Here is a 107,261-nt window from a genome sequence, read left to right as displayed (position 1 = left end):
AAGAAAGATTGTGTTCACACTCAATAGAGTACTCAGGAAACTCAATAGAGGCCAAATACAGCATTATATTGAACTCTACCTGGAAATGTTGGGGTTTGCTTTCACTTTCCAAGATCTTGGCCACAGGTTTACACCTTTAAAGTACAAAAAAAGAAAAAAACAAACATGTTGCACTAAAACAACAAGAAATAACATATTACGCTGTGTAAAGATTGGAGAGAAAAACAAGCCTCTTAGTATTAGCAGTCTGTCTGAAGGAAGTGTGAGGCGAGGTGGACGCTTGAGTGAGTTCAGCCTGCGCTACGTCTACTACATCTGGATCCTCAGGAGTTTCAGCCTCAGCATCTAAAATGTAAAGATTAAACCAGCTCAGTCAGAATTAGTTTACCAGCATTTCAGATCTTTGTAAGGATCAGTAGTCCGATATCTGAATGTATGGATTTGAATATTTTTGTCAACAAAACCATGCAGTTAATCCTCATGAAATGCTCTACATCTTAACTTATGTAACACTTATGTGTTTGTCTTACCTAGAGCATTTTTGTTTGTGATTACAACACCCGTGTGTCCTTTCCAGTGTTGCTTCTTCACTTTTATTCCAAACTTTTTGCTGCAGAGATTGGAATATTGTAAATAACTAATTTCAGCTATACAACCTATTTTTTTTCCCTATTTGTAGTCCCTCTTTCACATAACTTGCTTTTAATAATGTGCCCTACTTAAAAAAATGGAATAGAGTTAGAACATTTTTGAAGTTTACATATGAAGCCCCAAAAGTGGCAATTTTGAAAATGTTTAGCAGGCTTTATTTAAACTATGTCGTTTTGGATAAAACCATCTGATAAATGACTATTTATTAGGTATCATCTACTATTGAAATCTGTGCTATTTTGAGTACCAGTTAACAAGAAAAACATGTTTTTTTTTAACAAATACTGTTCCCAGGAGAGCTTACCCTTGTGGCGGAGAGCTGTCTTTATCTCGGTCCATTCTTTCAAGAGGAAGCTGAAAACTGTGACAGTAACCCACTCCATCCAGCGAGACCGTGAGGGCTCTTCCTCCCCAAATGTCTGTTTGACTTTCTGTTGCTGAAAGATTGCATTACAAACAAGGGTGGCAGACTGTGGCATGTGTGTTTTAGGAAACTCAATAGAGGACAAATACAGCATTTAAAATAGCAGAATTAAATGACTGTCAATACGCCAAACACTCCACTTCCAAAAATAAAGATAGGACTCTTGTATTATTTTGATTGATATTGTAACTTTAGTATTGCAGTAAATAATGATTTTAAGTTGGATAGAATTGGTCATTTTAAGTGTGCACTTTACACATGGCATTCGAGCTTGTCCATCTGTACTTTGGTGCTGCTACTTTAAAGTAAGATTAAAGTGCATCATGAGCTAAAATTTTAATGATAATTTTACAGCATTTATCACTCTCACTTAATGTTAATTCACAGTGTATTAAGACATCAAGGCACAGGTTTGTGGATTAAGTGCTTCAAAACATTAGTCAGTGTTTGAGATATTTAATGTCCAAGGTGCTAGCTACATACTGAAATAAATGTAAGTGTACAAATTGGTCTGTAGAGCAAATTATGCAAATTAGGTTGTTAAACTCATATTTAGCAAGTTATAATTACTAAGCATGACTGTTTGCTAACAGTGAAAAGCAGGATGTACATGGATACACCTCTGGTAAATATATACACCAAAAACTCAAACATTTATCTCTGTATTTGCATCCCCAGTTTCAATTATTTATTTTATTTCTTGCATTGAATCATTCTAAAAATTATACACACACCCACACACCCACACACACACACACACACACACACACAGAGAGAGAACATAATACCTTAACATTTGTCAAGATAAAATGTGTTGTTATTAATTAGTGACTTATTAATTAGTCTTTTAACATGATCACAAAATAAAATGGTGGACAGTGTCTATGTCCAGAAGGAAAATATGTCTTGGTGCAAGAATGAATCCTACACGCTTAAAATAAATATAATAAATTAAATGTACAAAAGCTGTCTATTTTGGTACTAATATGTATTGTAAGGTACCATAATGGCTGTACCAAAGCTGTACCTTTATATCTGAGAGGGCAGATTCAGTGCAGTCAGAGGCTTTTTAGCAAATCTTTCAAGAAATCAGGAGTCAAGAAGTTTTATAACAAAAATTGTATTAAAATAAATTTGCAAGGAGGGTTAGCATTATTACACATTATGTAACAAAAATATATGACATAGGACTAGTACAATTCAAATTATTATTATGTGGTAATTCTTTAATAATATACAAATATACAAGTACAATTGCAAAATATAATTAGACGTTTATTTAGTAATACATAAAATTGCCCCAAACATGAAAAATATTTACAGGTTCTGTCTCATGGTTTGCTTTAGGACAAAATTCTGGAAAACAAAATTATGCATTAATTTTTTTTCTTTTTTTAAGAAAAAACTATTTCTTTAACTTTCATTAACAAATCCAGCACTCATGGTAACACCTGAGCTACACTTACATTCATGTATATTTTTGGTAATGCTTTAAGGGTTAGTTCACCCAAATATTAAAATGATGTCAGTAATAACTCACCCTCATGTCGTTCCAAACCCATGAGACCTCCGTTCCTCTTCTGAACACAGTTTAAGATATTTTAGATTTTTCAGAGGGATTTCAGTCCCTCCATTGAAGCTGTGTGGACGGTATACTGTCCATGTCCAGAAAGGTAAGAAAAACATCATCAAAGTTGTCCATGTGACATCAGAGGGTCAGTTAGAATTTTTTGAAGCATCGAAAATACATTTTGGTCCAAAAATAGCAAAAACTACGACTTTATTCAGCATCGTCTTCTCTTCCGTATCTGTTGTGAGCAAGTTTAGTGATATCCTGTTCGCGAACGAATCATTCGATGTAACTGGATCCTTCTTGAACCAGTTCACCAAATCAAACTGAATCGTTTCAAACGGTTCGCTTCTCCAATAAGCATTAATCAAAAAAAAAAAAAACTTAAGCTGTTAACTTTTTTTTTTTACATGGCTGACACTCCCTCTGAGTTAAAACAAACCAATATCCCGGAGTAATTAATGTACTCAAACAGTATACTGACTGAACTGATGTGAAGAGAGAACTCAAGATGAACATGGAGCAAAAACCAGATAACGAACGAGTCAAGAACCGTTTCTGTCAGACGCGTCCGATTCGAGAACCGAGGAGCTGATGATACTGCGCATGTGTGATTCAGCGTGAAGCAGACCGACACACAGAGCGTCTGAACCGAACTGATTCTTTTGGTGACTGATTCTGAACTGATTCTGTGCTAGTGTTATGAGCGCGGGTAAACCGAAGGCTTGAATCAAGGGCAATAATCACCAATGGATCTTGACTCAAGAGCAAATCAATCGTTTGTTCGTTATCTGGCTCGGCTCGGTGTTCATCTTCACAGCAGTTCAGTCAGTGTACTGTTTTAGTAAATTAATTACTCCGGGATATTGGTTTGTTTGAACTTAGAGGGAGTGTCAGCCAATTAAAAAAAAGTTAACAGCTTAAGTCATTTGTGGATTAATACGTATTAGAGATGCAAACCGTTTAAAACGATTCAGTTCGATTTGATGAACTGGTGAATGATTCGTTCGCGAACAGGATATCACTAAACTGCAGTGTTTTGAACTCTCTCTCACAACAGACCCTGAAAAGAAGACAATTCTGAATAAAGTCGTAGTTTTTGCTATTTTTGGACCAAAATGTATTTTCGAAGCTTCAGAAAATTCTAACTGACCCTCTGATGTCACATGGACTACTTTGAAGATGTTTTTCTTACCTTTCTGGACATGGACAGTATACCGTACACACAGCTTCAATGGAGGGACTGAGAGCTCTCAGACTAAATCTAAAATATCTTAAACTGTGTTCCGAAGAGGAACGGAGGTCTCACGGGTTTGGAACGACATGAGGGTGAGTTATTAAATGACATAATTTAAATTTTTGGGTGAACTAACCCTTTAAGGTCACCTCTCTCTTCTAAAGCAAATATTTGAAAGGGGTCTGAAAGTTTTCTCCAATGACTTAAACAGCCCATGTACTCCAGAGCAAACCTTATAATGACATTATAATGTACTTTCCGTTCAGTGACATAACAGATACAAGCTGAAAAAAAGGGTACACAGGCTGTCTCCGGGGCAGTACTAATACCGAACATACAGGTACTAATATGCAAAACTGTTAACATTAATATGCCTATCAAATTTATAAAAACAGCACAAAGATGTACCTTTTGAAAGGGTGCCGCCCAAGTGACACCTTGTGTAATGGAGGGATGGTTTATTTGAGAGATGAAGAAAGAGAAAACAGCACCTCTGCTGACAGTAGTCAGCAATGAGCACAAAATAAGTCTGTCTACCTGGTATGAGAGGATATGAAATGAAGATGATGGTGGAGAGGGAGCCCTCCACTGGTGTTAAGAGAAAAGTGCTTCAATCACTGCAGGAGTCAAGACCAGAGCAAATCAGAGAGTGAGACGGTTCCCCTCACCACATCCTCTGTGTCCACCAGCACTAGACGGTGAACCTGAGAGAAACAGCATTAGGACCTTTGATCAGAGTAGACGACATTTCAACTCATGCAGAAAAAACCATCAGTTCTTGAATACTCTGATGGGGAAATAGGATGTGAGCAGTCCTGTCGTATGTAACATGGCGACTACCTCTGCCTCAGCAATACGATCGATGATGCTTTCGAGGGTTTCGTGAGGGTAACACTTCAGCACCCCCTCAATGCAGCACGGATGGCTTTGAATGGCCTCCTGCATCGTCATGTTCAGGTTGTTGTAGTTTTTCTTTAATCTTTGTGAAGGTCATCTGCTGTAACGAAAAAAGCTGCTGACGTGGGTCTACGTACAATGGCATCAAATCTGGAGTAAAGTGCCACCACTTTCCCTAAGGAGAATGAAAAATAGACGAAACCACTCACAAGACCATCAGAAGTTAAAAACACAAGCAAACAGCCGTACACAGTACCTTGTTCATTGACAACAGGCAGGGCTGAGACCCGTCGCTCTACAAATACTGAAAAAGCCTCATAAAGGGTTTCCGTCTCCCTGACAGTTGCAATGCTCCTGAATGTCCCAATCTCCGCTTCCTCAATCCGCTTCTGTAGGAATGGTGGCTTGGGGATCATAGAGCCCTGAGATTCATAAAGCAAATACTCATCATTCAGTGCGGAGCTATGGTGACAGTCAGTATAAGCATTGCATGACAAATCATAAACATTGTGGTGAATTGATGGTTAATCCGTATATCTCATTTGCCTGCTTTCATTCAATCTGTTTATGCCCCAATGGTAGTTTGGTTTCGGGATGGGGTTCAGGTTGACCTCCATGCTTAACTTTTTTTCTTAAAATCATATATTTCCGCATGAATGGTGTGGTACAAATTCAAATTGCCAATTTGTAAAGTACTTGCGTTTTTTCATGAGATTGGGTTGAAAGTACATTCAGTGGTTATGTTTTGTAGCTGACATGACATTCATCTATGTATGTAGTTTCACACAAACTGCAGTCGGCCATTAACAAAAATTTGCAGAATGATAGTAAACGTGACCACATTTTAAGACGGATTTTCATCCCACTGAAGTTAACATGATTTTAAACAGTAGTACTATTCATTTCTCTGTGAAAATACTTTTTTTTTTGATGAGGTAAAATGACTGAGTGCACCTTTAATGAAAGTACATTGTAAAAGCTATTACAAAGATGTGTAAGAACTTGAGGATGCGTTTATGGGTGAGTATGTGGAGGACGTTCCCTGACTCTGGATCTATGACGGGTAGCCGGTGAATCTTGTTCTTCAGTAAGGAATAAATAGCTTCGAAGAGGCTGCCAACAGGAAACACAACACTGTCACTGTCACAAGATAAAAGAAAGGGCAAACAAAGTGTTGTAGTTGTCCTGCTTTACATGGATTCAGGTGTGATGCTGATCAGGGAGGTGAGAGAATACTATAGATAAACCTCTGGAAGAGGGAACACATAGAACTGCTACTTTAAACCATTACAATGTGTGTGCCAATTCATATCAATTGTCAAAACTCTACACAATCACCTCTCCATGTTTTAATCTTGTTTTCCTCCAGCTCATAGATCTGAACCTAAAACGGAGTTAAGTAACACAAAGGACCACAAAGGACCATTTCAAATATTCATAAGAGAACCATGAAAAAATAGTTTGCTCAAAAATATTAAGCAGCACACCTGTTTCCAATACTGATAATAACCAGAAATGTTTCTTTAGCAGTAAATCAGCATATTATAATGATTTCTGAAGGATCATGTGACACTGAAGACTGGAGTAATGATGCTGAAAATTCAGCTTTGATCACAGGAATACAGTAGACTACATGTTAAAACATTCAAATAGATAATTTAAACGGACAATATTTAACAATATTACACTGTTTACTGTATTTTTAATTAATAAATGTAGCCTTGGTGAGCATAAGAGACTTTCCAAAAAAAATTAAATAAATAAAAAATAAATAAGAGAGAGCAAGGGTGTTCTTGAAAATATTTTTCCCTACAAAAAGAGAGACCGGCAGAAAAAGTTTGGGAATCACTGACCAACTCAAACATACAATATTTAATTTAGTTTAAGTTCATGCTGCACGTTTGCATAAAAAAAAAAAAAAAAAAAAAAAAACTAACAATGGCACAATAAGGTCTATGTCCAATCACTCACTTTTTGTAGTTATATAAGGTATATAAAAAAAATTTAATTATATATATTTTTTATATATATATATATATATATATATAAATCACAATATAATATAGATATCGCCTGGACAGTGTAAAATATCATATGAATTTTAGCTAATATCCCCCACCCCTAGTTGTGCTGCTTAATATTTTTAATGGAAACCGCGATGCATTTTTTAAAGGATCCTTTGATAAATAGAAAGTTCAACAGAAAGGTATTTATATCAAATGGAAATCTTTTGTAACTTAGTAAGTTCTTTACTGTCAATTTGATCATCCTTGGTGAATAAAAATATGAATTTATTTAAACAACATCAACAAAATAACAAAATAATCCCCAAACATTTGGGTTGAAAACACTGCTTAATATTTTGTGGAAACCATCTGTTGAGAGCAGTTTGTGCGTTATTAATAATATATAATAATAATAATAATTTTTTAATCGTACATTCAAGACAATTCCTCTGAGAGCAGAAATTCAATGTCAAATGTCATTGACTACGTAAGTACTGATCTATCCCATACATTAAAAAAAAAACTCAAAAAAAAAAAACCCTCTACTTTTAGCAAATAAAAATCCGAAATATTTATTTTCCTAATAGGGTTTATGGGTGAAGACGGTGTAGTGACATTATAAGATTTCAGTAATCTCACAGCTGAGCAAGCACACTTCAACAGACTCCGCAGCACCCAGTGTTTGCTTACCTACAAAACACTGCAGCTTGTTGTCCCATAAAGGTGCCGCTCTGGCCCCGTTTGCCACCAGTGCAAAGAATGCTTTTTTCACCTGTACACATCACTCAAATATTTCAATGTTTATAACCTGAATACTTCAGTCTGAAATATGAATGCAAGTTGATCTACTAAAAATATGTAGTAAGGAGCACATAAGTGCATACCTGCAGTGTTGTGTCAAAGATGACCAGTTTTGAGCTTATTGGAATGGCATCATAGCAGCAGTGACTCATGAAGAACTTGGCATACACATCTGAGTCAGGGTCTTGGAGAGGTCCTTGAGAGGGACACAGAGAGGGAGACCCCTGCTGCAGGTCTGTCAGTCTGCAGCTGTGCTAAACTCATTTAATTGCATGTACCCTTCTGGTTAAACATCACAAAAGCAGTCCAACTCATCTTTTCAAAAAACTTAGATATTTTGCAGTTTCAATTAGAAATTAATCATACTTATTATGGCATAAAATAGTAAAACATGGGTCTCCCAGTAAGTTTTTTTTTTTCTCTACTGAAAATCCACAGTAGAGAAAACAACTCAATCGAACAACTGAAAAATAGAATACAATAGCATAAATATTGAGAAATTGATTACATTGGTCAGAAGAGAGAGAGAAAGAGATCAAATTAGCCTTCACTGCATTTGGCAAACTTTGTTACCAAATGCAAATTACAGTTTTAATAGCTTTGATATAGCAAAGAGAGTTTTGAACCTGAGAAGTGTCAATAAGTTTATTGATAGCAAAATAAGGTTTTGACATTGGTTACTGGTTCTTAAACCCCTTCAAGGGGAACAAGTGGACGTATTAACCACAAAACTCCTGTCACATATTCAACTTACTATCACCTTTAATAATCAGATTAATAAATTAATAATTAAAACTGAAAAATCTAAAAAAAAGACTTAATTAAAAATGATATATGTACAATTAACAAATAAATAACAATTACATAATTAAATGACCAATTCAGAGACTATAGAAAAGAAAACTGCTCATACGTATGATGGTCATATGATGCTACTGATAAAAAAACAAAAAAACAACAACATTATTTTGTGTATTTGGTGTAATTAAATGTGTTTATGCGGTTTAAGGTTAAAAAAAAAAACACATTATTTTCCACATAATGCACATTATTGTTTCTCCTCTAAGCCCCGCCTTTCTGAAACACGTTGATTTATACAAAGCTCATCATTCTGAAAAGCTAGGTGTGCTCTGATTGGCTAGCTATCCAGTTCGTTGTTATTGGCCGAAAACCTCAAGCGTGTGGTGGAAATGTTACGCCCCTTAACATATTGTGGTGCCCTGTCCGGCCGGGGCGACAAGACATAAACATCATTATAAATGTGATATAAACATGATTTCTAGTCGTGTCCTCTTTTGGGAGGCCAAACAAGTTTTGGTTTCTCAACAAAACGCCTAATTTCTTTGCGTGAATATCTGGGTGGCGTTATGCAAATCTTCCCACACAGTGATGTAGACATTGGGGGGCGTGTTTGAATGAGCCTTTTTAGGGGGTGTGGATGAGTCTTAACCTTTATAAAGAATATCTCTTTGGATTAGAGACTTTAGTCTTTGCAACTTTCCAGATCTTTTTCATGCACCAAGACCTTGTAACACTCCAAAGAGAAAGGAAAAATTTAAAATCGCATCATATAACATCTTTAAGACACACAGGGTGTACAAAAGATATACCTGTCCTCTTCATGGTGAGCCCCTCATCCTCCATAAAGGGGAACTATAAACAGAGCAGACAATAAATGGTCTTTTACTAAAAGGTAATATGCCCAAAAAAAGCAGTCAAAAGAAGTAATGAGGACATAGCATCACCTTTTGTAGCTTACCTGATTCCATTCAAAAAGTGAAACTTGTATATTATATTCATTCATTACACACAGACCGATATATTTTAAATGCTTATTTCTTATAATTTTGATGATTATAACTGACAACTAAGAAAATCCCAAATTCATATCTTAGAAAATTAGAATATTACTTAAGACTAATACAAAGAAATAATTTTTAGGAATATTGGCCAACTGAAAAGTATGAACATGAAAAGTATGAGCATATACAGCACTCAATACTTATTTGGGGCTCCTTTTGCCTGAATTACTGCAGCAATGCGGCGTGGCATGGAGTCGATCAGTCTGTGGCACTGCTCTGGTGTTATGAGAGCCCAGTTTGCTCTGATAGTGCTTTGATACTGGCATATCACATCTTCCTCTTCACAATACCCCATGGATTTTCTATGGGGATAAAGTCAGGTGAGTTTGCTGGCCAATTAAGAACAGGGACACCATGGTCTTTAAACCAGGTACTGGTAGATTTGGCACTGTGTGCAGGTACCAAGTCCTGTTGGAAAATGAAATCTGCATGAAGTTGGTCAGCAGCAGGAAGCATGAAGTGCTCTAAAACTTCCTGGATCTCAGAAAACAAAGTGGACCAACACCAGCAGATGACATGGCACCGCAAAACATCACTGACTGTGGAAACTTTACACTGGACCACAAGAAACATGGATTGTGTGCCTCTCCTCTCTTCCTCCAGACTCTGGGACACTGATTGCCAAAGGAAATGCAACATTTGCTTTCATCAGAGAACATAACTATGGACCACTCATCAGCAGTCCAGTCTTTTTTGTTTTTAGCCGCTTTTGACGCTGTCTGTTGTTTAAGAGTGGCTTGACACAAGGAATGCGACAGCTGAAACCCATGTCTTACATACATCGGTGCGTAGTGGTTCTTGAAGCACTGACTCTAGCTGCAGTCCACTCTTTGTGAATCTCCCCCACATTTTTGAACGAGTTTTGTTTCACAATCCTCTCCAGGTTGCGGTTATCCCTATTGCTTGTACACTTTTCTACCACATCTTTTCCTTCCCTTCGCCTCTCTATTAATGTGCTTGGACACAGAGCTTTTGCAATGACATTTTGTGTCTTGTTCTCCTTGTGCAAGGTGTCACTGGTCATCTTTTGGACAACTGTCAAGTCAGCAGTCTTCCCCATGATTGTGTAGCCTACAGAACTAGACTGAGAGACCATTTAAAGGCCTTTACAGGTGTTTGAGTTAATTCGCTGATCAGAGCTTGGCACCAGGTGTCTTCAATATTGAATCTTTTCAAAATATTCACATTTTTCTGAGATACTGAATTTTGGGATTTTCCTTAGTTGTCAGTTATAATCAAAATTAAAAGAAATAAACATTTGAAATATATCAATCTGTGTTTAATGAATGAATATAATATACAAGTTTCACTTTTTGAATGGAATCGACTAAATATCTCTAGCACACATTGAACTTGATTTCAAGAGAGGGCCCGTCTCCATGCACTGTTCAGATCTCCACCAATAACCTCAAACATAAACACAATGTACAAAGCAACCAGAATAACTAGTTACTCGTGTTAGCTGTCGAATATACTAATTGTGGATTACCAACATTGAAAGAAGTCTGGGGGTGCAGTTTGCTTATTTACATTAGTTCTTTATACTTCAGCAAACATATCAAGTTGATATAGCATTTTCATATGCAACTGACACTAAACTGGCACAACTGCTCCTGAAATATGATTCACCTCATCTTAAAGCATAAGCAAGCACTTGTACAGGTTGATTTCTGGATCTTACCTCCGTCAGAGGGTCCATGTTCTGTGGTCCTACTGTGAGACAAACGCATTCAGTGGTTGAGCTGGCCTGACTGGAGCATAATAGAACTGTGCTCCCATCCCTGAGTGCAGAGCATGATCAAAATCAGGAGAGAACGCTGGCCCAAGCATGCAAAGGGCAGGACGTGGGACAGGGGGAGGAGAATCACAGATGTTGTGGCTGTGACTGGTTTTGTACACAACACCCCTGTAAGAGACCTGGATGGTATCAACATTGCACAGCATAATTAGGACCTCAGTCAAAATATGTGCAAAATGACCTAATCTCGATCTATTACAAAATTGCACAGGAATTTCAGACATTTAGGACTTAAATTATTAACTCATGTTTAATGGAAGACCAATCTGGCAAAAAGCATACTGCTGACATTAAAGACCACTGCAACACCCTGACCAGCAAGATAAAAATGTCAAAACGGGTCTATCTTTGTCTCCCGTTACCGGAGTTTGGACCACGTTTATCATTTCACTCTCTGAGACTGGATTAGGCCACCAAGTGGGTTTCATTGGTCACTGCATACATGTGTTGACAGTGAAAAGTAGGAGGAGGTTATAAAATAAAAATCATTAAAAGTTACATACGGTAATGTAACCTTTGGCCCTCTAGTGGCAAAAAAAAAAAAAAAAAAAAAAATAACCTTGCAGAAGAACATTGTGTTGGTTGTGCTTCTCTTCACAGATGAATGTGTTTCATAGCACATGGGAAAAAGAAAGGTATGATGAGACACGGATGGGCAAATTGTCCATGAAATCTGTCCCGACGGCTATAAAAAATAAATCATTATAATAGGTTTAAGTGTAGCTGGGTACAGGGAACACACAGTTTGGATTTTTTTTTTTTTTTACACTCATCAATATTAAAAACAAACAACCAAAAAGTTTTTTTAAATCTTTTTAAAATAGTCACCAAAAAAAAAAAATTGTTTCTAAGAGCTGAATATGAATTCAATGGACTTTTCAAGGTCTAGAAATAATACTTTTAACTCTATTAAAACTGCCTCATTTATTTTATCCAGGACTGTGGGAACCCTGGTTCTTAAAAGATAGGAGGGAAAAAATAAATAAAAAATAAGTTGTTGAGGGGTGAATTGAAATAAGGAATATCTTTTGCATATTTTATAGCTTGTTTTGTCTTATTTTAAAATGAATTCATCTTATGTCATCTTGAAAGTTTGCTTAAGCCCCCAGAGTGACCCCTGGTTGAGAACAACTGATGTACACTGTTTGTGTTTGCTAAGAGCACTTGCAAAAATATAACTGATTACAGAAGTAAATACACTGTCAGTGCTCAAAAGTAACTACACTTAAGGCAATCTGTCCCATGAGACGTTATTTCTGCAAACTATCCATGTGGTCGAAATACCAGTCAGCCAAGTAGTTGTTGCATAAAACAGTTGATATCCTCAAAATAACCCCAATCACAAGTGTGATTAAGATCCAGAGATCAACTCTTACTATTCAACTCACTTTTGAAGAGCTAATAAAAAAAGGTTGTGAAAGAATAAAATGGTCATATTTCAAATATCAATATTAATTTTAAAAACCATAACCTGAGCATGTTGTCTCCCTTCAGCAGGGCATGCAAAAAGACATATGATTAAAAGACATATGACAGTGATTTTTATTTTTACAATACTATCTCTTTTCCAAACTTCACATTTCATCCCACTTCTAAAATAATCAGCCCAACAGATGTCTGTACTATGCACAGACCTGTGATGTAAACAAACCAGAAGTATCTATAGGCTCATATGGAAACAAAATCAAAACCCCAAACAGGAAGTGCTTATTCCTCCTGCCACCCACATGCACTGTGTATTTACACCTGTATGTGCGTTCCAGCAACAAAATACTTATTCAAAATACGGCAGTTAACACTCATCCATTTGGCCAGTTATTTCATTAAGTCCGTTTTTCAGTCTTATCCCCCTCCAAAAGCAGAACTCGAGGAGCTATGCACACAGTTTGGAAGCTCTGAATGTCCAGGGTTTCTGGGGTGGAGCTCAAGGGTCATCGTGAGAAGGCAGGCTGTCACTGGCCAGGCTGGAGCTGGAGGTGGGACTGGGGCTCAGGCTAATGGTGCTCAGTAAACTCATGTCTGGAAGACTCATCGTGACTGACTGAACCTCACGATCAGACGAGTCCTCATCCTCAGCATCAGACCTCTGACTGACCAGCACACTGGGGAAAAACAGACAGAGCGACATGAAGCAAGTTAGATGTAAGTTGTACAAAAGAACATGTGAGATGGGTGTAGGTGTGTACACATACCCAGAACTAGTCATCTGAGATCTGTGCCCATGATACGACTTGGAAGACCACTATGAATAGAAGCACAAGCATAAAGAAAATAAACTAACAATAAAATCATAAAATTATCTTCAACAACCTTCACACAATCAATGGACATCAATCAATGAATTTACAGCATCTATCCATCCATCCATCCATCCCACAGAGATCACTGGGAAAGATATCCATGTGTGTATTTTTTTAAAGTGGGGTACAATGGTGTTTCGTGTATTCAGAGTTGTTCAAAGTGTTAAAGAGATGGATTCTCATGCTAAACACGGCCAAAGTTTTACAAAATAATTTAGAAGAATGAATGAGAGAATTTCTGTGCCGAAAATCTTACTTCTGGGTTGGTACAAGTTTCGGCTGTTTTTTTTCCCCGATCGTGGATCTAATGATGTAGACGAGAACGGAAGTCCTTATATGAGCATTTCTTTTGAAAAGCGCACCCGCGGACACATTGACCAGAGGAGAGCAAGACCGTGCACATCAACACCCTTCAAAATCATCGGCATTGCTGCATAGGATTTGTTTGAGAATGCCTCCAAATAAGTCAATTTTTGTATGTGAGGGAAAGTTTACAGTGTTCAGCTTCCCCAAAAACCCAGCGTTACATGAACAGTGGATGCAGTTTGTTTTTCTGGGGCAGCAATGGAGTGTATCAAGTGCGTTTGTGTGTTCTGGTCATTTGTGTAAAGAATGTTTTATAAACAAGGCCCAAGTCGTCGCTGGATTTGCACATCGTTTGCTATTAAAACATGGAGCGGTCTCTGTGATAAAAGTACAATGTAAGTACATGCAAGTACAATTGCATCAGATTTCTGTATTTTGTTGGAAATCAGCACATAAATGAATATATGTTAATGGAAACAACACGAAACCACAGCATTATAGCTTCGCTCACGGCACGCCTCCAGGAGCTCGGCTTTTTCTGGAGAGAATCGGAAAGCTGGATTTTTCTTTTATAAATATGATAAAACTAAAAGACTTTTTGGATATATGAAGGATACAGTGTTACTCTAATGGCACTCAAGATTAACATGAGATTAGGTGAAACTGTGTATGTTATGTACCCTTTAATGTCAGGTATCATTATATTGAACTGTTAGGTTACAAAATATTTTTAATTATTACTACTGTGATTAATAACTATTCCTATTGTGATGTTTATTATTACTGTAAAAATGCCTTAACATGTCTGCCTTTTCCGCCCCATTTCTCTCAGGAGAGAACAGGGCTGGGAAGGTTACTTTTAAAATGTATTTTACTACAGATTACAAAATAATTTTGTCAGATTACTCAAATTTAGTAACTTAATCTAAATACTTTAGAACACTTTGAAATACTTAAGCTTTGTAACACAAAGGAACATATTAACTTGATGTCTTGTTTTTATGCTTTCCGACATTAACCTGCCATAAGATCTGTTTTCTTTGCTTTTAATTTTTAACAAAACCAATTTTGAACAGAATTTCTATGAACAACAAAAAAAATTATGTCATTTAAATCTTCCGATCAATAGAAATTCAATTTGAATACAATGAATGGAATTCCGTTGCGTTTTCATGCTGCATTCCAAGCTTCAAAACAAATCCAGACACACCAAACACATAATAAAAGTAGCTAAAACAACTGGCACAGTTGTCCAGGTTATAGATTTGTTCAATGAATGGACACAACTTTAAGTTATGATAATACTCTCTATAGAGAAGCTATAATTAAGCTATATATTAACATGGCTCTTTTCCACGGTCACAAGCAATGTCGTTATTGACGATGCTTTTGGGAAACACACCTCAGGGCTTGCAAAATTTCAAAATCCCTGGTAGCCCTTTGGGCAGGCAAAATGAATTTAACTAGCCCGAGAAAAGAAAAAAGATATTGACTGACCTTTACTGTGGACAAATCAGCATGATCAGCAAAAACTAGTAGTATATCTGGATGTAATGATTCAAACTTATGATGCACTAAAATTCACAATACAGATAACAGCAAACTAACTTGAAATTTTAAAACAAATACCAAATCAAATTAAAACAAAATACAACTAAAATATCTCAATTTAAACATAAAATTTCTCTGTGCTCTATTTTAAATCAGAGGAAACCATTTGAATTACTAGCCAAAAAAAGATGCTAAATACATGTTATTTGGATTGTATAATTAAAAAAATTGAAGTAAAAACAGAATGGTACCATTTTACCTTTATGAGACGCAAGTGTCACTCTCTGACAGCAAATGCCACTACTGGAAAACCAGTTATTTATAGACTGTTGCTGCCCCTTTAAGACCGAATGCACGGATCCAATTCAGTTGTTTAGTGATGACATAAGAAGCGTTGTTTCCAGGTCCAAGCCTCAACTCGCTTCACTTGAGAATACGACCACAGAAGCCGTTTATGAGCACTGTTTATTCATATTAATCATTTAAGCTAAACGCTTCCAATACGGTGTACACTACAGTCTCCATGCTCACAGCATCCCAAACACAAATAATTTTTATATATATATTTTTTTATTTATATTTTCATTGTCTGGCTATCTGGGACTTCGGTATGGAGTTAAAGGTTAAGATGATAACTTTTAAGTTATGATCGAGGTTGGGGTTTCGATTCCCCGGGAACACGATAGGTAGAAATTTATAGCCTGAATGGACTGAAAGTCGCTTTGGATAAAAGCGTCTGCTAAATGCATAATTTTTTTTATATTTTTAATATTATTTCATTAATTATTCGTATGGATCTGTTAACTGAATGGAAAGTGTGACTTCTAGGAGAATTTTTGTGTCGTGATGATGAGCATGTGTGCACGCTCATTAGTTACTATATATATATATATATATATATATATATATATATATATATATATATATATATATATATAATTTTAGTTGTGCTTTTTCCATTTTTATTTTTATATATATCCATGTAGTTTTTAATCATTTTTATTCTGTTTTAGTTATTTTATAACATCAAGTAACTAGGGGTGTGACGATAACCGCATCACCGCAATACCGCATTAATGAGATGCCTACCGCGGTGTGAGGTCATCACCGCACATGATTTTTTTTTTTTTTTTTGCTGAAAGTTACAGGACTGTATATGATGTGTGATTTGAACTATAAACACATTCATCTTTGCTAATAATTTACTTTTTCCGCGAGTCCTATGTTCAAGGGCTTCTGGGGAAAAAGCCCGCATCCTGAGCAAGGGAGGGACAGCCCATTAAACATATGGGGGATTTGTGTGTGTGTGTGTCTGATTTTTAATTAACTGTTTCAGTACTTGTAATGTTTAGATAATGTTAAATTAAATACACACAAACACGGGCATTAAAAGACAATAGCGTAACTTAAACAGTTGGTGTTAGTTAGATTTTAATTGCAAATAGGCCTACCGGTAGCTATCACTTCATATGGTATAGGCAATAACCGTTGACAGCGCTAGCTGACATTATCCAAAAAATGGCCATGAATTTAGTGTCTAAACCAAATACTGTGTCGCCTATTTGGGCACATTTTGGCTTTGAGGCAGATGACAAGGGACAGCCGGTGAATCTGGACAAGGCAGTATGCCGTATTTGTCGCACAAAAGTATCCGTCTCGCGAGGAAATACAACTAATTTAAGATCACATCTGAGAATTAACCATCCTGTGGCGTTTGCCGGACTTGGGAGCACCAGCAGCACACCAACCTTAGCTACAACCTCAGGCCAGCAGCGACAGTTGGGAGTCTCCGAAGCCTTTGCGAGAGGTTCGCACTACCAAAGAGGCAGTAATCAGTGGCGAGCACTTACTGATAGCGTTACTCGTTACTTGGTTGAAGAAATGGTGCCATTCCGCACCGTTGAGAAGCCAGCGTTCAAAGCCATGCTACATACATTTGATAAGCAATATGTACTTCCTGACCGAAAGTACTTTTCTCAGACAGCGATCCCTGAAAAGTATCTGTCAGTGAAGGACGGCATAATACAGGACTTAAAATACGTCGATTATTTCTCAGTGACAACTGATATGTGGTCAAGCGTTAACATGATGCCATACATGAGCCTGACCATACATTATCTCAGCGCAAACTGGGAACTAAAATCGAAGTGCCTGGAGACTGTGTTCACGCCAGAAAGCCACACGGGTGACAACCTGGCGGAAGCCCTCAGGTCCTCCTTCCAAGAGTGGTCCCTGGACGAGAGGAAACTTGTCTGCATTACAACGGACAATGGAGCAAATATTGTGGCTGCGGTCCGAAAGCTTGGCTGGACATGGCTAAGTTGCTTTGGCCATAATCTACATTTAGCCGTCACCAATTCGATGAAGTCAGAAAAGGACCGCACTGCCCGAGCCATGGGTGTCTGCAGAAATTTGGTGACGGCTTTCTCCCAGAGCTGGCAGAAGAAGAAAAAGCTCCAGAGAGAGCAAGTCGAGCACAACCTGCCCCAACACTGCTTAGTTCTGGTGAGTTGTGCTAAACTTCGATTTAGAGGTTGTTTTTCAGGTAACAGTCCGTGGATATAAACGCACTCGTCCAAACGCAACTTGTTGAAACTTTGAACAATTTATTCTACATAATAAAGGGTTGCAAACGGTGACCAAACCTGCTGTATAATTCATATTAAACTCAAAAGATATCGAAAAAAAAGTAAATCTATAAATAAATGTTAATTAATATTATTGTTAATATGTTTATGATGTAATAATTATTATTTTTCAAAACGATATCGAAAAAAGTTATATAAATAAATGTTATTTCATATTATTGTTAATGTTTATAATAATTATAATTTTTCAAAGCGAATACGAAACGATATCGAAAAAAGTTATTTAAATAAATGTTATTTCATATTATTGTTAATATGATGTAATAATTATACATTTTCAAAGCGAATACGAAACGAAATAACGAAATATAAAATAGCCTACTGTAAATAACTGGGCAAAACTTATGGAAACGACAATCAATGCTCTGATTGTGAGCACGATTTAGGCTACTAATTCGTTCCCTCGATTTATAAATAATCTGCACAATTTACTATTTCGTTCCCTCGATTTGCAAAATCGTGCGGACGATTTACTGTGTTCTTTCCACATGCTAAACGTAGCCTACGATTTAGCCTATTTTTTTCCTGCATGTAATGTGCGGGGCTCCGTAAGATAAAACACAACAGATGGCAAAAATAGCCTACACATTAAATAAAAAATAAAGAAATGGAAAATAAGGATAATAGCATCATATATATAGTATAGGGGCATAAGCTACAAAATATAAATTGATGTGAACTTTGCACTGGTCGCGAAAAGGAGAGAGTGGCACGGTGTATAAAAAATATATATTTTATTGCACAGGACAAAAAACATAGCCTAATTGGGGATTACAATTGTGTTTTAAATGTTTTCACAGGATTGTCCTACCAGGTGGGGCACTAAGCAGAAAATGGTTGCGCGCGTTCTTGAGCAAGTCCCAGCCATTAGGCGGGTTTTGATGGATGACCGGCGCAGCCAACATTTGATACCGACGTGGCAGGACATCGAAGTCCTTGAATCCATTAATGCAGCCCTGAAGAAGGTTGCGGATTTTACAGATGCGCTGTCTTCCGAGAAGACCGTTACAGCGTCCTCTGTTAAACCAGTCCTACAGTTATTAACTGAGGATCTTTTGCTCCCAACCGATGAAGATACGGAGTTGACGGGCAACCTGAAAAAAAAAAAATGGCTGGAGTCTTGAAAGACAAATATAGTGCACCTGCAACACAGCAACTATTGGCAAAGGCCTCATTCATTGACCCAAGACACAAGGACATCAACCCACGAGATGACGTTAAAGAAGCGCTCCTGGAGGAGATGCTGGCAATGCCCGAAGAGCGGCGTGATATCGGGGATGGAGAAGCTGCAATGAGTGCCGCTGCGGCTGGAGAGGGAGAAGGAGAAAGTGCGCCATCTTCTCCTCCAAAAAAAAAAAAAAAGAATCTTGCGGACCTGCTTGGAATGAGAAGAGCACAATCCTCCAATCCGGTTCCAAAAAGAATCCGTGCAGACACTGAAGTCACAAGGTATTTGCAGGAGGAAGCCCTCGATCTGCACTCTGATCCGCTTGCCTGGTGGCGGGATAATCAGGCTCGATTCCCTCTTCTGTCAAATGTGGCAAGAAAATATATGTCTATATGCGCTACGAGCACTCCATCGGAGCGTGTATTCAGTGCGGCTGGCAACATCGTCACCCCGTTAAGATCCTCGCTGAAACCTGACAAGGTTAACATGTTGGTTTTCCTGTCACGCAACATGAAGACGGAAAAATAAAAGCAACAGTACGATTCACTTAAGCGGCCCAAAAGACAAACACTTGTTCACTTTTTGTTTTGTTATTTTGCACTTTAAAAAAGGTTGTTCATGTTTAGCCTATATAGTTAACTATTAATATTTAATATAAATCTTAATTTGTTTATTAGTTTATAACAGAATACTGCTTTATAATTAAGAATAACTAATCATTAGTTAATTATTATCATTAGTTATAATCATTAGTTAATTATTAATATTTACCATTTAGTATAACTGTTACTGTTATTTGTTTATTTGTTAATAAAGAATACTGCGTTATAATAATTAATTTCCCTTGTATTCATTTCCATTACAAGCTGCATGCGTTCTTGAGTGTGTGATGCGGCCGCCGGGGTTTTTTGTGTGTGTGTGGGGGGGGGGGGGGGGGGGGGGGGGCGATTAATCGCCAAATCGCGATTCTTGTTGCTTCATCACCGCGGTAAGAAAAAAACCCATACCGTCACAGCCCTACAAGTAACACTAAGTGAAAGAGAGAAATTTTATCTTGGCAACTAATGTTTGTTAAATATTTCATGTATCATTTTATTTCAAGTAATGAATAGAAAAACGGAGATCCACATACATCAAGATCCAGGCCAAAAAGTTCACATCAATTTATTATATAGAGGCCATAATCTCATAATCTCTTTATCTTGGTGTGTGCAGATCTTCATTTTTCTATTTTGACCTGTTTTTGGATCTACACACTTGAAGGTGTTTACAGTTTTTTTCCTGGACGTATGCACTATGTTATTTGCTACTATATAAGAAGCTACTGTGGTAGAGTGGCATTCTCATAAGTACTTACGTGATGAACAGAATCTGCCAGGTTCCCCAGGTGCACCCTCTTCTCACACAAATCCCTCAGTAGATTGACACCTAAAAGTATGGAAAGAGTCAAAGTGGACAGCTACACAAACCAGGTCAGAGTTACAGGCTTTAGCACAGTGCAAACACACACCTTGGCTCCTGTTCAGCCAGTATTTCTGTTCCCATTGGTTTAGGAGGATGTTGAGGTAGCGTGGTTGCTCAAAGAAACGGAGGTAACGGGAGGAAGCATGAGAGGGAAAAACTCGCTCAAAATCTCCTTTACGACTTAACTCATCCTCGGTTTCTGCCAGCACATGCACATCATCAGGTGTGAGCACATCCAGAATTGTGGCACAGAAATCCTGCAGACAAAAATCATGTTTCAAATATTTGTGGAACTGGGGAAATGCAGTCAATACTATTATCAGTAACTAACAACTTGGACAGTGAGTTATTGTTATTTCCATTCTGTGGTAAAAAAAAAAAAAAAAGTGATGACTGATTTGTTGGAATCGGACACAAAAAAAAAAGAAAAAAAAAAAAAGACTAAGCTACACCTGTTTGACGTCGATAGTCAGCAAAGTCAATTTTGAGAAACAGTTTTCTGAAGTTTCCAAAACAAAAATCACCTAGCATCCATACCTTAAAATCTCTGGAAATATCACCAAATACAGCATACACCAATCTATTGGAAAAATATGTTTTTTTTTTCTTCTGTGATACCAAAATGCTCCAGGTGGGGTGTTTTGACCAATCACAGATGATTTTACTGTGACAAGAGGCGTGAATCTTCACCTGCCTCACGATTACATTTCAGAGGGTAACGAATAGACTATAAAATGATTCTTGATGCATCTGTTCCTCCAAATCCTTTCTTAATAATAATTACTATATAAATCAATATATTTTTGTTATTTCATTTTATGTATATGTTAAGAATAAAGATGCAAATAATCAGTATAACAAATATGACAAAGAAAGAATTATTTAAAAATGCTTTCTTCATTTTACGATACGCGAACAGAATAAACAGAATTTTTCAAGAAAAACTAATTATCAAATGCCAAAAACTATTCATTGCCTTTAGTGTATTAACAAATAAAGAAGTTCAACCGAGAGCACTGAGTGATCCCCTCTCTCTTTTAATGTTTGATTAACATAACAGGGGTCATGAAATGCAATAAAAATCATATAGAAACCATCATAATTTAGCAGTATTAGGCTATTTTCTGTCCTGTTTTGACCCCCCTCATCAGAACACTGTTTGAATATGTTTTAGTTGATTGTAGACTTGTAGACTGAATATTGTAGAATTGACTCCGTAGACTTCATAGATGAATTCTGCTGTGATTTAAGTAAAAACGCATACATTTTCAGTTCATATCAAATGATCTGCAATTACAGACAAAGCAATAGTGACCACGTAATAACAGTTACACACACTTGTGTGGTGTGACAGTACTGTTGGATCTGATATATCACACTCAGCATCGTCTCTTAGTTTTAATCTTTTTAAAAATCCTGTGTCCAATTGTGCCTTGTTTGTAAACAATACAGCGTTAAAATTAAGTGAACAAATGACCAAGTTCTTACCGAAACGGTCTGGATCTTCATTAAAAATGTGTTCATCCACTCTTTCCTAATTTTGGGATCAGAAGGAAAGCAACCTTCTTGTGTTTTTCCACAACTTGGCACTAAACAGCATCTTTCTGCCTTCGGAGCATCTTTATCATTTTTTTTCTGCGTAGACCTATGTTTACCTCTCTCGTTATTTACTCACTTTGTGTGTGAATCAGTGGGAGGGGCTAAACAGGCAGTGATGTAGAAGCAGGTGTTGATCTTCTGCAGAGGCACTGTTTAACCACTCTTTTACGTCAAAGTAGCATATTTCACAACTTGTCGTTTTGGCAGACTGATTTTAATACAAGCCGTTTTTAGACTAACTAGAAAGTTTGAGTTCTGAAACTTAGATTTTTTTTAATAGTACAACCACTTTTTACATGTCAAAAGATCAAGGGAATTTAGATTTTTCAGTTCATAAACCCTTTAATGAGAGGCCTATACATTAAGCCTATACATTAAGACCTACTGTAATGCACAGATATAATTTAATGTTAAACCTCATATGTTTTTCCCCAACAGAAAAGAAAACGTTCAATTAAGATTTAACAAATGTTTGTGTGAATACTCGTCAAGACCGATATTTTGAAATACTATAACTCTGTGTGTATGTGTACATCAGGATCGTGTGCTGGCTGAGAGGTGTCTTTGTGCACCCGTTCAGATATGTCAGTCAGCACGTGTAAGATTCTTTCTTGGCTTATTGCTCTTAATAACTCTTTCAACATCAACATCCCACACTTTATTTTCTCATTCTGCATGTTCCTCTCAAAACCCGAACCAAGACGTAACATGTAACTTTTTAAAACAAAGAATATAGACCACTCAGAAAACATACAAATAAAGACAATAACAATAATTGCTATGTGGAGAATTGGGATCACTAGAGGAGGGCTTATTGAAAATATTTGTGAAAAACTTAAAAATCTTCCAACATTTACATTTTTCACTTGTTTTGCCTGTAGCTCGTAGTTAGCGCATGTGAATTTTGACTCATTTTACCAGCATGGGTCACATATGACAAAGGGGTGTGTTTGAATACCTGGTCTCCAAAGCGCTGGCTCAGATAAAAGGCTCTCTTTACTTTCTCATCAGTTGAAATGTCAGATCGCCATCTCTCTCGTACCACTCCACATAAACTGAACAAAAAGAGTAGAACTTCAATTAGAGGCATACAGATATAATTAAAAAATAACAGGTAACATATTTATGATGTACTTTTACATTGGCATTTCAAAAGTTTGGAGCTGGGTAAATTTCTTTAAACCATGTTGAAAGAATTCTCTTATGTTCATGCCACGTAAACATTAGAGGTGACCGATCCAAATTCGATATTGTGCTTATTCTTAATTTAGGGCGTGGCCACTTGACTGACAGGTAGATTGCTGCTGCTTTCACGGCTGTCGAGCTAGGTGGGCGTGGCTTCAGCAACCAGCTCCCGCCTTTTTGCCCATCTATCGGGAGTGACGTGCGGTGACGCACTGCCAAGATGGGGACGGCAGGCTCCACTTACTTTTGGCTTCAAAAATACTCTTAGGTAACCTATGGGTGATTTTACGGACACTACGTCCATGTTTTTATACTTTTTATACTTTTATCTTTACTTTTATAAAGAATGTCTTTTTGGGTTTGAGGCCTTAGTCTTTGCAACTTTAGGGATCTAATCTATGCACAACAGCTATTAAAACTACAAAGTGAAAGGAAAACTTGAAATTGCATCATGTGACCACTAAGTTTAAAAAAACAGCATTTATTTGAAACAAATAGTTTAAACATTATTAAAGTCTTTACTGCCATTTAATGCATATGACAAAAATAAAAAAAATTAAAGGGGGGGTGAAATGCTCGTTTTCACTCAATATCCTGTTAATCTTGAGTACCTATAGAGTAGTACTGCATCCTTCATAACTCCAAAAATTATTTAGTTTTATTATATTCATAAGAGAAAGATAGTCTGTACCGATTTTTCCCGGAAAAACACGACCGGCTGGAGGCGTGATGTGTGGGCGGAGCTAAAGAATCACGAGCGCCAGTAGGCTTTTGCGTTGAGAGCGTTTGGAAGCTGTGACAGCTGTGAAGGCTGAAACTGAACGAGAGCAGCAGCAGCAACGACTCGCTCCGAGCGGGGCTCGAACCCAGGGCTCCGATGGGAGGCGGACGCACTAACAAGGAGGCAGAGATATTTTAAGCAGTTTTACTCACCGCCTGTGGTTCCAACTCACAATCATGACCCTTTTTCGTTGGGATTGCATCATCCTTAAGAAATAAACTATAAGCAAATCCGTCGTCAAACTGGGCCTTGTTTGTAAAACAAGCATTTTAGAAATGCAGGGAACAAACACAAACACTTGCACAACTCCGTTGATGCTCTGTAAAAATAAACTCCATCCACTGGTCTCTTAATACTGTTTTTTCTTTGGTAATCTGTGCAGGGTTGTCTTGCCCTGGCAACCAAAAACACACTCCTTTTGTGACATTTCGCGACGCTCTAGCTCTGATCAGTGAAGTCTGTTGTGCTCTCAGTGCTGTGCTATATGGGAGCGCGCGCTCTTCCGGCAAACGTGCCCTCAGGACCCATATAAGGAAATTCCGCTCCATCTAACGTCACACAGAGCCATACTCCAAAAAACTTTCCGAAACTTGTGACAAACCGGAAGAGTTTTTTTTGGAACAAAAATACTCCTTCAAACGTACAACTTAATTTTTGAAACTTTTTCCATGTTTAGCATGGGAATCCAACTCTTTAGCAGTGTAAAAAACCCAGTATGCATGAAATAGCATTTCATCCCCTTTAAATAAAAAAATCTTACCAACCTCACACTTCACAATTTAAGTGTACACAAATTTTGAAATACAATGTAATATCAGAACTGACCTGTTGGTGGCGCTGCTGGAACTCGAATTGGATGGTGCAATGTCTTCGCTCAATGGCAACACAAAGCCAGCAAGGTTCAGCAGATCCCGTATCATCTGACCCTTGATGCTGACGTCCAGCGGTGTGTTAGAATGGAGGCTAGAGAGAGTCAGAGAGAGGAAGAGGAAACAATGTGAATGATATTTGGTACAGGGCATGGCAGGATTCAGTAGAACACAACAGCTTAAAAAGATTCAATTATGAAAAATAATATATAATAATAAATAACATTTTATAGAAACTATATCTTGAGCTTATAGGTAACTGATATTCCTGGGGACTTACTAAAAAGCAGTACTAATGACACTACTTGACAACTTATTAGTGTAAACTAATGTATTAGAGTCACCTTCCTTTTTGGGACGAATAAACATTCCTCTGGTTGTCTAAGTGACTATATAATATTACTGTTAATATTATGTTAGTGTGATGATTTGTTCAGTAAGGGTAGTTGGACAAAGTCGCCTGACTACTGTTAATTCTAAACAGCTTAAGCTGCAGGAGTTCCTGTGTGCTGTACCTGGGCGAGATGTTCACCTCCAGCACCCACGGCTTCAGATTCTCATCCAGCATGATATCAAAGCCAAAAAGCTCATGACAGCTGTAGGCAGAGCGTACATGCATCTTCACCAGCGAGTTCACATATGGGTCGGACCTGCCATGGGAACAGAGATAATTTATTCAGGTTCAGTTCAGAGGAACGTGAATGTGTACACATACACAAGAAGTGTCTACAATACAAAAGACTGCAGGACACTTACGCGATGATGGTTTTGATGACCATATCTTTGATCTTCTCCCAAATGAGAGTGGTGTTGATACCTTGAGAACCCAAGTACTGCCACAGTGCCTTCAAAGCCCTGCATTCAAATAAAACTGCAATCATTAGACTGTATAACGCTTCTGAAGTCAGTTCTAATATTTTTAGGCCATGAGTTGCCTGCTGATTAATCACAAAACCTCATATCTTAACAGTGAAGGACCAACTCAGTGTAATATCTCTTTATTCTTACCATTTATGGCCCTGACAAGCCTTATCATCGCTGTTACTCTGATATTCCGAGTTCTTCTTATTTACACTGTAGTTTGTAAGGTGCATAAACTTGTTGTTGAGGGTCTTCATTGAAGGAGAGTATCTGTGTTGAAGAACAATCAGAAAATACCAATTTAAATGAGCAAGGTCCTAAGATTTGCACATTTTGTAAAACACTTTTTGTTAAATGACCTATACTTACTTGCAGCTTGCAAAACGTACTAGTCCATCATTAAAGATGTAAACTCGAAGTGGGTCATAAGAGGTCACATACACATAGATCCGTAGATCAAACTTATTCCCACTGATGAGGTAGGGCTTGTGAAGATACCTGCAGTAATATACATCACATTGAGATCATAAACATGTCTTAATTAGGAATCAGTATGTTCCAAGGTCTTGCAACTAACTTCTGCACGAGAAGTGGTCTCTTGCGTGGCATTTGGCTCCACTTGTGAATGACCTGAATGCCAATTCCACGAGCAGATGCAGGCTAAAAGTGAGAAATGGCAGCATGTCAGTGACGAATGTCAGAGAGCAATTTCACAACAACTCTAGTAATGTAACGTACCGGTTTGACGATCCATTTCTGCTTGCTGCCCCCATCCTCCCAGGCCTTCCTAAGCAGCTTGATGTCCTGTGGGAGAATGAAGGAGCGTGGAAAGAAGCCAAACTCTCTTTTGCCAAAGTGTGCCTGCATCTTGGACAGGTTCCTCCAAAGTCTGTCCTTCCGGCCGATCTGAAAGGAGCCTGGAAAGTGGTTCAGCTGCCAAACAGAAATGCATTCTTGTTAATACTTAGCAGATGACTCAACTTGACAGATCATTTAACGTCTAACACCAGGTCATTAAATATGAGAAACAAACTTGATGGATTTTTATTACAAAATGGTAATACACAGATGTCAAAACACCTCAACTTCTGAATCCCAATCTTACCTTCTGAAACTCTCTAATGGCCTTGAACCCTGGAGACTTCATATGGTGACCCCAACAGCCAAGCCAATCATGACTCTCTAGTGAAAAGACCAACACATGATGAACTGCATACTAAAAGCTGGAATACGTGACATGACTCATGAACATATTTTTGCCCCTAATTGCAGTCTGGACGTGTAAACAAAGTCAGAGAAAGTCTGCAACTCTTGGCAGTCAGATGCCGCGTTTCCACCGAAATTACCCGGAAATTACCCCCCCCATGACCTGTTGCTAAAAGTACTGCGCGCGTTTCTCAATACAAAGTACGTTGATTTTGGATGTGCATCCTCCTTGCTAGTTCAGACTTTGTGCATTCGTCTCAGGAGTGTGATGTCCGCGACGGGCAAGTCCGGTAAATCTGAAAACAACACTGTACTTGATAACTTCAGTCAGCTGACCATGGCTACTGCAATTTTCCTCTCTGTATATTTACAATAAAATGAAATCGGATATCAAATACCACTGCCTCCTTTCGTTTTCATTTTAACATAAGAACAGCTGCAGAAATGTACTTCGTTCAGGGATATGTGTATATATACAGCCATTACAATGAAACAAAATATTATATAGATTCACCTTTTTTATTTTCATTCTAACATATAGATAAATTGAATACAAACCAAAGAAAACCTGTTAGATTTACCCCGCAGCTGAATTATATTTTATATTTAACCATTAAATAGACATCAGAGCCAGCGGCACACATCAGAAGGTCTATCCGAGGTGAGGCTGCTTCTTGGCAGATAGATGATCACTAAGCTCCTGCTGATCACGTGGAGTTTACCGTCTCAGAGATCGGCGAAAATAGTCGCTGTCTTTATAAATAAACCACAGATTTGAGTTATAAAACAACTACATTCTCGCCTGAAATACTTGTAAAATTACATTTCATGACACAATAACAGTAATATTTTGAAAATGTTGATCCGAATAAATGGTGGTTGGACTCAACCAATGCTGCGTGAATTCAACCAATCAGGATGTTTAGCGCCCAAGTCCCGACCCCGAAAGCTCCCGGAACTTTAAAAAAGTACCACCTCGCCAGCAGGGACTTTCTGAGGGGCATTTTTTTACCCGGTACTTTATTTAGTTCCTGGTTCCTGCGGTGGAAACACACCGAGTACCAGGCCAAAGTCCCTAGTTCCTGGGTAAAGTTCCTGCGGTGGAAACGGGGCAAGAGTTGATAGACTTGAGAGACAAAAGCCTAATGTATGATGGTGAACACTCTACCAAAAAAAAAAAAAAAAAAAAAATTAAAACCTTCAGATTCCATCCAACAGGAAGATATTAAACGTGATATTTTGCAATGATTTTAAAACGCATATCGGTTCTCATTTGTCATATCGCCTAGCAATGAAGAGGATATTTTTGTGTGTTTGCATTTGGAGTGATTTTAAAGTTTGGTAGTGTGCAATCTTGTATAGAATCCCCAGACTTTCTCTAACCATTAACAAAGTCGGCCAGTGTATGATGTCTAGGGTTTTAACCCCTTACTTGTCACCCCCCCCCCCCCCCATTTTCAGCATGGAGACACAAATGACATAACCAAAAATAAAAGTCTAAGTAGATACATAATCAACATATGTTCACAAAATGTACTAAATAAGTGTCACTGCAACAATGTTTTATCAAAACATTGGTCAAATATCAAAGCTAGAGTTCAACTGATGCACAGTTGCTCCAGATCAAGTAAGAGTGTGATGTTTAACGTGCTGTGAAAGTGAAATAAAAATCTGGGGCCATTGATGATCTTTGAACGCAAAGGGGTTAAAAAGAAAGTTGGTGCATTCCAGCCTTAGTGCAATGCAAAAAAAATAAAAAAAATAAAACTGTTGGTAACTTTTTTCAGCATCACTAAAAACGAAAAGGAAGTCGTTGACTCACTTTTGGTGGCTTTGAAGTGTGATCTGGAGATGGTGTTTTTCACAACATTGGGGGTGACTGTAGTTATCTTCCATTTGAGCAGCTTCCTCTGTTCAGCAGGCAACAACTCAACTTTGAAAAGAGGAAAACATTTTACAACAGTCTTGAAAACACAAGGCTGTTATTTAAAAGAGAAAAATGTGTATTTAACGATCTGTTCATAATGAGTATCACATTGATAATCAAGAACCCTGTAAAGTCAGCGTTTTTGTGTGTATGCCAACCTCTTTCACTGGCAGTGCTGAAGTACAGCGTGGAGGGCATGTGGGGGAAGAGACTGGGGACAAGTGCGGGTTTCTCCACCAGTTCCCCTTCCACATCAGGACTAACGGGCTCCTCGACACTGAAAGACACAACAAATATTAGTAGGCCAACACAGAATCTCAGAACATATTAAGAAGCACTAGTTATGGAGTACGACAATTTTTGAACACCTTAACACTTGTTTTAAGTTCAACTTTTGGGCTAATTTGCTGCCAGTAATAGTGCAGTTTTCTCAGCACTGTTAAACACACAGAATTGCCAAATAAAAAAAAAAGAAAATCATCACAGAAAATTGCAACTCTATCTGACAAAGTACCTTAAGTGAAATAAGATAACAAAATTAGCAAGAATCACCAAATTCCATTTTTTTATTATTTAGGCAAAATACTCTTATAAAGATTCTTATACGGTCAACAGCCAGCTTCCTCATATACAAATAAACCAATCCAGATAGAGAATTCAATAAGAAACTTGATAAGAAAAAAATTGATATTTACATTTAAAGTTGTCAACTTAATCAGTGCAAGGATACAGTAAAACAAAATAACTCACGTGACAGTCATTTAGAAACGCTGAGGTTGATTCAACACAGTAAATCACACTGAACTGCAGTGAGTGTGAAGTTACACTCTACATGGCCCTTTACTTTGAAACCAGAAAACACCTACTACAAAAAAACCCATTAGCTGGACGTCACTTCATGACAATGCCTCCACAGACCGGTTACAATTCACTACTCATTTTCCTGTAATAGAGGGATAGTTCTACTTCTATCACACAAGAACAATTGTGGGACCTTTCTACAGGCTTCTGGCTTTAAAGCTTTTCTCTGACAGCAACCACTAGAACAAACAAGAAACCGTCAGGTCTTCCTCTGTGTGTCGGTCATCACCATGGCAAAGTCAGGTGACTAGAAGAGAAACATGCATAAGACCCTCTTCCACTGTAATCTAGCCTTCATTGTCAGCCTTAGTTTGCACTCTAAATCTCTGCGTCAAAAGTAGATCACCAGCAACCAGCACAAAGCCAGGATTAGCTAAGAGAAAGAGATCTTTGAATCAGCAAAAAGATAAAAATGGGGATTTGCTAAATACAACAGCTGAACTGTGGGAAAAATGTGTATAGGGAATGTTTTGAAAATGTTATCTTTTGAGTTAAAACAATCAACTTTACTGTTACTGACCCCAGAAGTTTATATTACAGTGTATGATTTTTTATTTTATTTTTTGTAACTCAGAAAGGGCAAAAATGTATCAAAAGATTTTTTTTTCCATTCATATAATCCTGAAATAAATAAATAAATAAAATTAACCAGCAAAACTGTTTTCAACAAAAGACATGTATGCCAAACAAGAAGGACTTTGGAAAGATCATGCGACCCTGAAGACTGCAGTAATGGCTGCTGAGAATTGAGCGTTTCATCACAGAAATACATTACCAAAATATCTGTAAATGATAGAAGAAAAAAAAAAACTCAAACTTTTTTTTTTTTTTTAATAATATTTCTAAATATTGCTCTTTACTGTATTTTTTGATCAAATAAATGCAGCTTTGGTGAGCATGAGAAAAATATATAGGGGTGTGTGGACAAAACAACAACAAAAAAGCACCTTTCTTTCTGCAGTCAAGGTCAGCATGTTTTGAAAGACATTGAGGTAGAAGAGACAAGTGAATGCTTAGGGAGAGAGTACATACATTTTATGGGATACAAAGAGTAAGATAAACAAGAAGTATCCATTTCCAGTGAAAGGAAATATGAGGCCTTTCAATAATTTGCTTATCCAATCAGCTGTAAGATTTCTTTCTTTCAATGATAAACCAGTACAAATGACGGTTCTAAAAATAAATACTTGCATTTAAGAAGTAACCCTTGTAGCTCGCCAAAAGAGACCCCACCAAGACTTGTGATTTAAACCTTGCTTAAGTTTAACTAATTAGTGACTAATTCCTGACTTCATTTTACAGGTGGATTTCCGTAAAACAGTGAAATTCATCCTGGAGTACTACATTTCTCAAATATAAAAAGTCTAATTACTTGGACAAAGCTGTCATGGATGTTGTTGAGGAGTCATCACAATCATCGGAGACATCTGATGAAGAAAAAAAAAGGAATATTAGATTTTGGTTACAAACAGTCAGACTATGATTTTTTTTTTTTACTTTATACAAATACCTACTGATAAAAGGGTTCTGGCTACACTGGTTCATGTATGCTGAGGTTAAAGCAACACAAAGAAGCAGTTCTGTTACCATCATCACTGAAGTCATTCTCCAGCTTATCAGGAAGCTCCTCCTCATCACCGTCTAGCAGCATTCCCTGTCTGAAGAATGAAGTACAATAAAACTTGAGAACTGAACTCAGACATGTAACTTTTACAGTGTATAAGATAATATACACAATATCTGGGAGCTCTGAAGTTGTGTCCAAAATGCAAACAAATATTTAGTTTGAGTTTCTTTATGATTCAAACCAATCTGAATGATCTGATTCACTAATCTGACTAAGAAAAGCAAGTTATTTATAGACATACAGTACTGCGTACCAGTTAGAAGTCTGAAAGATTTGCTGAAAGAAATTAATACTCTTATTCAGAAATGACCCCATTAAATTGATCAAAACTGATAATAAAGACAATTATAATTGACCCCAAACTTTTGAGCAGAAGTATACATTAAAAAACAATTGTGCACACCTCTGAATCTCATGACGATCCTCCTCCTCTTCAAGTGTCATGGGGCTTGTGTCCACCTGCAAGGCCTGACAGCATTCCTCTTTTGTGAGCTGAATGGCAGATATCTGGTTTGTCACGGTGTAAACAGACGGCGACTGAGGAGAGGCCATATTGAGGCCAGTCGCCTCTGGAATGGCACAATCACCTCCCTGCGTCTTATCATCACACAGAACAGCAGAGGGGCACTTCTCATCAGTTATATCAAAACTGAGGGCACTGTTGGTTTCCATAGGTGCAAAACAAGACTCCTTATCTCCATTAATAAGGCAGAGGGATACAGTACTACCTGTAAGATGCTTTATGCTGCTCAGACCGTTGAGTGAACGGTGTCTTGCATGTACATTTTTGGGAGTGAGTTTTTGCACAACGGTGGCAGTGAACTCTGCCTCGGAGTTGATATTTGTCACTCTCTGAGGAGCTTCACCAACACCGTGTCCCACACAGCAGTCCAGCTCAATTGATCTGGTGTCTTCCGCTACAATCTTCTCAAACTGCCTCATATCCTTGGCCACCATACTGCGGTTCAAAAGCACATCCGTGCATATATCTGTCGAAGGCACACTCGGTTGGAGAGGTTTTGTTGCATCTGCTTTGAGGCCTCGAGAACGTGTTCCATTGGAGCCAGATACGAAATTGGCAGGACTGTACAGATCACCAGTCTCTTGTTTAGAGTATGAGGGCATTTTGGCATTTGGGGGCCGCACAACTCCAATGCTGTTCTCCCTGAGCTTGTTGCTCGTCCAAGGCAAAGACTGATTAGTAGGCATGCTTTTCTCAATTATGACTTTTTGAGAAGACGACTTGGGTGGAGAGGCAGGACAGACAGACAGCTGAGGAGAAAAGGCCCTCTTTCCTAACAGCCCTGACTTGAACCGAAATGAATCAAGGTTCCAGTGGGATTGACGGTAGCTATGGCATGCAGCGGGAGCAGCGTTAATATGTGGCAAGCTCTTAGATAAAACACTATGTGTCCTTAAACCATTACTAGCACCATTCAAAGAACTTGCACTTGTGCTCTGTATGCGGCTGACTGTTATGGTAGGCACGTGAGGACAGGCACGTTGTGTGGGGATCCCTGAGACAGAGTAGGGCTTATCATACAGCACTTTCACATTTGGATGAGGCACTGAATCACCCACACTGCTCTGCAGTCTCTTTCTTCCAATGTTGAAGGAGCCTCGTGCATTGGGTGAATGTACTACTGCAGACTTGGCTTGGATGACGAGGGCTGACCGTGATGCCCCATTCCTTTTGTCTTCAGCTCCACTGGAGGCCATTAATTGCCATCTCACACCCCCCTGGAATGGGCTCAGGCAAACACATAAGTGAGGAACCGAAGGATAGGAGGGGCTACAACTGTAAAACACAGAGAAATAATAACAGCAGTTTATGAAATGCTCACTGTAGCATTTTAATACAATTTTGCGATCACCATCATTTAATAATCGAATATGGCCAAACATTTGGTATTCTTGATGCTGCTTTGCTGGGATCCATTACACACCGTTTAAAAAGTTAGATTTGGTCTTCCTCACTGGTCTAACAGTGATTGTCATTGTAAAAATTAAGATGGCCAATGAAATCCAATAAAGCGGGCTTACAGTTCCCAGAGGCCAATCATGAATTACAGCGCATTACTTCAGCGTGAAATGTAAGTAGCTAACATTCATATAACTATGACAGAAATGTTAAAAAGCTAACAATAAAATTCAACTACTTTTTGTGAAATCTGGCCATTTTAAAATAACTTTTCACTGTAATTGGACATATAGGCTATCATCATATACAAAACTGATGTAATTAATAACTAAATGTGATGAAACATGAAGCATCAACAGAAGGGTGATTCCATGTCAAATCAACCAGAGGTCTCCAGCTCCAATATTTGATATTGTCAATATTATTTCCATAAGAAAGACAACACATATAGTGATTAAAGCCAAAATATTAAATGTCACAGATGTGTATTTAATGAGTAATTCACTATTTTCTAGAGGGGGGTCAAAAATGACTTGACAAAATTATTTTCACCTGATATTTGGAGCCAAATTAGAGGGCTGTAAAAATGACTTTAGAAAGCTGGCGTCATTATTATTTTGTTTTTACGCAGAGTTTGGTAGGTCTATTAGTACAATTTGTTGACTTTAGAAATCTTTCTTTCATTATATGCCAAATATGACTGTTCAAGCTACAAACAACAAACAAATAAAGTGTAAAAATACAAACATGGCAGATATACGCAACCGACAGACAGGTAGAGAAAGGTATTGGGGTGATAAATCAATGTCTAACCTGATGAAAAATATTAATTTGATGCCATCCACATTATATTTCATCTGCAACAACATTGTGACCTTTTATAATGATATGTTGGTCATTAACTTTTAAATGCATCATTATGCAAACACATGAACGGAGTTCTCGGCATGAAAGACCCGTGACTAGCAGATCAATGTGCCTCTTCTATTATCTTCAATACAGTAGGAAATTATATTCAAGTTCATGATCTGGGTCATTGTTTAACAGAAAACCACACACAATGTTTATACTGCATCTCTGTCAATCACTCTGACATTTTTTGGTTAAATTAAATGTTCACTGTCAGTACACTGACTGAACTGCTGTGAAGAGAGAACTGAAGATGAAAACAGAGCCGAGATCTTTCATTCGTTATCTGGCTCGGCTCTGTGTTCATCTTCAGTTCTCTCTTCACAGCAGTTCAGTCAGTGTACTGTTTGAGTAAATGAATTACTCCGGGATATTGGTTTGTTTTAAAGCTGCGGTAGGTAACATTTGACGCTCTAGCGGTTAATAAACAGAACTGCTTGCGTCTTGCAGAAGAACATCGTAGCCGGAACTACTTCTCTCTGTTTATGTCTATGAAGAATCACAAAGGTACTGGGTTACTCCGCCGCGGTACCCCGGAAGCAATCTAAAATAGTCTGAATATAAACACTTATTATAGGTGCACCCTAGTGATTCAGGACAAGTCAAAAACACGGTTTGGAAAATGGATTCATGGTGTACTCGCTGATTATATACATTTTTCTACATTTTGAACACAAACAAAGTTACGGACCGCAGCTCTGATTGGTTATTTTTTACCGGGAGCGATGGAGTTTCTGCAAATGGCAATAGGACCACTGGGAGGAGCCAGAGGAGCTTGATTTTTTTCACAGATTATCTGTCTCATATTATACTGTCAGGACATAATGACAGGTTTAACAAATTTGTAAAAAATATAGATCTACAAAAGTTACCTACTGCAGCTTTAACTCAGAGGGAGTGTCAGCCACATTAAAAAGAGTTAACAGCTTAAGTCATTAAGCGAACCATTTCAAACGATTCAGTTCGATTTGGTGAACTGGTTCAAAAAGATCCGGTTACATTGAATGATTTTTTTCACGAACCAGATATCACAAACTGCAGTGTTTTGAAATCTCACAACTGACACGGAGAGAAGACAATGCTGATTAAGTTATAGTTTTTGCTATTTTTAGACCAAAATTTATTTTCGATGAATAAAAAAATTCTAACCTACCCTCTGATGTCACATGGACTACTTTGATGATGTTTTTATTACCTTTCTGGACATGGAAAGTACCCTGCACACAGTTTCTATGGAGGCACTGAGAGCTCTCGGACTAAATCTAAAATATCTTAAACGGTATTCCAAAGATGAACGGAGGTCTTACTGGTTATTAATGACATAATTTTGATTTTTGGGTGAACTAACCCTTTAATACTATGTTTAGTATGACAACGAACTAAAAGAGCACTTGGGATTGTGGCACTTATGAATCCCAAAATATTCCCTGTATAGGCAGCTCATCAGATTTTCAGACACTCAAACAAAGTGTTAGATCAAAGGCTTGATCTTTTTAGATTCATTGGTTTGAGCGCCATGAGATCAGCTAAACCTATACACTAACACCAGGCTGTTGTAATGATTAATCAATATTTGGGCTTTCCTCAAGACTACACACATGAACGGAGCTTAACAGGAGACATACAGGCTGCGACACACAAACCAGTCAGCTGCCTAGCTAGACGGTGTTTCTGGAAACCATAGCCGCGTTAAATACTGCCTACGTAGGCAGCGCACTAGATCTTGAGAAGCGGCCAAAACGAGGCTAACCGTTAGCCTGTTAGCTTACCACATACTCTGCGCATAGAAGGATTAACAACACTTTCTCACGCCAAACACCACCAGCGTCTTCGTGTACAGGACGAACACTTTTCGTTTATCACTAACGTTTATTACTACACAAAGACTTCTGTCTGTTTCAGTGAGTGATAAAACACATCTTACCGGCTCGGGATGACAGACTAGCCTGAGTCTGGCGCGCGAGAATCCCGCCTCGTGTTTTTTCCTCGTGCTGCCTGAGCTGCTGCCTGACTGACACCACACTGTCTGAATTACTGCTGCTGCACTAATTATTGAAAATCGCTTAACTGAATAACTGAATAATGTAACTGAATAATAATAATAATAATAATAATAATAATTGCTGATATAAATATTACATAACATTACATATAACACTTTAACTTAAAAAAATAAAACTAAACATTTTAATTAAAACTAAAGCTATATAGAACTATTGATATAATAAAAAACTAATTAAAAAATTACTAAAACTAAAATTATAATGAAAACTGAAAATATGTAAAAAATTAAATAAAAATATTAAGAAATACTAGTGTAAAATGATAGGCCTACTAAAATAACACTGGTCTGAACGTAATAGATATTTCTAATAAAAGTTAGATGAGGACATTAACGACGTACTTATTTTGTAATTGTAAATGCATAAACTGATACACAATGTATTTATAGGGAAGGCCGAGGCTATTTGTTTTTATTTTTAATTGCTATAGTTAATACTTCTCAGAGGTTTATTTTTTAATTCAATTTTATGTAGACGCATGCATTAAGGTCTTGTCATGGTTTTGGTTATCAAATATTGTAGGTAATAAACTATAAGGTTTATAATATTTAAAATAACATTTACAACAACTATAGCTAAATATATTGATACAATTCTCAAAACCTTATAGTTCTATATATCTCTCTTGTGACAACCATTTCTGGTCTTCCCTACATACATATATACAAAATACACATATATATATATATATATATATATATATATATATATATCGACAGAACATAATAAACATTTTGAAGGTCTGACCAAAAATAAAACTCTAAAAAACAAACAAGCAAAGAAACAACAAGAACAGTTTGACACCTGACAGACATGAAAAAAGCAATTGAACATACCTTTTACAAATTCACATCTTTTATGTTTTTAAGGATATACTAAACATAAATAAAAATCACCAAAAAGAACAAAGGGTCCAAGGGAAGTTTTCTGTTGTAAAGCTTGAGCCAACTGACTAAACTTATCCAATATCCTCTCGAGTTATTGAAAACTCCTTTACAGAATGAAGTAACCTAGTATCACCATCTCACATGCACTTAAAATTAAATATGCATTGTGACAAACCACCTGCAATTCAAACTGTCAGCAGGTCACCATGATGCCTTGCCCTTAGATAGACACACACACACACACACACACACAAACACACAGAGCGAACAAAGCAAACACAGTTGCTAGAGAACACACACTCTGTTAAACATATATCCTTGTGGCTTTACATTAAGCTGTGCAATACATTTTAGGCTGAATTAATGAGGCTTTACCATTTCAGCGACCCTCATGAAATCACAATGTTTTACTGTCATGTAAGATTCTCAGGTGAAAGGTGGCTCTATCAGATCTTTTCTTTAATGAGCCCTAGACTGACATGACACTGGATAGGATTACATGTGCAGAACTGAAGTTGTGGTTACATTACCATGGAAAGAAAATTCACACCTACTAACTAGGCCATAGTTGCAGTAAAAAAAAAACAGGTATGCATATCTGTTTTATTATGATTTAGCTTTTGAGTCAGGAACTAAAACATAAAGTCTAGAAATTATGCAGGTCAAATCTGATGTTCCATTTACTACATCAAAGAACAAACAAACAAAACATACATATATACATACATATACTATATATACATATATATACCTACCAAAACTGAGATCAGCAAATTTCAGACACAGTCCCAATGTCACAGTATCCAAATATATAGCATACAATAAAAGTTTCCTAATTAGGATGGGAAAATAAAAGAGTGACCTTACAAGTACAAGATCATGTTTCTAATTAAGTGTAATTAATGGCACAGAGGCATATAATTACATTAAGAAGCTCTCAGACAATCTTTAAAACTGCACAGTCATGAAGGACGTTTCTAACAATATGAGCTCATAAAAATATCTTAAATCTTAAAAGTATATGGTAAAATAATACTGCAAATAAATCAATTTTTTAATGTGCAGGAGACCTGAGTGCTCCTTATTATACATTTATATCAAATTAAACTCTTTAAGAGAATATGCTGATAAACTGTAATGAAATTAATCACCATCATTCAAATAAAGATCTGTTATTAAAAAATGTGGTTCTTATTGGTTGGACAGGTTGTTAAGCTAAATATGACCATGTGGAGGTGCCCTAATTCACAATAAATGAGAAAACAGCGCCACCCTCGGGTTAGATCCAATAACTTCAAATCACTGCATCCAATCAAGAATAACGTGCCGAATTTCTTAAAATTTGTTGTTTTCATTGGACGAAAATGTTGTGGGGGTTTTGCATATGGGTGGTTTCCACTATTTATAAGTATATATATATTTTTTTTTATATCAGATTTTTAGGCTACCCTGAGGATTTGTTTGCCTCAATCTCTCAAGGACAAGACTTCATGGCATGTGACAGCACTGTAATGTGGAAATAAAATTGTTACCAACATATATATTTCTTGCTAAGGTTTTAATAATTCCATCAAAAACCTTTTTCTTATAGTCATCATCATCATCATCATCATCATCCTTTTAGGAAGTTTATATACCACAATTATCTTACAAACAGCCATAAATAGTCTTAAATTATGTGTATGTTAAACTGATAACAAAGTTGATATAGAAATGCCAAATTCTCTGGAAAACTGTAATTTTCTACAAAAACACCTATAGTTCCATAACCTTGTGCATGAGGCTTGTAATATCAAACTCAACTAAACAACATTGTTTCTTTAAGACATAACTGTATCTCAGCATGTTCTAGATGAATTTATTATTTATTGCAGTAAACACGATTCATAAGTTTAATCAATGCAATTTGTTACCACGTATTTTGACTGATGATGTTAAATGAATGATGAAATATTTAAAATAAATGAATGAATAAATCACTTTATAAAACTGCAATGTTGTGCTGTAGAGCCACTTTGCACAAGTGTATCCAGACATGTATCCAGACATGTGATCTGTCAGCACTTTACAGTTACTGACTTTCAAACATAGCCTACTAAAAGTTGTTTTCCTTTTAGAGTATATTTGATGTAGTTAATCATTAGAATTAGAAAAAAAGTCAAACATTTTTGTTAAATTAATTACCTGAAAGGCAGCTCCATCCTCTCTCTCTCTCTCTCTCTCTCTCTCTCTCTCTGTCTGTCTGTCTCTCTCCTTCCTCTGTTCAACAGCATGTCAGAGCCTGTGGGAGTAACAGCACATTAACTTTCCCTCTAGATGCTGCTTTGAGCACCTTTAATGAAGACAGTCGCATCTCTCCAAACTTCACAAGACCCGTGACTGTCCAACAGACACCTTCAGCAGAACAAAGCTGTTTTAAAAGTAACTTTTCCGAGTATAAAGCCAAAGCATGAAGCTCCAGTGCATTTCTCTTCTCATTTGTGGTTTACTCATTGGCGAGTGCTGCGGGTCTCGTCTGGACCGCTGGGTCAGAACTGGACTCCAGTACCTGAAGCTCAACCTGTGCCGGAGGGTCTCTCTGCCGGAGAGCGAGTGCAAGAAGCTGTCCCACCTGCACCTGAGCGGGGTGGTCGTGTACGTGTCCGAGTCCGGCTCAGGGAAAGTGCTGACGATCCTGCCGGACTCATTCTCGAGCGGCGCGCTGCAGTCCAAACAGAGCGGCTTCACCGTGGACGCGAGCGCGGATGATGACAGCAGGACGAATGAAGAGCTGTACCCGGGCGCGAGCACGCACGACGCCGTGCTACTGCTGGACCCCAGCCCCGGCGAGAGTTTCGGACACCCGGTGGTTCTGTTCTATGTAGACTTCAACATAACCAAGAAGAAATGTGCTCATATGGACGGCATTTATCTGGGTGAGTGAACTGAATCCGTCCAACCTGAGATTTAAAATCATCGGTCTACGAGAGACAGAAATTGTACTTGAGCGAATTAAAAGATATATTCAAAACTTAATTAACCGAACCCAATAAAGGAACCCATTTATTTAAGTTTTCACACGAATGCATGTAGCCTATTTCAATGAAAAAATGACAACATAAAAATTTCAGTTGCCTAACAAGATCCAATATAAAGTTGAAAGTTTAAAAGTTAAAACTACAATTGAAAAAAATGTGTATGCCTATTTACTGGCTATCATTGTGACCACTGACATGTTCATGTCATGATTTATGAGCTGTAGCTATATCCTACATTAATAATAGACCCAAATGTTTCATCGAGTCTGGAATGTAAAAATGTTGAGATGAAGCCCGTCTGCACTTTCATTGATAGTTGAATACACCAACAAGTGTTTTTAAGACCCTTTAATAATTTCGACAGTTCCAAATGATCTGTTTTATTGTAGTAACTGTGGTATTCGGTGTAAATTACCATGGTTAAAAGGGTGTTACTTCTATCAGGACTCCTTACTAATTATAATGACATTAAATGTCATTATATGTAATTATGCTGATCACTATAATGATGTGTATTTACAGCAGTTAAAAACTGTACAAAATAATTACATATAAGTAACAAATTACACTGTAACATGAATACTATAATGCATTATATTTATTTATTCAAATACATTTTAAAACTTAAAATATAATTGTGAATTGGACTACAGTGTCATAAAATCATGCACATGCAAAAGTCAAACTGACAGCTTTAAGTTGTTTGAAAAGGGTAAATGAACATCATTAAAACTTAGTTTTGTTTTATAAAAAAACAGAATAGATGATTTTTCATGACTTCATGACAGAAACAAAGGTCATGTGCCCTGTGTCACGAAGCTGCGTGTGAGGTGTGTGAACTAGCCTGAGAGGTCTGCACGAGGATCTGCTCTTAGGAGCAGTCTGGCCACGGACCTCCTGTGGGGAAAGTGGAGGGCAGACGCACGACTGAGCCAAGAGTCATGCATTCACAATAAGAGCGGTCAATAATTCATTCTAACTGAGAGTTTAGTCCTTAACACTGGGTTCAGCGCCCAGCTGTGCCCCCAGTCCACTACGGTGAAGGGCACAAGTCAACCCATCACCTCTAAACCAAACTTAAACATTTTATTTATTTGAGCACAAACCATTTTCCAAACGACTGCTATGAAAGTAAGCATCAGATTGTCTTAAAGTCTTGCAATGACAGCGGATGTACTAATAACATCCAGAACAAAGTCATTTAAAATCTTGACTAGGCTATTTCAATATGATTTCATATTGGCTGCAGCTGAAGCTGAACATTTATGCTAGTAGGGAAAAAAAGATATCCGTATCCAATTATTTGCATAAAATTCCATTTACTAAGATGTTTCATCTGGTGAAATTTTTAAGTGAATTTACAGTCTACGCATTTATTCCTGTGATGCAAAGCTGAATTTTCAGCATCATTACTTTTAAAGTGATCCTTTAGAAATTATTATAATATGCAGATTTGTTGCTCAAGAAACATTTCTTATTATTATTAATGTTGAAAACTATTTTGTGGAGACCATGGTATTCTGTATTTTCAGGATTCTTTGATGAATCTGCCTTAGAGACACTGTAGTTATGTAAATATATTTAAATAAACTTTAATTGCAAGAATGTTCTTAAAGGCAAAGCACACATGTCAGGCCTCCAACCTTCCTCAAATCAAATTGTTTCAAGAAGTATATTTAGTAACTGGTGACAAAATAAAGCTCAGGAAGGGCAATAATGAGCGGACACATTAGAAATGATAAACAGAACTGCTCTGGTTTACACATGAAGGGCTTTTGTGACGGTTCAAATCTGGAACCGTTTTCAAGTCTCGCTGTGTCCAAACTTGACCATCTAATCTGAAGATGTGGTTGAGAACCAGAGACTGGGATGAAAGCTGGGTTTAGTTCTGGCCAGATTTAAAATCATCCCAAGTCTCTCAGTTTTTTTTTTTTTTTTTTGTAATGGGCCTCCGGATACAACTGACCACAGAAAGGGACTCATTAGGGCTACTGATGTTGTCTTACCCCACATTCCCAAATCAGGGCCAGCCAAGGAAACATTGCACTGCAAGAAACGATTTTACTTAAGTGAAATAGATTTACAATGGCTTGTGATTACACCTCCTGTGCTCCTAATTCAGACTTCCTCAGCGTGCAACTGATAAAAATTGCTTGGCGTCAGTAGCCCTGCTGCAGTCTTGTCTAAAATGCAGCATGTGCCTGAATGGATAGTTTGCAGTTATGGCAGATTACTGAAGGAATGCATGCTGCTCTGCCCAGTCGGATGCTATGCCTGTTTAAAACTCATTATTATTGCTTTTCCTGAAAGGATAGCCACTCTTCGTCACTTTCTCAGGGTAGAAATTAGCATCACAGGAAGCTGTTCCTTATTAAAGCCAGGTGGATGATCACATGACAACAAAAGAGCAATAAACCCTGGACAAATGACAGTGAATGTGTTCCCATTTATCCAAGTCATGGGATTTTCACATAAACATTATTGGGTGAATATTGACACTGGTATGTTCTTGAATCATCCACAAACAATGTACTAAAACATCCCTTTTTATCATGGATTCTTGATTGGATAATGGATGTATCTCTATTCTTAAAAATGAGGGTTCTTTATTGACATCTGTGGTTCAACATCCGTAGAATCTTTCCATTGCACAAAAGGTTCTTTATAGTGGAAAAAGCTTATTCGATTATTAAAATGCTCTTCACACTAAGACAAAAAAAGGGTTCTTTCAAGACTTGTTCACTTAAAGGTTTACTGTGGAATCCAACATGGTTCTTCAATGGCATGATTGCAAAAAACACTTTTTTGAACCTCCATTTTTAAGAGTGTAAGCAACTATTAGCAGATTGTATTTGTGCAGTAACTGTTTCATGCAACATGAATACAGGGGACGAGTGCTTGACGATGGCTGTGAAGACACGGTGCCAGAACCAGCTGAAGCGGAGGAGGAGTCGCAGCGACCGTATGGCGAGCCAGGCGAGGGTCCTCAGGAGTACGACGGGCAGAACCAGCCGAGTGGAGCAAAGCAGCGGCCTCTGTGAGATTCACTTTCTCCCCCTGGTTGTGGGAGTGAAAGACAGCAACCGAACCCAGCGCCTGCGCTGTGTAGGTGAGTGAATGAACTGTAAAGTTCAAAATCTTTAATTATCTCTGGAAGGTCAATGACACACTCTTAGGAAGACTCTTAGGAGCAAAACAAGCACACTTCACAATTAGGCCAGGTTAAACAAGTTATTTAAATCCTGAATAAAAGGAACCTGAATCCGGCTTATTTAAAGGTGGTGTATGTGATTTGATCTGGTTTGCCAACTCCCACAATTTCGCATACTTCAAACACATGCCTCTGCTCCAAAAACACACCCTCCAAAGACATTTCTGGTTGAGCATTTCTAACTGCTACATTTTTTTTGTTGCTGTCACAGAGACAGGTGTGATTTCTTACCTATCGCACACATGATTTACAGCGCACAAATCATTTACAGTACTTTTAAAACTGTATCCAAAGTCACGTTAGAATTACTAATAAAAGTATGAGAAAAAAAGTTCACATCCTTATAGAACACATAATTACAACACAAATTTTCTGAGCTCTGCTTATACCACCGGACCGCTGCAACCTGATGAAACACTGAAAATGGCAGTAAATTAAGTTATTTCATAATATTTGTTCAATAATCTTATAACTAATAATGCAAAAATAATAGTTGAATATAGCTATAGCACAGAGTTGAATAACTATCTAATGTTAAGCTATGTTCACAGCCGCTACTTTTTATTACACAGATTCATTTTGCTGGTAATTGTGTTGCCACAGTTCAGTTATTCAGAGTTCAAGGATGTGTAAAGCTCCTAGTAAAATGTCTGAGTTATATTTCATAATAATTATAATATTTAAGAGTTAATCAAGCCGTGTTTGGGTCTGAAAAAGATTCCTCTCTCCTACTTTATAATGCTGCTCACCTCAAACCTAACGCTAAGCGACGTGTTTATTGCTGTAGATCACCCAGACTTTGCCAGATGCCCGCAGCCTTTGCCACTGACCAGCCCCAGCACGCCCATCTCCAGCTGTGAGCTCAATAAAAACACCCGCCGGTGCCATCAGCAACGCCTGGCCACACACCTGTCCTGCCGCCTTTACCAGACCTGTGATCATGCTGTTCTCCTGTCAGGTACACAAACAAAAAGAATGACTCAGAGAACTAATTTGTATGATCAGCCTATTGATGTTTGAAATGCTGGATGAAAACCTGGATCAGCTGTCTCAGGTATGCTGCTCCTACATAACCTTTAACCTGTACATGTGCAGGTGGCTGGCAGGAGCAGATAACATACCAACAACATGCGAAGAACCTGCAGCTCCTCCACCAGATGCTAAGGAACAACGGCTTCCATAAGGACCACATAAAGACATTCTTTGCTGGGAATGGACAGGTTGCAGGTCAGAGGACGTTTCAAGTAATTTAAGCTTTTATTGGGGTGTTTGCCCTAATGCTTTATATTCAGATTCAACATCTGTTTTTATTTCTACAGCTAAAGAGACAGAGGGGATGTATCCAGCCACAGAGAAAGAGGTGATCAGAAACCACATTTCCTACATCTGCCGAAAGCAGCACTGTGTGGATTCTCTTGTTCTGTACCTCAACAGCCCCACACGAAATGACGGCACCATGCTGCTCTGGGACCGCAATAACAACGGCATTGTGAGTGTGTGCGTCTGCTCAGATGGTTTGATGGTTGCACAGTATGACTAGTGCTGCAGTAGGACTGGATACACTGAAGCTGATGTTCAAACTCTGAGTGTAATGGAAACTATAAGAATTACTATAGAGCACAACAAATTACTAATACAAAACATATAATATATAAAAATGAGGGGGAAAAAAACTCCTCATGCCATGAAGCACTGTGAATGACAAAATCAATCATATAAAATTTTTAAATGTGAAATTTTATTATAGTTTTATCATAATTAAGTATAAAATAATAAAGCTATAAGCTAAATAATAAAGATTTGCATGGTATTCAGCGAGGATGCATTCAGTTGATCAAAAGTGACAATAAATATGTTTATAATGTTACAAAAGATTTAAAATAAAAATGCACCATGGCACAGAACAAATGTTTTCAAAATTGGTAATAATAAAAATGTTTCTTGAACACCAAATTAGCATACTAGAATGATTTCTGAAGGATCATGTGACACTGAAGACTTGAGTAATAATGCAGAGAATTCAGCTTTGCATCAAATTACATTTTAAAATATATTAAAATAGAAAACAGTTATTTTATACTGTCATAGTAATATAGTTAAAGAATAAAATTGAAATCACACTGACTTCACTCACTTAAGGTCTCTACAGAAGCACGTATCATTACTTAATCTCAGACATCACATTAGGTTGGTTTTACATTACCATTAAAAATCTATTTTTCTATGGAGGGGGGGGGAATGGTATTTTTACTTCTAGAACCCAACTGTTGTGCTCCGTAGTGGCTGATAATCACTGAGTTTTTTGCAAATATTTTAGTTCTGTGGATTTTGTAACAGGATTATATTTTCACAGTCAGGCCTATACTGTTTAATTCCGAAAGTGCTGAAGTAGATTTGTTTGAAATATGAGGTTTCCTGGATGAGTAAGAAGAGTTCAGGAATTCTTTATCTTCTCGTGAATTCATCCAACGTGTTTCCCCGAGCCCACCACTTCAAAGTGTCCACTAACCAAAGGATAAAAGTATGGAAACTGACTTCTGGTTGACTCTCATCTGTTCATTTCTCGGAAGGGATGAATCTGTAGACACTTTGCACTTTGGTGGTTCTTGTCTTATGAGTACATGGAGTATTTTTAGTGCTGCTAATGAGAGCACCACCTGTGCAGCAAACATACAAGAGGGGATGTTTTGTCAAAATGTATTTGCACAAAGACAATCCAGAGCAGACTCCTCACTTAACAGGAAACACGAGAGAGATTAGATCTAATTTCATAGAGAAATACAGCACAATCTTGACTTAAACCCTCAATCTTATTAAGAAACACAGACAACTCCTTTTATCAACTCACAATAGACCAGCCATCCACCTCATGCCTCTTTTATCTATCATTAATTCAACTGTGCACACATTAAATTATATTGCTTTTATAAAGTACGTTCCTGTTGTTTCACCAGAATCCCATAATCCTTTGCAAAAGGTGGCTTGTAATCCCGGCCGTATGTTTAAAGCAGGGCAAACAGAAGGGAGCAGCCTGCACAGTAAAGCCATGACAATGGGGACCGACTCTCTAGGGACAAAGGCAACAACCTGATCCCCAGACAGGGATGTAGTGACAAAGGGGGGCTTGAGAGACAAGGACCACACAGAACCAGGACTTCCCGCAGGAAACTGCTAATTTCTTCTTAAGTAATTGAAAGATTATGGCTAACTGTTCATTTCATCAATTGCCGTGAACATGAATGCCAGGACAAATGAATGTCAGCTCTCCCCTTGAAGTGTCTTAAATCAGACCACAGTCGTTTTAGTAAAAAAAAAAAAAAAAAAAAAAATTAATATTAATAAATAAATATGGAAGTCGTGGCCTAATGGTTAGAGAGTTGGACTCCCAATCGAAAGGTTGTGAGTTCAAGTCCCGGGCCAGCAGGAATTGTGGGTGGGGGGCGTGCATGTACAGTTCTCTCTCCACCTTCAATACCATGACTTAGGTGCCCTTGAGCAAGGCATCGAACCCCCAACTGCTCCCTGGGCACTGCAGCATAAATGGCTGCCCGGGTGTGTGTTCACAGTGTGTGTGTTCACTTCTCTGTGTGTGTGTGCACTTTGGATGGGTTAAATGCAGAGCACAAATTCTGAGTATGGGTCACCATACTTGGCTGAATGTCACTTTCACTTGAGCACCTAATCAGCCTATTAGATGATTCATATTATTAATATTTCTTAAGGACACTGAAGACTGGAGTAATGCTCACATTATAAATTTTTTTTACAGCACCTTTGATCAAATCAGTGCAACCTTAACCTTGAGGGACTTCTGAAAAATACAATGAAACAATCTCACCAATGTTAACATTTTGAACAGTGCCTGTGACGGTTGCCTGAGTTTTATAAAAGCATTATCCACTCGAGTCATTGCATTACACTGCTTTTACCTACCTGTTGTGCTTATGAACAACCCTTACCCATACAAAAATCACTGTAATGTACAGACTTTTGTGGATTACTGCTTTAATAAACAGCATTCTAATGCAAAATCTATAAAACATGTCACTTGGTCTGACAGCTCAATACAATGGTTTCATGGTATAAATATATTTGTCTCTCCAGGCAGATCTGAAGGAGCGTTACTCTGTGGGTGAACTGTTGGCGGATCTGGCCGGGTGCAGGGCCAGCCGAGTGCTGCTCTTTGTGGAGCAGAGCTACAGTGGAGTCCTCAGCAAGAGACTGATGGGATCTCTCAAACACGTCAATGTCGTGCTGCTGAACGGCCTGCCCTGGGGGCACACAGCTGAGTTCTGGGCCTCTCTGCACCCTTCCGAGTGCCTCATAGACCACCTCAGTAAGGTCAGACTTAACCAGCCTTCATGAAGCTGCTCTCTTCAGATTGTTAGTTCATTTTAATTGATCAGTGGTCTAATGTTAGCTAATGGGACCTTACTCTAAAGTGTAAATGAATATCCTAACTTTTTCTTTTTTCCTTGTACTAAAAAAGAAAAGGGACAGCGGCAAGTTATACATTTATGACCTACATCATAAACACAGTCTACATGACCGATGCTCTTTATTCTGTCGTCTTTACTGTAATGACGGCTTTGTCCGTTGAAACAGAGCCAAATCCAAAAAGTTAATTTTGACTGAAAATGGTCACAGGACAAATGGTAGCCAATGTTGTGTCGATATATCTTTTTTGAAGCCAATATGACATTTATATTTCAGATCATCTGTGGCATAACTTACATTTCTGCCTGCCTGTTTTCCTCATAAAGCTATCGTATGAAGACTTTAAACTCACTATGCTCTCTATGCTTAATCTAACATTAGAGTTCTGGGACGCCCCGACTGGCTGATGCTGCTCTGGGATTGCTGAACGTGACTCTGGCTGGTGCTCCGTGTAACTCCACCCCTCCTCTCACCGAAGCCGAAATGAGGAAGGAGTACATGGGCTGCCAGAACCTCCCCACAGCTCTGTGGTACCAAAAAAGGCCCAAGACTGACAATAGCAGGAATTGAGTGAACTGACAGTTTCCAGGACTTTCAGGAGGACTAGAACCAACTCTACTGTTCCAAATACATAACTCGGACACTTCAGTGGAGTACTTCCATGGAAAACAAGTACCAACGAGTAGTCCTAGAAACATGACTTTTGTATAATGAACAAAACTCAAATTTATGACCAGCCCTTTTCTCACGCGCACACACAAACACTTGTGTGAGCGCACTTAATTCACCCACTGATGCACATAGACATTGACAAGCTCTTTAGGAAACGGGGACTACATAATGCACGCTTAAGAGATCGACAGAAGAGATGGAAATGCAGCACACAGAGAGAGAAAGTGTCTGATGTGTCCTCACTTTGAACCTCAGTTCCCCTGCTTGCCGCTCCTTAGAAGGCGTCCCGTAGGGAGCGTCCCATGCAAACTTCTCCTCTCTCTGCCTGCCGTGGGGGTTCAGCTCAGGGGCATCCACGTTCCTTTACCAGAGTGCTCTTCAGTGGGTCATCACATAGGGCACGCCTGGTACTGAACAATGAAACACACCTTACACTCTCAGGACAAATGTCCTTGTCTCTTCTTCAGCTCTGTAAGGTACAGTGCGGTCCAGCATGATTTAGTAATGAGAAATGTTCCCTCACCATGTCTGGACTCTAGCAGACACTGGGCTCTGCAAGCATGTATTTAAGTCAGACCTCTTATTACTAACCACTCTGTCCGCAGTATTCCCTTATCTCCGCAAACATTTAAACGCCAGCCACCGATAATGTTGACAGTGACAAGAAGGTCTTTCAGGCCCCACGCCAGCTCCTGTGGGAATGCATACACATTCTTCAGAAATTACAGGCAGTATGATCATATTTTTCCACAGTGTATCTACTTGGTCAGAAATGTACACTATCATTCAAAAGTTTGGGGTTAGTTAGATTCTTTTAAAATGTTTTTGAAAGAAGTCTCTTATATCACGGCTGCATTTATCTGATCAAAAATACAGTAGAAACGGCTATATTTGGAAAATGACCATTTTAAATAAAGTTGCTATTTCTTTTAGTTTATCCTTCAGAATTCATTCTAATATGCTGATTTGGTGCTATAGAAACATTTATTTTGTATCAGAGTTTAAAAACAGATGTACTGCTTAATATTTTTGTGGAAACATTGTTTTTAAGGGTTCTTTGATGGATATAGAAAGTTCAAAAGAACAGTATTTATTTAAAATATAAAACTTTAAAACATTATATATGTCTTAACTGTCAATTCTGATCAATTTAATGTGTCCTTACATCATAAAAAATAAGAAAGAAATAAAGAAACCTTACCCCAAATTTTTTAACACTCAGATGGAGTCCATCGATTTCGTCATGCTTTTTTCACAATATTGATGTAAGTGGGCCAAAGCCCCATCAAACCTCAGTGCATTGTAATCAATCATTAACTCCAAGCCTAAATCATTCAAGATAAATATCTGTTTTGTATAGTTCAGAAATGTGTTATCCTGTGAATATTTCTATCATGTCCTACTTAATGAATGGTCTTAAATGATTATACATGTCATTGTTTGTGTTAAACTATAGCTGGAGTGGAAAGATGTAAATACTCTAAATAAATTAACTTTTGTACATAGTCAGGGTTGTATTTATTTAGACTTTATTTTTTAAGTTTTGTTTTAAAATGAAGTACTTGGCCAACTTGTGCACATTCCACACACACACACACACACACAGTACATTACAGTAACATGAACACCGAAATAGGAAGTGTGAATAGAAATGTTCGTCCCAGCATTATTAGCCTTTAACATGTTGAGAGATACTCAGTCATTTGTTAATTTTAATGAGACCTTTCCTGGAGAAACACTCTTCGTTACTTTTGTGCAGTCTGTGTCTGAGATGAACTTTGGAGCTCAATGGGCTCTTAACCATTTTCCTGATTGATTTCACACATCTCCATTCCTCATCTCTGCTCCATCAGCTCCAGCCACTCTGCTGTGGCTCCTGTGGTTGTTCATCTATAGAAACCTCTGACTCTGTGGTTTGCTGCTGATTCAACCACATGGTTGTGTACAGTCCCCCCATGGCCAGCAGCTCCTCGTGCCTACAGACAAAGAGCAGTCAGTTACATATTTCTGTTTTTACTTGAAAAATGTGACTTAAACTTCACCACAGCCAACAGTTTTTGAGATTTTTGACTTAACCGTTAAAATTGGAGATCTGCTTGGCTATAACCTAGACTGAAAACAGCTGCCCAGGGCATTGCCAAGATGGCTGCCAAAGTGGACTAGCTCATCTTAAAGGGACTTTAGAGCGGTTCAGCTTCACAGGGGGTTGGGGAAGCCAAATGAAAGCTTCCCTCTGGCTCCAGAAAACACTTTAGGGCAAGGAAACTCTCAAGACCATCTCAATTCCTTTTCTCAGATCGCTAAAACAGAGTTAGGAGGGTCGGTCTAGGGTCAAGTTTGTTGAAGCATCAATTACTTTGAAAGTATGACATCAAAAGTGAAGCAGACGCAGTATGGGGCATTGAGCTCTGGGAATGAGAGTGTGTAAAATGTTCTCATCGTAATGGAAGTTACGAAACCAGAAATGGACCTGAGGAAGCATTCTGTAAGAGCCGCAAAAGTGGATTATTACCTGTATAAATTAATAACATGGCCACATATTTTGGTTAATAATATCCATAGGTTTTCCAGTTGTTCATCCTTACTGGCAATACATTTAACTTAAAACCATTGTTATATTATACAATGTCTGAATATTCAACCTATAGTTAGGTTGATTCATAGCCAATAAAAAATGTGAAGGTTTCCAGCTGTTTGTCCTTACTGGATAATTATCTTTAAATTATTCTTAATATATTGCACTTAAAACAGATTATGTCTGAATATTTTTAGTTGAACATACCTACAATGATTTATATATACTAACAAATGTACATTCGTTTTACCGTTTTTTTTTCTTTCTTTCTTTCTTTCTTTTTTTCCTTCTCCTTACTGGATATGGACTCTTAAATATTCCACAATTTCTCAAGAGTTACTGGATATGGATTTTAATGTATGTATTTATAAATACTTTATTATATTGTATTAAATTATATTGTATTGTATTATACAGTATAATCTGAATATTTTGATGACTTTTCCAAGCCTGAAAAATCCCTATTTTAAAATTCCCTGATACTTCCAGGTTTACCATTAACCATGAGAACCTAGCATCCACCATCTCTGTCAAACCTTTTCCCAGAGATTTTCCAGACCACAGACGTCTCTTTTCAGGATGTAACATATTAAGGGGCAGCACAAGGTGTATCTATTAATTCCTCTATTCTGAAAGCCTTAACCCTTCACCTCCCTGAATGGACCTTCCCTCCCCGCTCCCTTCATGTGAAGGTGTGTATTCTGATACACTGTTCCTGTTGGTTAAAGGCCAGTGTGAGTTGTGTTTACATAGCACTGTCAGTCAGGGCTGTATCTGCGAGGTGTGGAGTTACATCCCTGATGGCTGTGTGTGTCTTGTGGACGGTCTGTTGGCTGTAGCTCATATATCAAAGGGAAGAAGTGCAGGACAGTGAGCACAGGGTTAAAACCAGGACTGAATGGCCAGGATGAATGGAAAAGTCCATTAGTGGTATGCTCTGTGTGTGTGTGTGTGTACGTCAGGTCAGGGACTCTGTGTGTGTGTGTACTACCTGAGGGCCTGCAGTGAGACAGGACACACCGATCAGGCAGGGTGTGGATCACTCAGACACTTAGAGACTATATCCTGTCTCTGGAAAGATGAGGACACACTCAGACGGCCCTCAGGTTAAGACTACAGATCGACTGATAACAGGAACACTGCCTCTGGGACACACACTCACACACAGATCTTAGGTTTCCTAAGGAAGAAGAAGACCCTGTCTGTCCCAACACATCTTCTATGGTTCACTCTCCACCGAACCAAATGAATTTTACTAAGTCAGGACATAGAGGCTGTCACATTTCCTCTTTTATACCGCCTGGGATCTGGCCATTCTGAGGGCTACGGACCTTCCTTGTTCTGCAATCCGCCCATCACGAAGAAGGCCTGTCCCTCTCCCACACTTCTTTGCACTTGACCACTTGTCTACTTGCTTGATTAAACTTTTGATCACCCAATGGAACACATTTATTAAGGTTAGAATACAAGTCAAGTTAGTGTGTTCTGTCCTTATGTAACTTAAACTGCCCCATTATGCAATTTCCAGTATTGCCTTTCATGCAGTGTGTAATGTAGCTGTATGTGAATGTAAACGATCAGCAAAGTTGTAAAGCTGAAAGTACATGATCGATACATATGTTGTCTCCCAAAATAAAATATACTCCCAAGTATGATAAATAATAGATGTTTATATTTTCATTTGAGCATTCAAAATATGGAAATATGGGTGTATTGTTTTCTAGAAGCGTTGTACATGGTAGACCAATCACACCAGACTGGGCCATCTGACCAATCAGGGCAGAGCAGAATGATTCAGCTGCTGATGTACTGTAAACGCATTCCCTAATTTAAAGCAGCAGCAGAGTTTTTAAGAACTAGATCCCTCTTAATCTAATCCACACACACTACTTTCATTCACACCCAAACCCTTCTCCAGGACGTTCTCTCAGCTGTCCTTCATCTTCAAACAAAGAAGCGGAGACTTCTTTATTGATCGCTAACCACAGAACCACCACCCCAAAACAGATCAAAGTGACACCACTGTCTCAGAGACCGGACAGGATCAAAGCTCGCAGACTCTGATCCTGATGTGTTTACAATTTACTAACGAGGAGAGCAATGAGAGACAGAGGGAAAACAGAGACGCTGGATGGCCAGAGACGCTTTCCAAGAGCGACGGCAGAAGTATGAGAGTGGTGGAATGTAACACGGAAAGATGAGAAAAAAAAGGTGACCAGAGGAGAGGAAGTGAGTGAGGCGTTTGAATCGATGTCAAATGTGTTCGCTCTTCTCATAAAACGCTAATACAAAATAATTCCACACTAACAACTAGCAGGTGCACATGTGTTTTCTGTTGAGGACACAGCAGACCTTTATCAACAGTGTTGGGTATAGTTACTTTGGAAAGTAGTTAGTTAGGTTACAACGTTACCATCAATTAAAAGTAATCAGTTATGATACAGCGTTACCTATTCATAAAAGTAACGCGTTAGAGTACTCATGCGTTACCAAAAATTAAAAGCCGTTTGCAGCTGCTCACACATGACAGACACAGCCCCCGGCCCCTTTAAATGCACCTAGAAGTCGTGACTCCCGACAATGAATAACGTCAGTCATCCGACTAAATTAACACTGCAGGATAACAATAACAGGATAGACAGTCAGCAATCGGCTATTCCACATGGCGTTTTATTTATTTATTATCACAGAACATATTATTAATCAAAATTTGCACCTACCCAGCCCGGGTAGCCTGCGCTACTGTATATTATGAGCACCACAAGATAACTCCTGATTTTTCTTTAACTTTAAATAATGCAGTTATCAAAGTACAAGTATGCTTACTTGTAAACACAACCTTAAACAGGCTTGCAGATTTAAATCCATTTAGAAATGATGAACAATCAGCCAGCCAACGATCTAACAGAAATTAACAGCTGCCTGTCAAACAAAAATGATAACAAACCGAATTAAATCCTTCACTGCCACACAGGCAAATGACAAATCGCTTAATAGCCGAACGAATTATTATTAAAGTGTCACTCACAGTCACAAGCCTAAATTCACTTTAACACAGTCCTCTTACATTTACTCTTCAAACTAGTGATTAAAACGTAGCGTTAAATTTGAGGTAGAATTTTTGGCGGTCGACGGAAGCTTTTCACCAATGCAGTGTGCATTTTACCATTATGTTCTTTTCTTTTTCGTTGACAAATTGAAAATAATGTGCGTACTTCCATAAACCAAACGCTGTCCTCTCTGCCATCTTGCCGGGAGTTCGAAAAAAAAAAAAACCCACACACACACACAGGGTCAGGCGCAGGGCACAGACGCATCACAGCCATTGACTTTACGATCACAGAGCTTCGGCTCCGCTGATACATCCGCAGGTGGCACAGTAGACCTAGGACTACTGTCTGACAAAAAGCAGGCTGCAGTCGGGATTTTCCTTTCCTTAAAATAACGGATTACTTTTTTTTTAAAATAACGAAGTTACTGATTACTTACGCACGAAACTAACGCGTTAAGTTACACATTTCAGGAAAAAAGTAATTAGAGTACTCTAACGCGTTACTTTGTAACGCGTTACCCACAACACTGTTTATCAAACACTATCGTGTGGACTAGAGGTGAAACGATTCTTGGAAAAAACAATAGTTCAGTACATATTTGTACCGTGTTTCATCTCATGACTAACAAAGCCTCTGAAAACAAAATGATTAAACGTGGATAAATTGTAAGATGTCCATTTGTAGCAATTAGCACTGAATCACTGCATAATTAGAGAGGATGAGACTGCAGGAAAGGTGGATGTACAACTGAATGAACTGACAACAAAGAAAGATGTAAATATGAATGTGAGTTTATACTAGCAGTCAGACTATGAAAGAGCTTTTCAAATGTGACAAAATATATTCAGTTATATTTTTATCAATACATATAGATGTGTTATTATCACATGTACTGTATATCAAACAAACATATGGTCATTTATATTAAATTTCAGATTGTTCAAAGGTTTGGAGTTGGTAAGAAGTCTTTTATGCTTACTAAGGCTGCATTTATTCGATTAAATGTACAGTAAAACAGTAGTATTGTGAGCTAATTATAAAATGTAATTAGCATTTCCATTTTAACGCATTTAAAAATTTAATTTATTTCTGTGATGGCAAAGCAGTCTCCAGTTCTTCAGTCTCACATGAGCCTTCAGAAATCAATGCTCTAGAAACATTTCTTAATATTATCAATGTTGAAAACACTTGTGCAGCTTGATATTTTTGTGGAAGCTTTTTTTCAGGATTCTTTGATGAACAGAAAGTTAAAAAAAAGCATTAGATTTTTTTAACATTGGAATGTATTTAAATTCATTTTTGTTCAATTTAATGCATCCTTGCTGAACAAAAGTATTTTAAGAAACCTTACAGACCTTTCTGACAATTTTAAACCTTAGTCTATTCGAAGAAGTATGTCATCAAACTTTTCTAATATGCATAACGCGATTGTCGCCTGTGTTTGATGACGTTGTAGGGTGTTCCAAATGAATGCATTTTGCCAAGTGAAGTGAATTTCAACAGATTTCCTGTGTTCAGAGAGTAGGGAGCAGTGAACACTGCACAAGGAATCTGTTAATTGGAGTTTTTAAGATGTCTCCTCCCAAATGAATTATTAGTGATTGTTACTTAACTTTAACTCACATTATTAAAATAAAAACAGAAATATGTAACTGACTGCTCTCTGTCTGTAAGCACGAGGAGCTGCTGGCCATGGGGGGACTGTACACAACCATGTGGTTGAATCAGCAGCAAACCCCAAAATCAGAGGTTTCTATAGATGAACAACCACAGGAGCCACAGCAGAGTGGCTGGAGCTGATGGAGCAGAGATGACGAATGGAGATGTGTGAAATCAATCAGGAAAATGGTTAAGAACCCAGCTCCAAAGTTCATCTCAGACACAGACTGCACAAAACGATCTGATAATTCTTTATTAATTACTAAAGGGTTCACTAAAATTTCACTTTAGAATAGGCCTACTGTTTCAGGTGCGAAATAGGTCCTGCAGAATTATTTGACAATTATTTATTAATTACTAATAGGTTCCCTATATTTTCACTTTAGAATACTGTTTCAGGTTCTAAGTAATTCTGGCGGAATTATCTAATAATTCTTTATTAATTACTAATAGGTTCCCAATGTTTTTACTTTAGAATACGCCTACTGTTTCAGGTTGGAAATAAGTTCTGAAGAATTATCTGATAATTCTTTATTAATAACTAATTGGTTGTATTTTCACTTTCCCTCATTCCTTGCCTTACATATAGGAATCGAATGAATGGATCATGTGGTATGTGCTGAGGAGGCACACATACACACAGTACTGTATATACATAAAATATAAAAAGTAAGGTAATTTATCGCAAGTTATTCTTACAAAACAAACTCACAAAACAATTTACTACAAAGACATATACTCTATCAAATTTATTGCATTTATTAATATTGCATACTACTACTACTTTTGCTAATAACATTTATATGAAGTGTCACAATTCAATGTACTTGTGTATAACTGTTCATTAGTAGATGCTTCATGGTTATTTTTCTTGAACCCTAACTAGTAGATAATTAGTAGTAGTTCTTCAGGCGGTATGACAGAATTCATTAGTTATTGATTACCTAACTGTTACTTAACATAATCATAAGATTGTATTACATACTGATTAGTTAACACATCTTCCTTATTAGTAATGCTTTCCTTATTAATCATTTCTTATTAGTTATACAGTAAGTAAAATAACTGTATTCTAAAGTGTTTGCTAGCACCTGGTATAATAAGTCCAATATCTTGATCACCAACTACTGTACATAAACACAAGTGAAGTGCGCTAAATCCAGGTGCAGACAGGTTTTGGGGTCAGATCACTGAGGTAGTCAGACACCCATGTGACCACGTCACACCTGTAGTGTAAGCACTAATCTATTAGTGGCCAGTAAAGGCTCACTCGCCTGTCAATCATCCACTGCACTTAACAGATGTTTTAAATGTTGCCAGCAATGTGTGGCTTTGTATAATAACCAATTGGACAAGCACATGCAATCTCATTGACAAGATTCAACAGAACCTCTTCAGTTAAGCTGTTTTTGTTATTTAAAAAAAGAAAGACAAGAAAAGCCAAATCTGTAGTTGCAGTTTATGTATGTAAAAGTTCTAGGCTCAAGGGCGATCACAACAACAACAACAAAAACTGAACTGCTGTAAATCTAATTGTACAGTTAACTTTATAATAAAATCATGAAAAAAATAATACTCTCTTTTGTAAGCTTGAAGATACTAAAAACATGTTTAAAAATGGACTACGCACAAACACAGGTGTGAACTATGAGCTCAGCTGGTATGTCATGTATAGCTTTATCTCATTGGTGAGACAGCTGCCTTTTGTTTGGGTTATCCTTCATACATCTTTCATTTGTTTGAACTAGTGTGTTATTCTCAAGACTGGATTTAAGGACAAAAAGATTAATTTAATTAAGGCTAGATGTGGCCCAGATGGCCCAACAAAAGCTTTTATCAATACATGATGTTATCTGAGGGATAAAGCCTAGAATTCAGAGCAGTAGACAAAAGCACTGATGACATGTCTATATTTCAGGGCCTAGTCATAGAGGAGCATTAGGAGAGATATAAAGGTGCGGTCACATTAGTGTAATTTTGGCATACTTTCACAGACAAATTGTCCACTGTCTGTTGTGTAGCTATGTATGTAGCACAGCTCAGACAGAAGTCACTTTCAAACCAAGCAGCTTTCTATCAGACAAACCGCTGAATCTGTCTGATCAACTTAAAACATTTGACTGTCTAAAGCAGATGCATAGCCTGAAAGCAAAATTTGAGAAACCAGATTAAGTACAAACCCCCATCATTAATTGTCAACCTTCAAGAGAGTTTTTACTCACTTCATTCAGGGAATTTCAGAATTGTGTGAGCTCAACTTCAGACCCTTTTCACCCAACTCAATATCATATCCTGTAATCATAAAGGGATGATATTACAACATTATTACATGGTGTTACAATCCTAAATTATCTTTTCTTTCAAAATTGTAAACAAAATTACACATGCTGCCGTTCAGGTTCAGCCTCTTCTGCTTCTTGGTCACTTGCTGAGATGCATCCATAGCGAATTTTTTCACGGATGTTATCATTGAAAAGAACACTGTCCTGAGGAACTACACCAATGTAGGATCAGAGGGAGTTCTGTCTCACCTGTATGTATGAAGACGAACAAAGAAAAGTATAAAAAAGCCATTCAAATAAACCAGCTAGGCTTAAATTATAGCCGCTGCTGTATGTGCAAATGATTGTTTTCTCTGCAACTTCACACAAAGTCTATCTAGCTGTACGCAGCCTTACATTATAACCACAGGTGAATCGTGGACAGGTGGGCCTCGAACTTTAAAGTATTTCACCACCTGAGGGTTTGGAAGTCTCCACTGCCTTTGAAAGCTATGGATCCAGGTGCTAATGGGCTATGAAGGGGTCCCATGCACTGAAGATCTGAAACCCCAATTATAAAGAACGGTGAAAATCTTCACCTGCCGCCTGTTTTTAGGATGGGTGCAGCGGTAGACCTCTGCCGAGATCCAAAGCCTGGCAAACTCTGTGAGACAGTGCCAGCTGACATCAAGGGTTTCGAAGAGCATAAAGATGAACAGAGACAAGACAAAGTAGGTCTGGAATGGAGAAGGTAAAGAAGCATGAAGGTGGCCCCCTTTTAGCCATATATCAAGTGCCCCGCTGCAGAGATGATCTACGGCGTTTCATCTGAATACCATTCTGGTATGGTTCTGCTTTAGTCAAAAATAATATATATTAGGATAAGTGAAGTTTGTCCTGGCAGAGGTAAAAAAGAAGTCAATAATTGACAGAATACAGCTGACATTTTATATCCTGACAAATTTACAACCATAATGTGCAACGCTAGTGCTAATGTGATCTAAAATCAGTTTGTTTTTTTCTTTGCAAACAAAACCTTTCAAAATTTCACTTCAATATACCAGAATCTTAAACAAAATTGCAAGAAAAGGGAGTGGAAAGAGCTGTAGAAATCATTAACAGATAACACAAGAGGAATGTAGGAACCAGAAAATGGAGCTTTAATGTCATAATAATTAAAAGAAACGTCAAAGCGTCTTATCTGTAGAATGAACAGAAACGTGTCTCCACAAATCAATATTCAATTAAGGGAGATCATCCATACTGATTAGAGCATGTGTTGATGAGGTCATAGCAGGTATCACCAGCCCAATGATTGGCAGTGAAGACAAGAACTTGTGATCACACCTAATCTCTGTGTCCTAATGTCTCACAAGAGTATTTAATGCAATAAACCCAAGCTAGTGTATGAACTTGGACACTTAAAAATTAACAGAGATTTCAATTGATTATGAAATAGTTTAAAATGTATTATGATTCAAAACATCATTGCAATGTGAATGCACTCAAGTAGAGGCTCAACACAATAATTAGGTCTGAAAACGGCCATCCAGTCCAACTTTAACACTCTTTCTCAAATGGCTTTTTTATAAAAAAAAAAAAAATAAGTGTATCCATTTAGCAGACACTTATAGTGCATTCAGGCTAACAATGTTTACCTAACATGTGTTCTCTGGGAATCAAATCCACAACCTATAGTGTCTCTGGTGCTTAGAGAATATAATATAATATATATATTATATTATATTATATTCTCTAAGCACCAGAGACACTAAAATCTTATTTAAATCTCAAATTTGTATCTTTTTGAAATGTTTCTTTTTTTCTATAAACCGATCTTAATATGTAGAGACATATATCTATAACTCAGCTCAGCAAAACTGACCCAACGCCTCAATTATGTACAAACAGAATCTAACTAACTGCTGTAAGAAAAACTGACCGTAATCTTACCAACAACAAGAGAAACTCGAAATTATTCTTAAATCACATTAAAGAAAAGCCTGTGTCTCGGAGCACTGATAATGACAGAATGAGAGAGACAGCAGAGCGTGTGGTGCTCTGGCGGTTCACTCGACCATTAATCCATGTAGCGAGGAACCAGCCTCAGTCTTTTCACTTCAAACGCCTGACGAATTAGATCCCTCTTTGAAGTTTGCTTTTTTGTTTTTTCTTTTGTTTATTTTTTGCCTGTTGTTAAGTGTGCTTAATTTGCCATCTTTCCATTCTTTCTTTCCATTCATCTGGCTCTTAAAAAAAGTCAATGTCCTTAATTTATGAACTAATTAACATCAGACTGGGCCGGGTGAGAGAGGGCTTACTGCAGCCATGTGAAACACAAATGGCTTCCCAGGTCTTTATGGCAGTGTAGCATCTGTCCCTTCACAATACAACTTTTATACTAAGAGAAGACACTTTCGCTCTGGTTTCTGGTCCTATTTGCAACAGTATTCTCAATCATTTTGAGAACAAAGTGTTTTTTTTTTTTTTTTTTTTACTAAAAGTAAAAGATATTAGAACATTTATGCCATTTAAGTTTTGGACAAATGTTAAACCGAGAGAAAAAAAATAAAATAAAAATAAAATAATAATAATAAAATATAAAGAAACAAATCAGACAGGACTGGCATAATTACACATTTAGGAAAGATTGCACTTTTAGCTAGACTGATAAGACAAAAACCAGGATGTCCATTATTGCAGATGATTCAGACATTTATTTTCAGTATGTATTTGGATTTTGATTGTATTTTAGTATCTTTTCCTTGGTCCAATCATAATCGTTAATATCTGAGATGAATTAAAATAAGCAGGTTATAATAGGTTATCCATCAGTAAGGAACACCTGTTCTCTCTATAGATTCATATACAGTAGTAACAGTGAACAGTTGAGTAGTTCTAGCCTGTGTCAACTAGTCACATGTTCAGTTGCACTTGTTCTATTTGCTGTCAGGAGCTAATTTCCTCAATTCATGAAAGGTGTTCTGGTATATTTTTGTGTCATCGGTCTCTAACTGTCCATTATATTTGGATTCATAAGAAGTGAAAGCGCAGCGCTTGAATTTCCAAGACTGCATGTAAGCAAACTGCACAGAGGCAAAAAGCCAGAACTGTTACAAATTGCCCCAGGACCCTGATGCTAACTTAATCTTCCCCAGGGTCAAAAAATAAAAGTGAGTTAAGGCCCATTCACACCAAGGATGCTAACTATAACTAAAAAGTTAATATTTTTCGAATTCAAAGTTGGAAACAGGACATTCCACACTAGAACTATCAGGACTGCTAATCAGAATCTAACTGAGTTTAAAGGGCAAAGCAGCAGACAACATAACTGCATGCACGCATATAATAAACAAAATCTTATCGTGCATTGGTGTGGATGCTAATACAGTTGTTATAGTTATCTTTATAGCTGTTGGTCACTTATGCATGATAAAAAAAAATATGATAAAAAAAACAGGTTATACAAAAGCTTCGATTGCACATGATATACTTCTCTCTTCATTTACATAAAATACATATTTATATTTGTTAACTAGTAAAAATGGTAAAAATGAGTAGTCATGCAAAACCTAATGCACATTGTTTAGGTGTTGCCTTTCATTCAAGTTGCTCAAAAGAAGAAAAATTAGGCACACATTACTGTTCACTCATGGTAAGATATTCAAATGACTAGTGTGCCTGGCAAATACAGTTACTATGGAAGAGTGCAGCTATTTATTAATCACTCAGTGTTGCTAAAAAATATTTATCTAGTTCAACAATTGTATTTGTTTGTTACACTATAAATTGGTTGTGTGCTATAACTACCTGAACACAGTCAAATGTGCACAAGGCACAAAACGTCTAGACCCATTTCAGATGTTTGAAAATGAGAAAAAAAAAAGAAAAACACGAGCAAAACTGTGATATGCAAAACATAAAACATGCTAAAATTGAATCCACTTGGCGAGAAGCAGGCACAAGTATTGTTCTGCATATCCGACCAGATGTGCGCACAAATCAAAGCTGCAACCGTTTACTTGAAAGGCACAAGAAAGGCAGGGAGGGAACTGCCCATGTGCGTCTAACCTGGTCCAAATGTACGCAAAACATCTTGTTTACACGAACCTCCACATGCTGCTCTGTTTAACACTTCACAAGAGTGTTATAGACTCCAGTCTCTTCTCCTCGACACTCCACTAAGTCAAACGTAACATCAATGAAGTACAATGCCTTAGAAACAGAGAGGTTCAGCGGGAGCAAGGGGTCATTCTCTTTCAGCCTTTGTTTCCGTCTTCTGTTTCATCCAACATATGTCAGAGTCAGAAAAATGACTCAAAAGAGATTGACTGCTAAAACCAGGCAATGTCTCTAGTGACCACTTGCCTTTTGTAATCAACCGCAACTGAATCAATAACCTCCTTTTATGAAGTGTTCCATATAGAAGAGTATGACAGAAGTACTGCTGCATCCCAGCAGTAAAAATGGGTGAATGGTTTTCTATCAATAAGGCTGGATTCTAGTACTCTAAAACTAAGCTGCTTGGTGAAGCCAGTAATTAAATGTAAGCTTGTTTTTGATAATTAAAACTTAAAGGTCCCCTGAAGTGCCTTGAAACATGCAGCATTATTCTATGTGGTGATGTAATTTCAATTGAAACAGGAAGAGAGGGTGGGGCATATGGAGCAGCCCCGCCCCCTTTTTAAAATAGTCATTAGTGTTTTGATTGGCTTGGGCCAGAGATGTTGAGCTCAGTAAAGCCGCATTTGACAACTAAAGTCTAATAGATTACTCCATAGGTTAAATACGAAACACAAAGTAGAAACAAAATAGTGATCATAAACATGCTGAGGTTGTGTAGTTGTAAAAGTTTTTAATATTTGCCAACTCACGCTGCATATGCTCTGCTACCAAAGTCCAGATCAGACTGTGTGTGTTGCCGTGTGTGTTGAGCTGTTTTGGCGGAAGTGACAAACTGCAAGCTTTGAATGCTTATATCTTCTAAATGCAAATTGTGTCACTGTTTTGGAGCACACTGCCTTGTAGATAACCTTAAGACTAACATATTGCTCCTTACACCCCAAAAAACAGATTTCAACCGTATTGAAATCAGACGACCAGCTGTGTTATTCATTTGGAAGTTACTAACACTACTAATCATAACAAAATCTATCCGCTTTATACAGCGCTTTAAATCACTGCTCTAGGCACTTTACAAACTGTAAACATACAGAAGTGATAATGAAAACCACAAGCACCCATAGCTCCCATGCCACAGACAGAGGAAAGCAGTCAGATGTAAAACAGCATGAAGCAAACCCAAGAATATATACAGTGGTTAGTAAACAAAGTAGTAAAATTGCCAACACTTTATTTTAAGATGTCCTTGTTACACATTACATGTACTTGCTATTATAATAGCAATTATTTATGCATAATTACATGCAAAAAACCCTAAGACAAGACCTATAATATTACTCAGTACTTAAATGAATATTTACACTGTAACAATGACACCTTAAAATAAAGTGTAACCAAAAAATTGTTTACAGAAAAATGATATAGTATCAAGTCCTCAAATGGTTGCACTTTATTTTACAGTATGTGTACTAACATGTACTTATAGTGTACTTACTGTGTATTTATCTAAGAAAGTTCTGGTAATACAAGGTAACTACATGGGGTAGGGTTAGGTTTAGGGGTAGGTTCAGGGTTAGTACCTAGTTATTACATAGTTATTGTAACAGCTATAATAAGTAAATAGTATATACACGAGGAACAGGACTGTAAAATAAAGTGCTACCCCTCTCATCAAAATCCACAGACATCTTTGTTTAGAATGGTTATCACTTGTAAGCAGTGTTTGGTCTGTGTAAACATCTCTACTGACTGACATGAGAACTTGAATATTCTGCATAGAGGACTTGTATTAGCTGTATTATTGTGATGTTTTTTTTATCAGCTGTTTCGACTCTATTTTTCTGACGGCACCCATTCACCGCAGTGACAAATGTAAACCAAAAACACAATGACAGTACTGGAAAGTGGAGAAGAAATTACTGGCAGCAGATGAAAGGAATGCTACTAAGATATTTTACAATTTAAAATGTAATTTATACACTAAGAAATGAAATACTGTGAAACATTATTACAATTAAAAAAATATATTCTAATATAATTTCAAATTAAATTCATTCCTGCAATGGTAAAGCAGATTTTTTTTTGTGACATTTTAAATGTCTTCATTGTTTTTGCATTTGATGTATAAAAGTGTTAGACAGTTATAGTGTTATACAAAAAATAAACACATACAAATAATAATAATAAAATATCCACACAACAGGTTCAAACCTAAAGAACGAAAGGACATCTTCTCAAAGGGTGTTCTCATAAACACACACTTGATTGAATGGAACACAGATATGAACCTTCCTCTTGATGACAGAAACATGTTTTAAGAGTGAGCAGCAGAGCTGTCAAGATGTGGCCGGTCAGCTGTCAGTGTGGAGTCTGTGTTGCTCTGCTCTCATCACTTACAAGATCACTGAGCCCAAGCGTTACCACACTCCACCCTTCCCTAAAACACGCTGGCAAACAACTTTCATTTTCTACCATCAAAAGCCACTTGTAATTTCTTTGAGAGGAAACAATTTACAACCGTCAAACGTTTCTTATCCGAAACCGTTTTGAACAAACCTTTCATGTTAGTCGTTGTTGGCGAACTACAATCTTTTCCGTCCTCCGTGCCTTCCCCCCAACCACATTATTTGTTCTCTCCATCTTGTCCGCGTTTGAACCGTTTGTTTTACGAGTCAGGAAACTCAGAGAGACGGAATGCACTTGTGACAACATTCATAAAGCAACACTCCTTCAGCTGTGAAGTCGATGAGAAATAGCTCTGATATTTCTGAGTCATACTTTCCCCTCGTCATCTGACAGGATGGATTCCCGTCTCACGAGCAGCTCTCACAGCACGAGGAGATGGAATCAGTGACCGACACCGGAAAGAAAACAGCCATGGGATTCATATTTTGATCTATTATTTTGTCCCCTTGGAATTATAAGGTTCTATCTGCGTTCTGAGTAGTTTTGAGATATTAAGCTTTAAAGTTTTTGTGTTCCATAGACTTCTGTAGATAGAACCTTTTTTTTTTTCAATAAAAAATCCCAAAATGTACACAACTTGAAATAAAACATCACATAATGTAAATAAATTGTCACAGAATAAGAATATGTGAATAACTCAATTTTGACAAAAATGTCAGATAGAACCTTATAATTCCAAGGGGACGATTTGCTGAGAAATTATGCACGAAGAAAGATCAACAATGTTCCTTGCCAAGTTTCTTCCTGATACTGATATCTAATTTTTTTAATGCAAAACTGCTTGGTCATGATGACAAATATTTTCACCATAAATAAAACAAACAAACAATATTACATTATATTATATAATTTAGTCCTGCTTTCAGACACACACACACACACACACACAAACAACAACAAAGAAACGCCATAGGACAAGTTCTGGTTGATGCATCAGATTGCAATTTGTTGCATGTTTCGCAAAAGGCACAAGAAATGTGTTGAAATGCAATTAGAAAACAAGGAGATTATCCAAGCCTGTAAAAGACTTGTTTAGTGAATTTTCTTTTAATTTACCATTTAGTCTTTCTGACATCCACAAGTTACTCTATTAGAATGTTTTCTTTCTGTTCGAACTGAACTTTTCTTTTTTCATTAAGAAAACACACTATCACAGTAACAACGCAAACTTGGTTTACTATGCGTGAGGCTTCAGCAGCAAACATTTTGTCAAGTGCTCTTGTTTGCAACACCTGACCTAACAACTCATTTCACAATGAACGACAAAATCCCTTACATCAAATCTGATATGAATGTTCAGACTGAGATGCATTAAGAAAAATCTGATTTTAATCAGATTTCAAAGCTACAAAAAAAAAAAAAAAAAAAGATTTTTGAGTCACAAGAGTCAAAGAGTGCATCTCAGTCTAATAAATATTTCGCATTCATGGATAGTTATGTAATTTCACGCAACATACCTCATATAATGCAATACTTGGTGAAATCAGTTCATTTGCCAGTTAATGCTTTAGAAGTCCAAATGTTTCAGTGAGTTTAATGAGTTTGATCTGGCCAGTAGTGAGAGGGATGAGATGCTGAATTGATGACAGCTGCTCTATAAAAGTAAATCTCCCTCATGCCTGTACTGTGAGAAAGCGCTCACTCCCTGTGAGTGTACTGGCACGCTGACCTACCTCATGCTTCCTGCTGTGCTCCAAACACATTAACGCAGCAGGAATGTGTAGCCTTCGTGTGCAAGTGTGAAGGCAAGGCAGTTGTTTGAATGCTGGGCTGTGGTTCTCATAGATTTGACATGATACTGGAGAGGCTGTGAATGCATGTGTAGGACAGGATGAGAGAGATACAACAATTTACTTGTCCTCCGTTTCCTCATTCTTTTCTCTGCCAGCACAGCTTGTCAGCAGTGCTTCCTCCATTTAAATGACAAACCACAGCTTCCATCTCTCAGCCAATCGATTATCTCAACTCTCTCACGACGAGAAATACACAGGAGGTTGCATAAACCATGAAATGAACTGCGACTGAGGTACTATGTATCTATTAGAGCACCAAAACTAAATAAATTTTATATATATATCAGCAAATCAGCATATTAACATAATTTCTGAAGGATCTTGAAACACTGCAGACTGGAGTAATGATGCTGAAAATTCAGTTTTGCAACATACAAATAAATAACATTTTAAAATATATTCAAATAGAAAAACATTCTTTGAAATTGTGAAAATATTTCACAATAGTACAGTTTTTACCGTATTTTGGATCAAATAAATGCAGCCTTGGTGAGCATAAGGCCCTTCTTTCAAAAAACAAAACAAAACAAACAAACAAAAAGGCTTAGTGGTAAAGTATATTTATGTACAGTTCATATAATAAATGTATTTAGTAACAGAGAACTATTTCATTCTATGGCCAACAACTAACTGTTATCACTTATTACTAATAAATATCCACAATTAATATTCTATTATAATATTCTACATAAAATCTAAATAAAAGGCTACAAAAGAAGAAGAAGAAGAAGAAGAAGAAGAAGAAGAAGAAGAAGAAGAAGAAGAAGAAAAGCATTGATTTAAACATTAAAAATAAATTTGGGTTCATGAAAACGAAAATATATGTTAAGGTCTAAAGATCACATTTAACAGTTTATTTAATCATCAGTGTTTTTTTAAGATTGTCTAAGTGAGCATTAAAGGAACATTAGCAAAGGTAACTTTAGATAAATATCAACACGGGGGAAATTAGCATTAAATACAACAAACCAATAGTGATCAGTTAAAAGATCCCTCTAACACAGCCAGTCTTAAGTGCATCTTATTAAAAACAACTATTCCATTTTTTTTTAAGACTTAATATATGCATGGGAGCTAAGCCATGCTACATAGGTCTGTGAACAAAGGTAAAAACTTTCTGTCCTGGATCAGACCAGCAGTTCGAGAAACTAGCAGCTCTGAGCAAAAACCAACGCTGTGCAAGAGGCTAGCGACTCCCTCGGGACACTGGAGTAAAAGCAGCTTACAGCTCCATATTCATTATTTACGTGTCTCTCACTGATTAATTCACAGGGGGCAGGCTTACATGGAAATAAGAGGGGATAGTAAATCATATTCCTGGAACCTTGTCATGTGTAGAGGATGTTATATGATCTATGGTTGCATCTTACATCACTGGTGTCACCACACTGTAGTTAAGAGCGTGACAGTACAGTCTGGTATAACATCACCTCAAACTGGCTATTGTTACACACTGCTCTATGCTGCACAATCACTGAGCATTTGTATTCCCATGGCTTTTACAGAGAGGTAAACTGAGTAGTCAGAAAAGAGCATTCAAGCACAGTGTGAAACGCTTAAAAAGACTTAGCCTATAAAGCACCGATAACAACATTATTCTTTATCAATGCTACTACTGCAATATCAATTGACTTTGAGTTTAAACTGAGACTAAAACTCATGTACGATCTCTGCTTAAGCAGGCAGTCTGATGTAATTTTTCACATTTTAATGCAAGCTCTTGGACCTGTTCAGTCAGTCAGACACACCAGCACTGTCACTATTCAAACCCTACATTAGAGGTTTTTAACATTGGGGTCAGCAGACATGCAGGTGGGGTTGAGACCGATATCTGGTATAATCTTAAAATGTTTTTTTATAACTGTAGTCTAGACCTATAAAATATGCAGCTTCTCTTATGCTTAAAATGATGCATAAGAAGAATATAAGGTGACAGTGTGACCTGTTACGCAAAGGTGAATTTATAGATTATAGATACATTTTACATCGTCTTGAAGAATGCATTAAAACTGAAACCATGGCAAAAATACTGAGGCCTCTCTCTGGGCAAGTTCAAAACTCAGTTTGCAAATTAGCTCCAACTGCTTTTGCAAAAATATAAAAAGAAATGTAATGATCAAATAACGGTTTTAGAAAGATTATTTGCATCTGAATAGGATCTAAAGGGACTGGGTGTGTCAAGGAATGACCGGCTGTTGGTCCTGTGACTTTGGGCAGAGGGTTCCCAAAGGACGGGGGTAACTTGAGTCAGTGCAGGAGGTCATGACAATAAATCAACACTCACTGGTCAACAAGACCAATGCCGCAATGCCCACAGGGGCCACAGTGTGGCTTTTAGGAATTATCTAGTCAAGTACTTGTTCTGTACAACCTAGCTGACTAGTAAAAGTGCCATTTGAAAGCAATTTAACTTTGTCTTGGCAACAAAATTTCTCAAAGTGGCCACTCACCTCTTGCACTTTGCAAAAAAATACAAAAAAATAATACATAAATAAAAGCTGAATCTTACTATTACTAGGGATAAGCATGCATAAAGACGTTTTAGATCGAGCGGATCAGCAAGTCTTCAGCAAGAACTCCTGTACAATCGAATAAAACACTGATCTTCTGAAAACATCTGAGAACCTAAGAATTTTCAAGAATTGCACTTAGGAACAATATATATATTTTTATATTTATTTATTTATTTTTTATCCAGCCCCAGATATTCCTTTTTTTATCTCACCTAAAACATACCAAACCAGTTGAGTGGAGTGTAGAGCTGGATAATAATAATAAGAAGAAGAAGAACATGGTCCCCAACCTATTATAACAACAGAGCACGAACAACAAAAAATGAAGCTCAAGACCAATAAAAACTAGATTTCCAAATGTTATGAGCAGTGAATACTGTACTTGAATCTTGTCCACTAGTATGTACAAAGCAAGGACCCCGGCCAAAAGCCCCAATCCAATAATCATTTGGTTCAGGAGTACCAGGGAAGCATTGGTCTTCCATTCACACGCTTGAGCAGAAAGAGAATCCAACTCAGCATCTCTTGACTCAACAGCTAATAAAGTCCAAGTATCTAAGCAATCACCATTACCTGATATTTCAGGATAGCATCTTCAAAGCACCTGACTTCAAAAACCCCTAAATTATAATACTTGGCCTGAATGCAGAGACAAATTTTGTAATATTTCAATGTTAATACTTGTTAAAAAAACTCCATGGCCAACCTAGGGCAACTTTGCTATGGCATTTTGTTACTAACGGATTCAAAGTTCTCCATTCAGTGTTGAAGATGGTGAGAGCTGAAAACAAATGCAAAATTGAACTTGACATCAAAGTGTGCCTGTTGACTGTAATATCCTATAAACATGCAGTGATGATTTTTAAATTATTAAAAGTTTGTCTTTGCAACATTATTGTGAACACTTATATTATCATTCAAAATGTTTGGGATCAGTAAGAATTAAGAAATGTATACTTTTGTTTTGAAAGCACAAATTCAACTGATCAAAAGTAACAGTAAAGACATTCATAATGTTACAAAAGATTTCAAAACAAAAATATTAAGCAGCACAACTTTTTTTTTAACACTGATATGTTGCTTGAGCACCAAATCAGCATATTAGAATTATTTCTGAAGGAATATGTGACATTGAAGACTGGAGCAACGATGCTGAAAATTCAGCTTTACAGTCACAGGAATAAATGACAATTAAAATACATTAAACTGCAATAATATTTCACAATAGTACTTTTTACTGTATTTCTGATTAAATAAATGCAGCCTTGGCGAACATAAGTGAAAGTTTCAAATGCATTAAAAACTATGTCACAAAATAGATGATGGCAATGATGATGTCAGCAATACTGGGTACAATGCTGAACACAATATAACTGTAAAATAAATCAATGAACATTTGCCAAGTATGGCGATGCTAAAATTGTTAAGGAAATCATCAGAGTTTAACAAATTGTTGAATGAGGAGGTTCCACGGTCAATACTGCAGGACATCTCCAGAGCAGCGGCCCAGGTGCCAGCGTAGATAGACGTCATGCAGGTGAGCAAAATGACGGACCTGCACCACGCGGCTGGTGAACTGCTGGACATAAGTCTACAAGAAGCTGCGCAGGCTCCTTCAGAAATCATTCTACTAGGCTGATTTGGTGCTTTTTTCTTATTAATGTCAATTAATGTCAGGTGTGATGCAGGTTGTGGAAACTATGGTACATTTTTCCCATGTTTCTTTAATTCCTATTAATTAACATTTATTTGAAATAAAAAAATCTATAGATTTCTAAAAAGACAACTACAACAACAAAATAAAGAACAACAACAACCTTACTGACCCCAAACTTTTAAATGTTAAGATTGTTGCTTAACCATCCCTTTAATTGCATGTTCATCCCCAAGGCTCTGAGAATGTATTTACCCGCTGTGTTTTGCTATTAATGAGTGTGTGCAGAGCATCTTCCCTTTAATCACACATAGACAATAAACTTTAACATCCTGAGTCATGCATAACAACATGACTTCAGCTCAATATAACAAAATTTAACAGCTTCCCAAAACTGCCATCTCACTGACCTATGTGTGAATCCACAACTACAGAGAAAAAAAAAAAAAACATCCAAAAGGATGAAGTTTGAGCCAGGATCCACAGTGTATCGAAAGAGCGAACACACTGGTGTGTCCTGGGAGCTGAGAAAGATCCTCAATCCGATTCATTTACATTCATGGGCGTCTTGATTGTGCACTCGGAATCAAATGAGGAATGAAAAGGTGGAGGGTTGAAGTGAAGCGCAAAACAAAATAAAAGAAAATGCAAAAATCAAATCAATACAAGAAAATGCTCAAGAGAGAGAGAGAGCGATGATTTTTATCCTTGGCATGGAGGCCGAGAGAGCTGTGGACAAAAAGGCCCTTGTACCAGCGTGTTAACTCGGCTAAAAGCCCCTAATGCCCCCTAATCGTGAGTGGCAGGGTTTGTGACCTCCCCTATTACCCCTCTCAATCTCTCTCTGCCACACAAAAGCTCACTTTCCTCCAAGGATGGCTTTCATGTGCCTCCAAATGCAAAGCTGTTACTCGTCTCTGATAGTGAAGCACACACACACACACACACACACACACCACCAACTTCAAGAAGAGATCAAATGAGCAACGCATACTTAAAGAATGAGGATGATAAGAGAGAGATTAAATAAATTAATCGAAACAGGGAATTTCAAAAATGGGGGTGAATGTAAGAAAAAAAGAGGCAGAGAATGAGTGGTGGAAACAAAGTCTTTGTTTCTTGGCATAGCTAGGTTTCGTCCCACATTTCTTTTGTAAAAGTTCGATACTTCTTGGCTTATGTGGACCAAAGGTTTTGACTTCTCCGCAAGGTTTTGGGGGCTGCTCACCCATCCAGCTGGCCCAAAACAACAAGGGACTGAGAAATCTGGCAAGGGAGGGGCAATCCAACTTCACAAGCATAAGAAAACTCCTTCATACATGCTTGATTTGTTATATAGCTATAGCTGTTTATCAACAAATATTGTTCATCACCATGTTTTTAGATATTTTAGGTTATGTAAATATGTTTCAAATCAATTAAAAGGGCCTAAGCACAACTGCATGCATTTTTAATTATTGTAAACCAATTAAATAATTGAATCATTGACAAAAAAAAAAAAGACTGATCATCTTAAAAACAAAACAAAAAAACAAGTATGTTGAGCAGCTCCCACCAAATGTTGAAAGCTGCTGTCCTCTACTGGCCATGAATGGTAATGCAAATCCTTTGGCTATTATATACTGTGGAGAAATAACTTTTTATGTTTTATTCATTTATTTTTATTAAGCGGCCGGATTTTAGCATTTTTAACGGGATATTTCACCCCTTCGGTTGCTAGTCCCCCCTGATCTGCATAGCATATAAAAAAAAAAATACTATGTAAGTCGATGGGGACCAACAAATGAAGGTGAACTATCCCTTTAAATTATTTTCAGGGGCATTTTCTTTTACCTTTAAGAAGAGTTTTATTCTCTTAACCACATAACAAAACAGTATTTCATTTCTTTTATGTCAAATCATTCAACTGAACCAACTGCCTATTTTTTCTAGAACCCCTTTTCTAGAAATTTCTGGTATTTTTCTAGAGCCCATTTTCAATAATTGTCTGGACTCTATAATTGCTAATTCAGGTACTGCATATCAGAGCACACTACCATTCAAAACTTTTCAGTCAATAACACTGTTTTTAAAGCTACTAATATTTTTATTCAGCAGAGGATGCATTAAAGGCAAAAGAGACAGTAAATAAATGTTAGAAAGTAACTGCTACAAAAAGATACCATATAATTTGAACTTTATATTTATCAAAGAATCCAGATTTATATATATATATATATATATATATATATATATATATATATATATATATATATATATATATATATATATATAAGCTCCACATGGATAGAAACAGTGAATAGAATACAATCACTACTGTTTGAATAAACGCTAAAATTATAACTTATATAGTTATAAAATATAGTATCATGAAATACATCAAAGTATATTTTTTTGTTGGGACATTTTTGTCCCTGCAGTAGAATTAATGTATACCACTTACAAGCTGAACCTATATGTATGAAATCTTTTTTTTTTTTTTTTTTTTTTTTTGTCTGACCAATTAGAGAACACTATGATTGGTCCAGACTGACCAAAATTTTCTAGCTGAGAAAAAATTTATTTAGTAAAAATACAAAAGTACTTAGACTACTTTTTAATGTAAATAATTAAGGTACCGATCAACGGATATAATTTATTAAATTTTAATCTAGTGCACTCCACCCTACTGGTCAAAATCGCAAAATAATAATAATCAATATTAATGCCAGGTTGAGTCTATAAGTAAAATTAGTGGATGCAGACATACAAATAAGAACATATTTTGTCTCACCTCAATTTTAATTTGTCATGCAGCTAAAAAAAAGGGTGAATAACAATGTGTGCTTATGTAGCTGAAGAGATTCACAAACTACGCAGACTATCAGTATCTGTTCAGTATGAAGAGCTTCTTCACAGGCCACAGTCCATTGTTAAAAGCTTGTGCTTCAGTCATGAAGGCAGGAAAAGCCACCAATGCACTTCAAAAGAAAGAGAATTTAGTGAACACGGTTCAGTGAAAGAATGATTTGTTATCTAAAAGATTTGTTCAACATGAACCACTAACATAGAGCATCTCCAGTGATGCTGACACCTTAACAGACACTATACATACACACACAGATGAGTAAAAATATAAATCTAAGTGTAAAAGAAGATGATAATAGTAATAGAAAAGCATATAGTACATTAAACATAGAGCTCAAGCTTCTCTAATTGACTTACTGCTGATGTCAAGTGTTGTTTACATTTAAATGAGCCTCAATCATTCTATGTCAGTAACAGCAGCTTTAGTTGATATTTGAAATTGAGTTGATATTTGAAATCAACACAACTGTCCCTGAAGTCTTGAAGCCTGTTCACACGCTACAAGCCTTCAACTCTACAGTTTGGTGAGTTTCATCAGTTTGTGTAATCTGAAAAGTGTTTCTCTAGGCATCTTCATGGAGCAGCGTCGCCCCAGAAGAAGCAGGGCTCTTCCCACACACCTGAGGGGATTCTCGGTGGAGGGCGTCTCTTCCATTCAAGAGGCCTGTGAGCTTTCACAACAGACAGCTGTTGTCAGGTTAGATCACACATACAGCTGCATCTCTGCCAAAGCTCACAGACCCAACAGGTTAGAAGAGCGCTATCTGAAGAACGCTGCTGTCCTTCCTGACATCCGTCCAGCAGCCTCAGTCTCTTCAGTGGACGTGTGTCAGCAGGAAGAGCCCATCTCCATCCACGGCTGCAGCGTACAGAGCTACCAGGACATTTACCGCTCTGTGGAGCCCATGATGGAGACACGCTGTGGTCGACGGTGCCGCTACAGCCTTGAGCTGGGGCTGAAGATCAAGCAGCGTCTGTGGGAGACACTCAACTGCCCCTCACTGCTGGAGACAGAGCAGCCAGATGGACGTGTCCTCGTCACTGAGAGCTTCACCCCCAGCAGACGCTTGGCTCCACGAATCCACGTGGACATCAGTGAAGAGCCTCTGCCCGAGGAACCCCGAAGAAAGAAGCCCAGACACTGAATCATCACAACGTCACATGGAGCTTCGCACAGCCGGATCGGCGTATGTAAATACTGTACATAGTCATAGAGTAAGTTTTATTTTGTAGAGTAGAGTTTATAGTTTGTGGAGTAAGTTTTATTTTCTAATGCAAGTTTCCATCACATTGCTGTGTGATTTTTAGGATGTTTTAGGTGATTGTCAGTGTTTTTTATCACTTCACTATGTGGTTGTCGGGTTGTTTTTGGTGGTTTCCTGTGTATTGACTTGTCTTTGCCAAGGTTTTCTGGATGGTTGTTTGTGTTGCGTTGTTGCTGGACTCCTCGGTTTGGTTTTTCACGCGTCGCTAATGAGGTTGTTAGGATGTTTTGAGTGGCTGGTTGACATGCGGTTGTCTTAAAAGGTTAAGTAGGGTAGGTTAGGGTCCCTCACATGGTTTGCAGCTTGACGTGCTGTGAGGGCTTGTGTGCATCAGTGATGCTGAGAGCTACACCACTGGTACTTCACAACTACTGGAAGGGTCACCCATAGTGGACAGGTCTCAGCTGAGATGCCAGACGAAGACAAACCACCGGATTCTGGACAGCAGCAAATTGACCTGATAGTCCTGGCAGAAGATCACAGTCTTGTGTTTACAGGTGAGTTGAACAGACAAACAGTATATAATAGCTGTCATCTAAAGTCAACATTAATCACTGATTTTGAAAGTAATGAAATTTATATTTTTTATGTTCTTGTCATCGACAATTTTAATTTAATTTTAATTTAATAAACAAAGTCTTACTAAAAGTAAAAAAAATAAACATACTGAAAAGAAATAATAATTCACAATTTAAAAACTAACCAACAACTAAACATCTTCAGAAGCTCAAAACTTTGTTGTGGGTTGCCAGAATGTTGTTAAGTGTTGAGATATTAATAAACAAAAATAAATAAATAATTTGTTATAATTATTATGTATAATTGTCATTTTTCTGAGTTTAATTTCTACCGTTTGATGATATATTAATATATCTTATGTGTTAATATAACTTTATGCATTAAGAAAAAAAGCAAAATATCATTTTGACTGGCCTTGTATGGATTGTTCACCCCCCCCCCCCCCAAAAAAAAGTCATAATTTACTCAACCTTAAGTTGTTCCAAACCTGTATAACCCTTTTCCCTTCTGCTGAACACATAAGAAGATATTTTGAATAATGTAACCGAACTAGCTGATCGTTCCATTAACTTCCATACCAAGTTATAAAAGTCAATGAAGACCTTATATATATCTTCATTTGTGTTCAGAAGACGAGAGAAATTCACACAGGTTTGAAACGATGCTGGGGTGAGTATGATGACAGAATTTTCACATCTAACAGCACCACTTACCTGCCATTACTGAAGTCAACAGCTGCTACAGAATGACAGAAGAAAACAGCCATATAGAACAGAGAAAGACACTTAGACTGGCTTACCTGACAATTATTGCCCATAACATTCAAAATAACCAACATATTGAGAATCTCTATATCATTGTCAATAAATGATTTCAATCCCAATCTCATCAGTAGTTTCTTTTACTCTGTATTTGTTCTTAGAAAACATCAGCCTGTGGTCAGTGAATGTAAGAGTGATACTAGCAGCTCCACGCTTATTTCTTATTTCATAGTGTGTATCGCCCCCTTGTGGGTAAAACGTATTAATACAGCTAAAGCTTTAGTGGCCTCCTGGGTATCCTACACAAATCATTCCATTCAAACCTGGATTAAGTAGAGGAGGCATGAAGTAGAAGCTACTTATCAAGAACCAGAGAGAACTTTGAATAGGATAAAACTTTTTTTTTCTTCCCATAAAGCACAGACACTGCAGGCCAATGTGTGAGCGGCCACCGAAGAGTGCAGGCCAGTTAAAAAGCCAGTAAGTGACTCATCAAGCGATGCGTCAGGCCAGGGCTTTGACAGTAGCAGTCTGAAGACATATGCAGCTGAATCTAGATGGCAGACAACGGCCACCTGTCTTTCTTGGACGATTATGTGTGTCCAGATGTTTTTTTTTATTTTCTTTATAAAACAGTGCCTTGTTGGAATACTCAACTAAATACTCAGATATGCCAATAGCATTCAGATATCACATGAATGTGGAGAAACTGTTAGTTTGTTTTAGAGCTCACAAAAGAGGATGAAACAAGGAGGAGCGTGAAAGGTTGGGAGATGGTCAGTCAAACTTGAATTATACTGTCACAATGAATAAGGACATTCTATTCAGCTCTTGTCTCTTTTTATAAAAGCAGTTTGAGGCCCATTTCTATTTTTGTGTGCCATTTCAATCCACGCTCTTTCTTTTCCCACATGGGAGGAAGGAGAAAAAAGAAAAGCAGCTGCCTTTCCCAAGCCAAACAAAAGAAAACAGAAGGTGAAAACAGAAAAACTGCGTTTGTGTGCGGGTGTTGAGGGTGAAGATGAGTGAAGGGTAGCAGGAGAAGAAATCTGATCATTTCCAGTCCACAATGGGCTGGTTTCTATGACAGGACAGTTACAGATCTGTCTTATCTTATCATGGCATTGTGAGTGTGGTAATGGCCGTCTGCCTGTCAACTGGTCATTATGAAGGCTTTTGTCCCGTTGAGCGAGTGTGTGCTGTCCATCACGCAGCTCATTTCGCTCCAGTTCTTATTGCTGTGCCTAGCGGGAAAGCGTGGATCCTGTCTCTCTCCAGTGGTGATTTTCCTCTTTGTAATCCATCTGAACCAGCAAATTGCAATTTTAGGGGAAGGGAGGGTGAAAAAAGGAAGTAAAAATCAATTTAATCCTTAGTCCGGTGGGGAGAATAACGTGAGCCACCCAGAGGAATGATTGGTGTTTTCGATTAAGTGCTGGACACAAAAGGGGATCAGGTTTATTCAAACGCAATCACTCCATCTATTCCAAAATCTTTTTTTTTTTCTCCTTCACATCTACTGTATATATGGTTGCACTTTATTTTACAATACATGTACTTATAGAGTACTTACAGTGTATTTATCTAAGAAAGTGCTGGTAATACAAGGCAACTACTGTATATGGGTTAGGGTTAGGTTTAGGGGTATGTTCAGGGTTAGTACAGTTATTACATAGTTATTGTAATTACTATAATAAGTACATAGTATGTACATGGGGAACAGGACTGCTACCGTATATATTATCTCTAATTCTGACCTCAGTCTTATTCATTGGTACAACAGAGTCATTCAAGGACTGTTTTTAAATGATTCAGATGTCGAACAGGTCAGTGTTGGCCTGCCACCCAATGATTGCACATACAGGTGAGCCTAAACAGCAGGGCCATGCAGAGACCTTTGGAGGGGCAGGTGCTCAAAGTATAAAAGGGGCACATGGAACAAGGCTTTAAATAGCGCGGTTCAAAATAGCAATACAGCAATATATTGTGATGCATTCCTTGCCGATTTGCGTATCGATATGGATGATTATGTATTGAAACAGCAGCAAATGCTGTGATGCAGTTTTGAAAAAGATTAGAAGAGACAATTTTAAGTTTAAAAGTAAAAAAATGTCCACCTAATAATAGCTCTGGGATTAGAAACTGAAATGTCTTAAATTGTCCCAACCTGAAGGCTTTTTATTCTCTGTTCTACAGAATAATTAAGAACAGCTGTTATAGTAAAAACTACAGAAAACACTCAACATTTTCCTCTTTCTCACCAGCCTCTATCTCCTGGCTTGCTTACCTGCTCTTTCTGTCACTTGTGCGTCTACATTTGCCTCTTTTTCTTCCTCTATCTCCATCTCCTCATGTGATCTATTACTTTCCAGTCTCTGTCCATCTAGGAACAAGGCGTAATCTACTATTTCATTATCAATCTATTATTTTAACCATCACTCCTATTCTTGCACCTAATCAATAAGTCCACCTTAAATATTGATACAAAACAATAAACAACTGAGTCATGCTATGAAAGCACTGTATAACTTATATAGGCTTATGTTTTATTTATTTTTCCTTTTTATTCAAAACAATTCCAAACATGCTTAATATATCAGGGAATATCTCGATTCAAACCTTTATAGATTGTTATTTGATCAATAAATGGAAAGGTAGTGTAATCTATTAACTACATATAAAACCCCGACTTTTTACTTAAATGCCATATCATGCCATGAAATATTTTTAATACGACTGAATTTGTATTTAATGTAAATTTTAATAACAATATTGTAAGTTACTTATTTTAACACTTTCATTTTACAGAGAATAAAGAACATTTACATTATCAAATAACATTTTCATTCAGTCTAGTCAGAGTTCAGGCACTCCCCAAAACTACCATTACAATCACTGAAGCACTTTACATGACATTATGCACATCAGGATTTTTTTTAGTTTTTCTCTCTCTCTCTCTGAAGAAAGAATTCGCTAAATAATTCAGTCAACCAGCAAAGGGAACAAAAACACCGCGTTTCATGATGACTCTTCTGCGTGTCTCCGATTGGCCATTGCATTCGCGCAACAGAACCGTTGATTGGTTATCATGAAGCGTTGTACGAACGTCTCTGGCTCAGTGCCAGCCAGCGAACACAGATTTGAATTTAGAAGCTGTTGCTGCACTGAACGATCTAATCACAACAGTGTGATTATATCAAATATATAAAAAATATTATTCTGCTGGTTTTTTTTGGTCGTTTGGAAGCTGCATTTAAAATCAACTTAGCTCAGAAATCTTTGAATGGGCATGACGCCTCTGCCCTCGATGCCTGTGAAACGTTTCTCCCTCAAACAGCACGCTCACGTTACTCTACACTACAGGCTACAAACCGCAATATAAACAACATATCTGCATGTTCTCACATCACGTCCTTCTTGTACAATAATAATAAGTAAAGAAATATCAAAATCACTTCGCTGAGTACGAAACACCACTTACCAGCTTCCACGGTGTTGAAAATATCCTCTGACAATTAAAAAATGTGCGTGCGGCGTGACGAATGGTCCCCGGTCAGATGAGGAAGTCGTCGTCCTCAGGTCAAAGGTCATCACGTTGGTCATCTTATTGACGGCTAAATTATTATTCAAAATTTTACTAATATTTAGATTGGGCATGAGCATAAAGCAGTGGTTCTCAATCTGTTGTACATGTTAAATCTGTGGTACATGTTCAAAATTAACAACACAATGTAGTTTTTTAGGTTTGTGTTTTGTGCTTTTATTTTTTAAATTTCTGATCTGTATTAATTTTACATTTTGTTTGTGCATGGAAGTCTCTAAATGCATAGACCACATTTTAACATCCGCAAAGCCAGAGGTGAATATGTGATGAAAGTATTGTTTTGGTCACTGAAAATAAAGCAGGCGACTTTGAGGTGAATGAAAAGTGGGAAGAAATATGGCATCATTTAAAAATATTGGTCTTTATCAATAAGCAAATGATTTTTTTCACTAACTGGCCTTTAACTGTGAAATGTCCAATGATAAAATTATATAACATTTTGTCAACAAAAAGCTAAATTAGTACACTAAATTTCTAAAATCAATCACTTTAAATGCTAGAAATTAATGCAGGTATCATCATATTTATAATGTTCAGAATAAACTATAATGAAAAATGTATATTTACTTTTCAGATCTGCTAAAGATTAAATTTAACTTTGTTATTACTGTAGATTATTACTATTATTCGTGTTTTAAAAGATGAACTTATACGATGTGACAAAGGAACTTCAAATACGTACAAAATAAATATACATAAATACAATACAATTCAGTCAAAAATCCAATATCCATTCACACACATACACACAACTTTAATATTGGCTGATAATTGATATGATAAAATAAGAGTCTTGTTCGATTAAATGTTACTTGGCTTAAAAAAGTTTGAGAACCACTGTTAGATAATGTACCGTATTTTCTGGACTTTAAGTCACACTTTTTTTCATAGTTTGGCTGGTCCTGCGACTTATAGTCAGGTGCAACTTATTTATCAAAATTAATTTGACATGAACCGAAAGAAATGAACCAAGAGAAAACATTACCGTCTCCAGCAGCAAGAGGGCGCTCTATGCTGCTCCGTGCTCCTGTAGTCTACACTGAAGACATAGTGTGCCCTCTCGCGGATGTAGACGTTAATGTTTTCTCTTGGTTCTTGGTTCTAAATAAATGCGACTTATAGTTCTGTACTACTTATATATGTTTTTTTCCTCACCATGATGTATTTTTGGACTGATGCGACTTATAATCAGGTGCGACTTATAGTCCGAAAAATACGGTATATGACAGCTAAATTGTCATACTTAAAGGTGACTCACCACCATTCAAGGTGCTTCATGGTTATGGCATGTCATAATTACCATAAAAATGACAACCAAAACGTTCTACTCGGGGCTGTTGTTGTTCTTGGAATAATGTGACTTCAAATTTTTTTGTTTCTGTTGAAACACAATTACAGTAATACTAAACTGAATCAGTGCAATGTCATCAATCGACAAAAGCGCAATAAAATAAGTAACAGTAAAAATACCTTATAAATAAAGGTATATATATAGTATGAGAACTTCTCAACTCCATTTTGTGTTTCTGCATGACATTTCAGGGATCAGGTGGTACAAGCCAGAGGTCTAAAAAAACTACTTACTTCCTAGTTGTAATTATGTGTTATATGAAGATCTGAATGCTTTTTGCAAAGTCTGAATCTCTTAATTCCCACGTGGTGTGAATGCACCCATGCTCCTTTGAGAAGAGGGACATGCGATAGAAGTGTTTGAGGTCTTATGACAGCAGGATGGAAGAATGTGTGTGTACAGCCTTGATCCAGACAGAGCTTCACATTGGGGAGTCCTGCTGGAGTATTTGTGGTTTCTAGAAGCAAAGACTCTTTCAGGCGCTTTCTAAACAGTCTACGATGTCGAGCTCTGCATGATGTCCAGTGATCAATAAACCCAGCCAGAAAAAGTGAAAGCATCCCTGTCTGCCCTGGTGCCTTGTCTTTTATCTGCTTTTGTGGTCTAACCAAAACAGACATGAACAAGAATTCTGTCAAGATCAAATCCATATTCCCTCACATGAAGAAAACCGTCAGCTCAGACGTTTCTGCTGCTACACCTAACCTCACATCCTCTACCTGCAGAAAAAGTCGTCTGTTAGAGATAACACAGAACACACTCCAGACACTCATTCAGAGTTCCCCAGCGCTGTACGCAGGACTGGATACGATCGATCTCATCACATCGTGTGGTGTGGCTGAACACAATGGGACTTCCTGTCAGGAGTCTGTGAAGCGCCCTACACGTCACTGTGTAACACAAGCAGATAAGATCTCTTCTTATTAACACATTCAATTTAGACTGCCTCAGAATGGAGAAAGGAAATACATCTATCTCAGTCAAATAGCCATTCGGTCGTGATTGCAATCGTACATCTGCAGTTGCGAATGTCATTGTATAGACAGAAAACGGCAGAACGAATGTCCAATCTCAGATCACATTAGGTGATAAAAAGTAAACCACCTTCACAAGAGTTGTTAAAAAGGTGGTTCACTGGACCAAGAGCATTTACTCTGGAAGTAGATGCAACTATGAAAAAGGTCTCAGTTATTGTCATGCTTTAGTTGTGTATACTAACAGGCCAAGGCTTTTGAGAAGTAAACTGTAAAATGAAAACAAAGATTATTGGAGTGTTTTGCAATATAATACTATAAAAGTCTATCTACTTCAAAATGTAAAGTTCAGCTTAATGTGTTACTTGCATTTCTTTAATTATTTGAGCAATTTACTGGCAAAATCTGAGTGAAAATTGTTTCTACACCATTTTTTTTTTTTTTTTTGTATACATTGAGAAGTTTGGGGTTGGAAAAATGTTTAAATGTTTTTTGAAAGACTCTTATGCTCACTAAAGCTGCATTTATTTGACGAAAATACAGAAATAAACAGTAATATTGATAAAAATTATTGCAATTAAAAATAATTAAAAATATCAATTTTAAAATGTGTATAGAAATAAAATACCTATTTTAATATATTATAAAATGTCATTTTTTCCCGAGATGCAAAGCTAAATTTTCTGCATCATTACTCCAGTCTTCAGGGTCACATGGTCCTTAATATTTTTGTGGCACGTCCCCCCAAAAGAGAACAGCAATTAAAAAAAAAAGAAAGAAATCAAATTAATGCATCCTTCCTAAAAAAAAAGATCCTAAACATTTGAACAGTAATGAGTTTCTCTAACAAAATTAATCAAGGGGGGTGTTTGCTAAATTTTTCCAGATGTTCACTCATTAAGATATCAGCCACTAGGGGGCAGTCGAAGTCTGTGGATGATTGGAGGACTGTAGAAGCAGTACAAAGAGCTCAGGGTGAGCTGAGGAAAATGTCAAGCGTTCTCTTGGAACATATTCATTTATGAAATTAAACTTGATTCAGGATTAGATTAATGGCAATGAAAAAAAAAACTGTTGATATTAACCGCATCTTTAAAACAATGAGTGTTTTTAGAGAGAAAATAGCTAATTACAGCCATAATGACTGTTTGCAAATCAAATGCTTCTCAGAGGAGCTGGAGACAGGGGGATGCTTGGAGGTAATTAATGGAAAGAAAGCATCCAAATTAGCTTTATACTCATTTATCATGAGTGTGTATTTGATACCAAGTCATCTGTCCCTTCAGACCTCCGCCCAAGTTAAGGCCAAAAACTTTTGTAACAAAGGAGAACAAGCGTCTGGGTGCCAGGAGAACAGAGGAGATGGTGAAGGAGCACTGTTACGGTCCGTGTACGTTTTGATAGTTTGTTTAGGGTCTTTCAATCCAATTAATGATTTATTCTGGCTATAGACAGAGCTTTTTGCAATCAGCTATGGCCTGAGCTTTTCTCCCTAAGAAACTCATACATTATATCGACTCTTTCTCTCAGCACGCATCTGTTCTTCTGGTGGAGCAGATGATTTTTAACTGAGATCAGCAATGAATAAGAGAGAAGGAAAACAATAGAAGTGCAGTCACGTTTACTGTTGCTCAGCAAATCTTCGTGGGTGAAATCCACATAATCAGGAGTTTTGGGCAAGAGCAGGAACATTCGTCCGGCAGATTTCGCAACATGTTCAAATTGGTAACATGGATGTGCAGAAAGCTGCCTTGTTTTTAAAGTTACTTCTGTGTGAGCTTTGCTTCATACAGTACATAGCCACACTTTAGAGAAAGCCCTTTTTTTTGCCTGCAACATTTCACTAATGTGACCACACATTAAAGTTGGTTCATGAGTACACGCTTACACAGGGCTGGACAGGGACAAAAAATCAGCCCTGGACTTCATCCAGACCGGCCCACTATTCATGTAAACATGCGCGCACACACACACACACACACACACACACACACACACACACTACACGTCTATACATACATTAATCTGCATGTAAAATTACTGATTAGAATGTATTACTATCAAAACCAAGAAAAAAAGTATTAAAATAATAAACAAAGAAAATGCTAATGATTTTATCAGGCTTTATTTTAAATATCTAAAGGTCTTAATTGATGTGCTTCTTATTAATCTAATAGTGCAGCAACATAACACTTGTGTTTTTTTTTTTAATATTAATTTACACATATTACCTCTGACCTGTTGGCTGCTTATAGTAGGCTTGTATTAAGACGATGATCTACAGTAAATGTGATTTATAAAGACCACTGCTCTACAATAAAATAAAAGAGTAATTAAGACAAAGAACGTTGTGTAGTGAATTATTTTACAATTTTCTTAACATGATCAAAGGCCTTTAAAAATCCTTGAAGTAGACTGGCTTATATATTCAAATGCAGAGCTCAATGATAGGGTTCATAACTGTACTTGCCCTGCCAAAAATAAATACATAAAAATAAAATTGCTATTGTTTTCTTTGTAAATAAGCTGCAATCTCATTTCACAATTCCAATTTCAATACCACAATAAACACTAACTATTAGGTTCAAACATTAATGAAGACAAGGTAACAGTCAGTAATAAAATAAGAAAAAAATATAATAAATAGCACCGTTTTCAGGTACAGATATTGCATATCCAAATATAAAATACTTCACTTAACACACACATATACATATAAATACATACAGTATCCTTGTTAAAGCTGTTATTCAAGAGCAGTGAGTTATTTCTCTTTGTCTTATGTTCACAATGACACAGACCAACAGTAGGTAAGGCTTCTCCCTGGCACTTTAAGAGATTTTTTTCTCAATTGATTACAAATTGCTAAAATATATCTCCCATAAATGCTGTAAATATACAGAGTCATAGAGCATCAGCTGTTATTATTAAATGTTAAAAATAATTAAATATAATGCGGTTTTCATTATAATAAAAATTATTTAATGACAGGTGAAAATATAATAAATATGTACTATAGTGTGCACATATTAAGCAAAATACTCAATTCTTTTGGCTATTTTTCTCAACTAACCTGCTATGGATCTTTAAATGGCTTTCTTGAGGTAAATGTAACGTTCTGTGATAATTGTTCTCCTGCTGTTTTGACTGTTTTGAAGTTGTACTGTATCTTTAAACAGAAAGTAACAGATGATCGGTTTACTTGAACTGAGGCACTAAAGCGATCTGTCACGTCACATTTTCTAGCGCCAAAACGGTATTGTCTGAATTTTGTAATAAAATGGACAGAACCTGAGAGCTGAGAATTGTAAATGTAATTTATATAGATCAGTGAGTGGTAGCATATTACAGCTGGAACATCGTAACTTTTTGAAGCAAAACAATGCAGTAGCCTACGTGCATCATTACATTTCTGTCTCACCTCAGCAGTAAAGTCCCTCCCTGCTGACGTCTTCACTTAAGTCTTTTGCCTTCCAGCAAATAATTTATTTATCTTGACACATTTGGTGGCATCTGCCTCAAGTGCTTGTCGTTTTCTCTCTCTCAACGTTCGGCCCCTCCATTACACTTAGATATTTTATTATTTAACATATTGAATTTCGTTGCAGTTGTAATGGGCCGCTTTTCAAGGCTAGAACTTGATTCTGATTGGCCAATGAGCAGTGAACACGTCACTCCTCGCAGCTCGCATTCAGCATCATGCACACGCGTAGTTTTATCTGTTCTTTATACTGCTTTTTGTAATGTTTTAAATAAATTATTGTGACTAACGTAAAAAAAAAAGCATCATGCAGCTCCATGAGAGAGACACATAAGGTCGGAATTGGACTATACAACAATATAATTACGAATATATTTGGGATTATTAATGATTTAAAAACAAAATACATAACGCACCGGTAGTCCCGATGGCCAGTACATGCATGCGCTTACATATAATTAGCTGAGGTATGGTATGCGCCTTTGGCGTGCTGTCCGGGGAAGGGCTCCCCATCTATTTATAAATTGAACTCGAAGTGAGGAGATGGGGTGGAGGAGGGATGCTGATAAACCGTCAATGGATAGAGGTAAGTCAGCGATATTTATACTATGGGATTGCTTACTAGATTGTGGTCCACCTGTGTTGATTAGGCTAAGTATCTGACGCGCTCCTCCCGAACCTTGTTAACAAAAACATAATTTGTTGTTCCTGGTGGTCTACAAGTTCAGCAGGTTATTATCAAACCAAGGTGGATTTTCCAACAGGGATGGGAATTCTTCTCTAATTTGTGCAAGCAGAGTACCATGTAAATACCATGGTGCACGAAAATGGTAATGATTTAGTAAGGCATTACTGTCAAGATGAAAGTGCACTGGAGGGGAAGCAATGTGTTTAGGGTCAGACACTCCTGTGAGTAAATGAGTGTATTATTTACCAGTTTTAAATCAGGCAGAAATCCATCCCTCGTGTAATTGAGCTCTTTGAGCGAGGTTTTTTTTATGCTCACAGATTAACCGGTCACATTATTTACACTAGAGGTAAAACGCTAAGCTGAAAAGAAGCCCAGTGCTTCATTTCCACATGAACTGCCTGCGCTTTCCCACAGGAGAGACTCTAGAAGCCGCTTCATTCAGTGTCACTGGTAAGTCAGGTTTGGCCACCAGCGCGCTGGACTCTGAGAAGCAGACACTGTACCTTTCAAACGCCATCGCGAGCCTCCAGCTGCTACCACGCTAACCCCGTGCAGCTCCTGTCAGTCTGCGTGAATGACAGCGGATCCCCTGCGCGACGCTGATTGGCAGAACCCGCGTGGCTGATGGTGATAAAACCATAGACAGTAAAAGAAATGGACACAGCGACCCCATTGGGACTCAATTGAGACAAATGAAGCCCATTTTTAGCATTTTTAGCACTTCCGTTTCTGACGCGCAGACTCAAACGAAGCTTGACGACGTCAGCAACCTGTCTGACAGATGTAAATCTTCTAAGTGGCTGTGCGTGCAAACTGCCATCGTTAATCTTGCAGAGACGGCGAGCTTGAGCGGGGAGTTCTTTGGCGTGAGTGAGCAGGAGTAAGTATTCTGATTAATTATTTTGTATAGTATTTTAAAATGTAACGCCAGTACGCCATATTAAGTTGATTGCCTGCGAGCTTCTCCTCCTGTCTGTACGGCAATGCGACAGAGAGTCGAGTGGTTCTGACGCAATCGTTAGCCTATTTTTTACAAAAACTGTTTATACGGGGCCATAATGTAACATAGAAGGTAATGTCGTGTATCTTTAGAAATAAATAATGGACAAACGGAGTCTTTAAACGCCTCAGATGTAAAGTTATTCGCTGTCAAAGTGACGCCAAAATGAATGGGAGTCAATGGGAATGCTAACGCAAGTGAAGTTCTGCTAAAAGATGGCAGCCCCCACCCGACTTCAACTTCCGGTCGAGTTCCTTGCCCCCTGGATAAAACTGGTTTGCTGCCGGTGCTCGAGTCCTTCCTGCTCTTCAGTGCTGTCACTACGCTGATGACGATGCTATCGAATCCCGCCTGTTAATAACAACAAGACAAATACACAGAGGGCCAACTCAACCCTATTTCCCCAATCTAGTTGATTTGTTGATTTATTTACGGAAATCTTTGAAATGTCTGCGATTTTGGAAGTCCAAGGTGACATTTGAGGTGCACATTTTAACATGTCAATATCCATAACTTTGCCATGAGAATTTATTTATTTATTTATTATATTTTTTTACTTCGAATAAAACACGAAATGGTCTATATTTGAGTGGCTTAAAGTGAATGATGTAAGAGAAGTGTACGAAATTGTATATATATATATAAAACTAATTAAAAGACAATTTGTTTTAGTTTTAGTTTTTTTGTAGTTTTAATTATTTGTGTTTAAAAATGTGTCTTTTCAAGAAATTATTATTTTTTATTTAGCAAGGACTGATTAAAAGTGACGGTTCATATGTGTATAATGTTATAAAAACAAATAAATTCAAATAAATGGTGTTATTTTGACCTTTCTATTCATCAAAATCCTGAAACAAATTACAGTTTCCAGACAAATATTAAGCAGCACAGCTATCTTCAACTGTGATAATAATGTTTCTGAGCAGCAAACCAGTAGGGGAGAGTGGGGTGATTTGTGCCAGGGGGGAAGTAGTTCCACCCCTTGTTTCTGGAAAACCATTGAAGAAATTGGTCATGTGACCACATAATAATAAATAAAAAAAAACATCAATTTTACTCATCCTCCAAAGAAGACAGACACATGACTTGAGAGGTAATCACATTTTAGCTCAAAAAACTGTTTTTTTCCTTTCAAAGTAAAATTTCTATGAAAAAGGTTTTTTGATTGTAGCGTCAGAACAATTCTAGATAAGTTTGAAAACACTTCACACGTTTTAGTGCTTTACCAGGCTACGCAATGGGTCTATACAGTTAGCATGATGTTAGCCAGTGGCACAACTCACACCCACTTATAATTATTGTCAACACATTATTAATTTGTAATTATACATTGCACTCTTGCATTTTAGCACTCTATGTAGCATTCTTAATTTTAGACGAAAAACCATTATGCCACGCACTTATACATGGAAGACCGACAGGGCTTCAACTGCTCTTGTAGAGTTGGACAGAGCAGTGAAAGAGATGCAACAGGGAAAAACCATACGTCAGGTGGCAAGGGGGATGAATATCTGCAGGATGACCTTGAAAAGATTCAGGGAGAAAAAAAAGGGTTGCCATGATTTTGCCAAGTAAGACGTGTTCCTGGATCAACATCTTCTGATGATCCTGGATCAACATTATTGTCCAAAAATATAGACTTAACCCAATCCCTACCCCTAAATCTAACCCTACCCATAATTTAGTCCTAAAATCACAGGGAAATAATAGCTGATTAACAATGGTGTAGAAGCTCCTAATCCTAATTGTAAGCCTAAAACAGATATATCCTGTTATATGTTATTAAAGAGAAATTTTATTGATTTTTTAAGTTGCCTAAGTCAGAATAGGACTTTAAAAAATTAGCCTACTAACTTTATTCTTTGTTACATAATTGACCGACAGCATTCTATGTATGTCGGGCATATATTACCAAACACTTTTTGCATGAAATGATTCACAAATATCATATATTGTGTATTTAAGTTTGTGTTTTCCCAAAAACTACAAAATATGTCTTATTTCAACAGTTTAATAGGCTGACAATACCTAAATAAACCTTAAATTTGTAGTTTTGTATTGAATTTGTCTTGCTTTCATATAGCATTACTGTTCATAACATTAAAATGTTCTGTTTAACTTCAGAAATCACTGGCACAATTTACCCCAACGTATTCTCCCAAAAGGCACAACTTACCCTGCACCAGGGGCAAGTTGTGCCACAAGACCACTTTTTTCCCAAAAGCTATATTTCTGAAACAATTTAGTTCAGATCCAAAGTTATTGTTCTCAGGGATGCACCACATCCTGAAATATATGTACATTCTAAAGTGAAAGAGATTGCTGTCATGGCCTCACTTTAAAGTCACATGGAGTAAAAACTGGCACAACTCGCCCCACTTTCCCCTATATTAGAATGATTTCTGAAGGACCATGTTCAGTTCAGTTCAGTTCAATGTATTTATATAGCACATTTAAAAACAACCATGGTTGACCAAAGTGCTTAACAATGTCCGGAAAATAAAAAATAAAAAGTAATGTGACCCTGAAGACTGGAGTAATGTCCTCTGAAAATTGAGCGTTCCCATCACAGGAATAAATTACATTTTAAAATATCTTACAATTGAAAACGAGTATGATTATATTACACATTATTACTATTTTTAACAGCTATTTTTGATAAAATAAATGATTGATTTTAGACTTCTTACAAAAACATGAAACCGACCCTACACTTTTAAATAGCAGTGTCCATTGATTCACAACATAGGGAACTAGGAAGCGGAATGAGAAACAGCATCAGAATTCATATCCTTCAACAATCCCACAGGAAACAGAGTCAGTTGTGTCTGTGTCTTCCTGTTCTGACTCACTCATTCCCAGCAGGTAATACATAAAACAAAAGGAAGTCATACACCTAAAGTATGATCACCAGAGCTTTTTTGCTCAATTAGAACAAGCAGGCCTATCTTTAGATCAGAGAGCCTGCAGAGAGGATATTCCTACAGCGCTTGTATTTCTCTCAGCACCTACTGTAAGCCCACAGCTGCGTCTGAGCCACAAAAACAGACAAACTTTGCATGAGACAGACAGGATTTCATTCAGACTTAATGGTGCTAACAGCAGGACAGTGGCGGGCGATGACTAGATGCTGACGTTTCTATTGTGTTAAAGATAGTTCCCAGCATGCTGCTGCTTTGGAGACAAGCGTTCGCCATTCTTCTTTTATCTGTGTTTGGCTCGTCCGCATCCTCCTTGAGCATACTGCTAACAAATTTGATGCGACAAGATTTCTTACGATTTTTCAATATGCCGTAAAAACAGCTGAAAAGCACTAAAGTGTTTTGGCTCCGAGCAGAGTGTTCTTGCATTACACAGATCCAGGATGAGCCCCCCACATATACATCCAAATCCTATCAGCATGAAGGAAAACATCAAAAAGTGCTCTCAGATCAATGTGCAACAAAAGGACAGCTTCTACCCACAATGGGCTGGTCTACTCTTCAACTGTGACAAAGTGGTTACCGGCTTCTGTTTCCATAACAACCGTTACTGAGTGTCGATTACCTAAAAGACACAGAGATGAGAGGAGCTGCAGGTCATTGGATGTGGCAATTCAACAGTTTAGAGTAGGTGACACAGCTAATAACACATCTAGAAAACTGATGGACTTTATCGTGCATCTATGAAGAGGTTCTACACCAATTTTCCCATCATTTGTCCCAAACTCAAACAATGTGAATCTCTCCTGGAATTTTACGGAAGTCATATTCGCAGTGCCTTTTGGTGGCTCTCACTGTGATGCATCCCCCAAAGATATTACTGTAATATAACCGTATCAAAGAGAGAACTTTTCGTATTGAGACCATCGAAATGAGTTGTGGGGGATATTATGGTCTGTGTCACCCCCACGGCCAGGGTTACTTATAAAAAAGCTGAGACCATGCTCTGCCGCAAATGAGATTTAAGTGCACTAAAAATGAAAGAAGACTGAGAGGAATTTGACAGACTGAGTACAATACCTCCTGTCTACTTGCCTTTCCTCAGGCAAGGATAAACCGGCTTTAACAATATCCATATTCTATAATAAAGCCACCTGACTGCAGTGAAGAAGGCAGATCTCTAACCTCTTCTCTTTCTCTGTAATGTCATTTTTCCTGAGGTGCATAGCATGTAGTCAAAATTATGATTAAATTTAAATTAGATAAGCCCCCCATGCATGGACATGGTTATTGACCTGTCTCACGTCTACATACACTTTCGGTGAACTTGAAAAGCAGGATTTTTAGCTGAATAGGTCATTGGTAACTCACAAATAAAGAGTGCCAGCTTTATTTTTATTTAACATGTCATACATTTTTTGCCAGGACACAAATCTTCAAATATATAGGAAATGAGGAAAAATAAGTAAACAGAAAAGATAAAGATGAAGAAAACACTTTTCTAAGATAATGAAAAGGAAACATCTAGATTAAAATGCATGTACCGAACAACAACATTCATGCCTCCTAACATAAGAGTTGTATCAAGAAAAAACTAAAAACAATAAAATGACTATATATATATATATATATATATATATATATATATATATATATATATATATATATATATATATATATATATATATATACATATATATGTCTATTATGTATTTTCTATACAGACTATACATATCGTAATCATTAAGTTTAAATTAAGTGCATGAACAATTATTATTATTATTTTTTTAATGTAGAAAATTACTATAGCAAATTTTTTTTGTTGTTGTTGTGTCCTGGTGTCACAGTGTTATGCTAAATGCAGTTGAGGAAGTATGGGAGTGTGCTTATTTTCATTAGAGTGTGCTTATTTTCATTTTCATTGTTTCTTTGGAGCTTGACTGCAGATTCCCAGTTGAGTGTTTTGCAGAGCTGCCAGACGTGGCAAGAAGTTGAGTTTCACACATGAACACCATCCAAACAATTAGTCAAGTCCCGTGAGGTTGACATGTCTGTGCTGCATATTGTATGACAAACAGGATGTCATGTGGTCAGAACTATCTTGGGGGTGTTTGTAGTTATCCGTAAAAATGTCTAGGATAAATCACACATTCCTTGACAACAGTTTTATAGTCAAGCGCGAAACAATTCTCTTAAATCCCTCTGTGCAGTTTTAGAAAATTCAATATGATTTCAACCCATGAGCCAAATCCCTCCTCATTTTCCAGGAGTGTGGAAGTTCCAATTCTTCCATTCACCTCTGGGTTATGTCCCTAATCTCACCCTGACCATCTGTGAGAGTATGAAACACCTTTATTAGATCCAGTCTGAACATGAGAATGGCAGACCCCACAGTGAAGGTCGTAATCTTGGGTATTATGTTCAGTCTGGCACATCCTAGTGGACACAATACACCAAAATAAATAAAAATAAATAAAGTCCAAACTGCTGCAGGCATTTTCTAGAACATCCATCTTTTGAAAAAGTATGTCCACTGGCCTGAGCGATTCTCCATGGGAAACAAATTACCTCAAAATCACAAACATGTCTTCTGGCAGTACAAGTCCTGTCGAGTCAGTTGGTCAAATCACTGTTCAAAGACAGACACATGGAAAGACCACAAAGCATTCTAGTGGAACTGTGCTTTTAATGTAAGACAGGATCCTTGTTTGATCAGGCCAGCTGCAAAGAATGGTGGTTAGCAGACATTATGAAAAAGGCAGGTGCGTTGGCAGGGTGGGAAGGGCAAGAAGCAGAGGAAAGGAGAAGGAGTGAGAGCAGCTGAGGCTTTCTGTCTTTCCTTGTGTGCAGGGCGTGTCTTTGGAAACTGTGAACTAGGCCGCACTTAACAAAAAACACATGAAAACGTCCCTTTTTTGGCTTCCTCAAGTCCTGAGATGTGTTTAACGAAGAGGAGGTGATCCTTTATCTTTTGTTCCAGGCATCCATAGCAGCGCTTCCATGAACATGAAAATCCCTTTGAGAAAGCACACCATGTAAAGAGTGAGGAGAAAGAGAGGCGGAGACGCTGGAAGCCACAGAGCTGAAGAACTGACACGCCGGAACGGTGAATTATTCTCACCATCCTGACTGACCTGAGAAAAGTCTGTTGTCTTCTCTCTCTGCCCTTTTATTTTCCGCAGACATGTACCAGCCCTCTTTGGCTCGCAGATATAAATATTTAAAAAGCAACTGCACTGTTTCATCAATCTAAGAGTCAGTTGCCATTACGGTGGGCTACATGCGTATTTGTCCTCACTAATGGATAGCTAAACAGGCATGGTGCTTCAGGGTCTCTTTCTCTGCTTTCTGCACATACAGTGGCACATTCGTGTTTCTGTGTGTGCTCAGACATGCACACTGGGGGAACATAAAGACAGTCTGCCCTCAAATTAAGACCTGTAGCTCCACTGCTGTTAATCCTTCCACCCCCTCAGTTAGCATACAGTGCCAGCATGCTGCATAGACCTTAATAAATGCGCCAACGGTGAGCTGCAGTGAAATGTAGAGCTCATAAGAAACCAAAGAGGCTAATAAGTCAGACGCCATGTGGATTTAGTGTACAGCACACAGCGTGATGGGATAAAGCAGCCACATATTAGAAATGCCAAAGAAATTGTTCGAATCCATCAGAGGAAGCATGAGGAAGTCTGTGAGAATGGTGGAAGAAACAATAAACTGGGCATGAGAATCCCCATTTTATTTGGTGTAATAAAAATAAAATATGACACGCCTATATGCACATACAGAAAGTCATTATGTTTCCAGTCTAAATTTAAAATGGAGTCACATAGATTGAGATCAGATCATTGAATTTTGATGATATTGGGGAGATTTGCAGTGAATGAGGTGGCTGTTAATAGTTTTGCAGAGAGCGTGAAAGAATGAGTCGTGAGGACAGAAGAAGCGCTCACTTGACTTGGAAGATCAATGAAAAGCACAGCCATAGATTTGTGCTTGCTGCACTTGGCAGAAAGGCTGAAGGGAACTAATCTTTATGTTCCTATTGAGTCTCATGACTCAGGACTGACAGGACAACTAGAAATGTTCTCACACCCTTAAGACCACCTACAGGCACCAGTGCCATCATTCATTCATTCATTCATTCATTCATTCATTCTTTCATTCATTTATTCATTCATTCATTCACTTTATTTATAGAGCACTTTACAACTGCACCTGCAGACCAAAGTGCTGTACAATCAAAAAACACTTCATCAAAACACACAAATTTAAAACAAGACACAACCTATCAGCAACAAAAACTAGCCCGCCCTCTCAAAAGCTAAAGACAGGAAGTAGTTTTTGACTTCAATTTTAAAACCATTTAAAGAGGTGACCTCTCTTAGTTCCTGAGGAACACTATTCCAGAGCCTCGGCCTCGCAACAGCAAAGGCCTGATCCCCTTTTAACATTAAATGAGTACGAGGGACAGTAAGTAGTAAATTATTATTAGATCTTAGAGACCTAGGTGCTTGACGAACAGCAATGAGCTCAGACACATAAGCAGTGGCCAACTCATGCACTGCTTTAAAAACATACACAAGAGTTTTATATTTTATCCTGTAGTTCACTGGTAGCCACTTGAGAGACGTTAAAATAGGAGAGATATGATGACTTTTCTTAGCACCCACTAGCAGCCTATCTGCTGCATTCTGAACATTGTTTACATTGTCTTGATCCATGTTATAATTGCTATAGATACACTACATCTTCATCTTTATTTCCAGCATCAGCATAAATACTGTAATTTTTACCATCATCCTCATCATTACCATCACCATCATTATTGTCATTTCACCATCACATCATCATTACCATCATCTTCATGATTACATCACCATTATTGTTACCAGCACCATCATTACTATCCCCATTACCATCATCCTCATTATTACCATCACCATCACTGTTGTCATATCACTATCATCATCACGTCATCATAATTACCATCATCTTCATCATCACAACAATCATCTCATCATCACCATCATTACATTAAAACCATTGCTATCATTATCATTATTGTCATCATTTCCATCACTGTCGTTTTTCTCCTATCACTATAATTCCATCACATCATCATCATAACCATCATTGGTAGCAGCACTGTAACCATCACTATCATTATTGTCACCATCATCTATATCATTACTTCACCATCATTGTTAACACCATATTATTGTAACCAGTATCCTTATTAGTCACCATTACCATCATCCTCATTATTAGCATCACTTTTGTTATATCACTATCTTCACCATAATCACCATTTTCATTGTCATGTTATCACCAGCACTTCCATCACTATCATCATTATAATCTTCAACAGTATCAGCACTACCCCAAAAAAAAGTAAGTACAGTTAAATGTTCATTCTCACTCTGTACATGTATCTCACCCAGTCATTGTTTTGGTCAGACAGGGCGCAGCCACACCACCCTCATCTGTCAGTCAATTCAGGCTGGATTAAGGATGTATGAAAGAAGGTGAGAGAACACTTTATCATTCAAATCCAGCTGTTAGCCCTTCCTTTCATCCTTTGCTGGAATGTTCATGTTCTTAAGACTTGTCCATATGCAATGCTGCATTTCCACCAGCAAAAAAATCCTCACATGGATGATATTGCAATAAAACCTCCCTACTTTTTGATATATACTTCACACAATAAACACAGACCTGAATGACATTCTGACTCAAAGTTTTGGTTATGGCGCCAAGAGGACCACCACAGGAAAAATCAATCGGAAAGGTTGTGTTTTTTAACAGGGACACACCTCCATCAGAAATCTGAGAGGGGGCAGTTCCCGGTGGCAGCAGGCAGGCCTAAAATCACAAATACATGCCCCTCTTTCTAATCAAATATTTTCAGGGTTCTCCTTTCGCAGCCAGAGTGCTAATGAGAGAATAGGTTATTTTTAGTGTGGCTAAAATCCTCTTAAACCTGACCTCTTTTATCTATGATGAAGAATTTTTTAATTTTCCTTAAAGGAACCGCACACGGTGGGATTCACTTGCACTGCTCCTGTTGTTTTAATACCCAAAGTACTAAAGGAATTATGCAAATCAAATGATAATGCCACAAAACATCCCAAAAACACTATTTGCATGGTAAATTAATAATGTTGCTGGCCGATAAATGGGAAGGTGGATATGTATAATGCTTTCATCCATTATCAGATTAACTAAAGCTGCCATGACTGACAAAAAATGAGTCACAGACTTTTGAAATATCACATGAAAAAGTCCACCCCACAGAGTGTTTAATGGAGTACCTACAGTAAAACTGAGACAAATGAGATGCACAAACACGCACAGCTGCATGCATGCATACTGTTATGATATCAATGTAACTTTCAATTCAGTTAATTGAACGGATGTAGAGTCCTGTTCTGGGCACACAGCGAGAGACTGTATAAGCTCTGCCCGAAGATGTTCACTGAGGTGCCACTGTTTATTAGATGTGTTGTCGTTATTGTTGAGACAGTTTAATGGAGCCACCTGTGGGCAGCCCTGACTCAACTGAGTGGAGAGCTAACAAGCCACTATTAGCCATGCTATTCTTGTAATGCTCAATTGTTCTGCACGGAATATCAAAACCAGTCCTTTAATGAAAGGCATAGTGAATATTAAGACAATTGATATTAAAATAAAAATATGCAAAAATATGAAAAACAAACATTTATGCACATTTATGGGATTCATTGCAAAAGTCTTCTATACTTCAACCTTCCTAGTTTTTCCCCATCATGATTAAATTATCTCAAAAATGTGAATTTTTTTAACACTCAGAATTTAATCTAATGAAGTCGAGCAGACTAGTTAGAATCACTATCCTTTCCACTCATTGTGGATATTATTATTTGTTTACTATATTTTGTTCTTTTGTAATTATTAGCAAAACATGATTCATTTATTTACTTATTAATTTAACGTTTTAATAGAGACTGACCTCGGTCTGTGGTGATGATTTGCAGTTTGACAGCTGCGACTTTTTTTATTTTAATCTCTCGTTACTCATAATGACCAGCCAGATTGTGTGGTATGATCCTCTTGTTTGGCTGTCTGGGCCAACAGAGTGGTAAATTCCATATCTATGGTCTGTCTGTCACTGTTGCCAGGCAGGATGGAGCCATTCTGAAGTTACTCAAGCAAGTGAAATCGAGTCTTTACAGTCAAACGTTGTAAGTTACCACACATGCTCAGATGGAATTAAACATTTATCAAATGTGGCTTCCATCACTGCAGAACCAACTGAAGGGTTTTGAGGAGGATGAAGTCATCTGATAAAGTGTGGCACAACACCTACATAAACCTAACTGATGCATTTTAATATATTTCAAAGATTATGACTAGCTGTCTGATCAACATATAGTGACTAGTATCTCTTTGTTAATATGTACACTGTCTGAAGAAAATGTGAGTGGTGGTTTGTCATGCAAAACTCACCTCCTTGAGTTTTTTAGTGCACATGCATTTCAGTGTTTGTTCTGGGTGGTTATTTCCTTGCCCAAGTCAAAAGTGCCCTATTGTCTCTATTCAGCCCGAAGCACGGACAAAGCAACATGATCCCTCTGATTCTCAAAGCAGAGTTGGTGACTTCCGACGACACTAGTTCTATATGATTTGTCTGTTAACAAATACATGGATATAATAAAATGACATGGAAAAGAAACTGTCGACAGTCTTAGTGAGTTTAATTCATACATAGCTCTTGCTGATTACATGATACAGTTTAGCAATAATGTAGTTCACGTTGAAATCATTTTCTCTATTTAATAATTATTACTGGGGACCGGAAAAGTGATTATTTGTCTAATTTAAATTACATTTCGAAATGAGCAAGTTTAACCTGTATATTGATAGATCACTCATCAGGTTAATGATTTCATATAATAGCACTAATAATGTATTAGTATAGCAAAAGTAACCATGTATCAGTCCTGGTGCTATAGGAAACACTGAATCACATCCCAGAAGTCCAACATATTCAAGATCTCCACATTTCCACATGTTCATACTGTGCTACTTATTTAATGGAAAATCACATCTGTGTGGAACGCTCTCTATCAGAGGCACTGGAAATAGCTTTCACAGACCAGTTGCTGGCATCTGCTCTTACCTAACTGAATGCCCAGGAGTTCAATTAGCATTGGAGCCACCTAGATCCCTCTGTGGGGAGAACATCTGAAACAAAAAACAAATTCAGGTAGAAAAACAACCTGTTACTGCCTGCTGCTTTATCACGCCGGAAAACACGAGAGGGAAGGAGGGAGATTGAGATGCACATCTGCTGGAGTTTAATAATACCTTTGTTTTACAGGTCTGTTTCATCAAACATACACAGTTATTCTGTTCGGTAACAAGCATGCACACACTTCTTCCTCCTACACGGCATGTAAATTAATGGTTAAGGTAACAGCAGGTTTTTATAAGGTGGAGATGTTTGTGAGTGTGTGTGTGTGTGTGTGTATGGGGTCGGAGCAGGAAAGGGGAGTGTCAATGTGTGTGTTCACCCCGAGGCTGTGTGTACTGTCAGCATACACTCTTAAAAACAACACCGAGGAAATTAATAGAGGAGGAAATGAATTATCTCTAAAACGATTGGCCAGACTTCACAGACAGGGAGTCCATTCTTCCCACTGAGGAAAACAAACTCTAAAGCACACAGAAACATATACACTGACTGTAATAACAGGTGAGGAGAAATGAGATGGTTCAGCTTGTAGTTAAAAAGCTGAGACCATTTCTTTACGCCATACTGAACGCATTCGCTCTCTCACTTTCTTCAGTGCACAAATTGGATAGGTGTTATAGCACATGTGCGTGAAAACACCTTTCTTTGCCTGTCTCTCCCTTTGCTGATGAGTGTTTGGTGTGTGAATTCACCAGTGGTAAGGCGAAGGAGGAATCAACAGGAAAGAACACTTGTTGAGAGCAAGATGTGTCGAATTGAACTGTGTAGGTAATGCAACTACTGGAGAATATGCAGTGACCACAGGAAGTATTTGAACACTTACCCTTTCAAAAATAATTCTACAAAATGGATTTAGTTAGATGGAGTTATGCATGTCATAAGAAAGAAGTCTCTAGTTTAAACATTTATATAATTTTGGTAACAACATGTTGTATTTATAATATGCAATTTAATATTTTTCTCACACCATATAAATGAACCATTTCAATGTAAAATATGTATCTACCATTGTATTTTAAAAAGGTGGTTGCAAGGAATTGTTTTGGGGGGGTAATAAGTAATTATTAAGTTATTAAGATTTTAATTATAAAAGATAAATATGCATTTTTACCATGAATTATTTTCATATCTACAACCACTAAAGTACAGTAAATGCAAAAAAAATAAAATAAATAATAATAATTACTGTAGCATAAGTTTCCAAATGGTTTTTGAAGGTTACTGCATGCCATGTACTGTAAATGTACGATGTTAAACATTATCATAGAGGTTCATGAGTTAGCGTTTATGGCGCATACTTCTGTCTGTGTATGTGAGTGTGGGCTGTATTCTGAGCAGCTGGGGCTGTCAGTAATTCCTGCTCCTGAGGGGGCTGTTATTCTGCAGTTTATAGGACCATGCAGTGCTCCATTGCCTGGCTGAGACATCACCACAGAGATGGAGGCAGAGATGGAAAGACGGGGACCAAACCACAGAGCTTATATGCCATTCCAGAGCAATCACACACAGCGTCTTTACTTTGCATACTGGAACTCATGCAACACACCACTTGCATACACGCACATTCCCATGGGCTAAACGCAGGGCTTCAATAAGTTGTGATTGATAAAACATGTCTCGCAGTGCTTACTCACTGATGGACCTGAGAGAGAAGGTAATGATACCCCTTGATACCCACTGGAGCTGGCTAAGCTGCCCTCTGGGACACAGGAAGGTTTTTCTCTTGTGTTCCCAAGGCCTTGCTCAAGCAGTGGAATGTTAAAAATAAGCCCATTAAAAGGTGGGGAAGTGCAGGGTGAGAGATAGGTTTGTGTGTGCATGTGTACTGTGAGGGACAATAAGTAGGTATCCAAACTCTCTTGAACCTTTGCAGCTGTTTTCTCTAGTTACAGGACATACAGTACATGCACACAGCCAAAAACCTGCCATTGTGTAAAGGGCTTTTTAAATTCTGTAAACTGGACTAAAATGAGATGTGTGTCATCATCAGAACTCAAGGAATGACAGCACTCTACAACAGCAGATTTAAAAGTATTTATATACAATGTACACAATAGATTTTAGATGAAATGTCTGCTAGTTACTAGTTATGCTACTAGTTATGTGTGATCTTTTAGTCTAAATGTGCATCACTTTAAACCGTAGTCACTGTGCAATGATTTTATATAAAATTAAATGTTATATTGTTTTAATCATTCAATAAACAAAAAACGTGCATTTCAGACGTAAATCAAACAGAATCTTGACAGAAGTAGCTGGACACCCAGTTTTTTTTTTTTTTTTTTAATGCAAACTGTTATATGAATAACGCTAATTCAGACAATCTTTCTCTTTTACTTACTTTTTGGCATACTACAGGTAAGCAGCCTTATTAAGATGCTGTGTTTGTCAGTTTTCTTTTTCTCCGCAGATCAAAATAGTTTCAAACGAAGCCTGTTCCACTCCAAAAAACAGAGCATAGAGATGTTTTGTTCAGAATTTTAAATGATTCAGTTTCACACATACAGTCTTTACTTGTAAATAACTGTTAAGAGATCATGTGTGAAAAGATTTCGTAGCTGTAATGCCCACCTGCTGAATGATTCGCTTGCTTGAGAAGGTTCTATTCCGTGAATTGGTCTAGTTAAAGGGATAGTTCACCCAAAAATGCAAATTCTGTCTTTAATTACTCAACCTCATGTCATTCCAAACTGGTAAGACCTTTGTTTATCTTTGGAACACAAGATATTTTTTATGGAATCCTAGAGCTCTCTGTCTCTCCATAGACAGCAAGGTAACTACCACAGTCAAGGCACAAAAGCGTAGATTATAAGATCGTCATTATAAATGGTCCATGTAACATCATTATTCAACTTGGGAGATAAACAATAAAGTTGTTTTTTTTTTTTTTTTTTTTTTTGCGCACAATTTTTTTTCAATAACTTAAAGTAAAGTCAATAACATAAAATTACGGACCATATGATCACATGGACCATTTTGTCAATGCTCTTGGTACCTTTCTGGGCCTTGAACGTGGTAGCTACCTTGCTGTCTATGAAGGGTCATAAAGATCTCGGATATCATCAAAAATATCTTATTTTATTGTCCAATGATGAACTAAGGTCTTATGGATTTGGAACGACATGAGGGTGAGTAATTAATGACAGCATTTTCATTTTTTTGGTGAACTAGGCTATCCCTTTAACATAATGGTATAAATTAGTTTGTGATTCAGTTTGAAGCTTGACAGTTCATGCACGTACAAAACGGTAAATCTACAAAGCGTAAATGCTGGATAAATTGAATTGGTATCCTAAAAATTTAATACTATCCTAAAACTATCCCTTGTGCCAGTGATGCTATGAAGATCCTCTATGATAACTTAACAGTTAGTTTAGTAACAGCTTCAGGTAAAGGCAGTTCTATATAACATTTGTCAAATGGTGCCATATGCAAGACAAGTCACTTCACCTCCACACTATTTTAGACCTTTGGGTTGTGTTTATGCTAAAAATTCAGTTAAACATAATTGCTTTCATGGAGACCTCCTACAGATTTTGGATGCCTCCCTTAACTGATTTTAAATCTTATAGACCTGTGATAACTTAACTCAGTCTTCCATAATTGGTGGAATATAACATTTGGAAAACTAGTTTTCAGTGTTGGTGTTAGTAAGGACATTGTTTCTGTTCCAACTACAAAATAGCAAAGTTTGCCTCTAGCTCGGTTATTAGACACTTTACACAAAAACACACTGCCTTCAGTTAGAGGATCCCCCCCCCCCCCTCTGTGTGTGTCATCTGTCAAATGTTTGCATTTCAAATGATAATTTCTGTTTTGCTTCTGTCTAGGAAATAATTGGCAATCTCTCTTTGCAGTGTCAAATATCTGTCTCCTTGCTTCGAGACATTCTATGTTCACTCTGCTATTCCTTTCTTCCTCTGCTGGAAAAAGTGCCTGCCCAGACTTTGATGTCCAATCCAACTATCTCAAGCTAACACTAACAAAATAAAACATCACATCACTGATGCTGATCTAGCAGCCCTTTCCTTTGTCTTTCACCTGTGTCTCTTATTCGCACCCCCAAATATTTACACTCACACAAACCTTATCATTTTCTCTTAGTGAGACATGAATTTGATTATCTTCTGAACAGATAATAAGCACCAAAGATGATTTATAATGTCATTATCAATGAAGACATTTTTACAGCATCAATATAATCATATTTCATAAAGTCCATTCCCCAACAACAACCATATGTCCAACTTTCGCCGACGATCAAAACATCCCAAACAATTATTTTCAAAACAATCACTGTGTGGAAAGCGAGAGAGAAAACCTTTTTACAGAAATGTGATTTGATTTTGCTGGAGGCAGATGAGTCAGAGGCTTTCGCAGTGTGGCAGGAGAAAGACAGACTGCGAGCAGCCTGCAAAAGACATCTCTAATTTTCTGACAGTCATATGACTGGCCATTTTTAACCTGCATTCACCCCCTCCCACATCTCCTCATTTGCATACAGGAGAAGAATAACCCGGAGATGTAAGGCTACAGAAACAATATGACAAGTGGAGTTGATTTCACCTTGGCTATGAAACATAACTGTGGCATGAAGGGAAACGTGAGACGTACAAAGTCCTGTCTGATCTCAGCAGCAGTTTGCATGCTTCTGCCAAATACCTCAATGGCGGCAGACAGCACATCGAGACGGGGCTAACACCAGCTTTTATCAACCCAAACATGCCACTTATGGTGTTTAAACAATATTAATGGGAAATGGCATAGGTCCTTCTCCACATGCAAGTAAACAGTTGGTGGGCACTTGGTATTGACAATCGCCTTAAAAGGGGAGTTGGGTGCTGTAGGAGGGAAAAAATATCAGGTTGTTGCTTAATTTTGTTAAACATGATGGTAAATCTGTTGTTAGGTTGATATTTACAAGAGCTGAAACTAAACAGTTATTCTGGGTAGAATAGGAACAGCTGCTCTAAGACGGTGAAAAACAAGCACAAGCTCACAAAATTCTTCTTTTCTAAAATTCTGGAGCTTTTTGGTTCTGGAACATGATAAAATAGAAGCTCTGAAAGCAGGTGTGGAATCTTTTCACAAAGATATTATACAGACATTCACTAAACATTTAGCATTTATGTGCTCATATGAAGTGGATTATAGGTGTTAGATATGTTAAGGGGGGGGGGATGCTCGTTTTCACTCAATATCCTGTTAATCTTGAGTACCTATAGAGTAGTACTGCATCCTTCATAACTCCAAAAAGTCTTTATTTTTATTATATTTATAAGAAAAAGATAGTCTGTACCGATTTTTCCCAGAAAAACACGGGCGTGACGTGTGGGCGGAGCCAAAGAATCACGAGCGCCAGTAGGCTTTTGCATTGAGAGCATTTGGAAGCTGTGACACACTTTATGTTGTCTTTTTCTTTTCTTTTTTTTTTTAAGCTGAAGCTATACATGTCGAAAGTGCAGTTTGATGACAACATCGCATGTTGTTTACTTGATGTGCTTACGCGCTGATAGCTAAGTTAACAACACAGAGATATTTGAAGCAGTTTTACTCACCGCATGTGGTTCCAACACACGATCGTGACCCTTTTTCGTTGGGACTGCATTATCCTTAAGAAATAAACGATGTACAAATCCGGCATCAAACTGGAACTTGTTTGTAAAACAAGCATCTTCGAAATGCAGGGAAAAAACAAAAACACTTGCACAACTCCGTTGATGCTCTGTAAAAATAAACTCCATCCACTGGTCCCTTAATGCTGTTTTTTCTTTGGTAATCTGTTCAGGGTTGTCTTACCCTGCCAACCAAAAACACACTTTTTTTGTGACTTTTCGCGACGCTCTCACTCTGATCAGTGAATGCCTGTGCTCAGCCTCTCAGTGCTCTGCTATACGGGAGCGCGCGCTCTTCCGGCCGAAGTGCCATATAAGGAAATTCCGCTCCATATAACGCCACACAGAGCCATACTCGAAAAAAAACTTTCCGAAACTTGTGACAAACCGGAAGAGTTTTTTTGGAACAAAAATACTCCTTCAAATGTACAACTTAATTTTTGAAACTTTGTCCATGTTTAGCATGGGAATCCAACTCTTTAACAGTGTAAAAAACTCAGTATGCATGAAATAGCATTTCACCCCCCCCCTTTAAGGATATTAAAGGTACAGGTTGTAGACCCTGCCACTAGAGGGCGCACTATCAAAACAATAACAATCGCGATGTTTTATGACGCTAAGAAGGAGCGTGGAATGATGGGATTTGTTGTCTTCTACCCAACCACTGACATCCATCAATCAGACAGAAAGATAAATCACGGATTTAACGCGAGTTCAACGATTTGTGCGAGTAGATTACATACAAAGTCAATGTGGAGATGCGATCAGACTTTGGATCAGATGCGTCTTCGCACGGGTCTAAAGACTCGATGCCCCGCGTTTGGTGTGTATGCCCCATAATACTAATCTTGTTGATCATTATAATAGCTTTTTTTTTTTTTTTTTTGTAAAGATACAAATCAAAACAACTCACCTGTTGAGTAAAATACAAGCGAGATCGGCATCTCTTTCTAGATGAAGTTTGTCGCAAAGCTACTTCCGCATTTGTCCATGACACTATTGTCATGTGGTTTCTATGTCAGTTAAAGCGGTAACAAAGGGTAACTAATGTCATTGCCCCGTGTCACTGTTTAGAATGGGAATTTTCTCATGATTTAGAAGTAGTTGAAAAATTTTGAGATATTGTTAGTAATCAGCTGGACAAAATATATAACACTAGCCTAGTGGTTTTTGGATATTTTACTACAAATATCTTACAAATTTTACCTTTAAAGGCTTTAAATACAAATTCTAACTTCAGTCTACTCATCACCTTAACTTTAAAGGGGGGGGGGGGGGTGAAATGCTTGTTTTCACTCAATATCCTGTTAATCTTGAGTACCTATAGAGTAGTACTGCATCCTTCATAACTCCAAAAAGTCTTTAGTTTTATTATATTCATAAGAGAAAGATAGTCTGTACTGATTTTTCCCGGAAAAACACGAGCGTCTGTAGGCGTGACGTGTGGGCGGAGCTAAAAAATCATGAGCGCCAGTGAGCTTTTGCGTTGATAGCGTTTGGAAGCTGTGACATTACGTGAGGACAAAACCAACCAAAACAAACCATGGCTAACAGTCAGATTCAGCATATATTTATGATCCAGAATCAGATCCAGAGGCTGAAATTTAACAAGAGCAGCATCAGCAACAGCGTCTCTATGTGGTATGTACTGAAACTGTATATATTTGCTTAGCGGTTTTGGAAAATGACTAAGTTCCACTTTGTCATCTTTTTTTTTTTTTTTAAGCTGTACATGTGTAAAGTGCAGTTTGATGACAACATCGCATGTTGTTTACTTGATGTGCTTACGCGCCGATAGCTAAGTTAACAACAAGATATTTGAAGCAGTTTTACTCACCGCCTGCGGTTCCAACACACGATCGTGACCCTTTTTCGTTGGGACTGCATTATCCTTAAGAAATAAACGATGTGCAAATCCGTCGTCAAACTGGGCCTTGTTCATAAAACAAGCATCTTCGAAATGCAGGGGAACAAACAAAAACACTTGCACAACTCCATTGATGCTCTGTAAAAATAAACTCCATCCACTGGTCCCTTAATGCTGTTTCTCTTTTGGTAATCTGTTCAGGGTTGTCTTGCCCTGGCAACCAAAAACACACATCTTTTGTGACATTTCGCGACGCTCTCGCTCTGATCACTGAATGCCTCTGCTCTCAATGCTCTGCTCTACGGGAGCGTGCGCTCTTCCGGCAGACGTGCCCTTAGGACCCATATAAGGAAATTCCGCTCCATCCAACGACACACAGCCATACTCGGAAAAAAAACTTTCAGAAACTTGTGACAAACCGGAAGGAGTATTTTTGGAACAGAAATACTCCTTGAAACGTACAATTTAATTTTTGAAACTTTGTCCATGTTTAGCATGGGAATCCAACTCTTTAACAGTGTAAAAAACACCCCCCCTTTAACTGCTTTTTTTTTAGTCGGTGACAAATTATTAGCCACAAGCCAGAGGAATAAACAAACACGCTGGAAGTTAACTTTGGGCAAGGTGCGTGCGTACAATGAAATGGTCTACGTATAGTATATAAAGAAATAATTTACATTCATTCATCAATATCACTAAATAAACCCCAACACAAAATGTGGCTTGTGTTAATGATTGGCTGATGACTCACTATCCCACTTTGATGCAATTTATCAAAGTCACTTCAAAACTGTCATTAAATATTGATTTGATCATAACATATTATGTGGAACGAAAGAGACAATGTAGTAATATGAGACCTGACATTTACACAGTTTCGCAGATGGGAGTCAATCATTTTCATACACACACACACACACACACACACACACACACACAGAGAGACAGAGCAAGTGTCTCCTTTGCAGGTCTCTTGTCACTTTCAGCTCAGGCCATCTCCAGCCATCTGCTACTGGGAGGATGTTTGATCTGATTCAAATGCTCCTGACAGCTCTCTACACATCTCCGCTCTGCCTGTAGTAAAACATTTATTCCCATCAGCAGCTTCTGTGCAACCCGTGAGAGCTTCAGTCTGGAACTTTACTTTTGGCTTTTGGCAAGAAAGCTATGCAATGCTTGTACCTATTATGAAAGATAAGAAGCTTTTATGAGAGCAAAAATGTTTAGTCTTCTTGAGAGTATATTGATCCTTAACATTACATGGAATTCAAGGGACAGGAACAAGACATTAACAAGAGTTTTGAATATAGCAAAAAA

At 37.6% G+C, this 107,261-nt stretch overlaps 2 protein-coding genes, 1 long non-coding RNA gene and 1 pseudogene across 5 annotated transcripts; 1 reads left to right on the top strand and 3 right to left on the bottom strand.

Annotated features, from left to right (window-relative positions):
* Nucleotides 1-4,338: 4,338 nt before the first annotated feature.
* On the bottom strand, nucleotides 4,339-11,336 carry LOC128019339 (5'-AMP-activated protein kinase subunit gamma-1-like; annotated as a pseudogene).
* A 1,428-nt stretch (nucleotides 11,337-12,764) lies between these two features.
* On the bottom strand, nucleotides 12,765-36,475 carry LOC128019637 (tubulin monoglutamylase TTLL4-like). 2 transcript variants are annotated; one of them, XM_052605722.1, is made up of 19 exons: nucleotides 36,354-36,475; nucleotides 32,003-33,397; nucleotides 31,560-31,630; nucleotides 31,345-31,399; nucleotides 29,270-29,388; nucleotides 29,007-29,117; nucleotides 27,084-27,160; nucleotides 26,717-26,911; nucleotides 26,556-26,638; nucleotides 26,348-26,476; nucleotides 26,126-26,248; nucleotides 25,874-25,972; nucleotides 25,633-25,767; nucleotides 25,074-25,211; nucleotides 23,241-23,337; nucleotides 20,730-20,940; nucleotides 20,577-20,647; nucleotides 13,439-13,488; nucleotides 12,765-13,348 (listed from the first exon to the last, which is right to left on the bottom strand). In XM_052605722.1, the coding sequence occupies exons 2-19, from the start codon at nucleotides 33,316-33,318 to the stop codon at nucleotides 13,171-13,173; spliced, it is 3,258 nt and encodes a 1,085-aa protein (XP_052461682.1). In that variant the 5' UTR covers nucleotides 33,319-33,397; nucleotides 36,354-36,475; the 3' UTR covers nucleotides 12,765-13,170. The 2 variants fall into 2 exon arrangements, with proteins under 2 accessions (XP_052461682.1, XP_052461683.1); XM_052605723.1 differs by lacking the exons at nucleotides 32,003-33,397; nucleotides 36,354-36,475 and having other exon boundaries at nucleotides 31,487-31,592.
* A 3,187-nt stretch (nucleotides 36,476-39,662) lies between these two features.
* On the top strand, nucleotides 39,663-50,123 carry LOC128020315 (uncharacterized). Its single transcript, XM_052607150.1, has 7 exons — nucleotides 39,663-40,294; nucleotides 43,284-43,505; nucleotides 44,395-44,565; nucleotides 44,703-44,834; nucleotides 44,927-45,096; nucleotides 47,712-47,948; nucleotides 48,426-50,123. Exons 1-7 carry the CDS (start codon nucleotides 39,829-39,831, stop codon nucleotides 48,612-48,614), a joined length of 1,587 nt encoding a protein of 528 aa, XP_052463110.1. The 5' UTR covers nucleotides 39,663-39,828; the 3' UTR covers nucleotides 48,615-50,123.
* Nucleotides 50,124-50,228: 105 nt separating this feature from the next.
* LOC128019636 (uncharacterized) lies at nucleotides 50,229-65,062 on the bottom strand. 2 transcript variants are annotated; one of them, XR_008185225.1, is made up of 2 exons: nucleotides 64,943-65,062; nucleotides 50,229-50,692 (listed from the first exon to the last, which is right to left on the bottom strand). It is a non-coding gene; the product is annotated as an uncharacterized LOC128019636 (long non-coding RNA). The 2 variants fall into 2 exon arrangements; XR_008185226.1 differs by lacking the exon at nucleotides 64,943-65,062 and adding an exon at nucleotides 58,226-58,295.
* Between the last annotated feature and the right edge of the window lie 42,199 nt (nucleotides 65,063-107,261).

The sequence above is a fragment of the Carassius gibelio genome, chromosome A9 (assembly GCF_023724105.1).
Source record: "Carassius gibelio isolate Cgi1373 ecotype wild population from Czech Republic chromosome A9, carGib1.2-hapl.c, whole genome shotgun sequence".
Lineage (NCBI taxonomy): Eukaryota > Metazoa > Chordata > Actinopteri > Cypriniformes > Cyprinidae > Carassius > Carassius gibelio.
Note: the sequence above shows the minus strand (reverse complement) of the source record. Positions and strands in the feature narration are given on the sequence as shown.

Coding starts and splice junctions, on each gene's coding strand:
- LOC128019637 (XM_052605722.1), bottom strand. CDS start 33,318: ATGGCCTCCAGTGGAGCTGAAGACAAAAGGAATGGGGCATCACGGTCA. Junction 26,912..27,083: donor CCATTAGAGAGTTTCAGAAG/GTAAGATTGGGA, acceptor TCTGTTTGGCAG/CTGAACCACTTTCCAGGCTC. Junction 25,973..26,125: donor GCTTGTCAGGGCCATAAATG/GTAAGAATAAAG, acceptor ATTTGAATGCAG/GGCTTTGAAGGCACTGTGGC.
- LOC128020315 (XM_052607150.1), top strand. CDS start 39,829: ATGAAGCTCCAGTGCATTTCTCTTCTCATTTGTGGTTTACTCATTGGC. Junction 40,295..43,283: donor TATGGACGGCATTTATCTGG/GTGAGTGAACTG, acceptor ACATGAATACAG/GGGACGAGTGCTTGACGATG. Junction 44,835..44,926: donor TGGGAATGGACAGGTTGCAG/GTCAGAGGACGT, acceptor TTATTTCTACAG/CTAAAGAGACAGAGGGGATG.